This window comes from Lepidochelys kempii, chromosome 20, assembly GCF_965140285.1.
Source record: "Lepidochelys kempii isolate rLepKem1 chromosome 20, rLepKem1.hap1, whole genome shotgun sequence".
NCBI lineage: Eukaryota > Metazoa > Chordata > Testudines > Cheloniidae > Lepidochelys > Lepidochelys kempii.
In genome coordinates this window covers 1684471-1806366 of record NC_136399.1, presented here as the reverse complement: position 1 = coordinate 1806366, position 121896 = coordinate 1684471, and the positions used below count along the sequence as shown (strand labels likewise).

General features: G+C 64.4%; 5 protein-coding genes across 12 annotated transcripts; 4 read left to right on the top strand and 1 right to left on the bottom strand.

Moving 5' to 3' along the window:
- Nucleotides 1-238: 238 nt before the first annotated feature.
- Nucleotides 239-49625, top strand: KMT2D (lysine methyltransferase 2D). Of its 6 annotated transcripts, none has more exons than XR_012155750.2 (56): nt 240-518; nt 5966-6044; nt 6922-7039; nt 7399-7616; nt 9284-9393; nt 10102-10264; nt 10884-11049; nt 11310-11424; nt 11878-12032; nt 12324-12460; nt 12990-13109; nt 13343-14313; nt 14803-14916; nt 15529-15639; nt 15788-15892; nt 16254-16435; nt 17766-17930; nt 19410-19519; nt 19634-19681; nt 20278-20493; nt 21138-21281; nt 21515-21631; nt 21897-22021; nt 22214-22403; nt 22635-22715; nt 23663-23767; nt 24445-24609; nt 25134-25218; nt 25425-25669; nt 26095-26168; nt 26292-26342; nt 26630-28387; nt 28935-29108; nt 29607-29755; nt 30362-32406; nt 32941-33064; nt 33163-33250; nt 33542-33608; nt 33894-34126; nt 34408-37974; nt 38122-38265; nt 38896-39060; nt 39280-39436; nt 39765-39846; nt 40104-40279; nt 41159-41304; nt 41482-41617; nt 41723-41862; nt 42134-43283; nt 43625-43761; nt 44103-44233; nt 44479-44764; nt 44924-44997; nt 45679-45787; nt 46288-46539; nt 48140-49625. XR_012155750.2 is itself a non-coding variant. In XM_073318945.2 (56 exons), the coding sequence occupies exons 2-56, from the start codon at nt 5996-5998 to the stop codon at nt 46378-46380; spliced, it is 16038 nt and encodes a 5345-aa protein (XP_073175046.2). In that variant the 5' UTR covers nt 240-518; nt 5966-5995; the 3' UTR covers nt 46381-49625. The 6 variants fall into 6 exon arrangements, 5 of the variants coding, with proteins under 5 accessions (XP_073175044.2, XP_073175046.2, XP_073175043.2 ...); XM_073318945.2 differs by having other exon boundaries at nt 34408-35493; nt 35542-37974; nt 46288-49625; XM_073318943.2 differs by having other exon boundaries at nt 239-518; nt 44497-44764; nt 46288-49625.
- Nucleotides 49626-50916: 1291 nt separating this feature from the next.
- Nucleotides 50917-60166, top strand: PRKAG1 (protein kinase AMP-activated non-catalytic subunit gamma 1). Of its 2 annotated transcripts, XM_078849472.1 has the most exons (12): nt 50917-51030; nt 53797-53845; nt 55155-55261; nt 55614-55695; nt 55806-55864; nt 56172-56217; nt 56560-56614; nt 56939-57065; nt 57392-57557; nt 58295-58332; nt 58645-58791; nt 59193-60166. In XM_078849472.1, exons 1-12 carry the CDS (start codon nt 51022-51024, stop codon nt 59295-59297), a joined length of 990 nt encoding a protein of 329 aa, XP_078705598.1. In that variant the 5' UTR covers nt 50917-51021; the 3' UTR covers nt 59298-60166. The 2 variants fall into 2 exon arrangements, with proteins under 2 accessions (XP_078705598.1, XP_078705599.1); XM_078849473.1 differs by lacking the exon at nt 53797-53845.
- A 2874-nt stretch (nt 60167-63040) lies between these two features.
- Nucleotides 63041-68378, top strand: DDN (dendrin). Of its 2 annotated transcripts, XM_073318314.2 has the most exons (3): nt 63041-64246; nt 64914-65000; nt 65586-68378. In XM_073318314.2, the coding sequence occupies exons 2-3, from the start codon at nt 64927-64929 to the stop codon at nt 67450-67452; spliced, it is 1941 nt and encodes a 646-aa protein (XP_073174415.2). In that variant the 5' UTR covers nt 63041-64246; nt 64914-64926; the 3' UTR covers nt 67453-68378. The 2 variants fall into 2 exon arrangements, with proteins under 2 accessions (XP_073174415.2, XP_073174414.2); XM_073318313.2 differs by lacking the exon at nt 63041-64246 and having other exon boundaries at nt 64586-65000.
- A 15917-nt stretch (nt 68379-84295) lies between these two features.
- Nucleotides 84296-90855, bottom strand: WNT1 (Wnt family member 1). Its single transcript, XM_073318318.1, has 4 exons — nt 90644-90855; nt 88503-88756; nt 86425-86690; nt 84296-84895 (listed from the first exon to the last, which is right to left on the bottom strand). Exons 1-4 carry the CDS (start codon nt 90742-90744, stop codon nt 84407-84409), a joined length of 1110 nt encoding a protein of 369 aa, XP_073174419.1. The 5' UTR covers nt 90745-90855; the 3' UTR covers nt 84296-84406.
- A 25776-nt stretch (nt 90856-116631) lies between these two features.
- On the top strand, nt 116632-120662 carry WNT10B (Wnt family member 10B). Its single transcript, XM_073318552.2, has 4 exons — nt 116632-116754; nt 118218-118480; nt 119443-119804; nt 120216-120662. Exons 1-4 carry the CDS (start codon nt 116714-116716, stop codon nt 120660-120662), a joined length of 1113 nt encoding a protein of 370 aa, XP_073174653.1. The 5' UTR covers nt 116632-116713.
- Nucleotides 120663-121896: the final 1234 nt, after the last annotated feature.

The window sequence follows — 121896 nt, the reverse complement described above, 5'->3', positions numbered from 1 at the left end:
CTCGCTTCCCCCGGGGCGAGAAACTTCCCGGCCCCCCCCGCGCCGCCGCCTCCTCCCCCCCCCCCCCGGGCCGGGCTCGGTCCGCCCCCCCCCGACACCCTTCCCCCCCCCGGAGGGAGCGGCCAGGCCCGGCTCCGTCGGATGCGGATCAAAGGCGACGCCGGAGCAGCTCCCTTTGTGTCTGCCCCGGGATCCGGCGCCCCGCTCGCGCGGGCTGGGGGGCGCCCGAGGGGGCCGCGGCCGTGCAGCCCCCCCCCCCCCAGCCAGGGCCGAGGAGGGCTGGGCCCTTGCCCCCCCCCACTCCCCGCGGGGTGACCCCGGATTTGGAGCTAGCCGCGTTTCCACACCACCGAATTCCGCTGCGGGTGACGCTTTATTTTTTTTTTTGGGGGGGGGAAGGAAAATCAGACCCCCCCTTTTTTGGGGGGGTGTTTTAATTATTTCGTGGACAATGTTCTCCGCGGCCGCCCGCCGGCGGCTGGCGCTGGGTGCGGGTTTCTGGACGGCCTTGTAACGCGGTAAGTGGGACCCCCTTGGCCTGGCGCCCCCTCTCCCCGGGGCGCGGGGGGGGGCCGGGGCTGGGGCCGGGGCGGGGGGGGGGCGGAGAGGAAGCGAGCGGAGTAAACTGGAAATAGCTTCTGCTCCTAGGCCTCTGCGCCGCGCCGGGAGCGGTTCGAGCGCCGCCCCCCCGCGGGGCGCAGCCCCCCCTGCGGCTTCCGGAGGAGTTGGGGGGCAGGCGGGGGGGGCGGTGTGGGGTTCCGTGGCTCACCCCCCACCCAGGGCCCTGATTAAGTTGGGGATCCCTTTGCACAGCGGTGAATCTTGGCGGAGGAGCCTGGGGGGGAAAAGGGGGGAAATTGGGGTGTGGTGAGGGTAGGAGGGGGGTGAGGGGGCATGGGGGGTGAGTTTGTTTTTTGCAGGGGGGCCTGGGGGGTGCTTTTTGTTATGTACAATTCCTGATCATAGGCCTAGCTTGAGCTTTCTCTCCATGGGGCAGGGCCTGTCTGTATCACCCCCAAATTCTGCTGCATTTGGAGCCTGTGAAGAGGGGCTGACCCCTGGCCTGAAGGGGGGTGCAGGGGGGTATTTGGTGTGTGTGGGGGCTAACTCTGCTCACTCCCTTCCCCTTCCCTCCTGCCTTTCCGAGGCTGTTGGCTGTGTTCTCCCTACTGCTTCCTGTAAACATACTGGGGGTGAGGGAACGGGGCTCCCCCCCTCCAGCTGCTCCCCCCTAAATTCCTCACACTGCCCCTTTACTAGGAAGTGTACGCTGCGGGGTGGTTCCCCCCAGAAACAGAGCGACCCTCAGTGCGGCCTAGCGGCCTTCAGCTATCCTGGGCTGAGTGTAATCTCCAGCGGATTAGCAGGGAGCCCTAGGAGATTTACTCAAACAGAAAGTGGTGGGATTTGGGGGGGGCGGGGGAGAGCTCTTGCTTATTTTTTCCCCCTTTCCCAGGCAGAAATGTGGCTTTCCAGGCTTTTGTTCCCCAGCAGCGTCTCTGATCCCTGAGCTTCAGGGGAACAGAACCAGCAGCCCTGGGTAGGCAGTTCCCACCCCTCCCCCATCACCGGCATCAAACCCCGAAGACCGTGGGGCCCAGATTCTGCGCCTCTCCCCCCAGTTAAATCCGGCTCCTGTCTGAGCTTCCCTGGTGTGGTGGAATCGTGAATGAGAGTGTGTGTGAGTGGGGAGATGGGGGCGGGGGGGACCCTCTTCCCCAGCAAATCCACAAACACTTTCTCTGTCTCTGCTCTCAGGACAGGCTGGGCTGCACCTGTTGCGCTCCCTGTCTGTGCTGGCGGTCTAGCTGTTCCCCGTGGGTGCCACCTCCAGCCTCCTGCGGCCTCGCCTGTCACATGGGGAAGAGAGGATAGCGGGGTGGGGGTTGGGCGGGCAGGGCACGCAGCGGGAGTAATGCTGGATCTGCCCCCCTATAAACAGACACAACAGCCAGGAGTCCCAAGGGCTGCGGTGTCAGGGCTGGAGCTGGGCCGTGCGTTCTGCTTAATAAGGCCAGGCTTGCTCAGATTTAATGAGATGAATTCACTGCACATTTCACCTCCAGAGGCCGGGGCCGGGCAATCCCCCGGACCTGCCCACTCAATCAATCAATATAAAAAGACACCATGTGTGGCTTAAATTAATACCAGGTTAAAACTGCAGCAGACCAGGTTCTGATCTGCATCCCGCTAGTGGAAAGCGGGAGCAGCTCTGCTGGCATTGTTACTCCGCGTTTACGCCGGCAGAGCAGGGGTCGGAGGGCAGGGATCGTGTGTTGGGTCTGGTCAGGCTGCAGTGTTTTGTGTCCCTGCTGTCACAAGCCACCTACAGCCTGTTATTGGGTCCGTCTTTACCAACACCCTGTTCTTGTGGGCAGGCTCCTCATGCCTCTGTTTTGCTGACCAGATGCCCAGGCCCTTGCTCCAACCACTTGGCAGCACTCCCCCGGAGCTGCCACCAGTACACAGGAGTCCTGGCTCCATCCAGGGCCTTCACCCTGTGTGGCTGTGTGGCTATGCATCTCCCAGGGGCCATTTTTCTGTGTTGCGAGGGGCCTTTTTAGGGTGAGGTGTTGCAGGGCCTAATTAAAAACAAAACACAGGAAACCCCCCTTGGGGTGAGGCCCAGTGATGCAATGAAATTACAGCCCCCGGCCCCGGCCTATGGAGCGTGCACTAGAATGCTACCCCTGTGGGAGAAGGACCCTGGGGGGGGCGGGTGGTGCTCTGAGGGGGTCACAGGAAATCCGCCCCTGACACAATCCCTTGAAAACATTTCAGTTTTGGTGCCAGCTCGGAGCTGCCCAAATTGCCTCTTAATCTAGAACTTTGTTGCTGTGGCAAGTCCTGCTGCTCGGGAATGGAACCTGTCTCTGGGAATCTGGAGGGTTTGGGTTTTTGGCTAGTAGGCCCTTCAGTGTAGGGTTGTCTATATGGCCCTCCTTCCGCAATTGGCTCCATGCGGGCTGAGCCCTTGCCCCCCTGCCGAGCCGCTGTGGATGCTGGGATCTGCCCACAGGGATCTGCCTGTGGGATCGGGGCCCAAGGTGTTTGTCTGCACTGATTTTGCTCGCTGAGACCTCGAGGTCTTTTGCATCTGACAGAGAAACGGCCGGTGATGGTTCGGTCCGTTTTCTCCCCTCCCCCCATGGCGCCAAGAGGTCTCGTTCTCAGCCCCGGTTTTCTGGGAAGGTCCACACCAGCGAGAGGTTGGTGATGCTGGCAGGGGTGTACCTGGGCCCTGCCAGTCTGGAGTACGGCTCCCTCGTCCTTGTCCCACCTCTAGTGCCATCAGTTCCGTCCCACCTGGCGTTTTCTCCAGTGACTCTCTTTTAGGGCACCTCAAAGCAACTGGTGAATGCCTGGCTTGGCCCTGGGGGGCTGAGTGCTCCTTGGGTCCTGCTGGGCTCAGTGGGGAGCGGAGGTGGCTTGGCAGATCGCCGGGTCATGCCCTATCTACCCACTTTCTGCAGTGAGGAGGAGACTGAGGTGCTGAGAAGTGACTGGTCCAAGGTCACAAAGGGAGTCAAAACAGAATCCAGGTGTTCCAGCTCCCAGCCCCCCTGATCCAGCCACAAGACCCCTCCCAGAGCCGGGGAGAGAACCCAGGAGTCCTGGCTCCCAGCCCACCTATCTCTAACCCACCAGACCCCGTTCCCCTCCCAGAACCAGGGAGAGACCCCAGACAAATCTCCTACTCTGAACACTAGACCATACTGCTTCCCACAAGACACAGACGTGGCAGCTGGAGCGTGCTAACGTGGGAGCTGCTGTCTCTGGGTGGGTGGGGGGAGCCCTCCAGCCCCATACTTTGACCTAGTTCTCATCCTCTTCCACCATCATGGGTGGCGATGCCCAGCGTGGGTTGGGTAAAGCTGCGCTTGGCTTGCCAGGAGTCCGGGGGCAAAGGCCATGTGGGGGTCAGAGGGCTCGTGGCCCACTCCACCTGCAGGTGCCCCTCCCAAGAGCGCTGGGCTGGGGAGGTTTCACAGAGCATCCCTCAGGGTCGTGAGAGGGGCGGCTCCAGCAGATTGGAGCAATCTAGCCCAGTGCCCCGTCTCTGACTGTGCCTGGGCCAGCTGCTCCAGGGCCAGGGACAAGAAGACCTGTCTGGGCCATGGGGTGGGTGATGTCTCCCCCCATCCCCTGGAGCTCCCAGGTGATCTGTCCATGCAGCCAGCACCAGCTGAGGGCTCAGTGGATCTCAGAAGCTAAGCATGGTCAGGGCTGATCACTGCCCAGACGAGAGACCAGTGCAGAGCAGCTTGACATGTTTTTGGGGGCGTGCTCTTCCCCTTCTGCCATTGTGCCCGGGGGACCTTGCCCCAGGAAGCTCTGTCTTCAGGCCAACACTTCAACCCTGGCTGCTCGCAGGGAACAATCCCCTTTCAATTTTACAAGAGTCTGTGCGCCCGGAGCAAGGTCAAACAAACGCTGCCCTCTGATCTGACGAGCTCATTAGTGACTGTGCCGGGGAGAGCAGCATCAGCCTGCGACACTGATGGGGAAACTGAGGCACGGAGTGGCGGAAGCTTGTCCAAGATCCCACAGTGGCAAGGGGTGGAGCCCAGGAGCCCTGAGCATGTCCCCACACCCTGGGCTTTGGGCTTCACCCAGCGGTTGCGTGCTGGGTAAGGTGGCATCGCCTGGTGTCCCCAGCTGCTTCTCAGCAATGCCTGGCCCCCTGAACCCATGAGGCGGCTGGGGGTGCCCACTCTTGCAGGCTGTGCTGGGAAGGAAACTGGCTGCTACCACCTGCGGTGGCTCTAATTGAGGTCTGTCCATACAGATGCCACCGGCCTTGCCTGCAAACACCCTGCCCCAGATAATCTGCGCCGACCCCTTCCTGTTCCTGGGCCCACGTCCATGGCAAACTGGCAGAACTACATCTCCCACCATGCACCTGGGTGCAGGCCGCAGCTGGCCCGGTTCAGTTTGTCCTTGGGTAGCATTGTAGGAGAAGTGGGCAGCTGGGGTTGTGGGAGCAGGCAGGGGGTTCCGAGTGTGGGAGGCCTGTCCGGTTGGAACGAGGTTCCTGTGAAATGTGTGCTTGGAGCAAAGCATGCTGGGATCCCCCCCGCCCCCCAGTTTGTCTAGTCCTGCTTACTTTAGCACAAGCCAGACCTCCCCAGAACAGACCCTCCGTAGGGCGCACGCTGGTCGTTCTTGTGGTGCTGGCAGGGGGCCTGTCTGATCGCCCTGGTGACGGAGTCCTGCCTCCAGTTGCCCCGCCAGCCTGGCCCTGCAGAGCCCCCACTGGGGTGGGAGAGGAGCTTGCTCTCCATGGCCCGACTGCTGATGCGCGGGGTCGGTTCTGATGGGGGGTGGGTGTTATGTGATGAGCCCAGTGGGCACCATGAGTTTGCCAGGGCTCAGTACACATACGGGCGTCTCTCTGGACCTTGTCTGGCGCTGACGATGCCCCAGCGGGGGTGGGGACAGCCCCGCTGGCTCTTGGCAGGCGAGTGAAGGGGTTGGGGCCATGTTTGTGGCTGGGAAGCCTGTCATGTCTCTGCCCTGGCTGTGCTCCCTCTAGCTAAGCAGAGAACTGCAGACTCCAGGCTTGTGGGGTGGCACTGCCCCAGGCAGGCCTTGGGGTTTGCAGGTGGTTGTGAGCTGACCCCTGTGGGGTGGGAGCAGGGAGGGGGCTTGGCTAGAGGTTCCTGGCCTGCTGGAGGCTGTGGGGCTGGTTTCTGTGACGTGGGCCCTTTCCTGCAGGGAGCTGGGCTGAGACCTACCCCACTCGAGCGGCTGTCCGGTGGGAGCGATGCCTGCGGCTGCTCTTCAGGGCTGGGGCAAGTGGCTCTATCTCACGGCGCAGGGTCTGTGCCAGCAGCCGAGGGTCTGGCGTGCCAATGGGAGGGGGGCTGGGGTTAGGTCAGAGCTGGGGGCAAACGAAGGGCACGGTGGGTGAGGCCCCGGCCGGTGTTAATGAGCTGACATGTCCCCTCCTCCCTGGCTGCAGGTCTCTCAGGGAGGGACGGCAGGAGACGGGATGGATGATCGGAAACCGCCCAGCCAGGCCAAAGACTGTGAGGTGCCAGGTGAGTCCGGGGCATGGGGGTGGAGCCAGATGGGGCCTTGCTGGGGGCACCCATTGCAGCTCCCTGCAGGAGCCGCCTGGCCTGGAGGCTGTTGGCTGCCTCAGGCCATTGCCAAGGGCTGCAGTGTGGCATGGCACAGGAGTACGGCCCATGCCTGGCCAGACGGAGTCACACCCCTCTGGGGTGTTGAGTTTCGGGGCCACACGTCCCCCCCTCCATCCCACAGAAACAGCCAAATTGGCTGCATTTTACCTGGAGTTTTGGGGCATTGTTACATGGGAATTGCCAGCTCCGATGTGGCTCCGGCTTACCTGAAACTCCTTCCCCTAAAGAGTGGGGTCGAAAGGTTAGAGCTGGGTGGGCTGGGAGCCAGGACTTCTGGGTTCTATCCCCAGCTGTCTTGTTTGATCTTGGGCCAGTGCCTCAGTTTCCCCATCAGAGCAATGGGTCTGAAACTGGCCCAGTGCAGTAACCAGGGGGCAGCGGTGAGCCGTGGGCGAAGGGCCTGGAGGGGGCCGATGGATGAATGATCCACGACGTGTAGGGGATGTGGCTGGTGAAGCAGGTGTCTCACTAGGCATTATACAGTCCTGTTAGGGGCCCCGTGGTGCATCCCGGGCAGCTGCCGTGGCTGAAGGGGGGACGACAGGCAGCCGCCTGGTGCAGAGTCCTATGGGGTGCGGTTACAGGGATCCCCCAGTGGAATGGCCTCTGCTGGGTGAGGGGGATGCACTCGGTGCCCTGAAAACAGAGGGGCCACGCTGAGCCATGGCCCAGTTTGTGGCAGGAGTTGTGCCGGTGGGGGTGGGGAATCTGTGTCCCGGGGGTTGGGCACCTCCGCTGCTGGGATCCTGATGGGGCAGCTCCCCTGTTGCAGCCGACGGGGGCGCGTCTTCAGAAGAGCGGGGTGGCGCGGAAGGAGACCCCCTGAAGCCGCCGGAAGGGGCCCCCGCTGCCCCGGAACCGGAAGCCAAGGAGCCTCCCCAGGCCTGTGGGTGAGTGCTGTGGGGTGGGACACCTGCAACACTGAGAGCCAGGAGTTGGGTGCTGTGATATAGGGCAGGGAGCAGACGAGGGGAGTGGGTCCGCCCCACTCAAGTGATGCCCCCGAGGGGCCCAGCCCGGAGCTCAGGCCCCCGATCCCCTGTCTTGTAGGGAAGCCAAATGGAGCTGCCTGGTTGGTGCTGGGACCCAAAAGCCCAGGGGATGCTCTCTGCCCCCCCAGGCGCGGGAAGGAGGGTGCAGGGGGACAGTGGAGGGGTTGAGAGGGGAAGTGACTGGAGGGGAGGGGAACGTGCTTCTGGGAGCCCCCCCGCCCTGCCCCCACTGACTCTGCTCTGGTCCCTGCCCCCAGTGCCCTGCCCAGGCGCTGCGCCCTCTGCAACTGCGGCGGGTGGAGCTTGCACGGGCAGCGGGAGCTCCAGCGCTTCGAGCCAGCGCCTGACTGGAACCAGCGTCTCTCCGAGCTGCCGGACAGCAGGGGCCCTGGCGAGCCTCGAGCCCCTGGGGACGCCCTGTCCCTGATCGGCTTCGCGGAGGGGGTGTCGCCAGGAGAGCTCTTCGAGCCAACGGGTGAGCAGCGCGGGGCGAGCGTCTTCAGCAGGCCGCGCAGAAGGGTGGCCCTGCTACCCCCCCCCCCAGCCCTAGGCTGCCTCCGGCCCCCCTGCTCTGCTGGTGCCCCTGCTACCCCCCCCCAGCCCTAGGCTGCCTCCTGCCCCCCCAGCTCTGCTGGTGCCCCTGCTACCCCCCCCCAGCCCTAGGCTGCCTCCTGCCCCCCCAGCTCTGCTGGTGCCCCTGCTACCCCTGCCCCCCCAGCCCTAGGCTGCCTCCTGCCCCCCCAGCTCTGCTGGTGCCCCTGCTACCCCCCCCCCAGCCCTAGGCTGCCTCCTGCCCCCCCAGCTCTGCTGGTGCCCCTGCCGCCCCCCCCCAGCCCTTGGCTGCCTCCTGCCCCCCAGCTCTGCTGGTGCCCCTGCTACCCCTGCCCCCCCAGCCCTAGGCTGCCTCCTGCCCCCCCCAGCTCTGCTGGTGCCCCTGCTACCCCCCCCCAGCCCTAGGCTGCCTCCTGCCCCCCCAGCTCTGCTGGTGCCCCTGCCGCCCCCCCCAGCCCTAGGCTGCCTCCTGCCCCCCCAGCTCTGCTGGTGCCCCTGCTACCCCTGCCCCCCCAGCCCTAGGCTGCCTCCTGCCCCCCCCAGCTCTGCTGGTGCCCCTGCTACCCCCCCCCCAGCCTTAGGCTGCCTCCTGCCCCCCCAGCTCTGCTGGTGCCCCTGCCGCCCCCCCCCAGCCCTAGGCTGCCTCCTGCCCCCCCAGCTCTGCTGGTGCCCCTGCTACCCCTGCCCCCCCAGCCCTAGGCTGCCTTCTGCCCCCCCAGCTCTGCTGGTGCCCCTGCCGCCCCCCCCCAGCCCTAGGCTGCCTCCTGCCCCCCCAGCTCTGCTGGTGCCCCTGCTACCCCCCCCAGCCCTAGGCTGCCTCCTGCCCCCCCCAGCTCTGCTGGTGCCCCTGCTACCCCCCCCCCAGCCCTAGGCTGCCTCCTGTCCCCCCAGCTCTGCTGGTGCCCCTGCCGCCCCCCCCAGCCCTAGGCTGCCTCCTGCCCCCCCAGCTCTGCTGGTGCCGCTGGTGCCCCTGCCGCCCCCCCCAGCCCTAGGCTGCCTCCTGCCCCCCCAGCTCTGCTGGTGCCCCTGCTACCCCTGCCCCCCCAGCCCTAGGCTGCCTCCTGCCCCCCCAGCTCTGCTGGTGCCCCTGCTACCCCCCCCCAGCCTTAGGCTGCCTCCTGCCCCCCCAGCTCTGCTGGTGCCCCTGCTACCCCTGCCCCCCCAGCCCTAGGCTGCCTCCTGCCCCCCCAGCTCTGCTGGTGCCCCTGCTACCCCCCCCCCCCCAGCCCTAGGCTGCCTCCTGCCCCCCCAGCTCTGCTGGTGCCCCTGCTACCCCCCCCCAGCCCTAGGCTGCCCGTCCCCAGCTCCGCCGGTGCCCCCAGCACTGGGCTGTCCGCCCCCAGCCCTAGGCTCTCTCACCCCCTCGTTCTGCCCATGCTCCCCCGGCCCAGGGACACAAGTGCAAAGGCTGCTGTGGACCTCGGGCATCTCCTTCCTTTTCAGGTGCTTTGTCCGACCTGTGGGGCCCCTGAGATGGCTCGGGGGAGGGCTCCCCACCCGCTGGGCAGAGTTCTGGAGAAGGAGAGCCGGGGGGGGGGGGGCTCCTATCCTGACCCTGTCCTCCCATTAACCCCTTGCCTCCCCTCGCAGGGCACTGCTGGGCCCACCACTGGTGTGCGGCCTGGTCGGTGGGGGTGCAGCTGCAGGCCGGAGCCGGGCTGAGCGACGTGGGCAAAGCTGTTTTCTCAGGGATCTCGCAGGTGAGGGGAAGGGGGTGAGCAAATGGGAGGGAGAGGGAGGGCCTGCAGGCCCCCTGGCATTGGGGCGGCTGTGGTCGGGTAGGCGACCCCTTGGGCTGCGCTGCTGTGGGATGTCTGCCTAAGCCGACTCGACCCAGTGCCTCCCCTGGGAGGGGAGACCTCTGAGGAAGGTCTGGGGCTCGAAGCAGGGGGTGGGGGACATTCCCCCCTGCCAGCCCTGGGGTCCCAGTGCTGCCACGGGCACCGCCCTCCAGAAGAGGTGTTCAAGCGAGGCCCTGCCCCTGGGGCTCTTGGCACAAACCCTGGCCTCCTGGACAAACACCCAAGGGGTGTTTGCATTCACCTCCCTGATTTCCCACTCACAGGCTGCGCCTGGCTACGGGCTTCTCCTTCACTTCCTGTCCTAAACTGCCAGGCTGTGAATCAGCTGCCCTGCTCCCCTTGGGGGGGGTGTCTGCGTATCTGTGCTGAGTGAGAGCTCCCTGTGCGAGCAGCTGCCGTGCCCCACCCCGGGGTGGCTGCATCCCAGTCCCAGCTGAGGGATCCTTGCCTCATGTTGCTTCGTAGCTGTTAAGCAGGTGCTGCACCCCACCCCGGGGCTGCGTATGGGGGCTGGGGGCTCTCGGGGATCGCCCCGGAGGAGCCGAGCCGCGACAGCGTCCATCCAGCCGCATCTCTAACCCGCGCTGGGGTCCCTGCTGCTTTCAGAAATGTGAACACTGTCGGAGGATGGGTGCTACCATTCAGTGCCACTCAGAGGGGTGTCCGCGGCAGTACCACTTCCCGTGCGCGGCGGCCAGCGGCGCCTTCCAGTCCATGAAAACCCTCCAGCTCCTGTGCCCGGAGCACGTGGCCGAGGCGGTGCAGATGGGTAGGTGCCGCAAGGGCCCCTGGGCAGCGGGTGCTGCGGGACGTGAAGAAGGGCACGGACAGGGGCTGCTTGGGCACACCTCTGCCGCTTGGTTGGTGGAGTTTTGGAGGGGCTAGGGACTCCTGGGAACCTTAAGGGGCTAGGGGGGAGCAGGGTCTAGTGGTAAGAGCAGGGGCTGGGGGCCAGGACTCAGGTAGGGGAATGGGGTCTAGTGGTAAGAGCGGGGGCTGGGGGCCAGGACTCAGGCAGGGGAATGGGGTCTAGTGGTTAGAGCAGGGGCTGGGGGCCACTACTCAGGTAGGGGAATGGGGTCTACTGGTTAGAGTGCGTGGGAAGGGGCTGGGAGCCAGGACTCCTGGGTTCTCTTCCTGGACCTGTCACTGCTGTGATGGTGGAGCTGGGGGTTCCAAGTGGATGTTGGTGAGGTGCTGTGAGATCCTTGGGGCGGGGGCTGAGGATGCTGCTGGCCGGGGGTGCCCTAGGGGGTGGGCAGAGCACGCGCAGGGGTTGGGGGCAGAGGCTGTGGGACAGGGCTTTGAGGTGGGGGGAAGAGGCTGGGCATCGGGCAGTGTGGGTGCAGGAGGGCTCGTTTCCCTGACTCCCTGCTCCCCACACCCAGAGGACTCGCGATGCATGGTGTGCGACGGGCCGGGGGACCTGCGCGACCTGCTCTTCTGCACCAGCTGCGGCCTGCACTACCATGGCACCTGCCTGGACATCCCCGTCACGCCACACAAACGCTCTGGCTGGCAGTGCCCCGAGTGCAAAGTCTGCCAAACGTGCAGGTAGGTGGCAAAACCCTGGGCATGGGCACTGTGTGAACCGCACCAGCCTTCCTGGTCTGGGGAGTGGGGGCTGGGAGCCAGGACTCCTGGGTTCTATCTCCAGCTCTGGGAGGGGAGTGGGTTAGAGTGGCGGGGGAGCTGGGAGTCCGGACTCCTGGGTTCTGTCCTGAGCGGCGCTCCTCTCTGTGGGGAGGCCGGGGTGGTGGCGCTTGGTCCATGAGGGGCCTGGGGCTTGTCTGAGGGCAGCGTCTTCCCTGCAGACAGCCTGGCGCGGACTCCATGATGCTGGTGTGCGAGGCCTGTGATAAGGGTTACCACACGTTCTGCCTGAAGCCGGCCATTGAGAGCCTTCCCACGGACTCCTGGAAGTGCAAGGTGGGCTCCACACCTACATCGCCTGCAGGGAGCGCCCCAGGGAGGCCGGGCCCGGCCGACTGCCAGGGCGGCATCTGCTCTGGGGCCCTGGCAGCTCGTCCCACGGAGCAAGCCCTGCTTTGCTTCACCTGATGCCAGCACCCCCAGCTGGAGTCCCCAGCGGGAAGGACAGGGACCCCAGGCTTTCCCAGGCCCACAGCCCCCATAACCCAAGGGGAAGAGATCTCTGCACAGCACCAACTCTGAGCCAGCCAGTCCCCACCTCCAGCCCTGGGGCCAGGTCAGAGCTGGGGCCACCCACAGGGGAAATGCCCCATTCCCCCCTCCACTGAGCCAGCCAGTCCTCTCTCCTGGGGCCAGATCAGAGCCAGCGTTCCTAGAGGGGGAAGGCCCCATGCCCCATTCTCTGGCCCCTGTGCCAGCCAGCCCCGCTGACTGTCTGTCTCCCTGCAGAACTGCCGGGTGTGCTCCGACTGTGGGTCGCGGCCAGCAGCGCTCGACCCCGGGTGCCACTGGTATGAGAGCTACTCGGTGTGTGAAGGATGCCAGCGGCACCGGAGCGCAGCAGGAGGCACCGATGCCGCCCGGTGCTGCCAGAGCTGCCAGAAGTGAGTCGCAAAGGGGTCCCCCCTGGCACCTGCATGGGGGTCCCTGCCGGGGGGGCAGGAGGGTCTGGGCCTGGCCGTGCCAGATAGCGCTCTCCCTCCCGTTATAAGCTGCTGAGCCCAGTGCTGCGGGTACCGGGGGAGGGGCCGTGGGCACCACCGGGTGGGTGTTCGGGGGTCCAGGGTGTGTTGGGGCCAGGGGAGAGGGCAGGATCCCTCCTCCTCCAGCACCTCTGGCCGGCCGGATGGGTCAGGGGCTCTCAGACGCTCCTCACGTGGCTCATCCCCCCCCAGGCCCTTGCCCCCGGATAGCAGTGATGCGGCAGGGGGTTCTGCCTGCCCGGCGTGTCAAGGGCAGCAGAAACACCCGCAGCTGGATGGGGCCGTGCCCCAGGAAGAGATGCCCTCGGGGTGTGAAGCCAAACCACTAGGTGAGCGCATGCCCTGCCCCACGCCGGCCCCACAGCATTGGGGATGCCCTGGCCCCAGCGTGGGCCTGTGAGAATTACCCCTTGGTGCCAGGAGTTTCCACCTGCCTCCTCACCACTGGCTGGGAGGAAGGATCCCTCTGGTGAGAGACAACAGTCCTGACGTCTATTCCCAGCTCCAACGCTGACCTGCTGCGTGACTTTGAGCCAGTCCCTCCACCCCATGCCTCAGTTTCTCCCCCTCTTTAAGCCAGCGGTCGTATTTGCCTCTGTCTGGGTGGCCCTGCCGAGAGGCTGGAGCTTGGGAGAGCCCAGGGAACGTGGACAGGTTGGGTGTTGTGTTGAGTGTCCCCAGGCTGGGCCCCCGTCCCCGGGGCGAGCCCAGGCAGAGCCCAGTGGCCCTGTGCTGCCTGCTAGGTGGCGCTGCTTGGCCTCTGGTTGCTGGGCGCTGCTGCTGACCCAGGGGGGTGGGTGAGGCAGGGGCTCGGGGGCTCCCCCTCCAACCCCCCCAACCAGCCATCCTGTCCCCCAGGTCCTGCTCCGGAGCCGGAGGAGGCGCCAGGCCCGGCAGCACCTGCTAAGGACGAGGCGACGGAGCCGACACCCCCCGAGATGGCCCCTGAACCGCCAGCCCTGCCCCCGGCCCCTCCAGGTGAGGGGGTGCCCCACGAACACCCCTGGGGGCGGGTCTGCCAGCTCTGCCGTCGTCTGTGGGGAGGGGGAATGCGGGCCGAGGCCGCCCCAGAGCATTCTGGGAGTCGGGCCCTTTGCTTGGAAGGCTCCGAACTGCCGAATGAAGTGAGGCGCCTTTAACCCTCCGGGTGCTGGGGGCAGAGTGTTCTGCGCCCCCGTGAGAGTGACTGTCCCCCTTGATTCTCTCCCCAGACCCCGCTGTTGCTGCATCGCCCGCCCGCTCCGAGGAGCCGCCACCGGATGCCAAAGAGGAACCGGCCCCCAAGCAGCCAGCGGGACCCCCTGCCATCACCGCGGTCCCGCTGGAGCCTGCAGGCAGCCCCCAGCCCCCCATGGACAAGGAGCCTGCCTCCCCACCCCGGACAGAGACACCCCCCACAGTCCCTCTGCCAGGCTCCCCTGCTCCCCAGCTGGGCCCCCCACAGCCCAGGGAAACGATGGAGTGTGGGGAGGAGGAGGGGATGGACACAGCAGGGGGCGAGGCGGGGTCCCTGGCCAGCCCCGCCGGGGATGGTGCCCAGTCCACCCCAGCTGTGGCCCTGGGGCCGTTCCCAGGCTTGGCACAGCAGGAAGAGGAGGAGGGAGCCGCTGGGCCAGAGCAGGCGGGGGCCGGGGGGAGGTGCTCTCCCCCACTGAGTGAGGACGGGCTAGAGGAGAGCCGGGGTGGGGGGGACCCTGAGTCCAGCCAGACCCCGGTCAGCTTCACCAGCGAGCCTAAGGGGTCCCCCATGCTGCTGGAGCCTGAGGAGCTGGGCCCGGCCACCCCGATGGAGGTGTATGGGACGGGCGGGAAGCTGCTGGAGCGTGGGGAAGAGGGGGGCCCCGAGCCCCCCGTCCTGCGGCCCCGTCCCACCCTCATCAAGTCGGACATCGTCAACGAGATCTCCAACCTGAGCCAGGGCGACACCAGAAGCAGCTTTCCTGGCTCGGAGCCCCTGCTGGGCTCTCCGGACCCTGAGGGCGGGGGCTCTCTCTCCATGGAGCTGGGCATGACCTCCACCGACATCAGCCTGCAGAAGGACGACGCCGGCTCCCTGCCCCACTGCACCGACTCGCTGGCTGAGACGGACGACTCGCTGCTCTTTGAGCCCGGCACTGGGGCCAAGGGCGAGGGGGAGAAGGGGCGTCGGCGCAGCTCCCCGGGGCGCTCCCGCGTCAAGCAGGTAACGGGGGGACCGGGGCACGGGCAGGTAAGGGGGGACATGTGGGCACAGGGTGTGGCAGGGGCACCAGGATGGGGGGCTTTCTCACTGTCCCTGCTGGGATCGGGCCTGGCTCTGGGCACCCCTTCACCACATGCTCCCTCCAGCCCCCCGTTGTGCGCCACCCCACCCTGGTCTGACACCCCACTGCCAAGCTGTGGGGCAGGGAGGGGAGCACTGTCTCCATCCCGAGTCAGGCTGGCCCCTGCACCCCACCCTTCCGCTGTCAGCGCCATCCCCCGCTGGCCGTTTTGCTGGGGTGCAGGGTGGGGGACAAGTGGGAATGGGGCAGCCCCCATGGGTCCCGCGTGCCCCCCCCCACGTGAGTCCCAGGGGCTGTGCCATCTCCTGGTGCCCCCTGGAGCGGGCGGGGGGCCATGCCAGCTGGAGCAGGTCCCTGGCTCTGGGAAGCCTGGGTGTTGCTGTAACCCCCCCTCCCCTTGGCCCTAGGGTCGCAGCAGCAGCTTCCCAGGGAGGAGGCGGCCCCGAGGCGGGACCCAGGGGGGCCGGGGCCGGGGCCGAGCTCGGCTGAAGTCGACCACCTCGTCCATTGAGACCCTCGCGGTAAGGCTGGGCTGGGGAGGTGGTTCTGCATCCCTGCGTTGCCCCCCCGGCCCTCGGAAGTGGCTGCTGTGGAGCCCCTCGCTCCCCAGGGTGGGATCTGTGGGGGGCCCAGGCCACTCCCGATGTCTGGAGCATTGTGCTTGGCGAGTGACCCCTAGGAGCGTTGTGCTGGTGGGCTCTGATTCCCCCTCCCCGTGTCTTAAACCAGAGCTGGTAGCCTCTCCATCGGGCAGTCGGTGGGATTGGTTGGGTGTGCGGGGGCTGGCTCAGATCCCAGGCCGGGAAGACTGGCTGGCTGGGGGGGACATGCCTCCAGGGGGCTCTGGGTCTGATGAGATCCAGGGTAGGAGTGGGGACAGGGCCTTTCCCCTCGTGGGCTGTGGGGGGCTGCAGCGCAGGTTTCGGCACATTGTGCTGTTCTGCTCTTTCTCCCCCAGTGTCTAAGCCAGGCCCCACTCCAGCCTTGCAGGGGGAACCTGGTGCTTCCGTCTCCGGCTCAGCTGGCCGGATTGGCCCTGACCGGCGCCCTTGGGGTGCCTGGCTCGGTCCGGGGGTGGGTCCGTGCCTGCTCCAGCGGTGACGTGTTCTCACCCTGTCTCGCCTGCTCCCCAGCTGGCGGATATCGACAGCTCCCCCAGCAAGGAGGATGACGAGGAGGAGGACGACACCATGCAGAACACTGTGGTGCTTTTCTCCAACACGGACAAGTTCGTTCTCATGCAGGTAGGGGAGCAGATGGGCCCCCCAGGGAAGGAGGGGGTTCCGGTGAGGGGAGGAGCCAGGTTCCGGGGGGAGGAGCCGGGTCCCGGGCTCGGCCGGGGGGCTCTGTGTGTGTCTGCCCAGCCCCCCGACGTCTGTCTCTCCCCGGCAGGACATGTGCGTGGTGTGCGGCAGCTTCGGGCGCGGGGCGGAGGGGCACCTCCTGGCCTGCTCCCAGTGCTCCCAGTGCTACCATCCCTACTGCGTCAACAGCAAGGTAAGGTGGCGTGGGAGGAGCTGGATCCCCCAAGCCCTAGTCTGGCCCTGGTGCACCTTTGGGAGCAGCTCTCCTCCTGCACCCGGGTTCTCCCGTCAGCTGCCATTGCACATGGGCCCCAGTGCCACTGGGCCCCTTCCAGCATGGGTCTGGGTCCCTACGGCTGGTCCCACAGGCTGCGTGCCTGGCCCTTGGACACTTTCCTCTCTGCCCCAGCAGAAGTGCTCTGAGCTGGGTCCGGTGCCACGGGCAAGGGTGTGACCTCTGTGCCTATTGATCCTCCCCGTCCCTGCGCCAGCCCTGCGGGGGGCGGGGCTCCCCTCCCTGCCCCCTCACAGTGCAGCCCCGCTCTGCTCCCCAGATCACCAAGGTGATGCTGCTGAAGGGCTGGCGCTGCGTGGAGTGCATCGTCTGCGAGGTGTGTGGCAAGGCCTCGGACCCCTCGCGCCTGCTGCTTTGCGACGACTGCGACATCAGCTACCACACCTACTGCCTGGACCCGCCGCTGCACACCGTGCCCAAGGGCGGCTGGAAGTGCAAGTGGTGAGCGCCAGAGCCGGGGCCCCGACCCAGCCGCGCCACGGGGGAGCCTCCTGGGCAGCAGCGATTCTGGGCTGGAGCCAGGGCAGCCGTGGGGCTTGCCGAGGGCGGGGGGAGCCTGTTCTGACCCCCGACTTGATCCATCTCTCTCTGTGTGCAATGGGGCCTGGGCCTGGGGTGGGGTGCAGTGCGGCATGAGACGGGCAGTGTGTGGGGGGCTCTCGGTGGGGTGGTACAGGCCAGTAGGGGTGCAGTGCGTCGTGAGACGGGCAGTGCGTGGGGGGCTCTCGGTGGGGTGGAGCAGGCCAGTAGGGGTGCAGTGCGTCGTGAGACGGGCAGTGCGTGGGGGGCTCTCGGTGGGGTGGAGCAGGCCAGTAGGGGTGCAGTGCGGCGTGAGACGGGCAGTGCATGGGGGGCTCTCGGTGGGGTGGAGCAGGCCAGTAGGGGTGCAGTGCGTCGTGAGACGGGCAGTGCGTGGGGGGCTATTGGGGAGACGGGACAGGCGGTAGGGGTGCAGTGCGGCGTGAGACGGGCAGTGCGTGGGGGGCTATTGGGGGGACGGGACAGGCCGGTAGGGGTGCAGTGCGGCGTGAGACGGGCAGTGCATGGGGGGCTATTGCGGGGACGGGACAGGCCGGTAGGGGTGCAGTGCGGCGTGAGACGGGCAGTGCGTGGGGGGCTCTCGGTGGGACGGGAGAGGCCGGTAGGGGTGCAGTGCGGCGTGAGACGGGCAGTGCGTGGGGGGTTATGGGGGGGACGGGAGAGGCGGGTAGGGGTGCAGTGCGGTGTGAGACGGGCAGTGCGTGGGGGGCTCTCGGTGGGGCGGGACAGGCGGGTAGGGGTGCAGTGCGGCGTGAGACAGGCAGTGTGTGGGGACTCTCGGTGGGGACGGGAGAGGCGGGTAGGGGTGCAGTACGGCGTGAGACGGGCAGTGCGTGGGGGGCTCTCGGTGGGGACGGGACAGGCGGGTAGGGGTGCAGTGCGGCGTGAGACGGGCAGTGCGTGGGGGGCTCTCGGTGGGGACGGGACAGGCGGGTAGGGGTGCAGTGCGGCGTGAGACGGGCAGTGCGTGGGGGGCTCTCGGTGGGGACGGGACAGGCGGGTAGGGGTGCAGTGCGGCGTGAGACGGGCAGTGCGTGGGGGGCTATGGGGGGGACGGGAGAGGCGGGTAGGGGTGCAGTGCGGCGTGAGACGGGCAGTGCGTGGGGGGCTCTCGGTGGGGACGGGACAGGCGGGTAGGGGTGCAGTGCGGCGTGAGACGGGCAGTGCGTGGGGGGCTCTCGGGGCGCCAGGGGGTGCAGCGGGGGCTGGTGCTGACCCCTCTCTCCGGTAGGTGCGTGTGCTGCGTGCAGTGCGGGGCGGGCTCCCCTGGATTTCACTGTGAGTGGCAGAACAACTCCACGCACTGCGCCCCCTGCGCCAGCCTCGTGACCTGCCCCCTCTGCCGGGCGAAGTACGTGGAAGACGACCTGCTCATCCAGTGCAGGCATTGCGACCGGTGAGGCCCAGCCCCCTTTCCGCCTGGCGGAGGTCGGTGGGGGGGCTAGCCACGCGGCTGCACACAAACGGGGGGCAAACGTTTTGGCCCGCAGCCCACATCGGGGTTGCAAAACTGTACGGAGAGTTGGGTAGGGAAGGCTGTGCCTCCCCAAACAGCCTGGCCCCCGCCCCCTGACTGCCCCCCACCCCCTGACTGCCCCCCTCAGAACCTCCAACCCATCTAACCCCCCCATTCCTTGTCCCCTGCCCCTGACTGCCCCCTGGGACTCCACTCCCTGTCTCCAGATTGCCCCAACCCCTATCCACACACCTGCCCCCTGACAGACCCCCCGGGACTCGCACCCCCTATTCAACCACCCTCTGCTCCTCATCCCCTGACTGCCCTCTCCCGGGACCCCCCACCCTTAACTGCCCCTTGGGATCCCATCATCCAACCATCCCTGTCCCTTGACTGCCCCCCCGACCCCTATCCACACCCCCACCTCCTGACAGGCCCCCCGGGACTCCCACTCCTCCCTGTTCCCCGTCCCCTGACTGCCCCCACAGATCCTCTGCTCCATCCAACCTCCCTCTGCTCCCTGACTGCCCTGCGGGACCCCCCGCCCCCTTACCATGCTGCTCAGAGCAGCAGGAGCTCGCTGCCCGGCTGGAGCCAGAGCGCAGCGGTGTCACTGCGCGGGAGGGGCTGGGGGCCGGCCTCCCCGGCCGGGAGCACAGAACAGTCCCGCGGGCTGTAGTTTGCCCACCTCTGTCCTAGGGGGTCCGACACCCCAGCTGGTGTTTGCCCCCTGGAGCCCTTGCTTCATGCAATCTGCGGCTGGTCCCTGGACCTGGGAACAGCCTCTGGGAATTCTGGGACAGCTTCCAGTGAAACATGCAAATGGCCAACACAGCTCTCCTAATCCTTGCTCCTTGGGCTATTGGGTTAGAGACAGGATCTTATCCACACTGGCACACATCTTCTCAGCTCGATATGGCACCATTAGGGTTCAGAGTCAACAGCCTTGGTGAGGAGTCAGGTCAGTTCATGCCTCCAAGAGTTACTGTTTCAGGCTCTCTGCAGGCTGTTGGATGGCTCATATTTTTTTTAATTTTTTTTTATTTTTTTGAAAGGTTTCTGAAAATATAAGGGCCAGAAAGATGTAACCGATCTGGAGCAGGGTTCTGCCTCGGGGGATGCACACGGGGCTGTGCTCGGGGCCCTGCCCCTGCCGCAAGAGGGTCTAAGCGAGAGACCAGACTTGATTTTATTGAACGGGTCCCTGCACAGCTCCCTGTTTGGGGCTGGGTTCCCCTGGTGGAGATCAGCTTGTTCCTTGGCGTCCCCAGGACAGGCAGCTTGGGAGGGTTCCCTGGAGCGCTCGGGGGCTGCCTCCGGGAGCAGAATCAAAGGGAGTTCCTGAGCCAAGCGCCTTTCCCCTGGGGAGGCCCCGGGCCCCATGCTGCGCCCCGTCCCTTACCCGTCCCTGTCCCCCAGGTGGATCCACGCAGTGTGCAGCAATCTCTTCACGGAGGAGGAGGTGGAACAGGCAGCAGACGAGGGCTTCGACTGCAGCTCCTGCCAGCCCTACGTGGTCAAGCCAGTCGGTGCGTCCATGCCTCCCCTGCGCCGGGAGGCAGGTGCTTGGGGCAGCAGGGACTGGGCGGGGGGAGTGGGCCGGGGACTCAGGTGGACTCACCGCTGTCTGTTTCCCTCCCCAGTTCCCGTCGCCCCCCCAGAGATCATCCCGGTGAAGATCAAGGAGCCGGGTAAGTATGTGGGGAAGGGGACACGCTCTCCACTCCGTGTGACCGAGCTGCACTCGCCGCCCCACTTGGGGGGTTCCAGTGTGTGCCCCATCCCCCCGAAGGGCCTCTGGCTGCACCGGGCTCCCAGCTCTCCCAGCTGGAAGGAAGAAGCTGCCATGGGGGCTCTGAGCCCTCCCAGAGCTTGGGACGAGTCGGTCTCGCTAGGGTTGTATCACCTTTTTCCCAGGGAGGGGTGTGCTGCAGAGGCCAAGGCTCCTGGGTTCATTCCCGGCTCAGGGAGAAGAGTGGGGTCTCGCGGTTAGGGCTGGGAGCCCGGACTCCTGGGTTCTGTTCCTGGCTCGTGGGGGGTGGGGAGGGTTGTGGAATCCAGTAGTTGGAGCAGGGGGTCAAGGAGTCTGTCTTGCCTTGAAGAGCTCACAGTCTGAACGGGCTAGACGAAGGGCACAGAGAGGCTCAGGGGCTGGCCCAAGGTCTCCTAGTGGGTCAGTGCAGAGCCCGGAATAGAACCCAGGCATCCTGACTTCTGGGCCAGCCTGCAAGTGGAGAGCGTGTGATCCGTAACTCTGTTGTCTGGCCCTGCCTCCTTCCCCCCACAGAGCCCCAGTATTTCCGCTTCGAGGGCGTCTGGCTGACGGAGACGGGCATGGCCGTGCTGCGGAACCTGTCCATGTCCCCTCTGCACAAACGCAGGCAACGCAAGACCCGGCTGGGCCCCCTGAATGGGGAGGGGGGCCTGGAGGGCGGTGACCCCCTGGGTGCGGACGAGAAGAAGGATGGGGATCTGGATGCGGACGACCTGCTGAAGGGTGAAGGTGCGCTCCCCTCGTGTGGCCCCTGCTCCCCACTGCCGGCTGGCGCGGGACGCACGCATGCTGCTGCCTGCTGCTTGGGCTGCCAGGCCTGGTCAGCCCCTCGAGCCCACCGAACCGAGGGCTCTTGCCGTGCCCGGGAGGGCAGGCCTCGGCTCGGTGCCTGAGGGCGTTGGCACTGTGGTGGGTGGGTGGGAGGTGGCTGCAGCTGGGATCCTCCGCACTGGGGCGCAAGGGGGACGTATACATGTGCAGGGAGGGGCGTGTGCGCGGGGGGGTGCAGGTGAGAGAGAGGGACGCGCTCAGGGAGGGGTTGGCACGTTGGCAGAACTGCGTGGGGTGGGGTGGGGTGGGGAGAATGTTGCTGGGCCCAGCTGGGTGGCTGTTGGCTTTCAGGGGCCCATGGCTGGTGTGGGAGGATGCACCAGAGAGAGGGGTACCCCTCTGTCGCTGATGGGCTGAACTGGCTCCTCCAGGGTCAGTGTCGTGGGGAGAAGGGGCGCAGCTTGGCGAGCAATGTGTGGGGCTGGGTGTGGGAGTGGGGGATACACGGGGTCTGGATTGTCAGTTGACTTTCCCTCTGCCATAGTGGGACTGGGGGGCATGAGGGAGTCCCGCTCTAACGTCTCTCCCCCTCCCGCGCGCAGGGGGTGTGGAGCACATGGAGTGTGAGATCAAGCTGGAAGCTGCTGCCAGCCCCGACCGGGACGGGGGCGCCGATGTGGACTCGGGGAAGGGGCTGGAGGATTCGGAGGAGTGCAAGAAGAGGAAGCGGAAGCCGTACCGCCCCGGTGAGTACTCCTGCACCAATCCGTGACAAGGGGACGGCTAATCAGCTGGGCTCTTCCGGGCCTTGTCCATGGTGACTGACGGAGGCGTCCCGCCGAATCCAGCCCATCAGAGCTGGGGCTGGAGGGTGTCGGTTCCAGCATCTTGTGCCCTGGGCTCTGTGCAGTGAAACCCACCGGCTAAGCAGGGCTGAGGCCTCCCTCTGTAACCCCCCAACGCTCATCTTCCCCCACAGGGATCGGCGGGTTCATGGTGCGGCAGCGGAAGTCCCACACCCGGCTGAAGAAGGGCTCAGCGGCACTGGTGGAGGCATGTCGCGAGGTGCTGAGCGCCGAGGGGCACCCGGAGGACGGTAGGAGCCGCGTGCGCCCAGGCAGTGCCTGGCCCTCTTGCATTAACCTCTGTGTCGTGGGGTGTAGCTGGGACAGAACAGCCCCCGCCCCAACCCTGAGTTCTGGGATCTCATGGAGGGAGGTGGGGCTGCACCACAGCTTGTGCGGGGAGGCGATGGGGAAATCCCTGCCCAAGGCAGGGCTCCTTCCAGGAGGGCCCCAGGTCTCCGGGGTTCTTTACTCCCTCCTGGGGAGGGCGGAAGTAACAGAAGCTGCTGTCCACAGGGGCGCCGGCGGAGATCCCAGCGGAGGGCGCTGCGGAGCAGGGTGCCACGGAGGTGGACGAGAAGAAGAAACGCAGAGGCAGGAAGAAGAGCAAGTTGGAGGATATGTTCCCTGCCTACCTCCAGGTAAGCCAGGCTGTGGTGGGACAGGGCCATGTCAGCCCCTGCTGCTGTGGGCAGAGGGGAGGGGGAGGGGAGGGTGGGGGAGCTTCATTGGGCAGAGAGGTGGGGATGGGGTCTGGCTCCTCTGTTAACTCTGGTACGTGTCCCCTGGCTTCCTCCCACCCCCTCCCGTCCCCTTCCCCACTCCTTCGGCAGGAAGCGTTCTTCGGGAAGGCGCTCATGGACCTGAGCCGGAAGGCCCTGCTGGCTGCGGGGGGTGTAGGGGATGGAGCTGCCTGCCCCCCCTTTGGCCAGGGTGCTCCCAGACCAAGGGTGGACCCTGGGGTGCCCGGCACACTCCAAAAGGTGCCTGGAGATGGGAAGGAGACCCCTGCCCATCTGAAAGGTAAGGGGGCTGCAGAGATGCCCTTGGCTTCTGAGCGGAGGTTGGCAGGGTGCAGGGCTGGCCGGTGGGACTTGGCTTGGTGGGGAGGGATCTGAGGGGCTGGGCATGGTCACCTGGACTGGGGGCGGGTAGTGCCAGGAGCCGGAGATCACCCTTGCCAAGGGGCTGGCGTCACGGGAGGGAGGGGCCGTCTGCTGGCTCAGCGTCCCCCTCCTGTGACACCCCCCCCAGGGGACAGCAGCATGGACAGCAGCACCCTGGTGGCCCAAGAGGAGGACCCGAAAGGGGCGGAAGCGAAGGCCGAGGACCCAGGTGAGCACCTCCCACCGGGCTGGCCCGCGGGTGGGGAGCGGGGGCTGGGCGGGGGCTGGTGTCCGGCCCGTGGCTGGGGGGTGTTCCCTGTGGGGACGGGACTCAGCACTATGGCAGGCTGGTACAGAGTGCTGGGGGGTTATGCAAATAGAGTGACCCTCTCATTTGAATATCTGAATATGCAGGACTCCATTTGTATAACCTCCACCATGGCTGGAGCTCCCCATCTTGTTGACCAACTCCCCTGACCATAGAGATCCTGTCTAGAGTGTACTCTCCAACCGGCCCGTGGCCATAGAGCTGTGCCACTCTATCCATCATGGCTAAGCACTCTAGCTACAGCTCTATGGCTGTGGGCTATTATCTAGGCAGGCTGCATCTATGGTCAGTCCTGGAGGACTCCGGAGTCTCTATGGTTTGGAGTCCTAGAGTGATTCCCCCACCTTCAGAACCATAGAGATGTAGCCTAGAACATCACCCTCAGTTCCTACTCTTTTCAGGGAAGGAGGGTGCTGAAAGGGGGGGACGGACTTCCAAGCTCCCAGGTCACGACCCTGGCACGCCCGCCCCCGATGGGGTGGGGGTGGGGGTCACGACCCTGGCACGCCCGCCCCCGATGGGGTGGGGGTGGGGGTCATGACCCTGGCACGCCCACCCCCGATGGGGTGGGGGTGGGCGTCACGACCCTGGCACGCCCGCCCCCGTGGGGGTGGGGGTGGGGGTCACGACCCTGGCACGCCCGCCCCCGTGGGGGTGGGGGTGGGGGTCACGACCCTGGCACGCCCGCCCCCGATGGGGTGGGGGTGGGGGTCACGACCCAGCATCCCCATGGCATGTCTGCCCCCATTGTGTGTGGGGTGGGGCAGGAAGATATCTGCAGCGGCACACCCCCTGGCCTCGGGTGCTGAGCTGGGGTGATGTGGGTGGCGTGTGCGTTTGTCTCCCAGGGGCAGAGGAGCCGAAAGGTTCTCCGGATCCTGGGGACAGCGAGAAGCCGGCGACGCCCGGCGAGGGTGCTCTCAGCTCCGACCTTGACAAGATCCCCACAGAAGGTCAGGCTGCCGGACGTCCCCTCACACCTCCCTCGGTTCCGTGCTGGTGCCAGCCGGGGCTGGCAAGAAGGGCAGAAGCGGGAGAGTTAAACCAGGGCCCCAAGCTGAGGGGGCCTCCCAAATGCCTGTCACTAGGGTGAAATGGGAAACATGTGCTGGGAAATAGCAAACATGTGCTGGAGCCCACAATGGGTCTCGACAGCCTGGTGCCAGCTCCCCCAGAGGGTGACATGGGCTATTCCCAAAGCAAGGGACTTGCCAAGACCAGCTTCCCAGGCTAGTGGCTCAGTCCTGTGCGGGATCCCTTTGCTCCCCTTTGCTGAAGCCCCTGGTGGTCCGAGGAGACCAGTTCCCGCAGCTTGTTGCATAGTACAGCTGCCAATCAAGCAGAGGATGGTGGTGACCCTGTTTTCTCAGCCTGAACCAGGTGCCATTTTATCTGGTTCAAAAAGGCTCTGAGAGGAGGTGGGGTCTAGTAGAGTAGAAGGGACCCAAGAGTCAGGACTCCTGGGTTCCTTTTCCAGCTGGGCAACTGGCGTGCTGTGTGAGGGGACGTCTTGTCCCTCAGTTTCGCCCTGGAAGATGGTGAGTTTGGAACGGGGTGGATCCGCACACGGGGCATGAGGCCATGCAGCTCCCCAGCCCTGTGCTCATTCTGATCATCCCTCTTCCCCCAGAATTGCCCAAGATGGAGAGCAAGGACATCCAGCAGCTCTTCAAGGACGTGCTGGGCTCTGCCGAGCGGGAGCAGCAGCTGAGCTGCGTGGCGGCAGGGATGGAGGCCAGCATGGGAGGGCGAGACGCCAACCGGGCACAGCTCTCCCAGAGGCCCTTCCTGCAAGGTGACCTGTCTGTCCCGTGTGGCGAGTGTGGCTGATAAATTACAACACCCTTCCAAAAACTCCTGGTGTGAAAGGGCTGCTCTCGGGACCGGTTGTGAGAGGGAGGGCCATCAGGGGGTGCTGTCTGTTACGCCAGGCAGGACACAGGAGAGCAAACCTGGGCGTGTTCGGCGTGCCCCATTTCCAGCCCCTTGCTGTGCAGCCTGGTTTGAGCAGAGGCAGCACCATCTAGGGGCTGGAGGACAGCATTGCGGGACCGGACTCCTGGGTTCTGTTTCCTGCATCGATGTGTTGTGTGATCTGTGGGAAGGTCACCCCTCTTGTGCATTTATTGCACATGGTGAAACAGAGGGTGATTCCTGGGGGAGGAGAGAGTGGTGTTAGGACTCTTTAGGAGCTAGGCATTCACCTGGCTTGGCTCTAGGAGCCCTCTTGGGGCAGGTGGGAGGGGGAGTTGGGGATGGGGAGGCTGGCTCTGACTCGCATTGCCAGCTCTCTGCCACGTGGTTTGCCTTCCCTCACAGGGAGTGTTTCTCTGGGCTCTCTCTCCTCCACTGTCCCCATGGAGTCCTACTCAGGAGTCTGCCAGTCCCCATTCCTCGATAACAGGTATGTTGGTGCGTGCCAGGCGGGCAGTGCTGGTGCCCTTGGGAGAGGCAGGGCACGGGGTTCTTCAGGAGATGGGGTGAATGCGGGTCCCTAAGGCGCTGGGGGCTGCTTCAATCCAGGGGCTGGAATCTGTCCCAGCTGGCATGTGCCCTGGGCTTTGCCCGCAGCCCTGGTGACTCAGGCCATGTGCTTTTTCCCCGGTGTAGGGAGAGAAGTGGCTTCTTCAGCCCAGACCACTGCGAGCCCGAGAGCCCCTGGGCCAGCAGCTCGGCTGCCACCACCCCCTCCACACCCACCACCCCCACCACGGAGGGTGAGGGGGATGGGCTCTCCTACAACCAGCGGAGCCTACAGCGCTGGGAGAAGGATGAGGAGCTGGGCGAGCTGTCCACCATCTCGCCCGTACTCTATGCCAACATGAACTTCCCCAGCCTCAAGCAGGATTACCCAGGTAGGCAACTGCTCTCGCCCCTCTGGCTGCCCCCTTCGGGAAGGAGGGATGCTCAGTAACCAGCCTCTCTGGATCTCAGTGGCCGAGTGAAGGCTCTTACCCATAATCCTCTCTGGTATGAGGGCACTGAGCCCTTTCTCCTATTGCGGGAAGAGTTCCTTGCGCATAGTCCTCTTGGCATGAAACTTCTGTGTTGGCTAAGAAGCTCCTTACCCAGAGAGCTCTCTGGCGTGAGCCTCCATTGGCTTCACGAAGCCCCTGGCCATGCATCTTGGGGAGCCCAGGCTGGAGGGATGTCCCCACACCTGCCCTGACCCGGCTGGGGCTTGGGACATAAACCCCGGATGCTCCAGAGACTCCAGCCGGAGGCTGCCATGGCTAGTGATTTGGGGCGATCGTAACCTCTGTCTCTGTCCCCCACCCAGACTGGTCCAGCCGCTGCAAACAGATCATGAAGCTCTGGAGAAAGGTCCCTGCCCCGGACAAAGCCCCCTACTTGGTGAGTTTCCTGCGTGGGCCCGCTCCCCACTGCGGGCTGTGGCCGGGGAGCGTGACCTGCTCGCGGGGGATCGACAGGGAGTCTCACAGCCCAGCTCTGAGAACTGATTGTTTTTTTGTGCAGCAAAAGGCCAAAGATAACCGGGCGGCTCATCGCATCAACAAGGTGCAGAAGGTACGTGCCGGGGGAGAGCGTTCCGGATGCAGGCAGGAGCCTTGTGGGGCTCCTCTCTGTCCTTTCTTCCTCTCGGGGACCCAGACTGGGCCAGGGAGGAACTGGAGCAACTGGCCCCTCCTCTGACTCTGCCGGATCCTCCCTTCCCTGCCCCATCCCCGTTTCACAGCCCAAGGTGGTGGGTGGGTGTGAGGGGGGGGGAATCTGACCTGATGCCGTCTCAGGCTCTCTGCAGTGCAGAGAGGATCCCCTGGCAAGCTGACCCCCATCCTGCGCTCTGTCTGCAGCAGGCCGAGAGCCAGATCAACAAGCAGACCAAAGGGGAGGTGCTGCGCAAGCCTGAGAGACCCGCGCTGCACCTGAGGATCCCGCCCCAGCAGGGGGCGCTGCCTGGTGCTGCGGGGCAGCCTGTCTACATCAACAGCCCGCTGGCCCTGCCTGGCTCCACGGACGGGTTCCTGAAGTCCCCTGCTGGCGCCGAACCGGGGGCCGAGTCCAGCGAGCTCTCCCTCAAGCTTCCTTCCCAAGTGCCTTCGCACGACCCCTACAGCATGGCCCCCACCTACCCGCTAGAGCCCCGCTTCCCCTCGCCCCTGGGCCAGAGTCCCACTGCCGGAGCTGCCTTTCAGCCCTTCCCCACACAACAGCAGCAGCAGCTCCTGCCCACTCCCCGGCCGGCCCTGGGCCCCCAGCCTCCGGAGTTCCACCCCACCTCCCCTGGACCCCCCCGGCACCAGCCCTCCACCCCAGACCCCTTCCTGAAACCTCGCTGCCTCAGTGGCTCTCTGGACAACCTGTCGGTGCCAGGGAGCCCTGGGGCCAGGCCCCCCGAGCCGCTGCTCTCACCCCCTCCGTTCGGGGAGCAGAAGCGGAGCCTGGAAGCTGGGGGGCTGCAGGTGAAGAAGGAGGAAGGGGGCCCGGGAGTGTGTTCTCCTGGCTACGTGGCTGCCATGGGCTACGCCGATTCCCCGTCCCACCTCTCCTCCGCCGAGCTGAAGGCGGCCGACGTGTTCAAAGCCCCCCTGACCCCACGGGTCTCTCAGGTAGAGCCACAGAGCCCAGGGCTCGCGCATCCGCATCCCCAGGCTCTGGCCCCCTCACCTCCCAGCCACCCTGACCTCTACAGGCAGTCGCCCTCCGTGTCCTGCTACTCGGACCCCTATGCCCAGCCCCCCCTGACGCCCCGGCCACAGCCCCCCGAGAGCTGCTGTGCCCTGCCCCCCAGGTCCTTGCCTTCCGACCCCTTCTCCCGCGTCCCCGCCAGCCCACAGTCCCAGTCCAGCTCCCAGTCCCCCCTCACCCCCCGGCCACTCTCCAATGAGGCTTGCTGTCAGTCACCCGTCACCCCTCGCTTCCAGTCCCCCGACCCCTACTCCAGACCCCCCTCGCGCCCCCAGTCCCGGGACCCCTTTGCCCCCCTGCACAAGCCCCCGCGGCCCCAAATGCCTGACTCCGGCTTCAAATCAATCCCAGTCTCCCACAATCCCCCAGCTGGCGGGGGCTTCCCTCCAGCCCAGCCCAGTGACCCTCACTCCAAGGGGCCGGGAAGCCAGCAGCCCCCCTTTGCCCGCTCCCCCGGAGCCAGCGTTTTCCCTGGCGCCCCGGCACAGATGCGGTTCACCTTCCCCCCAGCTGTCTCGGAGACCCTCAAGGGTTCCCCCTCCCACCAACCCCACGGGATGAACAGCCATTTCGCCTCTAGCCAGCCCGTGGGCAAGCCCCAAAGCACCAACTATGCCTCCTCGCCCGGCTTCCACCAGGCCGGTAGCCCCCTGGGGCCTGGCAACTGCCCTGCTGAAACCTACAGCCTCTCTCCCCTGCGTCCCCCCTCGGTGCTGCCACAGCAACCCCCCCACCCCCAGCAGCAGCAGGACAGCTCCCTGACCTACTTGCCCCGAGCCGGGATGGTGCTGCCAGCTGACAAGCGGGACGAGGTGGTGTCGGGGATCTCTGCTCTCCCCAGCCGGGAGCTGCCTGAGCTGCCCGTCAGCCAGGAGGGCACCCTCGGCAGCGTCAGCCAGTCGGAGCTGGAGAAGCAGAGGCAGGTGAGCACTCCGCTTTCTCCTTAACCCTTGGGGGTGACTTGGCTTTGGGGGCACTGGCTCGGGGCATCCTTGAGCACAGACCAGGTGCACGGCGAATCAGAGGTCGAGCTGGGACTGCTGGCTCCCAATCCCCCCTGCTCTAACCACTGCACCCCGCTTCCCTCCCAGCGCCAGGCACAGGATGTGTGGGTGCTGGTGGGGGCTGAGCCCAGGGACACCGTGACGTCGCCTAGAGGATACAAGGGAGAGCTGGAGCCCAGGGAATGGCTCTTTGCCCTCTAGTCTCTTTTACTTGCATGGACTGGGGCTTGGGTGCTGTTTCCGGCTCTGCCGTTAACTTGCTGGGTGACTTGGGCAAGGCCCTCTCCCTCTCCGTGCCTCAGTTTACCCTCCCACCTGTGTCAGTCTAGTCAACTTAGGCAGAGAGTCTCCAAGCTGCCCTGGATGTCCTGTCGCCGCTCCGTCCCCCAGATGCTCAGGGGTAGGGAGGTGAGTTCCCAGGGTGCAGTCTAGGCCCTGCTGTAACGGTGCATCCCTCATCTCCCAGCGCCAGAGACTCCGCGAGCTCCTCATCCGCCAGCAGATCCAGAGGAACAACCTGCGGCAGGAGAAGGAGAGTGCGGCCGCCGCCACCAGCTCCTCCCAGGCAGCGTGGAGTGCCGAAGCCAGCAGTCCGGCCTTCGAGCAGCTCAGGGGCCTGGCACCCTACCAGCCAGCGCAGGTAGGGCAGGCGTGGCTGGGGCCACATGAACATCTCCGTAGCCGTATGAGCCACGTCGTACTGGCCCCAGGGCCGCTGGCCTGGCCTCGCCCAGCCCCGCCCCAGGGGCAGTCGGAGCCGGCCACTGTGGATTTGGTTCTGCACGTTGATGAACACAGCGCTTCGACAAGCCCCGCGCTCCCACAAGGGCCCCTCTTAATGGGACAGAGGGCTGAGGGCACAGATCTGGAAGTGCCTGTCACCTGGGGAGCTCCCTGCTGCAGGGTGTCACCAGACAAAGCGCATGGGGAGACTCGGATGGGGCTGGGGCTAGTCCCGAACAAGGGCAGCAAGGTGCACTAGTTAGAGCTGCCCGTTGCCTGCAGCAGAGAAGCTTGAGCCTAGGCTGGGGTCAGGAGGGAAGTCAGGATCCCTCACAGCTGGAGGGGAAGGGTGCAGGCAAGGGAGTGATCTGTAGGAGTCGGGGTACAGGTGGAATCGCTCTTCCTTCCTTCCCAGGACAAGAGCACCCTTGGGAATCTGCCCGCAGCCCCTGGTAGCAGCAAACTCTCTGGGCCAGTTATGGTGCCCGTGGCCTTCGCACCGGACGAACGGCTTTCTCGCCCGCCGCCTGCCGCCACGCCCTCCTCCATGGACCTCAACGGCAGGTGCGTGTCCCCACAGGTGCTGGAGGCGAGCAGTGCTCTGGCCTTGCTGCACTCACAGCAGGGAGAGAGCAGGGCATGGCACTTCACTTACCCATCAGACCCTGCCCTCATCTACACGTGGGGAAACTGAGGCCCACGAGTACTCAGCGAGTTTGTGGCAGAGCTGGGAATAGAACTGAGGAGACCTTGCTCCCAGGCCCAGCTAGTCAGAGAGCCTCGCTCCCCTCTCTGGAATCCACTGGGGGAGTGGGGGGCTGGGATTTCTGGGGCGGCCCCCGTTGACAGGGTGCCGTCACTGAGCCCCCATCCCCTGACATCAGACGTGGGTGGGGAAAGCCGTTGGCAGGTCTGCTGGGGATTCAGCCTGTCCGACAGGAGCCCCTCAGCGGGGCGATGCCGTGCTGGGGCGTGGCCAGCCCGTGTCCGCTTCCAGAAGCCCCAGCTGCTGCTGACCTGCCCCTGGGGTGGGCGAGCGAGGGAGCTCCTTGGCTGTGGCTCTGCCCTTGGGCGGATGGTGGCACAGGCACCCTGTGCGGGCCAGGAGCTGCACCTCCTGGGGCGCCCGAGGCAGGGGCCGCTCCCTGACCCTCCCTGTCTGTGTTGCAGGCCGGCGGTGGGAGCCCCCCAGACCTTCTTCCCACGCGGCATGTTCCAGGGGCCCTCGCCGCAGCAGCAGCAGATGTGGCAGCAGCAGGCAGCCGTGCGGCTCCCCAGCCCGGCCCGCTTCCAGCAGCCGCCTGGCCACGAGCTCGGCCGGCCGGCGCTGGGGGGCCTGGCTGGGCGCGTGCCGGGCCCTGCCGAGCAGATCCCATCCTCGCCCGGCGCCATGGGGGCCCAGTTCATTGAGCTGCGGCACAACTCCCAGAAGGGGGCAGCCGGGGGCATGGGCTCCCCCTTCGTCCAGCAGGGCCCCCCGGCCAGGCCACGCTTCTTCCTGCCCGGCGACGAGAGCTCCAGCCAGGCCCTGCGTGCCTCTGTCATGCCTCTGGCAGCCCCGGTCCTGCAGCCCCCGAAGCTGCCGGCCCCTCTGCTGCCCTCTGCTTCTTCCCCGCAGGGGGCTCAGCGGAGCCACCAGCCTCCCCACAAAAGTGGCCCTCCGCTGCCCCCGCCTGCCAGCGGCCTGGAGCTGCAGCACGGGCCGCCCCGCCCGCTGTCGTCCACCAGCCTGCGCCCCGAGGGCCCCAAGGACAGCCCTGCCATGGAGCCCCCACTGGCTCCGGCCCCGGCTCCAGCTCCCAGCAAGAGCCACCTGGCGCTGGAGGGCGGGCGGCTCCCATGCGAGGTGCCGGGGGAGCCCGACCTGGACGACGACTTTGACTCCCACAAGGACCTGGAGGACGACGACCTGGCCAACCTGAGCCTGGACCCGGACGTGGCCAAGGGGGACGACGACCTGGGCAACCTGGACAACCTGGAGACCAACGACCCCCACCTGGACGACCTGCTGAATGGCGACGAGTTCGACCTGCTGGCCTACACCGACCCCGAGCTGGACACGGGCGACAAGAAGGACATCTTCAACGAGCACCTGCGCCTGGTGGAGTCGGCCAACGAGAAGGCTGAGCGTGAGGCCCTGCTCAAGAGGGAGCCAGCTGGGCCCTGCCCCAAGGGCCCCGGGGAGCCCAAGGAGCTGGCACCCCCCAGGGAAGGGCTGGCGCCTGCCCCCTGCCCCTCCAGCACGGCACCGGCTCCCCACCCGACCTTCAAGGCCCAGGCCAGCATCCTGGAAGCCAAGCCGGCCTCCCTGCCGGCCAGCGTCCAGCCCAAGCTGGAGGATGGCTGCCTGAAGACATCCCCCTGCCAGTTCAACGCCGGCGCCTCTGACCGCCTCCCGGTCCCCATCAAGTCGGAGGCCCTCCAGGGGGCCGAGAAAATGGCTGCCTCCCTAGGCCTGACGCTCAAGCCTGGCCAGAACCTGTTGAATCCCGGAGCAGGGCCCGTGCGGCTCGGCACAGCCCCCTTCCCAAACAACAGCCAACCTGCCACCTCTGGCTCAGACAAGGGCTCCTATGCTGCTCCGGGCCGCGGGCTGGCAGCCAGCCAGAGCAGTTCCCTGCTGGAGCTGGATGGAGGGGCCTTGGGCCTGGCCAACGCCCAGCACTCGCCGGCTGATGACCTAGAGAAGATGGAGAGCTCCCTGGTGGCCAGCGAGCTGCCCCTGCTCATCGAGGACCTGCTGGAGCACGAGAAGAAGGAGCTGCAGAAGAAGCAGCAGATGTCGGCCCACCTGCCGGGAGGCGCCCAGCACCTCCAGACTGTGCAGCAGCACTCCATTCTGGCTCACCCTGCGGGGCCAGCCCAGCCCCCGGACGGGCAGGCTCCCCGCCTGGTGGGGCCCCAGCAACAGCTGCAGCTGGGCCTCATCGCCAGGCAGCAGAACCTGGTGCCCACCCAACAGCTGATGACGCAGCAGCAGCGGGTGGTGGGATCCCAGCAGGGCCAGGTGCTGGCCCCACACATGGCGCAGCCCCAGCCCCACGTCCTCGCCGCCCAGCACGGCGTCCAGCCGGCGCTGACCCCGCAGCCAAACCAGCAGCAGGTGCTGGTGCAGAAGCAGATACCTGGGGTGCAGCCGACCCCCATGGGCATGAAACCCCAGCAGCTTGTCATGCAGCAGCACCAGCTGGCCAACAGCTTCTTCCCTGACACAGGTAGGAGCCAGCGGGGGCAAAGGGATGGCAGACTTTTGAGGTCCCAAGTTCAGATCTGGCCCCACATCTGGGGAAACCCCTCCCCATTTGAAGGGAGCTGGGGGGGTCTCAGTGGAGGAGCATTCCCTTGGCACTGGGCGACCACAGCTGACCAGCCAAGGACTGAACGAGAGTGGGAAGCTGAGGGGTGACCCTGTCCGACCTGGGTGGGGCATGCTGGGGAGTCGTCCTGTTTCCTGCCCCCCACAGGAGCGTGGATGGGGCCTGTGCCAACTGCCTGCTCAGGCCGTGGAGAGCAGCTCCATCCCCGCTTGGGCCCGCCAAACATGGATTCTGGAAATTGGCACCCTTTAGCCACGTCTGTTGTCAGCTGCCCCTCCTCTCTGGGTTGGGGGCACTGAGACTCCCACATAGGGGGTGGCGGTTCCTCCTGTGGTCTCGGAGCCTGGTGGGCGTTAGCCGGGGGAAGCAGCTGGGTCTGCCAGGGGTGGGAACCCTGCAGCGGGCTCTGGCTGACGCTCCTTCTCCACGCAGACCTGGATAAGTTTGCGGCTGAGGACATCATGGACCCCATTGCCAAGGCCAAGATGGTAGCACTGAAGGGCATCAAGAAGGTGATGGCTCAGGGAAGCATTGGGGTGGCCCCTGGGATGAACAGGTAAGAGGGGGGCATGTGTGGGAGGGGGGCAGGCAGGCAGGCGGCTGAGGGCAGGAGCAGTTCCTGGTTCATTCTTCTCTCTTGATTTGGTTCCAAAGGCAACAGGTGTCCCTGCTGGCTCAGCGGCTCTCGGGGGCCACGGCCACGGCCGAAATGCAGAACCACGTCCCAGCTGGGAGCGGACAGGTGAGCATGTGGCTGTCTGGACCCCCCGTGCTGCCTTGCCCAGCAAATACCCAGCACCGGGGTGTCTCCGCCACCATTCTGGGGCTCGTGTGTGAGATGAGTTGGGTGGGTCACGGGCATCTGCACTGGGAATCGCCCTTGCAGACGGGCCGAGTGTGTGGAGGCTGCAAGGGGGGGGGGGTCAGTGTGAGGGGCAGCACTGGGGGGGGCAGGGACAGGGGGCAGTGTGTGGTACTGGGGGCTGGGGTGGGGGGCGTGCACATGATCATAAACATTCTCCATCTCTCCTAGGAGCGAAGTGGCAACGACCCGTCTCAGACCCGCCCCAACCCACCCACCTTCGCTCAGGGCGTCATCAGTAAGTAGCTGGTGTTGGGGGGCAAGTTTGGGGGAACCCCCTGCCTGGGGGAGCCCCCTGCCAGGAGGGGGGGTCACTTGGAGGGTTGTATGGGCTGGTCCTGGGCATTGGGCTGCCGCCCACCTTCTTGGTGCTCTGTGGGGCTTGGCTGTGAATGGAAATGCTGGGTTTTCTCTGAGCCTCAGTGACCGAGCTCGGGGGGACCATCTTCCCTGGGGGGCCAGGGGCAGTGCGGGAGAGGAGCGTCTCCACGGCTCTGTCTCACCGCAGTGCCCCTCTCTGCAGACGAGGCCGACCAGCGGCAGTACGAGGAGTGGCTCTTCCACACCCAGCAGCTCCTGCAGATGCAGCTGAAGGTGCTGGAGGAGCAGATCGGCGTGCACCGCAAGTCCCGCAAGGCCCTGTGCGCCAAGCAGCGCACCGCCAAGAAGGCCGGCCGTGAGTTCCCCGAGGCCGACGCTGAGAAGCTCAAGCTGGTGACGGAGCAGCAGAGCAAGATCCAGAAGCAGCTGGACCAGGTGGGGGACTGGGGGAGGTGGAGCAAGCGTGCCAAGGGGGTGGGGGTGCTGGAGGAAAAGCCTGGGGATAGAGCAGCTGGAGGAGACAATGGCAGTGCACGGGGGGCAGTCTTCACCTGCAGGTGGGGCGAGTTTGTGGTTAGAGGTTGGCCGGGCTGGTGTGTGAGGGGTGGGGGGCGCCCTGGGCTCGGCTGTGGCGGGCGGGGGCCGGGCGGCGGCGCTGCCGCCGCCCCCCCCCCCCCCCCAGCCGGCCGGCGGGCTGACAGCGCTCTCCCTGGCAGGTCCGGAAGCAGCAGAAGGAGCACACCAACCTGATGGCCGAGTACCGCAACAAGCAGCAGCAGCACCAGCAGAGTGCCGCCGCTCTGGCCCTCAGCCCCTCGCAGAGCCCCCGGCTCCTGGCCAAGCTCCCAGGGCAGCTGCTCGCCGCCCACGGTGTCCAGCCACAGCTCCCCCAGCAAACGGGGGCCATGGTGGGGGCGCAAGGCCTGGGCCAGCAGCCCAACCAGCTGGCAGGGCAAGCAGGTGGCGTGCGCTTGCCCCAGGGCGGCGTCTCCATGGCGGTCCAGCAGGGCCTGTCCTTCCTGGGCAACGCCGCCGTCCCCAGCACGTCCAGCAGCTTCTTCCCTGGGAGTCCCGCGCTCCGGGGGCTGGCCGCCGACACCCGGCTGATGCAGGAGAGGCAGTTGCAGAGGATGCAGCTGGCTCAGAAACTGCAGCAGCAGCAAAGCATGCTGGGACAGGTGTCGCTGCAGCAGCAGCAAAGCATGCTGGGACAGGTGTCGCTGCAGCAGCCGCAGCAGCAAAGCATGCTGGGACAGGTGTCGCTGCAGCAGCCGCAGCAGCAAAGCATGCTGGGACAGGTGTCGCTGCAGCAGCCGCAGCAGCAAAGCATGCTGGGACAGGTGTCGCTGCAGCAGCCGCAGCAGCAAAGCATGCTGGGACAGGTGTCGCTGCAGCAGCCGCAGCAGCAAAGCATGCTGGGACAGGTGTCGCTGCAGCAGCCGCAGCAGCAAAGCATGCTGGGACAGGTGCAGCAGCCGCAGCAGCAAAGCATGCTGGGACAGGTGTCGTCGCCGCAGCAGCCGCAGCAGCAAAGCATGCTGGGACAGGTGTCGTCGCCGCAGCAGCCGCAGCAGCAAAGCATGCTGGGACAGGTGTCGTCGCCGCAGCAGCAGCAGCAAAGCATGCTGGGACAGGTGTTGCAGCCGCAGCAGCAGCAGCAAAACATGCTGGGACAGGTGTTGCAGCCGCAGCAGCAGCAGCAAAGCATGCTGGGACAGGTGTCGTCATCGCAGCAGCAGCAGCAAAGCATGCTGGGACAGGTGTCGTCATCGCAGCAGCAGCAGCAAAGCATGCTGGGACAGGTGTCGTCATCGCAGCAGCAGCAGCAGCAGCAAAGCATGCTGGGACAGGTGTCGCAGCCGCAGCAGCAGAGCATGCTGGGACAGGTGCAGCAGCAGCAGCAGCCCCCTGCTCCCCAGCAGGGCGGTGGGGGGCAGCCCATGGTTCCGAAGCAGCAGGGCATCCTGGTCCAGCAGCTCTCGCCGCAGCCAGGGATGATGGGGCACTCCCAGGCGTCCATGCTGCAGCATCAGGGCGTGGTGGGCCGCCAGAACCCCCCGAGGCAGGTGCTGTTAGCGCCCCACCAGCAGAGGGTGCTGGGCTCGCCTCAGCTGGTGCAGCAAACTCAGGGCCTTGTGGGCCACCGGCTGATTTTATCGCCGGCGCAGCAGCAGCAGGCCGGACTTCTGGGCCAGTCACGGCCCTTGCTGATGCAACAGCAGCAGAGCTCTCGCGCCCAGCATCAGGCCCTGCTGGGGCAGGGGCAGGCCGCCCAGCCGGGCCTCGTGGGGCAGGGGCAGGCCCCCAAGCAGCAGCTACCGCACTTTCCACAGCATGGGGCCCTGGGTCAGTCCCCCTCCATGCCACACTTGAGTCAGGGAGGTCAGCCAGCCCCGCAGGGCGCGGCCGCCAAGGAGCAGCAGGGAGGGGCAGAGAGCACTGTGCTGCCCCCAGAGGGTGCCGAGGGCAGGGGGCAGCATCAGGTTCAGCTGACCGCCGCCGTGGGTGGGCCGGGCAGCCAGGACCTCGGGGGGCAGCCGCACATGGGCCCTCAGGAGCAGCCGGGCATTCAGAACCTCAGTCCCCTGGCGCTGGCCAGCCAGGAGCAGCAGCTGCAGAAACACCAGCCTGAGCTGGGGCAGCAGCCGGCCATGGCGAGCTCCCTGCAGCTCCAGCAGCCGCAGCGAATGCAGGGGGGCCAGCAGCAAAGCAGCCTGCTTCATCCGCCGCTGCAGAACAGCGGGGGGCTGGCGCAGCTGGGGGGCGCCATGAGGCAAGAGCAGCCGCACTCGGACCCTGCCCAGGGGCCTCACTTGCTGGCCCCGCAGGGCTCGGTGGCAGAACAGCAACAGCAGCCCGGGAGCATGACGAGCCAGGCACAAAGGATTGCAGGCCAGCCGCCGACACAAAGCCAAGAACAGCAGCCGAAAGGGCCGGTGGGCCAGCGGCTTCCCAGCCCAGCAGGGCAGCACAAGGCTGGGCCGATGGGGCAGCCGCAGCAGAGCCTGCTAGTCCCGCAGGCATCCCATGCACAGAATATCCTGAGCCAGGTGTCCGCTCCAGTGATGGGCCAATTCCGAGCTCAGCTGCAAGGCGTCATCTCCAAAAGCCCGCAGCTGCGGCATCTCACCCCGCAGCAGCAGCAGCAGCTGCAGGCCATCCTGGTGCAGCGCCACCAGCAGAGCCTGCTGCAGCAGAGCCAGGCACTGAGGCAGGCCGGCCCCTTCCCGGGGCAGGGCCAGGCATCGCTGGAGCAGGGGCCGCACCCTCCCTCGGCCCTGCAGGCCTCCGTGGTGCGCCAGCAACCGAGGCAGCCGGGGACGGTGTTCCACGTCCGGCCAGCTGGCCCCTCCGCTGCTGCAGAGCAGATGCAGCCAGGGTTTGCCATGGAGCAGGCGACCACCGGCCAGCAGAGAGTGCCGCTGAGCGCCCCCCAGCAGCCGCTGGCGGAACTGGTGCACACGGCACTGGTGGGGCGTAGTCCCCAGCAGGGGGTGCTCAGACTCTCGGCCCCACCGGCGGCCACCCCGGTCCAGGCGCCCATGAGCATGGTCAGCCTGGGCTCTGTGCATCAGCACCCCCCACCCAGCCGGGAACAGAGCCCCCAAGAGCCAAAGGAAGCCTCCCCGCCCACCCTGGCCAGGCCGCCCAGTGTGGCACAGAGCCCTGGGGCGCAGCCCGAGCACAGGCTGACGCCCACCCAGAATAGCTTCCTGGTGGAGCCAGTGCCCGCTGTCCCAAAGCCACCCCCCAGCCAAACAGGGGAGGAGTCCTTTGCTGGGACCCCTGGCCACTGGGAGCCAGCAGTGCAGGGTCCCAACTCCTCTCCCAGCATGGAGCCCATGGATGGATCGAGAAAGCCACTGGACCGCAGCCTGGCCGGGAGTCAAGTCAACGGGCAGGTGGTAGAAAGGCCGGGCCCACAGGCCTCTCCTCTGGAAGGGGGGGCCCTGCCAACCGAGGCCCCTGGGGTCTGCATCAAGCAGGAGCCCAAGGAGGAGACGGCGCCGTGCGTGCTGGGCGGGGGCCAGGCTGTGAAACGCGAGGCCAACGGGGAGCCGGCGCCCACCCCAGCCAACAAGCTCCTGATGGGTAGCCAGCTGCTGGCGGGCGCCAGGTCTGAGGCTGGGCACCTGCTGCTGCAGAAGCTGCTGCGGGCCAAGAACGTGCAGCTGGCGTCGCAGCGCTCCGCCGAGGGGCTGCGGTCCGAGCTCAACGGGCACAGTGACGGCAAGCTCTCGGGGCTGGAGCAGAGGCTGCTGGCAGCACCCCCAGGCAGAGAGGTGAGCAGGGGCCATGCCGGGGGTGTGGGGCGGGGTACGGCGGGGGCGGTAAATACAATGGTGTGCAGAGCACGCACCCGTCCCCTGCCCTGCAGTGTGGGTGGGGTGGGGCCGCAGGCAGCCCCGTGACTCACCCTCTCCCCACAGGATCCCTCCGCCAGCAAGAAGCCCCCGGCCCCGAAGCCCAAACGGGCCCAGAAGAGCGGGGAGCGAGTGGCCGCCTCCCGCAAGAAGCTGCGCAAGGAGGATGGGCTCAAATCCAGCGAGGCCCTAATGAAGCAGCTGAAGCAGGTAACCGCCGTCGCCCCGCCCCACCGTCACGTGCCCCCCGGCACCTTGCACAGCCCAACCTGGCCCTGCCATTTCCAGGGGCTGGGACTGTGGGTCTCTCAAGGCTTCCTGGTCTGGTCAGGTTGCACACCGGGGGGCCCCAATCCGGGGGTGGGGGCCAAGTTCCCTCTAAGCTGGGTGCTCCCGCAGGGGCTCAGGGCTGCAGTGGGGGGGGGCTCTCCCCGCCAGCCCCTGCATGGACCTGCTGCAGCTGGGGAGGGCTGGTGGGAGTCCTCTCTCCCCACTGCAGCCCCTGGGCAGACTGCACCCCAGAGCCCTCACCCCCACCCCAACCCTCTGCCTCAGCCCTGAGCCTCCTCCCGCATCCCTCAGCCCCACCCCAGAGCCCGCTTCTCCCCCCCCCAGCCCTGAGCCCCCTCCCACATTTCAAACCCCTCGGCCCCACCACACATCACCTCCATATGGGTACACATAACAAAATTCATTCCGCACATGGATGTAAAAACCGAGAGGGAACGCTGGGGGGTACCCTATCGCCTGTACCAGCCCAGAGGGGTTAAGCTGCCCACGCGTTCATGCCTCGGGCAGTTTTGGGGGTTTCCCCTCCTGACTGCCTCCCTCTCTCGACAGGAGCTCTCCCTGCTGCCCCTGGTGGAACCCACCATCACAGCCAACTTCAGCCTCTTTGCGCCCTTCGGCAGCAGCCCCATCAATGGCAAGAGCCAGCTGAAAGGGGCATTCGGCAGTGCCGTGCTGGACAGCGTCCCCGACTACTACACCCAGCTGCTCACCAAGGTACTGCCTGCCCCAGCCTGGGCAGGGCCCCGTGCCTCAGTCTCCCTATCTGTGGGTGAACTAACAGAGCTGAGCCACCCGCTTTGGGGAGGGGAGGCAGGAAGAGCAGGGATTGGGATTGGGGGGTGAGGAGGGGGCGGGGAGAGCAGGGATTGGGTGCAGGGTGGGGGCGGGATGCTGTCTGACAGTGACCATCCATGATGGATCCTCTCCCGGCAGAACAACCTGAGCAACCCGCCCACCCCACCCTCCTCGCTGCCCCCCACTCCGCCCCCCTCCGTGCAGCAGAAGATGGTGAATGGCGTCACCTCCTCGGAGGAGCTGGCCGAGCAGCCCAAGGAGCCGGACCAGGCCCGGGAAGCCGAAGGCCGGAAGGGTAAGGCGCGCGAGGGCTGCGCACCCAGCCCCACAGCTGGGGCCCAGGGGGGAGCTGCCGACCTACCCCTTCCCCAGGGGAGCAGAGAGCTCTGGTGGGGGGTTGTGTGGGTACCCCGGTGCCCCCTGCTGGCCAACCCGGGAGCAGCACTGATGGGATGTGGGAGGAGCTTCTGCCAGGGCGAGTGGGGCTGAGGGGGAGGTGGGCGGGGCTGAGGGGGAGGTGGGCGGGGCTGCTGTGCTGGGCGGCATGCCCATGGCAGGTAGCGTCTGGCTCCGCGCGCCAGGCCTTGGTGCTTGCTGACCCTCGCCCTCCTTCCCTCGCCCAGACGCGCCCGCCGTGGAAGTGAAGAGCCTGGACCTTCTGGCAGCCCTGCCTACGCCCCCGCACAACCAGACAGAGGACGTGAGGTGAGGGGCCGGGGGAGGGCTCCCGCCCTGGGCTGTGCCGTTGCTTTGCCCCTCCCCAGCTCCCTTGGGGAGGGTGGGGGTGTCCTCTGGCCGTGCCAAACACCGTGCTGGGGTGGGGGGGGGGGTGGGCTGGGGCTGTGGGGAGTCTCCTGGGTGCAGTGTGGGAAGGGCGAGGGCCCCCCCCGGCTCTCGCCAGTGATGGCAGGAGGGGCCAAGGGGTCTCTGGTCTGCGGGGTCTCACCAGCGTCTCCCCTCAGGATGGAGAGCGACGAGGAGAGCGACTCCCCCGACAGCATCGTCCCCGCCTCGTCCCCAGAGAGCGTCCTGGGCGAGGAGCCGCCCCGCTTCCCCCTGCTGGCCGAGGCGAAGCCGGAGCTGCAGGAGCGGGTGCTGTCACCAGTCATCCCCATCATCCCCAGAGCCAGCATCCCAGGTGGGCACAGGCGGGGGGTGAGGGTCCCAGTAGGGTGGGCTGGGTACCTGGGGGAAGAAGGTGGGCTGGGATATCCTGGTGGGTGAGTGCCCCTTTAAGGGCTGGGTTGGCCTGGGTCGGGGGGGGGGGGAGCTGGGTGCAGTGTGTATGGGGAGGCCCTGGTGGGTTGGCCTGGAGGGTGGGCTGGGTCGGCCTGGGGGCTGGGTGCCGTGTGTATGGGGAGGCCCTGGTGGGTGGGGCTGGGTCGGCCTGGGGGCTGGGTGCCGTGTGTATGGGGAGGCCCTGGTGGGTGGGGCTGGGTCGGCCTGGGGGCTGGGTGCAGTGTGTATGGGGAGGCCCTGGAGGGTGGGCTTGGTCGGCCTGGGGGCTGGGTGCCGTGTGTATGGGGAGGCCCTGGTGGGTGGGGCTGGGTTGGCCTGGGGGGGAGGCTGGGTGGGCTGGGTCGGCCTGGAGGGTGGTGGGTGAAGTGTGTATGGGGAGGCCCTGGTGGGTGGGGCTGGGTCGGCCTGGGGGCTGGGTGAAGTGTGTATGGGGAGGCCCTGGTGGGTGGGGCTGGGTCGGCCTAGAGGGGGGGCTGGGTCGGCCTGGGGGCTGGGTGCCGTGTGTATGGGGAGGCCCTGGTGGGTGGGGCTGGGTCGGCCTGGAGCGGGGGCTGGGTGGGGCTGGGTCAGCCTGGAGGGTGGTGGGTGAAGTGTGTATGGGGAGGCCCTGGTGGGTGGGGCTGGGTCGGCCTGGGTGAAGGGTGTATGGGGATGCCCTGGAGGGTGGGCTGGGTGGGGCTGGGGGCCATGTGCAGAGGGGTCCCTGGGGGCGGGGTCCCTTCACGGGGCTGGGGGCGGGCGTGGCACGCACCTAACCTGTCTTTTCTCCTGCTCTCAGTGTTCCCTGACCCGAGGCCCCCCGAGGCACGGGAGCCCTTCGGGGAGCACGGCGGGAAAGTGGCCCTGGCGCAGGGCATCGCCTGGGAGAAGGGGAAGGGCAGCGAAGTCTCTGTCATGCTGACCGTCTCGGCCGCGGCTGCTAAGGTGGGGGAGGCGCCGTGTGCAGGGGGAGCGGGGAGGGCCGGGGCTCCCTTCAGCCCATGTGGAGAGCCCCCGGCATCGTCTCGCTGGGCCCTGCCCCTGGGGAGCTCAGGAGCAGGGTCCTGCCCTGGCTGGGGCCGCAGCAGCGTCTCTGACCCAGCCCTGCCTCTCGCCCCCCAGAACCTGAACGGCGTCATGGTGGCCGTGGCCGAGCTGCTGCGCATGAGGATCCCCAGCTCCTACGAGGTGCTGTTCCCCGAGAGCCCAGTGCGGGGCTCCGGGCCTGAGGCCAAGAAGGTGGAGACTGACGGGGCTGGTGAGTATCGGGCAGCCCCGGCGGGAGGAGCCCTGTGGGCAGAGGGTTTCTCCATTCCCCGCTGGGAGCCAGCAGCGGAGCCATGGGGTCCCGTCTCTCTTGTAGGGGGGCTCGGCGGCAAGGCCAAGGCGGCGCTGGCAGGGAAATCCCCCGACGCTGGCACGGAATGGCTGAAGCAGTTTGACGCCATGCTGCCGGGGTACAGCCTCAAGAATGAGCTGGACATCCTGACGCTGCTCAAACAGGTCAGTGACCCATGGCGGGGGGGCGGAGGTGTTTCTTGGCCTGGGGCCAGAATGGGGATGTGGGGCAGCTCTGAAGGACAAATCCCAGGGCCAGCTGCACCCTGGCTTGGCAGCCTCTGGCTGGGCTGATATCCTGGGCGAGCCCCCGGTCTCCCCAGCAGGGCTGTCTGGCTCCGTGTGGGAGGGAAGGTGCTGGGAAGCCCTGGGCCCAGCGCCCTCATGCCCGGCCCACTGCGCCCGCGCTCTGAGCCGCCCTGCTCTGTGCCCCCAGGAGAGCCCAGCGCTGGAGAAGGCCGTGCAGCACTGCTACGTGAACAATGTTTCCAACCTGGACGTGCGTCAGCTCTCCGTCCTGCCCCAGGAGCCATCCCCACCCCTGTCCCCCCTCGTCCCCTCCCCTGCCAGCCCCGCCCCTGGGGACAGGATCCCCGAGGCGCCCCCTGAGGTGGCCCCCGCGCCCCCCTCCCCGCCCGCCCTCTCCCCGCCCTCCAAGGAGGAGGCGGCCCATTCGCCGCCCAAGCTCAAGCAGCGCTCGCGGCCCCCGGAGGAGGGAGAGGAGCCCCGGCCCCGGCTCAAGAAGTGGAAGGGGGTGCGGTGGAAGCGGCTGCGCTTCCTCATCACCATCCAGAAGGGCGGCGCCAAGCAGGACGGCGAGAAGGAGATCTCCGAGTTCATCGAGAAGCTGGGCACCACCCTGCGGCCCGAGAAGGTGCCCCGGGACCTGCGCAAATGCTGTTTCTGCCACGAGGAGGGGGACGGTGCCACTGACGGGCCCGCCCGCCTCCTCAACCTTGACCTGGACCTCTGGGTGCACCTGAACTGCGCCCTGTGGTCCACCGAGGTGTACGAGACGCAGGGCGGGGCGCTGATCAACGTGGAGGGGGCGCTGCACCGAGGGCTGCTCACCAAGTGCTCCCTGTGCCAGAAGACGGGCGCCACCAACAGCTGCAACCGCATCCGCTGCCCCAGCGTCTACCACTTCGCCTGCGCCATCCGGGCCAAGTGCATGTTCTTCAAGGACAAGACCATGCTGTGCCCGCTGCACAAGCTCAAGGGCCCCTGCGAGCAGGAGCTCAGCACCTTCACCGTCTTCCGGCGTGTCTACATCGAGCGGGACGAGGTGAAGCAGATCGCCAGCATCATCCAGCGCGGCGAGCGTCTGCACATGTTCCGCGTGGGCGGCCTGCTCTTCCACGCCATCGGCCAGCTGCTGCCCCACCAGATGGGCGACTTCCACAGCGTCACGGCCCTCTACCCCGTGGGCTTCGAGGCCACCCGCATCTACTGGAGCCTGCGTACCAACAACCGCCGCTGCTGCTACCGATGCACCGTCTGCGAGAACAACGGGCGCCCCGAGTTCGTGGTGCAGGCCATCGAGCAGGGCCTGGAGGACCTGGTCTTCACCGACGCCTCGCCACAGGGTGAGGCTGGGCCCGGCTCTCCGTTAGCCTGCCGCTGCTCCCCATCCCAGAGTCAGCCGCAGCTCAGCATGGGGTGGGGGATCCCTCTGTAAACAGCTGCTGTGTCCCACCCAGAGGTGGCTGCATTGGCGCACTGGGTGGCCCGTCTCTGGCAGCATAACTCTGTGGCTGTTAACCAGCTGCTGCAGCCCGCCGCAGAGGTGGCTGCCTTTCACCGTGGTGAGGGAGTTGATGCCTTGGGCTTGTTTGCCAGGCCACAGGGAGTCGCTGCTGGGGGTGAGGGGGGCTGGTGGGGAGCAGGTCCGGAAGCCAAGTCTCATCTTTTTCCCTCCCCCCGCCAGCCGTTTGGAACCGCATCATCGAGCCAGTGGCGGCCATGAGGAAGGAGGCCGACATGCTGCGGCTCTTCCCCGAGTACCTGAAGGGCGAGGAGCTCTTTGGTCTCACGGTGCACGCCGTGCTGCGCATTGCCGAGTCCGTATGTACCCGGGGGGGAGCCCTGAACCCCTCACCCGACGGGAGGGGCAGGCTGGGGGGGGGTCTCCCGACAGCGAGGGGCGGGAGGGACACAGCACCCGGCGATATGCTTGGAACCACATCGGCCGGGACCCCCCGGGGACTGTGGCCCAGCACAGGGGCTGGTGCCAGTTGGGCACATTCAGGGAAGCACTCGCACCCCGAGGGGTGGCCCCCCTGCCCAGGGCCCCGAGGGGATGGGGGTGCGGAACAGGGCTCGTCCTTTTCAGTGGAGCCCCTCCAGGCACCGGGACTGGGGTGCTGTCAGCCAACCCACGGTGGGTTCTGCTTGCTCCCTCCCAGCTGCCTGGCGTGGAGAGCTGCCAGAATTACCTGTTCCGCTACGGGCGCCACCCCCTGATGGAGCTGCCGCTCATGATCAACCCCACCGGCTGTGCCCGCTCCGAGCCCAAGATCCTCACCCACTACAAACGGTTAGCGGGGGAAAGGGAGGGGGGCCATGCCCCTTGGGGGCCACCTGTGGGGGAGGGGCCCTGGCCTGGGTTGGAGCTGGGGTTCCCCAGGCCTGGGGCTGGGCGGGAGGGAATTGCAAACTGAGCCTCAACGGGCTGGGCTCTCCCAGCCACTCCCTTGGGGCCCCATGTGCTCGGGGCTGGGGGAGGTCAGTGCTGGTCCCTCTCCCCCCTGCCGCCGTGCCCATGCTGTCCGCCTGCTGCAGGCCCCACACCCTGAACAGCACCAGCATGTCCAAGGCCTACCAGAGCACCTTCACGGGGGAGACCAACACGCCCTACAGCAAGCAGTTTGTGCACTCCAAGTCCTCGCAGTACCGCCGCCTCAAGACCGAGTGGAAGAACAACGTGTACCTGGCGCGCTCCCGCATCCAGGGGCTGGGGCTCTATGCCGCCAAGGACCTGGAGAAGCACACCATGGTCATCGAGTACATCGGCACCATCATCCGCAACGAGGTGGCCAACCGGCGCGAGAAGATCTACGAGGAGCAGGTGTGTGTGAGGGGTGGGTCTGGGGGGGAGGGCGGGGGAGACACCACAGGGACTGGGTGGGGCCTGGAGCACCCTGTGGGCTCAGACCCAGGGTTGTCCCAGGGACACCCTTGGCCCTGCGGCTGCATAACTGGCTTTCTCTGCTCTTCTGGCTCCCAGAACAGAGGAATCTACATGTTCCGCATCAACAATGAGCACGTCATCGACGCCACGCTGACGGGGGGCCCAGCCAGGTGAGGGGGTGGGGCACATGGCTGGGGGGGGATGGCGGCGGTGCTGGGGTTTGGGGCAAATGGCCCCTGGGAGAGGCAGTGCTGGAGTTTGGGGGAAATGCCCCTGTGGGAGCCGCTTGCCCCCTCTAGCTTTCTTCAGCTGGGTGCCCTGCAGTCACTGACACCCTCCCGCCCCGTGCGGAGGGCAGTGGCTGAGAACTTATGGCACTCGACTACAATCCGAAAGGTGCTGGGTTCAAGTCTGACGCGATCTCCGGTTGAAAGGCCAGCTGCACGTGGGGGTACCTGCCCCGTTGGATGAGCGCAGTCACGTTGCTCCCTGTAAACCTGGAGGGCCTAGCCCACGTCAGCCCCATGAGCTGGGGGTTGTGGGGAACTTGGAAACCGAGGCAGAGTGAGGAAGGGATTTGGAAGTGGCAGAGCTGGGAAGAGAACCCAGGAGTCCTGGCTCTAGCCCCCCCACCCTCTGGCCTGTATGTCAGGCACCCTGTCTCCCCTCCCAAGCTGCGCAAGGGGTCTCTGGCATTGACTCGACATATCAAGTCTCATATTTCGCCCCCCAAGCTGTGCCTGAGCATTCCTGCTGGGGGACAGGGGGATGCAGGGCCTGACCCCTCACCTGGGCTCGCCTCTTGTCCCCAGATCCCCACTCTGACGCCTCCTCTCTGCCCTTCCTGCCAGGTACATTAACCACTCCTGCGCCCCAAACTGTGTGGCTGAGGTCGTGACCTTCGACAAGGAAGATAAGATCATTATCATTTCCAGCCGCCGGATTCCCAAAGGGGAGGAGGTAGGGAACTGGGTCCACGAAGGGAGGGGGGGCGGGGGTCCCAGCCTGGCCTTGGGGCTTCTGGCATGCGGTTCGTGCTGCCTCCTGGCTCAGGGAGCTTGGCGCAGCGGGCGGGGCCCCCCTTAGCAGCATCTGCCCAGCAGGTCACCCAGCACGCACGCACACGCCAGCCTTCCCATAGGCGCATCCCGAGCTGTTCAGAGCATTGGGGAGAGATCAGCCACTAGGGGGAGCTCCGGCCCCACAAGAGGAACCAATCAAAGCAGAGTCTGGGTGGGCCAGGAGGGGGCAGGGCTGTGGCTGGCCCCCTGGAGACAGGCGAGGAGGGGGTGGGGTGCTCCAGGGCCCCCCTCCTCCCCCCACAAGTTGGGCCAGGACAGGGCGGGGCTGCACGGGGCCAGGAGGGGGCAGGCATGGTGCGGCTCGGCAGCTGATGGCGTGAGTGCTGCCGATCTGCCAGGGCGTTGCTGGCTCTCACTCTCTGCCCCTCTCGCCCCCAGCTGACCTACGACTACCAGTTTGACTTTGAAGACGATCAGCATAAGATCCCCTGCCACTGCGGAGCCTGGAACTGCAGGAAATGGATGAACTAGCCACCACGGGGCCACCAGTCACAGGCAGCCCCAGGGGCACAGCAGAGCCTGCTGAAGGAGGCCTCTGTTGCGGGTTCTCCTCCCCCTTTGCCATGCTGGGGGCGGGGGACGCAGAGACGGCGCAGGGGAAACGTCCCCATCTGGAACCCAGGAAGCGAGGTTGGTGCAGGTGGGTCAGCCGGGGCCACCTTCGGTTCCAAAGGCGAGGTGGCTCCAGGGGGCGCCCGTCCTTGCTCACACCCATCGGATGCTGCCCGCCTCACCTCCACAGGGAGGGCGTATCGAAAAGACCAGGGACCTCGGTGCTCTCCCTAGCCACTCCAGCCCTGCGCGCCTCGGCCCTGGGCCTCTGCTGGCAGGGCGCTGCTCTCCCCGGGTGGGTGGCCGCAGCGCCATGAGTGGAACCGATGAACTGGCAACTCAGGGTTTTCTTTGTTTTGTTTTGTGAGGAGGGTGGGGCCTGTGGCACCAACAAAACCTGCCCTGTCCGCCTTGCTCACTGTAAATAACTGGATGGATGCGGGGTGATCGGGGTGCTCCAGCTTGGAGTCCGGGGCGGGGCGGCCGAGGTATCGGACCCACGGGGAGCTCAGATCCAGTCAGTCTGTTTAAAAAAAAAAAAAAGAAACTAATAATATTTGCTCGCTAACTTACCAAGGTAACAAAGAGACTCCTTGAGCTTGACAATCCCAAACCTCCCAGCCCGGCTCTCTGAAGACGGACAGAGCTCGCTTGGGCTTTGGTTTATTTCTTGTTCCGTCAACAAAAGCACCGTGAGCATGTGAAGGAGGCACCCGCTGCTGGAGCAGAGCTGGGGAGAGCCGCGTGCAGAAAAGGGCTCCCCACCCCCACGGACGCAAGGAGCCTCTGCACCCAAACCTACCTCATTTTAAGTGTTAGATTCTGCTGTTTTCAATGTGACCCTCCCTCCGAGACTGACCACACGCAACCTTCCTCGTTCTGAATGAGAACTAGTGGCCGTGGGGGGAGCCTGGAGCAGAGGGAGATTGTTGCCTTGAGCTCTGACCTGGTTCTGCCTGGAAGGAGAGAGACCATAAAATATCCCAGGATCCCCTCCCCCCACCTGTGGGGCCCGCCCGGTTAGGTGCACAGGTGTGTTCCTGGCGACTCCCACACCGTGCACAAAGCTGGGCACTCTGCTGCCAGCCCAGAGGCAGAGCCCAGGAGAGGTGGGGGTTCGGGGCTTGAATTAGAACATGCCAAGACCCTGGCCCTGCTTCCACCCACCTTCCCAGCCCGGCGCAAGCAGCCCCCGAGCACCGCTGCTGGACACTGAGCCCAGCGTGTCGGGGAGACCAGGTGTCCGTTCAAGCCCCTGGGGCTGGAGGAGCTGAGCTCCATGGGGAGCCTGGTTTCAGGCTGAGAGTTGACTGCTGCTGCCATACTCCTAAGTCTGGGGGTGGGGTAGGGGGCCGAGCTCTGCTCTGGGCCCTGCCTCAGCCACTCCGCTCCCCCACTAACCAGCTCCCCTTTCACTAGCAGAACTGCTGCTCCAGGCTGGCCTGAGGAGGCTGTCTGGGTCTGTAATGTCGGCGTGGTATGGGGGGTATTTATCTATTTATACCTTAGCTTGTATATATTAGAATCTTGGGGGGCTCTCTTCTGTGCTCTGTTTGGCTGAGATTTTGGACTGTGCGGGAGGGGAGATCTTGGGGGGAAGGGGGGGCATGTTCCATAACTCAACCAAGGGGAGCAAACATCCTCCCCACTCCCTGCTCTTGTCTTCATTGTTAAATAGAAACCCTGTATGTGACGGGGTCCAGGAGCCTCCTGCCAGGCGTGGGCTCCCCAGGGAAGGGAGAGGATTGGTGACATTACAAACCGGGCACCACGTCTCGCCCTCCAGCCTCCCCCTGCCACAGCGCCCTCTTGCTGACGGTTGAATGCTCATCCAGGAGGGACCTTCTAAGACTGCTGTAAACCAGATGGGGCAGGAGGTCCCGCTCTCGCTGCCCCTTTCCAGTAAACTGTATCGTTTGACATCTCTTAACGCACAAAGGCCTGACACCCCCACCCCCCCGGGGGTGGCATAGGGAATAGCACAGGTGTGAGGAAAGAAGCAGAATGAACTCCTGCAGTGCCCCCCCATGCCACAGCTGCCTGGCTCAGCTGAGGAGGGGTCTCTTTTGTATTAAACTTCCTTCCCCTCCGGGGGCAGGAGAGGGAATGAAATGAAGTGAGATTATTTTGGGAGGAGTGAAATCTGGGGGAGGGGGCCCCAGGGCATTTTATGTTTTTAAATCAAAAGATTTTGAGTGAGAGAGAAGAAGTGTCGCGTTTTTAAAAAGCTGCTTCTGCAACTATTCAAAGCTGCAAAAGGTTTAAAATGAAATGTTGGAACTCGGGGTGAGGGCAGGGAATAATAAAATAAAAACTATACACAAAATTTAAATTTAACCCTGTAAATAAAATGGGAGCTGTGTAGAGAAAAAACTGTTTTTACCAATAATAAAACCACTGGATGTTATTTTAAAATAAAGATGTGTGAGAGAGAAAAAGCCAGTATAACTTTTTTGTTTTTTTCCATTAACTTGGAAGGCTGTAAAGTGTATAAAATAAAAATTTAAAAAATTACTACAAAAAAACAATTAAAGCTGGGAAAGAGGAAAGAAAATACCAGAATATAGCAGGATGTAAGACTTTTTAGACTATGGTTAGAGTATAAAATAGTCCTGTAGATTTTAGCTGGGGAGGGGGGAACCCTATACAGTTTTTAATTTTTATATAAACTATAATCCAGCCCCAGAGCTGACATTTGATTTTTTTTTAAAGTTCTCTGCTTGTAAAATTGCATTCAAAACCTTGTCCAATACTTCTGTTTGTTTACAGTTGCAGATATTATCTTCTAAGTTTTACCTTTTATGACCCTGAAATAACCATTTATTATTTTGTTGGGTTTTTTTAAAAAAATAAAGTTTAAAATAAAACTATGGCAAGCGTGGACTCTGTGAGGAATCTTCCTGTGTGTTTTGGGGTTTTATTTTTTGTGTGTACCCTGTACAGCGAGGTGGTCCTTCGTAACAAAGAAAAGAATGGAAAAAAAAATAAAATTATTCCTTTTTTAAGAAAAACAAAAAAATGAACTTGTATGTGGCATGTTTTGTATTGGATATAATTTTGAAATGTATATAATTTATGTTTAAAGAGGCAAAGAGTGAGTTTCAAATTTTGCTTCTCTGAGTTTGTTTTTAAAGGAAAAAAATAAAAGTGCATTTTAAATACTGGGTGATCTTGGACTTCCGCCTGTGGTTTTTTTGTTGTTGTTGTTCCATATTCTCTCTTCCCTCCCCTCCCTCCCCCAAATTTAAATGCAGCTCAAGTTCCCAGCTCAGGCTCCTACCAGCCTCCTCTGGGAAAATCTTTTGTAGGAGAGTCGCTGTGCTCTAGTGGTGCATGGGTGCCAGAGCTGGGGCCAAAGGGCCATTACTCCCCCCAGGTTTTAAAGAGGAGCACTTTGACCAGAGCTGGGTGGTGTGAGGTTGCCCCTTCCCTGCTGCTATGATTGAAAGGCGGCCGCGCACACATTTCCCAATCGGTGACAGAAGGCTGCTGAGGCTCCCCTCTACAAGCATCATTGTAGGGGATTGGATCAGTGCCTCCTTACAGCCCAGGCTCTGTCCTCTACCTGGGGTTGCCCCTTCTGAGGTATGAAAACTGCGAGATCAGGGATGATCCTGAGCCCATAAAATGGGACAGCTTCCCACGTGCATTGAGTACCCTGAGTTCTCGGGCCAGTTACCTAAAAAACAGGACTATGGGTGGAAAACTTGGACAGGTCCCAGCCCTATCTCTACCGCATATCAGCACCAGCTGCTTCAAAGGACGGTGCAAGAAACACCCCCCTGGGCAATTAGGGGATAACTTTGCCCCAGGGCGGTGCCCTCGAGCTCATGGCTGGCTCCTGCCTGGAAGAGCCACCCCGTGCCCTCCAGTGCCCAGCTTGTGCCCCCAGGGCCTAGTCTGTGCCCCCCCTCCCCTATGCCCCCCAGGGCCTAGTCTGTGCCCCCCCACCCCCCAGTGCCCAGCTTGTGCCCCCCCAGGGCCTAGTCTGTGCCCCCCCACCCCGTGCCCTCCAGTGCCCAGCTTGTGCCCCCAGGGCCTAGTCTGTGCCCCCCCTCCCCTATGCCCCCCAGGGCCTAGTCTGTGCCCCCCCACCCCCCAGTGCCCAGCTTGTGCCCCCCCAGGGCCTAGTCTGTGCCCCCCCACCCCGTGCCCTCCAGTGCCCAGCTTGTGCCCCCAGGGCCTAGTCTGTGCCCCCCCTCCCCTATGCCCCCCAGGGCCTAGTCTGTGCCCCCCCCACCCCCCAGTGCCCAGCTTGTGCCCCCCCAGGGCCTAGTCTGAGCCCCCCCACCCCTGTGCCCCCCCCAGGGCCTACTCTGGGCCCCCGCCCCCTTATAATTAAGAGCAGGGAGGTCCCGGCTCCGTGGGGGTCAAAGGTCACTGGGTTCAGGGGTCATTTTATCTGCCGGTTTCTTCCCGCGTCTCCTTCCGGTCACATGACCTCTGCTGGCGGAAGCGGCTGAAGTAGATCCGGGCGGAAGTGAAGCGGCTCCGGCCCCGGCCCCGGCCCCGCCCGCTGCTGCCCCCGGGTGCTCGGCGGGAGCGAGACGAGCCGCGGCCATGGAGGCGGTAAGAGCCCGGCCGGCCCCGGGACGGGGGGGCCCCGGTCGGTCCGCGTGGGGGAGCCCCCCGGATCGGGCCCCGTCCCGGCACCCGGATCGGGCCCCCCGCATCGGACCCCCCCGCGGGACCCCCCGAGAATGGCCCCCCCGGGGTTGCGTCACCCCCCTTGGAGTCCCCCTGCAGTGGGGGGGGGCTGCGGGGTCCCCTATCCTGGGAGGGGCCCCGGAGCAGAGACCCCCCCGACCCCCCAGCACGTGCCCCCCCCCGCGGCCCCTGGGGGGGCAGACCCGGGCCCCCGGTGACCCCCCCCCGTTCTGAGTCCCTGCCCGGCCCCCAAGGGCCCCGCGTCCTGCCTGGCCTGAGCCCAGCCCCCCCCGCCCGGCCCCCCCACCTGGCGCAGGGGCCCTGGGGCTACGGCACTTCCCGCCTCGGCAACCCCCGGGCGAGCCAGGGGCCCGGTCCCCTGAGGGCCTCGTCTGTGCCCCGCTGGCCTGGCCTTGCCGCCTCCTCTCCCTGGCGCCTGAGCCGTGAGCCCAAAGCCCTTTTCTTGTGTCTGTCCTGGGAGCTCTCGCCCGCCTCCAGCCCTGCCTGCCTGCGTCCCCCGCCGGTGCGTGGCCCCGCCAAGGGGCTGGGGGGCCCCCTCTGGGGCTACGGGCCCGACCCACGGCCGGGCACGGATTCCTCTGGGCGGCCGGGCCAGTGGCGCCGTGGGGCTGTGCGCAGGCCGGGAGCTGCTCTTCCGGAGGGTGCCCCGCGCCCCGGGGTTGTGAGCTCCGTGCCCAGCCCCGCCTGCGCCCAGATCCCTCATTTCCTCCTCCTGGGCCTTTGCTGTGCTGAGCCCCGGGCTGGGTACTCTGGTGTGTCCCCGGCCAGCTCCCTCGGTGCCCCGGCTGAGACACTGATGCATGCCTGCAGCCCGGGGAGGGGGTCTGCCAGGCTCTGGGGGGCTCCTGGCCTGGAAATAGCGTTCAGGGCTCGGCCGGGCTGAGGTCCCTGCCCACCCACTGTGTGCGCGCCCTAGGGGTTAAAATACCCGCCCAGGGCAACCCGAGGAGGTTGGAGGCCAGAGGGCCGAGTGGGATTTGCTTCCCGTTCCTTAGTGCACATCCCAGCCCTGCTGCTTGGCTCCAGGCATGGACCTGGCTGCATGGGGCAGTCCTGTGCCCCGGGACGTGCTGGGGGAGCACCTTGTAACTGGCCAGGCAAGGCTCCCCCATGCGCCCCGAGGCCACGCGCCCCTGCAGCAGAGTGGCCGGGGGCGTGTTGCTGAATCTGGGTGCTGGGGCAGTGCCCACGGGCCAGTGCTGTCCGTGTTTCAGGCAGGCTGGTGCAGGGCCCGGCTTAAAGGGACAGAGCCCTTGGATTGGGGCTGTCAGGGAGTCTGCGGCCGGCCTGAACTGATGGCTGATCCCCAGCCAGGCAATCGTCCCTAGGGGGTTTAGCGAGATTGTGGTTGGGGTGCCAAGTCTGGTCTAAGTCCTCTCCGCGTGGCAGGGGCCATGGTGGGTTGAGCTGGGGGACTCAGTCTGGTTCCTGCTGGAGAAATGTCCATGTGCCTAAAGCCTCGGTGGTCTGCGTGCTGAGATGCGGCTGGATCCGGGACTGGCCCCAGGCCTTGGCCGGCCGGCTCTTGGGCTCCCTCCGCAGTGATGGTTCATCTGATGGGGCATCGCTGCCAGGGCGTGGCCACCGGGGGCTGTCAAGGTGCTAGGCTTGTGTGCTGGGCGCATCCCACCTGGGGGCTCCTGCCCCCTCCAACGTCCCTTCTCTTTCTGAATTGGGGGCAGGATTCTGCCTCCCTGTCCCCAGCCCTGGGGCCACGTTGCTGCACGCGGTAAGCGGCGGCCGGGCTCTGCCGCAGAGGTGGCTGCCTGTCGGAGGCATGAGAAGCGGTTCCTGGGTGCAGTTTGCAAAGCACCCTGAGATCAGTTGACATGAAGGAGAAGAGGTCGCTCCCTTGTAGCGGCCGCTTCCTCGAGAGCCCGGCCAGCCCTGGGCCGGAGCCAGGTTCCCTCTCTGAAAAGGAAAGTGAAAAGTGAGTCTTGGCTTTCACTTCCTCCCGGCAGCTCCCTGGCTCAGGCACCTTGCAGCCTGACGGGCATTATGGCCCCAGCCACCCCCCAGCTCACCCACCTTGAAACCCAGCACTGCTCAGCTCCGGGAGCAAAGGATTTGCCCAAGGGAAAGAGCAGGTTAGAGCAGAGGCTGGGAGCTGGGACTCCTGGGTTCTTTTCTCACTCACTTCCCTACTCAGCTGGGCCCAGGAATCGCTGCTTGGGCCGGCAGGAGGTTAAAGGGGCACTGGCTGGGTGGAGTGGGATTTCCCTTGGGAATGGGTAGGGGAAGGAAACCCGCTGCCATGCCTCGTACACGCCGTGCCCTGAGCGGGGCGGGTAGCCCCGGGCACAGTGCAGAGAGAGGGGCACAGTGCAGCTGTGTGTGGGGCGGGGGGGACTTTAAAAATGATTTGTTAAAGAGGTTTTTTAAGGTGCTGCAGGAGCAGTGCTGCGTGGGGGGGGGGTGCCCTCTATGTGTGTGGGGGGGGGGCGGGGGGCGGGCTGCCTGCAGCAGCAGGGCTGCCATGTTCCTTTCCCAAAGCGATGAGTCCGTGTTATGGGACAGGAGTGCGACCCATCTTACTTCCAGTGTCCCCCGTTGCTTCTCCTCTTCCCAGCAGCTGCTCTGCCCGGCTCTAGGGGAGGGTCTCATCTCAGGGTGGGGGGCACAGCACTGTGGGTTGCTGGGGAGTCTCTGATTTCTGTCTGTCTGCAGGGCCCAGTTCCTGAGAGCATTGCCGAGAAGTGCCCCTTGGCACCCGAAGGTGAGGGGCTGGGTCAGGGCAAGGGGCATCTGGCCATACGGGGGCTCAGACCAGACGGGCGTGTCTGGCCCAGTCCCCTGCACTGTGTTCGCTAGACCAGCTAGACCTGGCAGGGGTTTGTCCGTCCTCTGGGGATGGAGAATGATCTATCACCCTCCTCTGCCAGCCCTGAAACCGTTCTCAGCCCCCCAGGCTCCTCTTCCCCTGGGTTTTCAGCCTGTCCTCCCAGCTCCTGGGGCGGGTCTGTCTCTCTCTGCAGGACTGTCTCCTGTTGGGCCCATCCCCCTGCACACAGGGCGCTCAGGCAGGCTGGGGGAGCCTGGGCTAGGCACGGGATGCAGGGGATGGGGGCATGCTCCCAGATTGGGAGCAAGAGCTGCTCCTCGGAGCAGGACCCCTTTGACCCCCCAGACCGTCCCCTCTGCACTGACAGCTCTTCTGTCACGGCGGGTGGGGGAGTCCGGGCCCTGCACCCCTCTTCCTGGGATTCACCGTGACTCTCTGCCAGCCAGTAAAATGGGAGGTTTATTGGACAATAGGAACACAGTCTAAATGAGAGGTTGCGGGTACAACCAGATGTGACCCGGGGAGGGGGGGAGTGTTGCCCTGGGAATGTGGCAGGGGGGTTTCACTGGGGATGAGAGACCTGAGAGCCTGTAACCTGAGCCGGGAGGGGAAGGTGACACCTCTGCCAGGGAATGTGGACAGCGGCTGCAGGAGGGAGCCTGCTGGGGGGGGAGGGGGTTAGTTTCAGTTTGGGGCTGGGTGGAGGAACGCAGGGAACCCCAAGCCTGGGGTCTAAGCTCCCTGCTCCCCAGAAGAACTTGACTGAGGGGTCCTGGTGGTACCCACAAGCTCTGGTTTAGACTGTGTTCCTGTTGTCCAATAAACCTTCTGTTTTACTGGCTGGCTGAGAGTTTCAGTGAATCCCAGGAAGAGGGGTGCAGGGCCTGGACTCCCCCACACTCCATGACACCAGGACCCCTCAGTCAAGTCCTTCTGGGGGACAGGGAGCTTAGACCCCAGCCTTGGGGTTCCCTGCTTTCCAGCACCAAACTGAAACCAACCAACCCCCCCACCCACCCCCCAACAGGCTCTCTCCTCTGGCCTTTGTCCAGTTTCCGGGGCAGAGGTGTTACCTCCCCCTCCCTGGCTCAGGTGACAGGCTGTCAGGTCTCCCATCCCCAGTGAAACCCCCCTGCCACATTCCCAGGTCAGCACCGCTCAGGGGGCACAGCATGCCCACTTCCTGCCCAGTCTCACTGCCGGTCCCCTCCCCCAGCCCCCTAACTGCACCTTCTTCCCGCAGACGCGGAGCCTGGCAGCGGGGTGTACTCCTGCTTCATGAGGTCCCATCGCTGCTATGACCTGATCCCCACCAGCTCCAAGTTGGTCGTCTTCGACACCTCCCTGCAGGTGGGTGCTCTGCGGGGGCAGCGGGCAGGGCGGGGCGCTGGGTGCGCACCCTAGACGGTGGGAAGACTGGCGGTGGCTACGTGTGTGCCCACACCCCGGGTGGGTCCCCCGCGGCACAGGTGGGCTCACCCCGGTGGGCAGGAGGCCCTGAGACAAGCTTCCCTGGGCTCGGCCCCCAGTGCTGGCTGCTCCAGCCCCCTGGCTGAACAGATTGCCCCACGACCTCTGACAGGCCATCCTGCCTCTGACCCCCGCAGGAGCCCCCTCCAGCCCTCTCCCACCTCCCGGGAACTGTGACAGGCACTGCCCACCCATCCCCCCCAGTCTGACGTGCGTCTGTGTTGGGCTGCAGGTGAAGAAAGCCTTCTTCGCGCTGGTCACCAATGGCGTGCGGGCTGCCCCGCTCTGGGACAGCAAGAAGCAAAGCTTTGTGGGTAAGTCTGGGCTGCAGCTCGGGGTGGGGGTGCTCTGGGGGCCAGAAGGGCCCTGGGGACCAGGCTGCCCGGAGGCTTCTTGCCCCACTCACTTGCTCTCTTCCCTCCAGGGATGCTGACCATCACTGACTTCATCAACATCCTCCATCGCTACTACAAGTCGGCCATGGTAAGGATGGGCCCCTCCTGCCCTGGTGCCAGGGATGGGTACCCGCCCCAGCTCTGTGGGGCTGCGCGGGCACGGGCCCCGGCCCCGGCCCCTGCCCCTGCCAGCTTTGTTCCTGTGGGGCTGAGGGTTATAACCAAGCCCCCAGCAACGGCCCCACCAGCAACAGGGTCACGCCCCTCGTTCCTGGGCGGGGCTGTTAGCGCTGGGGACTGCGCCTCCCACCCCCCGCCCCGGACACAGTCCCCAAGCCGCACTCGGGCCGACGGCCGAGATGACTAAGGCTAACTCCCCTCCCCCCTGTGTCTAGGTTCAAATCTACGAGCTGGAGGAGCATAAAATCGAAACGTGGCGAGGTAAGGGGGGGCGGGGTGTTTCGGGGGTGAGGATGAAGGAGAAGGAGGGGAGCACTGTGTAGGGAGGTGCAGTGGTGCCGGGGTGGGGGGAGAACCGAAGGGGGAGCTGAGGGGTACTGCCCCATGGGTAGGGGGCTGGGATCCCCTGGGCGCTGCAGAACCCCCTGTGCCAAGGACAGAGCTGGTCTGTTTCCAACCAGAGCTGAAAGCTGCCTCAGGCCCACGTACCTGCCCCACCTCTCATGGCTCCTCCCCACGTGCCCCCCTGCCCTTGGCTGGGACCCCACCTGCACTGCGGCCCCCGCTCAGTGTCTCGCTGAGCGCGTCTCCTCTCCCCCACAGAGGTCTATCTGCAAGACTCCTTCAAGCCACTGGTCTGCATCTCCCCCAGTGCCAGGTAAGATCTTGGCTGCTGGCCCCGCTGGGGGGCTGAGGGCTCCCCGTGCCCTCTGGGAAAGGGGGTGGTGGGGGATTATTTATGTGCATTGCCCTAGCGCCTGACAGCCCAGGCCTGGCCTAAGACCCCATGGAGGGCTGGTCCCCATACGATGGTCACAGGCTCTGGGGCTACCGGCTGCCATCCACTGCTGGCTGAGCAAGCCCAGGAGCCCTGCACTAGCCACTGGCCTTCCCTGTGCTCGCTGGGAGGAGAACTCAGGAGTCCGGGGGGCTCTACCCATACTCAGGGCACCTGTCTACCCTGCCCCCTTCTGCCTCGCAGCCTCTTTGACGCCGTCTCCTCGCTGATCCGGAACAAGATCCACCGGCTGCCCGTCATCGACCCGGACTCCGGGAATACGCTCTACATCCTCACGCACAAACGCATCCTCAAGTTCCTCAAGCTCTTCGTAAGTCCTGCCCACCCAGGCCCTTGCCGACGCTCTGCCCGCTGCCCCCTGCAGGGACTCGGGGCGGGGGCGGTGTCCCGTCCAGCTGGCCCCCGGCGGGAACATGCCTCGCCCAGGCTGCCACGTGGACGCCAGCCGGATGCCCCCACCTGGCGCCAAGGAACAGCTGCGTGTCCCCTGCTCAGACCGTGGTCGCGCCACCCAGCCCCTGCCGTCGGGCTGAGAAGGTGGTTCGCTCCGCTCTCCTCTGGCTGCAGGGGCTCCCCCCGACCCCCAACAGGCCGGGCTGGTGGCACATGACTCCCCCGCTCCCGTATTCCCTGTAGATAGCGGAGGTCCCAAGGCCGGAATTCATGGGCAAAACCCTGGAGCAGCTGAAGATCGGCACCTATGCCAACATCGCCCTGGTGCGTGCCAACACGCCGCTGTACGTGGCCCTGGGCATCTTCGTGCAGCGCCGTGTCTCTGCCCTGCCCGTGGTGGACGAGTCAGGTGAGGAGGGGCGGGGGGAGAACATGGCATGTCCCAGCTCAGGGCCAGCTGCCCCCTTGAGCCCGCGGTCTCTGTATCTCCCCCCTGCTGGCCCCCCACTCTGGAGGCGGCTCATTCCTCGGCACACTGGTCTGGACTGGACTGCCTGCGAGCTCCCCTCCCCCGGGGGGCCATGCCAAGCTGAGACCCCCCCCATGCAGAGCCGGACCCCCCACCCCGGGGCAGTGCACTGGATAGAAATACGCCAATCCCAAGCCGCAGCTGCAAACCAGGGCTCCCAGCTAAGCTCCATACATGTCCCCAGCTTACCCAGACACCACGCTGGGCCGGGGGCCGCCTATTTCCCGCGCTCCCTGCATCCCTCTCCCACGCTCGGCTCTCCCTCTCCTGCCAGCCCCTCCGTAGCCCTGTCAGGAAGCGAATTGATGGACCCTCAAGTTCATGGAGCGCAGTCTGGGACCCCTGAGAATCCCCCGGGTCCCGGAAGCTGCCAGGCAGCATGGGGGAGGTAAAACACGGGTATTGACCCCTGCATTGTCCGTCACCCCCCTGGATGGAACCAATACCAGCCCCCCCGTCCTCCCCTGGCCCCGTATCCCGCCAGTTCTGAGCTCCCACGACGAGGCCAGGCCCCAGAGGGCCCTGCAGGGCTGGAACCTCCGCGTCAGCCAGCTGCGGGGAGGGAGGGGGCCAAGCCCTGTCCCCGTCTCACCAGCCCCTCCCCTCCTCTGTCTCAGGTCGGGTCGTGGACATTTACTCCAAGTTTGACGTCATTGTAAGTACCATCCCCAGTGCAGAGCTTGGGGTGCGGGGTGTACCTACGCCAGCGGGTGGGATTGGGCGTGGGGCTGGTGGGATGGGGGGTGCCTGTATTGGCTGGTGGGACTTGGTGCTCCCCCCACTTGGCAGATGGGTGTCACGCACAGACACCCCCTGAGTTGTTGCCCGTGGGTGGCTGTCGCTGCCGGGCATGGCCGAGTTTAGCCCCCACGGGGGGGCAGATTGCTGTGGGGCAGAGTGAGAGCCGCAGGCCGGGTTTGCTCTGGGGCCAGCGAGTGCAGCTCCCCCGTTCGCCCCCCGTCCCCAGAACCTGGCGGCCGAGAAGATGTACAACAACCTGGACGTGACGGTGACGCAGGCCCTGCAGCATCGCTCACAGTACTTCGAGGGGGTGCTCACGTGCTACAAACACGAGACCCTGGAGACCATCATCAACCGCCTGGTGGAGGCCGAGGTAATCTCCCCCTGTGCGGCCCTTCCTACCCCTGGGCCCACTCCCGGATCCCCCCATGCCCTGCGGGGCCCCTCCTAGCCCCCGTGCCCCTCCGGAGCTTACCATGGTCCCCCCCATGCCCTACGTGACCCTTCCTGTAGACCCCTGGGGAGGGACACAACCCAACCCAGGGACTTGGATGGGAGACCAGGGGTGGGGACAACTCTTCCCTCCCAGTCAGCCTGGCCCCCCTGGGCACTGGCATTAGCCCCCCTGTCCTAGCCAATCCCACCCCACCCTGCCCACGGCTCCGCCTCCCCCCATTTCCTGGCCCAAACCCCAGTGTCCGTGCTGGGGGCTCCGAGCTCCCTTGGGCTGCAGGGCCCCTGGCTGACCGTGGTCTGTCTGTCTGTCTGCCGCAGGTCCACAGGCTGGTGGTGGTGGATGAGAACGAAGTGGTGAAGGGCATCGTCTCCCTCTCTGACATCCTGCAGGCGCTGGTGCTCCCAGGCGGGCCACAGCCCTGAGGGGGGCACCCCGCTTCCTGTTCTGAGACTGTCGCTGCGGTGGGGCTCTGAGGGACAGGGACCATGGATGCCAGGCCCCCCTGGCCACCCATCACCCGCTGGCCCTGCCCTGCTCCACCAGCATCGCGCCTCCCGAGCCGCAGCCCCCCAAGCAGGCGGGATAGGGGGGCTGCACGCCAGCCAAAAGCCAGCAATAAACCCACCCAGTTCTCCCAGGCAGGCTGGGCTGCTCCGTCCACAGGGAGTGGAGCAGGGCTGAGCCCCCAGGCCCTACCCATGCATCAACACCATGTGTTGGGCATCACTTGGCTGGGGAGATCCTAGCTTGGCACCCTGCACTGGTGCTGCCAGCCCCTCCTGAAATGGCCAGGGAAGCCCTGTGTGATCAGCTGCCCCACGGTGCTGGACCTGTTCCCATTTCTGCGCCCCTCCCCCCCGGGGGCTGGAACAGTTTCCTTATTTCATCCCCCTCTCCCCCCGGGGGTCAGATCTCAACCAGCTCCTGCCCTGCAACGCCGCACGGCCCTGCCCCCGGGCATCTGAAACTACCCTCCCCCCATACCCCAGTGATTTCCCCCCTTCCCTTAAGAAAGTCCAAACTCTGTTTTTACTGAGCACTGTTTTTATATCCTGTTGCTGGAGCCCTGGCCTGGGGCAGGGGCCTCGCTCACTCGTCCTCTCGCTGGCCCAGGGTGGGAACTCGTCTTTAGTCGGAGTCTGGGCTGGTGGCCGTTGGGATGTGGGGGTGAGGAGACTCCCAGAGATTTGTGCCTGGGACCCTGCCCCCACAGTATCTGCACCCATCACTGCTCGGTTATTATAAGTCTGTAATAAAAACCCGGCTGTGCGTCTAGATGACGCTACTCTTAGGTGGCTGCGTAAGTGGTTGATGGATCAGACTCTGCGTCGTTAGCAAGGGGCTGCTGTGAAACTTGAGGGCGTCTCTCGCAGGGTCCCACGGGGCTCGCTCCTGGGGCTGCTGCTCGTCAGTGTTTTCATTAATGACGTGGGTGATGGGGCAGAGGATGCTTAGAACATCTGCCGCTGGCCCCAAGCTGGGCAGGGTTGCAAGCATTTCGGAGGGCAGGATTTGAATCCAAAATGACCTTCCACACGATGAAATTCAGTGAAGACAAGTGCAAAGTACGTCCCTGGGGAAGGAAAAATCGAAAGTGCAGCTGCACACGGGCAAACTGGCGCCAGGGTCCCATGCCCGGAAAGGAGCCGGGCTCAGCGTGAACCACAAACCCCATGAGCCAATAAGGTGGTGGAGCTGGGAAAAGGGGAGTATCGTTCTGGGGAGTTAGGGGGAGCAGCATACAGCGGGCACGGGCGGGCGTTGTCCTGCTGCTCGGTGCTGGGTCATCGCTGCGGAGGGTCAGCGCGAGACAGGCCAGAGCAGAGCAGCAGGAACAAGTCAAGGGTTCGAACCCCCGGCCTGGGAGGAACGGTTCACGCTGGGCCCCGGGAGTCTGGGGCGAGGGAGAGCCGGGGGCCCTGCGAACTCTGCAGATCCGTTGGGTCTGATGGGAATCAAGTGAGAGGCAGGACCAGCACTGGGCTGCCAGGTGGATACGAGGTCCAAGGGGGGTGGAATCCCTGACTCTGGAAGGTTTTCAGGCTAGGTGGGACATGCCCGTCAGGGCTGGGGGTACTGGGCCCTACCTCAGCACAAGGGCCTGGACTAGATGCCTCGGGAGGGCCCATCCAATCCCACTCTCTGTGCCTATAAACAAAGCAACCCCAGGGGGTGCACGTAGGCACCCCCTCCCGCTGGGCAGGGCACGAGATCCAGCCACGCAGACCAGATGTTTGCCAAGTCGCCCAGTGCCCGGCTGAAAGGTGCCTCGGTACCAGGATGCCATGAGTGGGATGAGAACCTGTAGGGAGCAGAATAGAATCCCAACCCACAGCCCCTGCTAGCCCAGCCAGGGCTCCCAGCCCTCCCATTGCCCCTCACCCGCAGCCCCTGCTAGCCCAGCCAGGGCTCCCCCCCACCCCAGCCCTGCTAGTGCCCCTCACTCCCGACCCACAGCCCCTGCTAGCCCAGCCAGGGCTCCCAGCCCTCCCATTGCCCCTCACCCCTGACCTGCAGCCCCTGCTAGCCCAGCCAGGGCTCCCCCCCCCAGCCCTGCCCGTGCCCCTCACTCCTGACCCGTTCCCCCTACTACCTCAGCCCTGGGCTCCCCACCCCGTCAATCCCGCTACCCCAGCCCTGTGGGTTGCCAGCAGGGGGCAGCACTGCTCACACTCCCCTGGGGCCTGGGCTCTGCCAGCTCCTGAGCTGGGCCCTGTAAGAGCCTCACGGGGGCCAGAAACAGCGGCCATAGGGGGCGTGTTCGGTGCTGGGGTGTCTCCCTCCTACCCTCCCCCGCCCCAGCACGGGGATTCGTACCCCCCGACCCAGTGGGTCACTGGGTGCTTTCGGTTCAACGGGTCGTGCAGAGGGGGTTGCTTCCCTGCCCGCCCCACAGTGTGACCATCCCTGGGGCGGGGTGGCCGGGAATCCGCTGAGCCTGCGTCGTTGTCCAGCCGTAAATCCCTGTTTGTTCCACCCGTGGGTTTTCTAAAAGGGCTGGAAAGAGCCGGGGGCGAGGGGGGGGCTGAAGGACCCCTCCTCCAGGCGCCAGCCTCTGGTAGCTCCCTGGTTCCCCTGGCTCAGAGACGGGCCGGGGAGCCGCTGGGCCGGGAGGGGTGGCCAGGCAGCCCAGGACAGCAGCCGGTCTGGGGGCGTCTGCAGGGAGGGGCCAGCTGGGGGAGGGGTAAGGAGGAAGGGAGCATGGGCTAGTGGTCAGAGCTGGGCACCAGGACGCCTGGGTTCTGAGCCTGAGCCAGAGGTAAGTGCATGGCTCTTGGAGTCAGGACTCCTGGGTTCCTCTGTTCACAGGAGCCTCCTCAGTGCCCGGGACCCCGGCCTGGCTCTGCGCGTGGCCCCAGGGCCTTGCTAGCACAGGCTGGGTAGCCCAGCTGCTGTCCCGGGCCAGGAGGTCACCTGATTCCTTTGTTCTCCAACCCTTTAGCTCTCACCTTGCAGGGGGGGAAGGGCCAGGCCATCAGTTGCCAGGAAACAGGGTGTCGGCCATTCTGTGTGTCCAGACCCCTGCCCACACCTGCCCTCTAGGGCTCTGCAATGATCATACCCCCTTACCCCACCCCCTAGAGACTTAAGAACTGCCTAGGGGAAACTGAGGCACCCCCACACTATTCAGAGGAAACATTAAGAACAGTCCCACTTTGTCACATCATGGACACCCTCCACCTCACTGAAGGCGTTGGCCTGTCACTACCTGGGCCTTGCCCCACCCCCCTAAGCAGCCCCCACCACGGTCCCAAGACTTGGCCTGCAGCTGCCTCTGACCTGGGGCGGGGGGGAGAGTGGGGACATGGGCAAGGCTGGGAGCTTAAACTAGCTCCCATGAACTTAACTAGCAGCCACTTGTCTTGGGGAGGATCAGGATCAGCAGCGGGGGAACTGGGGGGTGCAGGGTGGGAGGGGGCTGGGGGGTGTCAGGTGCAGGCTGCAGGATGGGAGGCCTGGGGGTGCCAGGTGCAGGCTGCAGGGAAGGCGGGGAGGGGGTGACAGGTGCCGGGGGGGGGGGTTGTGACCCACCAGTGGCTGGGGCTGGTGTGGGGTCGACAGGCTTCAGTGAGCTCCAAGCCCAGCAGTGTCATCAACGGGCCTCTTGGGAACGGGGGTCTCGAGGCAAGCGACATGGTGGGGGACTTTCATCTCCCCCCCCCCCCCCAGTCCTCGCCCATCTCAGTGCCCCAGCTCCCCTGCATGGCGAGGCTTCGCCAGCCCTGGCGCCCCCCGGGCGGTGCTGAGCAAGGCACATTCCCTGCCGGGTGGGAGGCTGCGAGGGCCCGGGGGGCTGAGGAATAACACGGCCCTGGAGCCGCCTGCTCCAGTCAGTGCTGCCGTCCCGGCTCCAGGGCCCTGCAATCCAGCCGGGGTCGGTGTCCGAAGGCCGCGGCTCGGAGGGGGCGAAGGCGCCGATCCAGCCCAGCCCAGAGCCCAGCGAGCGACGGAAACAGGCAGCCAGGTCATGGGGGGCGCTGCTGGGGCAGGGCTGAGAGGTGGGCACAGGGTGCGTCCGCCCAGGCTTGTCTCCCGCACTGGGCGCGGCCTGGTACCTTCCTGTCCTGGGGGCCGGATCCTGCTCTGGCCCGGGTGGGAGCCCTGAGTCTAAGGGGGCCATGACCCCGTCCCGATCTCCTGGGTTCCCGTCAGCAGTACTGAGCAGGGACCCTTGTCCCCAGTGAACACCCCGGACAGAGCAGAGCAGAGCCCCCCACCTGCTGCTCTACCCAGAGGGACAAGCCCCCAGCCCGACTCGTTGGGGCCCCCGATATCGCCTCGGCAGAGCCCCCCAGCCCCTCTCGGCAGAGCTGGTGCCAGCCGTGCCGGGGCCCGTTGCCATGCCGGCGCCTGGTTGCTAGGTTTCGCTCGGAGCCGGCGTGGGCTGCAGCACGTTGTGCCAAACCATGTAATTTTTGTGATTGCAGCATCTCTCGGGGGGAAGGGGGGGGTCCCTGTGTAAAGCCTGGGGTAGCTAAGCCCTGACCCCCCCCCCCCTTCAGTGGGTTCATTCCTCCATGCCCTGTGTGGCAGGCTCAGGGCTGAGGCACCGTGGCCCTGGCCGGGCGAGGCATCCCGGCGCCCAGCCCCACACGCCCCTCCCAGAGCTGGGGACAGAACCCAGGCGTCCTGGCTCTAACCACTAAGCAGCTTTGCTCGGTGCTGCCCCTTCCCCCGGCAGGGCTGGGGGGGCTGTTGTGACACCAGCAGAGCTTTGGTGGGGGGGATAGCAGCTGGGAGGCCCTTTCAGTCGTGGGGGGCAGGGTGCTGCTGGGTGGAGGGATCCCCAGCAATGACCCCCCCACACACATGGGCCCCAGGCTGAGCTGAGCTCCGCCCAGCTGGGCTTGCAGGAGGTGCCCATCAGCAGGTACGTGGGGGCAGCCCAGGGTCTGGGGCATCGCTTGGGAAGGGGGTGTCCCCCAGCAACAAGCCCCCCGCCCCCCATGACCACGTGGTGTCCCGCAGAGCAGTCGGGGAGCGGGCAGCATTCATGGGGTTCAGCTGCAGGTCCTGCCATCGCCCAGGGCCCAGCCAGGCGCCAGTGGGGGCTGGGGGGAGTGGGGTGTCTGCAGGGCACCGGGAGAGGGGCCATGCCAGGTATGCTGGCAGGGGCCAGGCTGCAGGCCCGGCTGGAGAGCTGCGTGTGTTCCAGGGCGTGCACGGTCCAAGCACTCGGGGGGGGGGGGGTGTCCCCGTGTGCACGCTCTGTTCCGGCTGCTGGCAGGCTGGTACTCACCCGCCCGCACAAAGAGCTGCTCCCGGTGCATGCTGCCGACACAGCCCTGGCGCAGAGCTCCCTAGCTCGCAAGCAGCCCGTGGGCGCAGGCAGCCCCCATCCCTCCCTCTCCGCGTAGCGCTCCCTCGTGGGCTCGCCCGGCTCGCCACGCCCGGACAAGCAAGTCCCCTGGGACCATGCTGGGCTGCCCAGTGCTGGGGGGCCATGGGCCTTGGGGGGCACCGGGCACTGGGCACCTGCGGATCTGCAAGCGGACGGACCTGCTGGTGGTTGAGATTAACACGGTCTCTTGTTGCAGCCACGGCAGCGCCATGGACCCAGGGCGCTGGCCCGCACGGGGCTCCGGCACCCCCTGGATCTACCGGAGCATCTCGGGGGAGTACGCGTGAGTCAGGGCCTGTCTCACTAGATCATTCCTCCCAGGGGGCGGAGGGCATCGCTTTGCAAAGCTTTTCCCTAGGCTCGCTTGCCTGAGCAGGGGGCTGCAGGTCAGGCGTGAGGGGCACCGGCAGAGCTGTGTGACGCGGGGAGCCCAGGGCTGGGCTAGAAGGGGGCTGTGGGTCAGCACTGGGACGCATCTCCCCTTTCCCTGGCATCAGCCCAACAGGGCCCCCCCGCCCTGCACTGCTGGCCAAGGCTCCCCGATTCCCATCAGTCACCCCCGCTTCCTGCACACGGCAAACCCCTTGCAACCCCTGCCTGTCCCCCACTCCATGTGTGGGCACCCAGGGCACTGCTGCCCTCTCCACGGGGCCAGGAAAGCCAGGGGGTGTCTGCCAGGGTGGGAGGGGCAGTGCTAGGAGCAGGGTCGCCCCATGTTCCACCCTGCTGTGCACCCCTCCCCAGTTAGTGGGACCCTCCCCACCCCCACAGTCTCTGAGCCCCACCCCCCGCAAGTGGCCTAGCAGTGGGTGGGCCAGCCGGGCCCCCTCCCGCCAGGCTGGGCCCTGAGCGGGTCTCTGCCTTGCAGGTGTCTGGAGAAGCGCTTCGCGGCTGAGCTGTGGCCGGCCCGGCACCCGGGGGCCCGTGAGCACCAGGACCCCACGTGGAGCAAGACGATTCCTCTGCAGCACCTGCCCTCCAGCGGCGACCCCCGGCTGGGGAAGGGGGCGCCAGGGGACTGGGACGCCCCCAACGAGAGGAAGCCAAGGGGCGGCTCGGAGGGCAGGAGGGGCCTGGGCTGGGCAGCCCCCCCAGAGAGGAGGGGGCAGGGGACAGCGGACAGCGTTCTGGGCAGGAGGCGGCTGGCAGGGAGCGCCGGGGGGCCACCCCCAGCCGGGCCCCCCAGCTATGAGACCCACATGCTGAGGCGGCTCCGGGTGGGGCAGGGCAGCCGCAAGCCGAATGAGCCGCGGCCCCCGCCCTATGTCTCGCCCCCCGCCTACGACGCACCCCACCGCACCCTCCCCACCAAGCGGCCCCGCGCCGCCCCCAAGCCGCTGGCCGCCAAGCGGGGCCGGGCAGCACCCCATGGGAAGGGGCCCGCCGGGGGCAGCCCGGAGCCCACCCCCTGTTCAGGCCGCCCCCGGCTGCGGCTGGCCAGGCTCCCCCAGGAGGTCCTGGGTGGCTGGAGCTACCATGCGGGGTCGGGCTCCCTGGGGCGCCGCGCTGGGTCAGGGCTCTTCTGCCTGGGGCTGGAGGGCACGGTGCGACCCATGGCCCAGGGTGGCTCGGCCGACTCCCTCTTCCGCCCGCTGTCCAGCCCAGACGGTGGCAGCCACACGCTGCCCCGGGCATCCAGAGAGGCTGGCAGGGCCCATGGCTCCGGGGGCTGGGATGCAGCGGGGCCCAGCTCTGTCCCGGGCTGGCAGCGACTCCCCTCCGGCTGGGGCTTTGGCTACGCGCCCAGCTCCATGGGCAGCGCCAGGAGTGGGCAGCGGGAGGGCTGGGAGCAGAGGGGCCGGCCAGAACGCAGGGCACCCCCCTCTCCCCGCCCCGCGGGGAAGGCACCAGGCCAGTCCCCCACAGCCGAAGGCCGAAGCTGCCATGGGGGTGTCTTTGTGATCGATGCCACCTGCGTGGTGATCCGTGCCGAGTACATCCCGCCCCCCCGGCGGAAGCAGGTGCAGCTCCTGGGGTCCCCCCCGCCCCGGGACCCGGCCTCGCCATGCCAGAGGCTGCTCTTGGCCAGCCGACCCCACCTTGGGGCCTCCGAGTGGGCGGCAGGGCCCCCACCCCCTTCCCCTTCCCCCGGTGATGGCTCCCTGGGGGAGAGGGCGGCTCGGATCTTGGGGCTCCCCACGGCCGAGCTGGGCCTGGTGGAGCAGCAAGGGGCCTGTGCCCAGCAAGAGACCCCTGGGCGCTGGGGCCAGCAGGCAGGAGCAGCCCTTCCTGGCAGCCCGGAGCCGCTGGTGGAGGTCCCCAGAGTGCATGGGCTGCCCAGCCCGGCTGCTTCCCCCGAAGAGCCGCCGGGGGTCCCGTGCAGCAGGGAGACCCCTGGGGATGGCACCAATCCACCAGTGCAGCCAGGGCTGGGTTGGGGCAGGGAGGCTCCCGGGGACGGTGCCAGTCGCCGCGAGCCGCAGGCCCTGCGCCCCCGAGCCCGGCCCTGCGCCAAGCGCCCGGCGCTCTGCACCCGCGACCTGCGCGAGGCCGTGTCCCGCATCCGCCGGCACACGGCGCCCGACTCGGATACGGACGAGGAGCCCGAGGGCCCGGCCCCGCGCAGCCCCGTGGCTTGGAGGGGGCGCCCACGCCACGATGCCCTGGCCTACAGCAGCAGCAGCCTGGAGAGCAGCGTCTCCGACGCCACTGTCCTCCCGGCCGGCCAGGGGAGCCCCCGGGGGCCAGGGCGGGACCCAGCCCTGAGGCTGGGGAGCCAGGGGGGTTGGAGTTGAGCGGGGCCGGGGCAGCGGGGCCCAGAAGGGGGTGAGGGCGATGGAGGGGCCCTGCCCCACTCATGCACCCTGCGCTTTTTTCCCCTTGCCCCTGCCCTCCTCTCTCCTTCTCACATATTTAGGAGGGGCGGGGCCTGGCAGGGCGTGTCCATGAGGGGCGTGTCCTGACAGGGTGTGGCTTAGTGGGGTATGGCTGAGCCGGGCAACTCAAATACCCCTTAGTTTTGGGAGAACAAGGCTGACCCCCAGAAGGGCTCATCACCAGGGGTGGGGCTGGGAGCCCAGAGGGGTGCAGGGAGCCGACTGGAAGGGACGCACCGGGACAGACCCAGCTAGGCCCCCCAGGCCAGGCTCCCTCTCACGCCATCTGTGTAGTCAGTGCCGGCCTGGCACCGTTCCTGGCAGAGCTGTAACAAGGCATTTTAGCACCTCTAGTGAGCAAGCATATTTGCTCACACTCCCATCGGGTTTTTTCACCATTTTTACACCCCATTCCCCCCCCCCCGTGCCTTTGCACCCTGGGCAGCTGCCCCGCTCACCCTGCCCTGGATACAGCCCTGCCGGGGGGCAGTTAATGGAGGATTCTGGGTCTGTACCCCAGACTCTTCTGTGTGAATTAAGCCTGCTGTAAAATGTTCCACAGAGAAATAAACCCCTGGGGGGGCCCTCTGCTCCGGCCTTGTTGCCGTGTCTGTGAGTTTATACCCTGACCAACCCCTCGCTACTTGCAGCTGCCCGCGCCTGGACTCCTGTGCAGCTTTGCTGACAAACAGCTGCAGGGCTCTGCCCCAGAGGTGGCTGCATTCCATTGCTGGGTGAGGGATTCCCTGTGCCTCCAAACAGCTGCTGCGCCCCACCCCAGAGGTGGCTGCATTTCCGCGCTGGGCGGAGCCATTGCTGGGGAAAGAGGCTTTGGGCTCCTTCGAGATGAAAGGCCTTCAAGAAACAGGCGAGTCTCAACACTGGGTTGCTGACTCCCTGGTGGGGGGCGGGCGGGGTGAGAATTCCCGTCCCCGGCACCAGGGTTCACAACCAAACGCAGGGAGGGTAGAAGAGACCCTCCCCCCCGCGCCCATCCCCAAACAATTGGGAGGCGCCTGGAGGCGGCCGTTCCCGGAACCGCCACTAGAGGGCGCGACGCACCCAAGTTTCCCCCGCAGCCGGCCCGCGGGCGCAGCTCCCAGCCCCCTGGCACGCGGGGCGGGGGCTCCGGGGCATGGCTCGGTCCCGGGGCTCTTTGGGGGAGCTTCTCCCCACCCCCATCGCAGCCGCCGGCCTGCCCCCGCAGCAAAGCTGCATTGCATAACATGGGTCTGTGGAGGCCAGGGGCTGGGAGAGAACCCAGGAGTCCTGGCTCCCAGCCCCCCACGCTCATACCCCCACTAGACCCCACTCCCCACCCATAATAGAAACCAGGAGTCCTGCCCCCCCGCCATCCCTCCAGATGCATGAATCCTGGGTGGGGTATATCGGTGCTGGGGGAGGCGTGGCCCTTGGCAGCCTCACTGGGTCCCCGTGGGCAAGGGGGGGGGGCAATGAATGAGTGAAGGGCCCCCCCTTGCCAACCTTTGGTTTGGGCTGTGGCTGAGGGCTCTGACCTCATGGGTCACCTAGGGAGCTGCTGGGACTCCAGCAGGTGAGTCACCCGGGGGAAGGGGGGGGATGATGGCAAAAAGCCCCCCCCGCCCCCCATGCTGGGACAGCCACCACCTCTTACTCATGCTGCCCATGGGGGAAGGATCCCCCAGCTGGAAAGAAAACAAACCGCACAACTAATGTGTCCAATTTGCACTTTATTTAAAACCAGCTCCTCCACCTCCCGCGGGCCCTGTCATTATCTCCCTGACACAGGTCTGAGCAGCCGGCTGGGACCTCACTGCCCAGGGCAGCCAGGAGGTGCCATGCGCCGGGGAATGAGTGTGGGACCCAGGAGTCCTGAGTGATTCCCGCTCTGCCCCAGTAGGCAACGTTCCCCACCCACTGCTTGGAATGGAACCCAGGAGTCCTGCCTCCCGGCCCCCCTACTCCAACCCACTAGACCGTGCTCCTCACCCCGAGCCAGGGAGAGAACCCAGGAGTCCTGCCTCCCAGCCCCACTGCTCCAACCCACTAGACCCCACTCTGAGTCAGGGAGAGAACCCAGGAGTCCTGCCTCCCAGACCCCCCTGCTCTAACCCATGGAGACCCCTCTCCCTTCCTGTCATTGGAAATAGAACCCAGATGTCCCAGACCTAATCCCAGTCACCCCCATCACCTGGTCTAGCTCCTCCCTTTCCTTGTATTTCCCCGGGAGTGCCAGGCCCCGGACCCCTCCCCTCCGTTGGCTGGAGCCCCAAACTGGCCCTCAGACCCCACGCCAAGGGGCTCCCCGCCCCAGCCCTTGGGGCAAAGATTCCAGCTCCCCACGGGGCTCGCTGCAGGGGAATCATCTTTTGCTGTCCTTTAGCTAACCCCGTCTCTCCTGGCGCCCTGGACTCCGGCTGCCCCCCCCCCCCCCAGCCGGAGCAGTGTCCCGGATTCCGGGCAGGGGTGAGCTCGGGCTCTGAGTCAGGCGGGTAAATATAACCCCCAGTGCAGGATCCTGCTGTCAGCCACTCACACTTTCCTTTTTTAAGGAGACTTTTCGAGGTGGACTCTGCCCGCCAACACAAAGGCCTGGCGCTGGCCGCTCTCCCGCCCCCTGCGGTGCCAGCCCGAGCCCTATTTCAGGACTGCGATGACTTTCTCGCCTTGTTTCCTTTTAAAGAGACCCCGGCAGGTTAAAAAAACCAACTCTCGCCCCCCAGCTGGAGCACTCCCCTCCAGGCGGCTCGGCCAGGGGCCACAGGCACCAAGTTCTGCTCACTCTCGACTGCTGGGATCCCGTGTGGACACCGGGCCCCGGGGAGAGCTGGGGGGCCCCAGGCCAGAAGGGCCAGTTCCCAGTCTCTCCAGGCCAGGGATCCCAGCCCGTCACCCTGGCCTCTGGCCCCTCACAGCTGGCTGAGCCAGAACCTGTGTGTGCTACTTGGCTGAGAGCTAGGGAGACCCACAGGTGCTATCAGATCCCCCCTTGATGTTCACACCGGCCGAGACCTGCCCCTGTGCCCCCCTGTGGGCCAGCCCCACACATATGGGCCCACCTTCCCTGGGCCCCAGCACCTGGCTTTACCATGGGAAGGGCTCTGTGCCCCCCTGGCTGGTCATGTGACCCACGTCCCAGAGCATCTCCTCTCGACTGCCCGTTCAGGCTGGCCCCCCTGGGCACCCAGCCGGGACGGACGCGGAGCAGGAACGGTGGGGTCATTGTGGATCGTGCCGGGTGTTGTGGGGGTACCCAGCAGGGCCAGGGCCCCATCGCTGAAGGGGCTGTAGATAGAGACAGGGCTGATTCCTGCATCGCACCCCCACTGTGTCACCTCCTCTTTCCCCAGGGGTCACTTGTCCCAGGGCAAAATGCAAACCACAGAGGTGGTATGTTGCACCCCCTGGGGTAAGAACTGCCCAGGGTGCTGGGGGTCCAGGACACTAGTCTGCGGGTGGGGAGGGGCACAAAGGGGGCCCATGGCCCAGGGGGCAGTGCACACATTCTCTGCTGAGTGCTGGCTGCTCTCAGGGGTGAGCGGGTCCGTTTGGGGTCCAGGCTGCGGTACTTTTAGGGCCTGATTTCCGGGGGTGCCACACAGCCATGGACCCCGCCTGGTGCCCTGGCACTCAGCAGAGCTGAGCCTCCCTGAAAACCAGGGCCACTTGGTCTAACTGGCCTCAATTGATGGGAGCCCAGCTGGCAGGGGAGCAGGGAGGGGGGCAGAGTGAAAGTATTTGGCCCCCAGGTCCTTGGTGGACTGCCCAGGGCTCCAGCCGTGTTGAGCCCAGGGGCAGATGGGAAGCTCAAGCTGCAGCTCCTTCATCCCTTGGCCCGTCTGCTGAGACAGTGCGGATCCGGCATGTAGCATCCATGACACCTGGAGTGACCTGTGACCCACCAAACTCAACTCCCGGCACTGTCTGATGGGAACAACCTGCCAGAGCCGCTAACAGGGGCCTAGACTGGACCCAGCCACTCACAGGTGAGAGGCTCCTACCACCCCGCCCAAGCCAGCCTGGCCTGCTCCCCAGGGCCTGCTGAGCCCACTCTTTACCAATGCCCCCTGGGGCAGTGGTTCCCTGGTCTCTGCCTGCCCCACGCTGGGTGTTTCCCCATCAGCCCTGCCCCCCATTGCCCCCAGGCTGGGGGTGGGTGGGTTTGAAAATGGGCTGCAGAGCCCAGGTGATTGGTGCAGCCCTGCCCCCTGCTGTTTGGATTAAGCCCCTCTCGCCTGTGGGTCATGAGCCCTGTAGTGCTGACGGCTAGCAGAGATTCTCCTCTGGTGGGAGTGGCGGGGGCTGGGAAGTTCGGACTCCTCTCCTGCCGTCTCACCATAGTCTCGGGCACCCGCGCTGAGCCAGGCAGCCATGGATTTGTGGCAAGACCGGACTCAGCCGGTTCAGGGAGCACAGGGGGCTCAGTTCTGATCCGCCCCCCGAGCTGCAGGATGGAAACGTCCCCAAAGCCTAGGTGAAGCCAGCTGGTGTGTGGGGGCAGGGGGCCCGGGCGCTCTGAGCAACGGGGCTGTCAGACCCCCAGGCCCTGGGAGGGCACCCCCTGCCCTGGCACTTGCCCTGCTCCGTGGGGGTGGAAGCCGACGCGGTGGGTGCACCACAGACTGCGGGGGAAGACCGGGACGATGGTTTCCATGAGCCGAGCGCTGCCCAAACCCCTCCCAGCTCCCTGCTGAGAAAATGACCGTCTAAATCCAGCTCCGGCCGGTGCCAGAACCTCAGCTGCCCTCTGCCCCCAAACCCAGCACTTGCCGGCTGAACTCCGGGGAGGATGGGCCGAGCCCCCCGCAAACCCTGCTCCCCTGCAAATCACTCACCCAGCTCTCCCTGAGGCCCTGCCCCTGGCCCAGGGGGTCTGAGTACTGGCCAAAGGTGGGGATTGGATCCTCCTCCCCCGGGCACTCCCCACGGTACCGTCCCCCCAAGCCCCATGCACCGGGAGGGGAGGTGTGCACATGGGTGTGTTATCACACATCCCTCTGTGCGTGTGCACGTTCAGAGCCTGCACGGGGACGTGTGTCCTCACACTGAGCGCAGGCTGCCATGCGGGTGCGGGTTGGGGGCCTGTGAACACACCCGGTGGCGTCCAGGTGCATGTGTCCGGGTGTTGTGTCTGGAGTGCGTGTGTGCACACGCTGGCGGGTGAGCGTGTGATGCACCGGGGGGGTATGTGACGTGTGACACGCAGAGTGTGGAGCCATGAGGGGCGCACGATACACCAGCTGTGAGAGGGGCTGACTCCGTCTCTGCTCTTCTCTCCCGCGGACTCCCCCTGACCTTTGACCCAGCCATGGCCAGGGCGGGTGGGGGCGAGCGGGCAGCGGTGCCCACAGGTGGGCTGGGCGAGCTGCCCAGGGCCCCGGCCACGCAGCCTCTGACTGGTCCGGGTGACACAGGAGCTGCCCGATCCCGCCAGCAGACCTGCAATTAGGACAGATCCCGGCTTGACCACAAGCCCCAAATTCCCAGCGGGGGCCTCTCGTCTGGGATGCCCGGGGTGGCGCAACGTCACCGGAGCATTTCCACTGCAACCCCCCCTCCAGCTGGGAAAACTCCCCCTTCCCTGAGGGCGGCTGGGAGACCCCGGCCAGGGCAAGAGGGGGCCCCAATAAGGATGCACCTGCTGCCACTGGGTAGAGGAAGGGGCCCCCGGCTCCTCCATACCCTCTTTGTCCCGTTGGCCTCTCCAGCCTGGTATCCCCGCCCCACTGCAGGATCTAAGTACTGGGCCCCCCGACGGTGAAAGGTCCCATGCCCAGGGGGTGCTGGGAGGAGTCCCCGGCATGTCTGGCTTGGGGCGAGGGCTTGGATACCTGCTCGGGAGCAGGCTGGCAGGGCAGGGGGAAATGAGCCTTAGATGGGATTGGAGGGGCAGCGGAACGGGGCAGCTCTCCTCCCCCGCACCTCATCGTGCCCCCCCTGCACCCACAGCGCCCCCTACTGGGAGAGGCTGGGGCTGGAGTAGCCAGGTGCTCCCCCCTGCCCAGCCAGCGCCCTGCCCTGCACCCCCAGCGCCCCCTGCTGGCACCGCATTGTGCTTGCTGCTCTCTGGCTCAGCTGTGTTTGACTCTGGGCCCCGGTGCATTGCAGAAACCAGCGCAGCGACCGGCCGTAGCCAGCGCTGGGGGGGGGGCACGATGAGGGGGATCCAGATGTGAACCCGCCGCCCGCAGAGGAGGGAGCGCCTGAGTCACGGCAAGCGGCCACCGCCCACCCCGTTCCTGTAACGCCCAAGGCTGGCCGGGGAATCTGCTCCCAATTTGTCTGGCCTGGCATGGCCCTGCAGGACAGACCGGCCCGAGAAATCTGCCCTCACCTGGTGGGTGGCGGGGCGGGAGCAGAGGACGCTCGGAAAGGCAATGAATTTGGCCAGGTCTCAGCTGCCTTCTGGCGGCTGGAGATGATCGAGACCCCCCACCCTCCTCGCCATCCCCTCCCATCCACAGCCCCTGGCCCTCCCCGACCCTGGAGCTGTGCAAGGAGCTTTCGGTCCCGAATGGCTCCTTCCCGGCATGGCCCAGCCCGCAATCTGGGTGCCGGTCGCCAGCTGGGGAGCAGGGGGGTCCCAGCAGATCCCAGGAGGAGGGGGCGGGCGCGCACCCGTGTATGCATGTGTGTGTGCTCGTGTGTTCACATCTGTACAGGCTCATGTGTGTGCGTGCGCACACCCAGGCCTTGCACCCCCTTGTGTGTCCGTGGACCCCGCACCGTGTCTCTGGCGTGAAGTGAGTGCCAGGGGCTCGGGGTCTCAGCCAGCAGTAGCCCCGGGGCCTGGCTGGGGAGCAGGCCTGGGCAGTGTCTCCACACTGCATGGCTGGAACAGCTCCCCAGTGCCGACCTCCGCCCCGCTCCCCCTGGCTCTGGGGAGCCCCGACCTCCCTCCCCGCTGGCCACACACGCTGGGGGCAGGGCCGGGCCGGGTTTGGCCTCTCGCTGAACTGCCCAGCGCCGGGGAAGGGCTCCCGCGAGCGAGCGGCACGCCCGGGGCCCCGACTCACCACAGCCGGGAACAGCTGCTCGCTCAACCACAGCCACCCGCTCAGGCCTGGCTCCGGAGCGCAGCTCTGGGGCTCGCTCCTGGCCACACCCCTGCCAGCCACGGGGCCTCGGCCACACGGCGTGGAGCCAGCCGGGGGCCAGCACCAGCAGGGCCTGGCCCCTGGGGGAAGGGGGCTGGGGGAGGAGCCAGCTTGTCTCTGCTGGGCCAAGGCAGCAGGCTGGTGCCGAGATGCCAGGGCTGTGGGCACAGTGCAGAGCAGAGCCTTTGTGTAACGCAAATGTCCGACAAACCTTTGGGAGGGGCTCGCTGGGGGGGGAGACTCCATACGCCTGATATTTAGGGGGGGCACAGAGCAGGTGGGGGCTGGGCTGAGGGGCGCAGAGCTGCCGGTGGGGGCTGGGCTGGGGGGGCACAGAGCGGGCGGGGGCTGGCTGGGGGATGGAGAGCAGGCGGGGGCTGGGCAAGGGGGCATAGAGCTGCCAGCGGGGGCTGGCTGGGGGTTGCAGAGCAGGCTGGGGCTGGGCAGGGGGTGCAGAATGGGTGGGGGCTGAGCTGGGGGGCGCAGAGCTGCCGGCGGGGGCTGGCTGGGGGGCACAGAGCTGCCGGCGGGGGCTGGCTGGGGGGCACAGAGTGGGTGGGGGCTGGCTGGGGGGGACAGAGCAGGCTGGTGCTGGGCAGGGGGTGCAGAGCGGGCGGGGGCTGGGCTGGGTAGCATGCAAGCCAAGGCGAGCCGCAGGCAGGCCTGACCCACGGCCTCTCCCCTCGGGGATGGGCCCAAATTAAAGGCAGCTGGGCTGCTGTGGACGGGGCTGGCCTGGCTTCTGCTGCTGCTTCCCTGGGAGGGGGAGTCCCAGATTTACGTGCTGCAGCTGAGAGCAGGATCAGGCCCCGGACCTCCTGCCCTGCTCCTGCCCTGCCAGCCGCACACACCCAGGGCTCCGGCCGGGAGGCCCCGGGGCTGGTGGTGACCAACCCTTGGGGGCGATGGTGACGCGGGGGCTGGTTCGGGTTCGTACCCTGCAGGTCTCAGCACAGGACACAATCCTTCAGGAAAGGAGGACTTGGGACACCTTAGAGACTAACCCATTTATCTGAGCATAAGCTTTCGTGAGCTACAGCTCTCTTCATCGGATGCTCAAATAAATTGGTTAGTCTCTAAGGTGTCCCAAGTCTCCTGTTCTTTTTGCGAATACAGACTAACGCGGCTGCTACTCTGAAACCTTCAGGAAAGGGTTCGCTCTAGGAGACTCCAGGACAATCCGATGCGGTTGCAGCAGCCGGCTCCTGTTCCTTGGGGTCCCAGCTGGTCCTGGCCTGGCAACGGGGGGCAGCTCTGGTGCTGAGCGAGGGGGGGCAGCCGGCATGTCTGGGTTTGTTGTGGTGCAGCAGGGCTGTGCCTGGAGCTGGCTGCCGCGCCAGGGCCCAGCCCACGGTGAATGCGAAGGGGGCTCTCTGGGCACAGACAGACCCTGTGGTTCCCGCGCCCCATAGACTGAGCAGCCAACTAGGTTGCCCCTTTCCCATCCATTTAAATCCAGGCTGGGTAAAGCTGAGGGCACCCCAGGGCTGTCCCATCTCTGGCACCCAGGGACACCTGTTTGGAGCCTGCCCTACAGCACCCTGGCCCCACCACCAAGCTGCCTTTGCCCCCCTCAAGGCAGGGGATGGGGTGTCCTGCTGGGGCTAGCACTGACAAACCCCCCCCCCCCACAGCGATGATATCTGCCTCATCGGGTGGGGAAGGGGAGCTGAGAGCCTCTGTTTTGGCCGTGTGAACTTCCTCACAACAGTGCCCTCTTGAGGCCCCAGGGCTGTGAGCTTCCTCCTGGCACTGCTGTGTTGGGATTCCAGCCGGGTGTATGTGAGGGTGCACGAGTGTATGTGTGGGGGGTGAGTGTGCAAGTGTACACCTGGCCATGCCCACGAGAATGTGCCAGGCCCTCCCAGAGCCGAGCGCTTTGCACCTGGCCCGAGCGCCCAGCCACTGCCCACCTCCCTGTCGTGTGCTGTGCTGGGCCTGGGAGAGCGAGCCCACCCAGCCGCAGGGCAGCCGGGGCTGGGGGCAGGGCAGCTGGGGTGCCTGGGGATGGGGGGGCCAGAGGCAGGAGGGGCAGGTGGGGTGCTTGTAGCTCTCTGCCCCAAGTCAGAAGCTTCTCTGTCACCGCTGGGGGGCCCAACAAGGCAGTGACTCGTGAGCCGTGGGGTTGGCAGGCTGGGCCTGGTGCTTGGCTCATCTGTTCCTAGCATCCTTCCCTGCCCCTGCCCCTGCCCCACAGCATCCCTTCTCCACCCACTGGGCTGGCAGGGAGAGCTGGGAGGCCGGGGAGGGCCACTCTCTGCTCATGGGGCTGGGGGAAGACGGGCGCTGGGCTGGCCTGCAATGATGCCCCTCCTGGCCCTCCACTTCCTCCCTGCTCTGGGCCCCAGCCTGCCCCCACAGGGGCGGCGCTCAGCCTGGCAGCTCCCAGCTTTTTTTTTTTTTTTTTGGGGGGGGGTGGGGCTGATTGCTATAGCTCAGGGTGGGGATAATTGGGGGGTGGCTGTCTAGTGGGGACAGGCTCAGCACCACGCGGGCCAGCCTAGGAGGGAGGCGGGTTGCTGGCCGGAATGGGGAAGACAGCAGGGGCTGGGGGGGGGAGGGCAAGTAAAGGGGGGGCTCAGGGTGCACGTAGATGAGCGAGGCCTCACGCTCCCCTGCCCCCACATTTCCACTGCCACCAGCATGGCAGCTGCACTGGGCCCTGGGCACGGACTGGGAGGGCTGGAGCCGTCCTGCGGTGTGGTTCCCACAGGCGGCCACAAGATGTCGCTGTGCAGTAGGCCAACCCCCACCGTCCTGGCCGGAGGGGGGGAGCAGGGGTGCGGTGGGGGGGGGCCTGCCTGGGAACCTCGTGGGGGTGAATTCTCACCCCTTGCAAGGCGCTTGCAGGAGAGAAGAGCACGGGACAGAAGTGGGGGGTGGCGGGGGGGGGAGAACAGCCCCCAGGCACCGCAGGGGTCAGATTGCTGCAGGATTGGCTCTGACACCCCACCCCCCGCCCGACTGCAGACCTGCCCTTTAGCTGCAATGCCTGCTCTGGCGAGGTGTTCCCCACGCCTCGATGGGCTGGAGCTGGGGCCCTCACAGTCAACGCATGGCCCGTGTCCTGGCTTGAACCCCTGGCCCTGTAGCCTGGCCAAACCAGCCCCCCAGTACTCCAGAGGGCCGGCTGCAAGCCAGTGCAAAATGCACATGGAGAAGGAGTAGGCCTGTGGGTCCAGGGCCTCCATCCTCGCCCCGCACAGCCTGTACTGCCAGGCCAGACCCCCGTCACTGGTGGGGCTGAGCAGCGAGCTGGGAGATGCCCGTCTCTGGGCCAGGGGCTGTGTATTTGGTCCTTGGCAGGCGCAGGGCCTTGTGGGCAGGCCCATGGTGCTCTGCGGTGCGGCCCCCTCGGCTCAGCGAGAGGGGCTGCGGGGGGGGGGAGGACACAGCCTTGCGGCGTGAATGCGGCATTGTTAAGCAGGGCTGGAGTCACAGATAATTACCTCAATTAGTTACAATGGAAGAGTAATAAATACAGGCTTAGTGGCTCCTACCCACTGTGGTTTCTCAGATTAATCCAGCCCCGCCGTCCAGACCTGAAAAGCATGATGGACAATTCATTAAACTCCCCAAATGCCACACAACCGTCCCGTGAAGGTTTGTATTAGACCCCTGGGGCTCTCAGCTTTGTCCCTAATTGTTTCTCTCAGGCCTTGGTCACCTAACAGCCAGGGGGTGGCGGGCTGCCTTTCCAGCAGATGCCGGCGTGCCCGCGGATTAGGGGCGATCCCTGCCACGGTTGCTGCGGTGCCTTAGCCCGACGGGACAGGAATGCTCCCGGGGAGGGGGGAAGCGGAGAGGCGGGCCCAACCAGGTGGGATATTCGCGGGACACAAAACCGGAGGCACAAGGAGTTAATTAGAAGGCAGGCAAGGGGCTGGTCAGGCCACAATGACGGGGCTGCGAGCGGAGACGGCTAAATTACTTCCGAGGATTAATATGAACCGGGCTGAGCTAAAGCTGACGTTGAGTAATCGGTGCAGGGGAGCGGCTCCCGCGTTCCCACAACAGCCCCCTCCCCTGCGCCAGGATGTGGCTGGGGGCGCATGAACCAAACTCCACATCTGGACTCCCCTCCCCCGCTGTGGTAGGAATGGTCCCGATCCTGACCATCTCCCGAGCACCCACTGGAGTCCAGGAGGGGGGACTCCCTGGCTTGAGCCCCTTTGGTAACAGGCACAATCTGGCTTGCGGAGATGGGGGAAGTCTGCACCAATGTAGCTGCAGAGGTGGAAACCTCCTTCACCTCCCCCGGAGAGAGAGGCTGGGCTGGTGCCAGCAACTCTTGTCACTTCCCCCACTGCTGAGAGGCAGCCACCTCTGAGATGGAACGCGGCAGCTGTTAACTACATAGCGGTGCCATGCCTGGCTGGGGCAGGAAGAGACGGAGAGGCTGGAGCCCACAGGGGATGTGGCGGGACCAGGGGGAATTGCCTGCACTGGACTTTAGCCAGGATGCTGTGAGGGAAGCCACAGGCGACCTTGGCTGGTCCCATGTGGCAGGCCGAGCCTGCGGTGGCAGAATGCCCCCCAGTATGGTGCCAGTATGGGCCCTCCCCCGCCCCAAGTGCCCAATCAGCCTGAGGGGAACATTCCCTGGGCCAGGCAGGGTGCTGGCGAGCTAAGGGGACGTCTCCTCTTCTCACCCTGGCCACCCACCCGCTCCCCGATGTCGTGTGCACGTCACCCATCTCCCCCTGAGCCTTTCCCGGGGCGGCTCGCAGCAGTGGCATCCCAAGGCTCCCTGCCCGGGCTGCAGCCTCCATCCTCCCCTCCCCAGCTAACCCGCCCCCAGCTCTCTTGCTCTGCAGGCTGGATGAGACACCCCCCGGCCCACCCCGCAGATGGGCAGCGCGAGGCACGGGCCACGCTTCTGGCCCATCTTTTCCAGTGCTTGGACCCCACCGCTGGAGCCCCCGTTGCTGGTCACAGGGAAGGCGTGACACGGTGAGTGTGAGTGTGACACTAACGCACATGATTTAATGCACTGAAAAGCTGGAGCATTTCCTTCAGCACTCAGCTACCAACCCCCCCCCACCCCCACCACACACACCCACCAAAAACCCTTCTGGAAAGTCCAGCCAGTGGCGAAGGTGCCAGATGTCACACAGCTTCCCAGCTGTGATGGGCTTTCCACGGGGCTGGGGGAGGGCAGGGAGTGCATTTCCCAGCTCAGGCCCAGAACAGCGCAGGGGGAGGGGGCGGGGAGCTATATTTAAAGCCACCCAGTGTATTTATAAAAGCCCAGATAATTTGCACCCTGCAGGCCAGTTGTGTGTGTGTGACTCTATCTCAGGGGGGCTTTGTCTGCTGAAGGTGTGATACGGCTCAGCAAGCCCTCTGGAAAGCCTGAGTAACAGAGGTGACTTATAAGAATGTCATTATCTATATTCTTAACTCTCCACCGCAGGCAAACAGGGTTATTTTCATGCCCTGGGCATGGCAGAATTTAGCAGAGCGATAGCTCCCGGCAGACAAGGGTGATGCTGCCGGAGGGTTATTTCGGGATGTGTTTCTTTCCAGTCTTTTTTTTTTTTTCTGTGCATTTCTTTATTTTACCGCACCCGGGAGTGTTTTTCACCTTGGCAAGAAAAAGGGACAATCTTTTTTTTTCCTTCTTCTTTCTTTCTTTCTTTCTTTCTTTCTTTCTTTCTTTCTTTCTTTCTTTCTTTCTTTCTTTCTTTCTAAGCATCAGCTTTTCCGCTAGCGCCACGAGAAGGTATTTCTGGAAACGCCCCCAGTGCCACTCCTGAGCGTTTGATACTGTCCCACTCGAGGTGCCGCGTCGCTGGCTCATGGCCCGTGTCCCACCGGGGCCGGGGGTTAACCTCTGAGCAACTACAGAGATCTGCAGGTGAGCAGGCCCCATTAGAGCCGCTCATGGGACCTCCTGTCTCACCCTGCATGCTGCAGCCAGGCTAGTGACCTGTGTCTGGCTAACGCATCATCCAGACCCTCCGCTCTGCAGCTGGAGCCGTCGAGACACGGCGAGTCCACTTCCCTTCGGGTGCTTGCTGCCCTGGCTCAGCACCCTGGGTGGGAAAAGGCCGCTAGCGTCTGTCTGGTTTAACTGCCACCCATGAGGCCTTGTTCTGCCCCAGCCCAGCCCCTTTGGGAAAGCCCTCCTGCTGCGCTCGGTGTTGGATCAAGCGCCAGGAGCTCAGCACCCACCGTCCTGGGCCTTTCTACGAATCCTGACTGGTACTGAACCCAAAGGGAGTTGGGCACCTCAGTGTTCCTGGGGCTCTAGGCCAGCAGGACATTTTGGGGATAATGCTGGGACACGGCTTGGGGGTGAACCTGCCGACCAGGTGCTTGGCAGTTCAGTGAGCCTGGCGACGCACCCACTGGCCCCGTGCTCCTTCTCCGCGTGTTTCTGCACAGAGGCCCCATGACAAAAGAGCGAAGGGTGAATTCAGCCCTGGGGAAAGGTGCCGTGTTGAGGGCCCAGCTGAGACCCAGCCCAGCCCAGCATCTCCCCACTAGCCAGCTCCGTGGAGCCGGGGAATCGCTGTGTCTCGAGGCCCTGGGATGCCTCGGGGGGTCGGGCTCAGTGCAAACAGGGCACCATACGATAGACTCCAGCTCCCTCGCTTTGCTTCCCCACGAGTGGAGCGGGAGGGGACCGTGCGGGACGATGCTCATTCGCTGTCTTGTCATCATTCGCCGCCAGAGGTCACTAAAGACTCCTTGGCACTAAGGGGAACCAGCCCCCCGGTCCCAAGCAAATGTCTGAGGCCAGAGGCCCCATTGTATCAGAGCTTGGATGTCCTGGTGACAGGCACATGAGACCAGCTGAGAGATGGCCACACATTAGATGGATGGATTAGATTAGACAAGCAGCCCCTGGACCTTTCAGTTGGACACATTATTCTAGATTTCCAAACTATGGTACATTGTTACTGTGTGGCTGTTAACCAGCTACCAGACTCCACCCCAGAGGTGGCTGCATTCAATGGTAGGCATGGTAATTCCTGAGTGTAGCACGTTGGGAGGAACTGGGTGTTACTCTAGAGCGTCCTGGCCTCTTCCCCATCTCCTTCCCCAGTGCTCCTCCGCCAGGCATTGAGAGCCGGTGCAGGGGCCTTAGCTGACAGCGCGTGCCAGGTGACACAGGCTGGTGCAGGGGCCTTCGCCGGCATTGCACGCCGGGCATTGAGAGCCAGTGCAGGGGCCTTCGCCATCATTGCATGCCAGGTGACACAGGCCGGTGCAGGGGCCTTCGCCATCATTGCACGCCAGGTGACACAGGCTGGTGCAGGGGCCTTCGCCGGCATTGCACGCCGGGCATTGAGAGCCGGTGCAGGGGCCTTCGCCGGCATTGCACGCCGGGTGACACAGGCCTGTACAGGGGCCTTCGCCGGCATTGCACGCCGGGCATTGAGAGCCGGTGCAGGGGCCTTCGCCATCATTGCATGCCAGGTGACACAGGCCTGTGCAGGGGCCTTCGCCATCATTGCATGCCAGGTGACACAGGCCTGTGCAGGGGCCTTCGCCGGCATTGCACGCCGGGCATTGAGAGCCGGTGCAGGGGCCTTCGCCAGCAGCTGGGCCTCCCTGTTTAACCGCAAGGGGTGCGATCGGCGGCTCACCCCAGACCCCGCCCAAACATGAAAGCCAGGCAGTTCCCCAGCTCGTCGCCTGCTTCCACTTAGCACCAGCTCTGGCGGGAGGTTCGTTCTCTAGCTGATCCCGCTCGGCGCGGGGAGGGGCTTGGGATTTGCTTTCTCCTCCTCAGAAGCAAGCTGTGGGTTTGAGGCTCCCGGCTCCCAACACACACGCTGAAGATCCTGAAACCCCAAACCAGGTGGGGAGCAAAGTGTGCCAGGGCGAGAGCAGGGGAATTGCCGCCTCGGGCCTGCTCCCGCTCTCAGACCGTGGTGCAGCCAGATCCCAGACCAGCTCCCAGCATGGGGCGGACCACGTGTCCCAGGAGCTGTGGTCTCCGGGATCCGCACCTTCCGTGTCCTGCACCAAACCACGGGGCACATGACGGGCAGAGCTCTGAGTGACGGAGCTCACTCACAGTCAGGCTGGTCTGGCAACGGGCCTGGGGCAAGGATTGCAGGCTGACGCTGGCGTGAGACAAGGATCCGGACCAAGTCCAGAGTCATCCCAGCTTGCACCCAGCCAGGGGTCTGGCCTGAGCCGCCCAGAAGCGAAATAAAGCCCAGCTTGGCCCCCCGACGCAGTGGAGTGTGAGCGCCCTCTGCAGGAGGCTGAGAGGAGTACTGGGGCAGGGGAAATGCAGCCATCTCTGGGGTGGAGTGTGGCGGCTGGTTCATAGCTGCTCAGCAAAGCTCCTGTAGTTAGCTACTGACGTACAGTTAATACGTACGTTCCAACAAGATGTCTGAGGATCCATGTGGGCAGCAGGCTCCTTGCACAACGAGATCAGCTCAAACTGCAAATAAGACCCAGCAAGGGGAACTGACCATTTGAACCCGCTGTCCTGGGCTTGGGGTGGAGTCTCCTGGCAGGAGCTTCGGGACTGGACGCAGGTGGCGCTGGGGGAGGGTCCTTGGCTGGGTTACACACACGCCCGGACGGCAGGATCCTAACCGTTCCCTCCAGCCCTAAGATCTTGGAGTCCCTCATGCCCTGCACCTGGTGTCACTCACACTAGTGCAACGGCCGTGGAAAGTGCTACCAGCGCAGCATGGCAGCGTCTCCCGCGCCCTTTGCACTGGGGTTCATGGCGACATGGCATGCACCCCCCCCACCCCCACCCCCACCCCCAAAAATTAAACGCCGTTGGATTGATAAAAATATATCCTTTATTTGCCTCTAGCCCGCTATTAATGACATCCATAACAAAGCATTGTTCTTCTTATTTTAATTAGAAACCAAAAGGCCAGGGGAAGAAAATCTTTGTCGAAGGCAGAGGAGAGGGATCGTCTAGGAGACCCACCGGTTGGCAAGGCAAGGCCAGGCGGGTGCTAAGGGATATGAAACCATTCACAATAAATATTTTATTTACAAAACAAAACTGGCGATTCCGACCACTTCTTCAGTGCACGTTACGTACCAAATTCTCAGCCTTGCTCTGACCGCGCGAGCCAGACCAGCCAACGGTGACTGACCAGCGTTTTCTACCCTGTTCCCGGCACAATGCTCCGAGTCCAAGAAGCAAATGAGCGGCATTTGGTGAGCGTTGTAAACACACGTCCGAGGGGTAATCGCGGGCGCCGGGCGCTTTCCGAGCTGCCTTTGACCTGGCCAGCCCTGCAGCCGGGGGGAGGCTGGGACACCAGATGGCACCGTCTCTGGGCTGCTAACCTGAATCCTGCCTGGGGCTGGGAGTGACTGAGCAGCGTGAAGGTGGGGTTGGGTGTCCCAGGCTGGGGCTCAGTACAGAGGCCAGCGCTGGGCTGGGGAGACCCACCCCAACCTCCCGCAAGGGGCGTTGGCAGAGGACGCGGAGCGGGGAGGGATCCAGGCTGCTGATCCAGCCCTTTTCGCCCACATGCGCCCAGGGACAAGACCCTGAGGGGTGGCAGGGAGGGCACTCGGTTCACCACTGGGCGGGTGGTGATCTCTGCAGGTGGTCCTGGCCTGGAAGAGTTTGGAGGGGTCTGGAGAGGATGCCCCCCACCCCCGCCAGGCCCTCGCCATTCTCTGGGGCCGGGTCTGCTACCGAGAGGGCGGCTCCGGCGGGCAGAATCCGGCTGGCAGCAGCTGCTCGGGTGCGGTGCCCTTGCTCAGCGGGATGGGGGCAGGGCCCTGATTTTGATCCCTCCCCAGGGAAGGTCTTTGCCTCTGTGCCCCTCCTCCCGCCCGGCCCCGGCTCACAAGCACTCGTGCAAGACTTGTGTGTTAGTGCAGTTCAAGCAGCTGACGTGGCAGCACCAGTGGAAGGTGCAGTTGCAGCGCTCGGTGACCCGCTGGCTCCGCGTACGGTAGCCCCGTCCGCAGCACAGGAGCTCGCAGCCGCCCAGGGCTGGGGAGGAGCCGTTGCACAAGCGCCCGGCCGTGCCCGCCGGGCCCGTCTTGCCGCTGTAGGTGCAGAAGTTGGGCGACTTCTCGAAGTAGACGAGGTCGTGCGGGGAGGGAGGCTTGTGGGCCGGGTTCTCCGGCTCCAGGTGGGGCCCCTCCACCCGCGAGGCCCGGTTGCTGCCCTTGTTGCCGTAGATGACGCGGGAGGCGCCGTCAAACCGGTCCTTGAGGAAGTCGCCCACCGTGCGGAAGGTGGGGAGCCGCATCCAGCAGGTCTTGACGGTGCAGGAGCCCGACATGCCGTGGCACTTGCACTCCTGCCGCATCTCCGAGAAGACCGTCTGCAAGACAGGCAGGGCATGGTCAGTGCTGCGAGCAGCCCCAGAGCAGTGCCCCGGCGCCGGGCGCTGCCCTGGAGCAGTGCCCAGGTGGGACCCCGGCGCCGTGAGCATCCCCACGGCGGTGCCCACCTGGGCCTCCGTTACGCCTGCGCCCTCCCCGCTAACACTCGATAGCCAGCGTCTAGCCGGCCGCGGGAGGCCAGCCAGCTCCGGCGGTTTGCTCTGAGCAGAGCCGTTCTGCCGGGATCACTCTGCAGGCACCGGCCCCTGCCGCGCCCCGCCCGCCCCCGCGCTGGAATGCCGAGGCAGCCCGCGGAGGCTCCCAGGACTCCTTTCCAGTGGGGTTTTACTGCAATTAGAGGACCTGGCATCATTTCCTCCCACATGTGCTGGATGCTGGCAGGGCCACGCACAGCAGGACGCCTGGACGAGGAGCCCTGGCTTCACCCAGCAGAGCTGGCGTGTCCCGGCTCTGCCCCCACCCTGCTCCACCCATCGCGTCTCCACCCTCCCTTCACCGGGCTCCCGCTCCCCCTCCTCCCCTCTGATCGGTCCCGCATCCCCCCCCCCCCCCGAGCTGGGAGTTCGCAGGGGGCAAGGAGGGCGGGACGGGTCCCTCCAGGTCTCTCTGTCCCCTTTGGATGCTGGGCAGGGCGCATCTGTCCTCTGCACACCCCCTGCCCTCCGCCCCTCTGCTCAGAGGCTGCGGCAACCGTGGTCCCTCTGCTGATGCCCCCAGGAAGAGAAGCTGCAGGTCAGGAACCTGCCCTGCCCAGAGACTCCTGTAGCCGCCCTCTGAATGCTGGAGCCCATCAGCTCCCTGTCTCCAAAGCAGAGACCACAGGGGCTGGGAAAGAGCCCCAGAAACGACGCTCCTCCCACAGCGCAGACATGCACGGACACATACGCACGCACGGACACGCACGGACATGCGCACACGCACACGCATGCACAGACATGCACGGACACATATGCACGCGGGCACGCACACACACACACATAGACATGCATGCACACGCAGAGACATGCACACACACACACGGACACATGCACACGTACGCACATGCATGGACATGCACACGCACGCACACGTACGCACATGCATGGACATGGACACGCACGCACACATACGCACATGCATGCACACGCAGAGACATGCACACACACACGCACACGCAAGAGCCCCAGAAACGACGCTCCTCCCACAGTGCAGACGTGCACGGACACATACGCACGCACGGACACTCATGGATGCGTACGCGCACACGCATGCACGGACACACGCACACGCACATACACGCATGGACACGCACACGTACGCACACGCATGGACATGGACACACACACACGCACATGCACGCACACACAGAGACATGCACACGCACACACATGCACGGACAAGCGCACACGCACGCGGGCACGCACGCACACACATGGACATGCACGGACACGCACGTGCACAGACCTGCACACACTGTCTCCCCCCCCGTGCCCGCGCACCCCCACGTGCACACTCACACACGCCTCACCATCCGTCCCGCCTCGTTGTTGTGCAGGTTCATCAGGAAGCGCAGGTCCCGCCCCTTCTCGTTGGAATCCACGAACTCGCGCCCAAAGACCCGGCCGAAGTCGACGTTGTCGCTGCAGCCCCCCCAGTGCCAGTCGGGGCCCCCCGGGCCGCGGCGCCGATAGTCACACGTGCAGGACTCGATGGAGCCCTCGGAGCAGGACCGGGCCACGGAGTGGGTGACGCCGGCGCTGGTGATGGCGAAGATGAACGCTGTCTCCCGACAGCCTGGGGGCAGGGAACCAAAGCATTCAGGGCACCGCACAGCACGGCGTGCGGGCTGACGCGGACCGCCCCGGGGCACAGTCCCGGCCCCCTGGGGCTGCAGCCAGCAGGGCGCTGGAAAGCAGCTGCAGGGGCCCCAGATGCCTCTGGCAGGGCACCCAAGACACTGGCCACCCAGGCAGCGGCAGGCACTTTGCAAAAGGCAGCCCGGCTGCGGGGGCGGTGGGGGGGGCAGAGAGGACAGGGGCTCACTCCAGAGGCGGGCGGGGAGTGTGGGGGCTGGGCCAGGCCAGGCCTGGGTCACTTTGTCTCCCCACAGTACCGTGGGGCTGGCTCGCCCGGTGTCCGGGCAGCCCAGGTAACACACCTGGTACCAGCTTGGGGAAGCTCCCTCCAGAGGTGAAGGGGGAAATGAAAGGTGCGTTGGCACCTGCGGCCAGGTTCGTTCGCATACCGAGTTCCCTGGCTCCCCCTAGTGGTGGTGAGGGGGAACTGAGGGGGATCCTCCTGGCCGCCAGGTGGAAGGGGCAGGTGGCAGGAAGTTGCAGCTTTTGCTGTGGATCCACAGGAAGGGGGGCCGGGGCAGGGGTCCCTGTGCAGGTGAGGAGGGGGTGATGACGAGCTTGGCTTTGGGGGAGGGGCTGCAGCCATCATGGGGGATTGCAGCAGGGAGCTGGGTGGGGAGGCGCGGGTGGGGGAGAGGCAGGATGGAGGGGGCATGCAGGCAATGGCAGGGGAGCATGCTGGGCTTGCGGGGGAGATCCAGCGTTCAGGGAGCACCTGATGGGCTGGGGATGGCAGAGGGCTGTGCCTGGCCCCTCAGGCACTCCGGGGTCACCCCGGCTTCCCCAGGCCAAGCTCGGCCTTTGCTTGTTTGTTTTCCTCCTGCTGAAGCTGGCTGGGTCCCAGGTCCCCGGGGACCCATGTGTTTGTGACAGGGAGAGAAAACGACCCGGAAAGGCAGGGGCCAGGGGAGCCGGCTTGCAGGGCGGGATTTCTGCCTTAGAAAGGAGCCCCACAGCCCCTCTTCCCCCCGGGGTCAGTGGCTCTTTCACCCTGGCAGAGGTGACACGAGCTCTGCCCTTTGTGGGGGGTGCGACCGAGTTCCCCCACACACCACAGAGGGGCAACAGTGTTATCGTGGGCTTGGGCCCGTCGTGCCAGGCGCTGCACAGACACTGGCCTTCCTCAGGCGAGTCTAGGCGAGGGGCGGGAGGGGAAGGTGGCAGAGCCGGGATGGAGCCCAGGAGCCCGGGGGCCCAGTTCAGGCGCATCCACTGGGCCACGGGGCCGTAGTTTGGAAAGGCGTTTTTAAAAGCGCTGAACGAAGCGTAACCGGGGCTGAGGCTGGCAGCCCCCGAGCAGAGGAGTCACCCCGCTGGATGGCCAGGGGCTGCTCTGGGCGTGAGGGCCTGAGGCCCTGCGGGGGCTGGCAGCCGGGGAAATTCCCATGGAATTCCAGAGCCAGCTCCATGGGGTGGGGAATCCCCTGGGCAGGTCTAGGCAGGGGAGCTCCCCGGATCAGGGAAGGAGAGGTGACAAACACATCACTCATCTGGCCAATTGTGTGACACAGGGGGATGGGAGGGGGGACACAATGCATGGGGGGGCATGTGACCCACGAGGCCTGGCACGCAGTGGGAGGGGCCCTCAGCACCTGGTGGGAGAGGGCTGTGTGGTACACGGAGCCCCTTCCTGGGTGTGCCTGGGCCTAGCACCTGCTCTGCCTCAGTTTCCCCCTCATCTTGGCCAAGGTCACTGCTGGGAGCCCCCGCTCTGACCCCTGCTCCCGCTGGGAGCCCCCTGCAGCCTCACCCCGGTTGACGATCTTGCCGAAGATGTGGGGCCCCTGGGTGGTGGGGCAATTCCAGCGGCGGTTGCGGAATTGCCACTTGCATTCCTTGATGGCGCTCTGCAGGCCGCTGCTGATGCTGTGCAGGATCCCGGGGTTCTGGCGGATCAGCTTGCGCTGCTTGCGGCTCAGCAGCTGCAGGCTGGGGTCCAGCACCAGCTGCACGTTCTTGGAGTCCGTCAGCAGGTTGGTGGACGAGGCCACGTTGATGATGCCCCTGTGGACAGTGGGGGCAGAGGATAAGGCGCCACGTCGCAAGCCCAACCGAGCGGCAGTGAGCAGCGCAGCCCCTGGCCAGAGCAACACTCAGGTCAGTGGGACACTTGGGGTCCTGGCTCCCAGCCCGCTGCTCTGACCACTTAACCTCACTCCCCTCCCAGCGCGGGGGATGGAACCCCGGAGTCCTGGCTCCCAGCCCCCTGCTCTGACCACTTAACCTCACTCCCCTCCCAGTGCGGGGGATGGAACCCCGGAGTCCTGGCTCCCAGCCCGCTGCTCTGACCACTTAACCTCACTCCCCTCCCAGCGCGGGGGATGGAACCCCGGAGTCCTGGCTCCCAGCCCGCTGCTCTGACCACTTAACCTCACTCCCCTCCCAGATCCAAGGGGTAGAACACCTGCCCTAACCAGGACATTCAGCCAGTGCATGGGTGAGGGAAAAGCTCAGACATGGCACCAGAGGCAGGCTCCAGGTATGGGCAGAGCCCTGGGTTCCCAGCTCCGGGATGCCAGGGCGCAGAGTGCCGGCTCCAGGTGGCTCTAAGTCCTGATCGGCTGCGCTCTGGAGAGGCCTGTTTCATGGTCAAGGGCTGCAGCACCCGCCCGCTCCAGCCCTAAATCAGCCCGACAGGCCTGGACTAGGCAGTAATTCAAACAGGAGCAGAGAGAAGCCACCCCCAGAGCCAGCTGGGGAGGGGAAGGAGCTGCCCCCCCCGGCCCCCCAGCAACGGCAGGGTTGGGAGTACCCTGTGGGGACTGCTCTCCAGCACGAGTGTGCGTCCGCCGGTGTGTGCAGGGGGTAGAACAGAACCGAATGTGCTCCCCCCACCCGTCCCCACCCGTCCCGCGCTGCAGCTGCCGATCCCAGCCCATGCTGGCATGGCACCGTAAGCACCGAGCCACGACAGACAAACCCACACCTGTGGCCCATGTTATATGGCATAAACGTGGGTATGTGTCTCTTTGTGTGTATACATAAGCTATTGCATAGCAATAGACGCCGGCGGATGTGCGTGCGTGGGCGTGTACCCGTCGTGTGAAATGTCAGTGCAGGGCTTGCAGCTGTGAGGCTCACGCTGCACTGGACGGGTTAATATCGCCGGTGAATGTGGGCGTCCACGCTCGCAGGGGGGAGGCAGAGCGAGACTGCACGCCGAGGTGCGGTTTGTGCTGGAGAGCGTGGGGAGGTGTGTAGGTGTCCATACGGCGAGCGTGTGTAGCCAGACGATTCCTGTGAGAGTGTCTAGCACGGGCTCAGGGTCTGTCGCACCGGCACGGTACACACGCAACGTAAAGGCAGTCCCTGCTCCAAACTGGCTCTGTAGAATTAGCCCAAGACGCTGTGTACACCAGCCAGAGCCTGTCTGTGTGCAGCACCGTCCACAGCCGTGTGTGGGGACGAACGGGTCGCTGGCTAGCTTAGCGGGGTGTTTGTGGGGAAGCTACAGCAAGTTCCATCAGCAACTGCCCCCCACCCCACCCCACCCCACGATGGACAGAGGAGCACAGCGAAGGGCAAACAAATTGGGTTGTAAATATAAAAATCTGTCTACAGGAAAAAGAAAAAAGACAGGAGGGCCAGGTGTGCTGGGGTTGGATGAAACACCCTGGGTCCAAGCCCCTTGGATGGTGCCTTTTCTCATCAACACAGAGTATCATTATTCTTTCATCCTTAGAAGCAAACACCTGAGTTCTTGAAATTTCTCCCCAGCCATCTCCAGATGCTGTGGAGAGCAGCTGCGTTCCCTCCTGCCCTGAGAGCAGCCCCCTCTCTGCACTTGTCTGCTGGATTTCTCTCTCCCTCCACGGTTGTTCCATTCACAAAAGGAGAATGACCAGAGCTAGGATTCCTGAAATGGATATAAAGGCAAAAGCAGAGACTTACCACCATCTCCCACTGTTATTCACCGCCAGAGTGTTGGAAAGAGACGAAAATGCCAAAACCCACAATGTCTTAAACCCTAAAATTAATGCCACAGGTCTCATTGTTTTGGCAGCAGGGCAGTGGCTCGTATAAAACTTCCCGAGAGTAGTTTGTCTGGACACAAAAAATTATAGCTCTAGAAAGTCTTGTTGCAAGGAGAATCCTACAACAAATTCTTTGGCTTAATCGTTTCTCTCTCGATAGCTATATCCACATCCACACGGCGCGCAAGAAAGACGGGGTGTCTGTGGATATGGCTGTATAGAAATCTAGAAATCTAGAAATCTAGAAATCTATGTATAGAAACTCAAACCCTAAAAATAGAATCTAAATAAAAAGTCATGTCACAGTTGAGTTTGCAGCAGTGTTGGCATCCTCAGAAATATGAAAATGCTGGAGGAAAGGCTCCAATCTTCTGGTTTCTGGCAGCCTCTTAGAGATGATTCCCCCAGAGAGGAATTAGACCACTAGGGGAAAAAGTTTGATGGTCTACGGCTGCTGTTGAGTGCTTAGCATCCTCCAGCCATCTCCAATGCCTCGGAGAGCCCCTTCCTTCTTATAGAGGCAGTGAGGTGGGTCTCTGTGGAACGGTACATCTGTGTAGGATCCAGGCTGTGTTCTCACGCTAACAATGGGAAGTGGAAGAGACGCATCACTTCTTACGGGGCAGCCCGCGCTGGGGCTATCTGGCCATCTGACTGTCCATCACTCGGGTTGAGATTAATTCTGTCAAGTGTCCGGGCTCTGTAAATCCATCGGTTCCTCCAAAACCCTTCTCTGCATGGGAGCAAATCCAGATCAGGGGGACGAGTGTTTGTGTCTGTCACTCACACGCCCCCCCCTCACCCCACCCCACCCCCCTGCCCCTCTCCTAGCCAGCTCCTGGCTGAGTCCGGGAGGTTTCTTCCAACTCGTTTTCCCCAGAGGCCCCCAAAGCGACCATGACCTTAGAAGCAGGAGAGTTTGGAGTAAGGGGTTGACACTATCCCAAGGGAAATCCAAGTCCAGAGGTGAGGGGTGCCAGGGAGGGGGGCCAGAGCTAAGATCCCCCAGCAGGAGAAGGGGTCTCCAAGCTGGGTCCAGGTCCCCCTGCTGAGACTGGCTGGGGATCAGCCGTGCCATGGCCTGCTGATGGGCTCCTGCTGCTTCATGCTGCCCGTCTCTCCGGGACTGCTGCGCTCAGAGCAACGCTTGGGGCTCCAGTGGCCACATTTGGCTTCCGAATGCTCCTGAGGCTTCTGCGGCAGCTTCGTTCCCACTCTGATTTCGCTCCCCTCTTGGCTGCTCTTTGCCAGACGTCATCCTGCGTGTGTGCTTGGCTTGGCAGCATTTACTGTGTCCTTTCACCACATGGGGCTGGCGGTCGAGGCAGAAGCTCGGGGAGATAAAAACTGAGCAAGTCCCATCCCCGGCAACCAGATGTAGCAAATTAACGACACAGCAGCTAATGGGCTGGAGCTGGGGTTTTCCATCCCATCTTCCGAGACCTCCCCGAACGGGAGTTCCGGGCTGGAGAGAGAAGCATTGGGGGGTTTGCCTAAGGGGAAAAGAAATAAATCAAACTTTGGCATTGGGGACAATCCCTGTGGCCGGGCGTGGCCCTGCCTCAAACAGGAGGCCAGAGGGCACATGGGAACGGTGCCCACCGCTGGTAGCTAATGGAGAGCGGGGCCTGGAAGGGCCAGATAAAGCCAGGTGCAGCCAAAGGTTTTGTTCTTGGCCTGCACCCCTCTCCTGGAGAGCCGTCTCTCTCTGGCTGGCACTGTGCACCACCCGAACGCTCGCTCTCGCCCTGTGGCTCCACGTCACCCGCCGAGGATCAGACCCCGGCTGGAATAGTCTGGACCCTCCTCCATGTCTGGCGGTGCCCGTAGACGCGGGTCTCCGCCTGAAGGGCCATGGTCTCCCCTGTGTAAGTTGTAGGTGATACCTGTGCCGTGTGTGGACGCGCGCTCACCCTGGGACTGACGCCCAGCCGGGGCCACGCTCCTCCCAAGTGACTCTCTTGTCGTCCGCGGTGTTGAACCAGGGATGTGTTTGGTCTCAAATGAAGCTGGCCCCAGGGGGGTGAAGAGGAGGGGAGAGCAGAACCCCCACCCCTTAGACACCCCGGAGGGGCCGGCTGGGAGCAGGGCTACGATGAGCACACACACAGATGGGCACCCTATAGCACTGCCCCCCTGCCCCGAACCCAGAGCAAGCGGGACGTGTGCAAGCAGCCGGAGTCCCGTCAGCAATAGGGTTTGTACGTCATGAGCCTCACCCCTGCAGGGCAGGACACCTCCACCCCAGTGGGTTCCCCCAGAGGGCTAAGGGGTGTGGTGAGCGGGAGGGGCAGGCGCTGAGGAGAGGAGAGAAAACAGGGTGAGCCTGGGTGCCATTAGCCTTGTCCTGTGGTCGGGCTCCAGCTCGCAACCCCTGGCTCCTCTGCCCAGGTTTGTGGGTCTCAGCTAATCCAGTGTGGGCATTTGTCCCTGCTTCAGAATCAAGGTGCCTCACCACCCTCCCGCCCCTTCCTTGGCCTCAAGAGCAGCCGGATCGGGCCCTTTATGAGCGTAGTGACTGGTCTCCTCGGCACAGCTAGATTGGGGGGACTCACGCACGGCTTTAAGGTTCAAAGAGAGGCTGGGGTTTTTGCAAACCTAGGGGGGCTACGTTCACGTTATTTGCCCTAACTGGGTGCCCCCCGCTGTCGGCGGGGAGCCGCTGGGCGCAGCGTGTAGGAGGCAATATTTCCAGCCTGCGGGCCGCCCACGAGGCCTCAGGCTGTCAGCGATCAGGGCCCCACGCGGGGCCTAACGCGGCTGCTGTCCTGGGCGCACAATCCCTGCCCCGTCTCACACGGGCACATGCCCAGCCCCACCCTGCCTCTGAGGCCCCCACAGAGTCCTGCGCGTTCCCAGTCCTGGTTGGACCCCCTTTCGGCCTCCCCGTGGGCCGGACACAGGCGAACCGCCGGGGGAACTGACCAGGCCGCCACGGGCAGCGCTGCCAGACAGAGAGAGAGAGAGAGAGACTCACACACCCCTTTACACACACACACACCCCTTTACACACACACACACACACACACCCCTTTTCGGGATCCCCTTGCCCCAGCCCGTGCCCTGGGCTAGCAGGGTGGTGTTCCAGGTCTGGCCAGCAGGGGCCGCTGCTGGCTTGGCTATAGCCATGGGGCGGGCAGGTGCCAGGCCGGCCGGCCCCAGCCAGCGATGGGGGGCTGTGGGGGGGAGGGGGCTGTCGGGGTGGGGATTCTCCACTGGGAAAAAGAAAGAGTCCCCCAGGTCCCGCCCCCCCATCCTCCCCCACGTGGTGAGCGCATGGGGGGCTGGGGAGCTGCTGGGCGAACCCCCAGCCACAGAGGGCAGGGGACGGGGCTGGGGATTTGTCAGAAGAGATGGGCCCTATGGGGAAGGGGAGAGCGAGAGAGATGATGGATGGATGAGGTGGGGAGGAGGGGGTGGGGAGGGGAGGGATGAGGGCAGTAGAGGTGTAGGGAGGAGGTAGGGGGATGGATGGATGAGGTAGGAAGTGGGTGGGGGGATGGATGAGTTGGGGAGGGAGTGGGGGAGGGGGGAGATAGAGGAGGTGGGGGATGGATGAGGTGGGTAGAGCGTGGGGATGCATGAGGTGGATGGGGGGTGGGGAGGAGGGAGGAGGTGGGGTGGGGGGATGGATGAGGTGGGTAGGGGGGTGGGAGGAGGTGGGTAGCGGGTGGGGGGGATTGGGGAGGGGGGAGATAGAGGACGTGGCGAGGGAGGTGAGGGGGATGGATGTGGAGGAGGGGGGAAATAGAGGGTGGGGGGGATTGGGGAGGGCGAGATAGAGGAGGAGGGGAGGGAGGTAGCGAGGATGGATGGGGAGGGGGGAGATAGAGGCGGGATGGATGAGGTGGGGGGAGGGGAGGGGAGGGAGGAGGTGAGTAGCGGGTGGGGGGGATTGGGGAGGGGGGAGATAGAGGAGGGTGGGGGGATAGATGAGATGGGGAGGGGGTAGGACAGTGGCTGACGGGTCTCTATGGCAGTGGATTGCTGGGTGGCGGAGTTTGTCCATGGCTGTTCCCCGCCCCCAGTGGACCAGGGGGGCACGGACACCCTTGTTAGCCCCCCCACAGGCCTGCAGCACATGCGGCTGCCCCCTGGCTGGGCTGGGCCCCGTCCCGTGCCCACGCTTGGCTCCAGGCAGTGCTAGGAGCTCCGGGCTGGGCGCTGAACCTGGGTTTAGTGGGCTGTGAAATAAGGCATGCTCAGGCCCCGCTGCTCGGCCACCTCCAGCCCCCCAGGCCTAATCCCCAGCCCCTGCGTTTCCCCGGGTCAGCCATGCGCGCGGGATGGATTAGCCCGGCTCAGTCCCTTTACTGCCTGGAAAGGGCCCTTTCTTCTCACGCGCCCGGAGAGGGGCATTGATCCCTTCAGTTCAATGGCAGACAAAGCCCAGGGACCGAGCCTGCTGCTGCTGTGGGGGGAGCCCCCCACCCCTCCTACAGTGACCCTCACTTCCTCCCCATACAGGGAACTCTGCTGCCCAGGTCCTTCAGAGACATCCGCCCCCCGAGGGGCCCACTCTCTCCAGCCTCATGGACCCCCAGCCTCCTCCCACAGCGGCTGTCACCGCCTGCCCTGCTCCCCCCAGAGCACAGGGAGCCTCACTTGAGGTCCCCTTGCCCCAGGCAGGGATCAGGGCCCCAGCACATGACAGTCCGTCCCCCCTCGCTCCTGAGCCCCAACTCTGGGGGGCTCTGGGCTGAACCCTTCCAGCCATAACTTCCCTTTGGCAGCAGCAGCAGCCCCTCCCCCGGGTCCCTTTGTGCTGTGGCTCGTTATGGGAGTCGAGGGAGATGGTTTAACGGTGGGGCCAGATTCCTTCTACCGCAGTTTGCTGCATCTCCGCTAGGGGGCAGAAAGGCTGGCATGCAGACCCCCACCCCCAGGGTTACAGCAGCATACGGTCAGGTGGGACTTTACTCCCCTCGGGACACGGCCGGGGAGGACGCCCCAGGAGGGTGCTCCTATCCCAGCAGGAGGGGCCCTTTTGCTGGTTTAAGCGCACGTGGCTTTGGGAGAGGATTACAGGTATAACTTCCAGTGTAGCCTGACCCAGGTACTATGGAAGAACCAGGACTTGAACGCGGGTCTCCCACATGCCAGGTTAGCGTCTTACCCACTGGACTGTCCTGCCGCCCTACCTCAGTACCCCCCACCCCCTTCAAAAAAATATCCCCACAGCCTCCATGCTAGTCTCTGCTCCTTTTCCTCAGTGGCTGGACTGGCGGGTCTCTCTCCACGGGGAGGGAGAACCCAGCAGTGCTGGACAGGCAGGGCGGTGGGGCATGGAGAGACACCGCAGGGGCAGGGAAGGGACTTTCCGTGGCTGGGGTAACTGTTGCTAGGAGCTGGAGGCAGCGGGAGGGAAGACATGGGGGGTGTGGTGTGAGATTTAATGTTTTAAAAACTAAGGAAATTAAATGCTCAAAAATGTTGTCAATGCAGAGTTAAGGTTGCCCAATGTTGTCACCTGGGCACCTTCCAGAACGTGGAGCATGGCTAACTGCGAACCTCTGAAACCCAGGAGAGTTAAGGGCCACACTCCTCCTGCAACACCACCTTAACTCTGCCCTCTGAGTGCGGCAACTAGCCTGTTACTGGGCAGAGTTCCTCTGGACAGCGTCCGCTGGCTCCTTGGACAGCTCTGAGGAGCAATGGGCGCTGTCCGGGGTTCTCTGCTCAGTGTCCCCCTCTGGATGAACCTGTGACCTTCACTCCTGACCCTGTTGTTCATTAGTTGTCCCCCGCATTCATTTGGCTCCAGGATCTAGTGGTCCCTTCTGCAAGGCTGTGGGAGAGCCTCTAGATGGGCCCGCCCACCTCCCAGGATTTCCAATAAGGCCCCCTTGATGGGGAAATGGGGCCAGCTGCATCTGTGTGAAAATTACCTGCCTCCCAGCTGGAGAGGCAGAACTAATGGGGCCAGGTATTACCCTGAGGAGCACCTGGGCCTTATAAAAAGGGCTGGAGCCATTGAGTAGGGTAGGAACTAACTCCAGGAGGTAGGTTGGACTATGCTGTTGGGGGGGCGGCAGTGGGGATCTGGTGGGGAGGAAGCCCTGGGAAGCTGGGCCCAGCAACCTGAGCAAAGCAGAGCTCAGAGGGAGCCCTGAAGGAGGCCAGTGACCTTTGGGTGGTTTGGCTTTTTGTTGGACTCTTGGGCCCCTGGAAAGATAAGCTGGCTGAGGGCTTGGACACTGGTGCGCCTTGGTCTCCTGTTCTTGGCCTGTGACCCACAAGAGTCCAGCCTGCCTGGGCTGTGAGGCTTTGCTCTTGTTTTGGTTGTTAGGCAGTGGTTCCCCACCTATTTACCATTGTGGGCTGCATCCCATAATACCTCTCTGGCCCTGAGGATGTCACATGGGCCGCAGCTCTGGGCGGATCGGGCCACACGTGGGCTGCAGGGTGAGAACCACTGGATTAGGGTGTGGGTGCTGGGAGGTCAGACTCCGTGGTCTGGTGAGACCTTCTGGCCTTCAGCTCTGACTGGGGATCCTCCGCTCCCAGAGGTCCCCACTATGCCGCATGGCAAGACCCCTTGCGCCTGTGGCCCTCAGCCCTGGAAAGGGGCGTCCATGCCCCCGCATGGCACTTGTGCACCTCTCCTCATGTCACCGTCGCGGGTCCAATTAATTCTGCCCCACGTGACGGCTCCCGCAACGCAGGGCGGGTGGAGTGTGGGTGGCGAGAGGCTGCCACTCAGTGCTGTGAAACACCACGCTCCCTGCCACACTTAGTCCCTCCTTGCTGTGACTTGTTGCCAATTTAGACACTTTAGGGCCATAGGATTGTGGGGTCTGACCTCCTGTACATTGCAGGCCAGAGAGTTTCAGCTGCTTTCCCCTGTAGTGAGCTTAACTTGGGTTTGCCTAAAGTAGCTTCCCTTCCAGCCAAGCAGCGGGGCTGGACCGGACGACACCCAGAGCCAGGCCTGCAGAAAGGTATTTCACTCACTTTTTTCCCCCCTTGGATGCTGATCTCTGCCTGCCTGAAGGTTCTGGGGGAGCCCCCTCCTATGCCTATCGAGCACTACTAAAGCTTTGCCTGCGTGACACATACAGGAGCTGAGAGGACGTTGTGCCAGGCAGCGACACACAGCTGCTGGCCAGATTTGCTCTGGGCCAGTGCTGCTGTTTGCATTTATCCTTTTGTGTCTCGGGTATTGTGCTTTAGCTATTGAGTTGTCTGTTACGCGCATGTATGTCCCCTCTCCTGGGAACACCCCCCGTGCTGACCCAGTCCTGGGGCTCTGGCCAGCCCGAGGGGGCAGAGGGGTGGTGCTGCAGGGGTAGCATGTACCTTAACTCTTCGCCCAGAGGTTTAGGGTTAGCTGCTCTGTGGTCAGGGAAGGCACAGGACAACGCTGGGCAACCTTAACTCTGCTGTTAATAGATTGTAAGCCTGGTTTCCTTCTCTTGTACCCGGTGAGATGATCAAAACTGTAAAGAATCTTTAAACCCCCTCTGCTGCTGTCTGTGTCTCTTTGGCGTCTCACGAGTCCAGGGCTGCAATAGCCGAATGGCGGAAGCACCCCGTGCAGGGACACCAGTGCCAGGTGCCCCAAGCTCGGCAGGGCTGCACTTCGCACCCACTCTGCTCTTCTGTAAATCTCCGTGAGGCGAGATGGGAGGTAGGGCCAGGCTGCCCCCCTCCCAGCTGGGATAGCAACTTATCCGTTCCCCTGCTTTGCTCCCTCTCATTATCCTGCTCCCTGCAGCACCTCCTACAGGCTGGAGCAGGGCAATGACCTAGCCCCCAGCAGGATTCATTCCAGGGCCCCTGCCTGCTCTGGGTCATGGGCTCCGCCCCCCCAGCAGATCTCTCCAGAGCTTCCCTCTTTCTGAACCGGTTAAACATTAACGGCTCCCACAGAGCCTAGGGGAATTTCACACTGTCCTAGCGAGTTCAGACAGATTCGCTCCAGTGCGGAGATGCCTGGAATTCAAGAGAACCGGAGGCTCGCGCCTGCCCGGGCATCTGTCCATGGAAGAGTTTGCACATGCGCTCGCACTTGTTGCTGTGTGTCGGGCCCGGGGTGGGGGAGACCCTCGGTGGGCGGGCAGAGCTGGGCTGCCAGGGGCATTTCTGGAGTGAGCCACGGATCAACAAGGCTTGACCTAGTGCCAGAGGCCGCATGGGAAAAGACACTCCAAGGCCGCAATCAGCCAAGGGCACCCCGGGTATAGCGCAGAGCCAGGGAGCCACCGCTCCCAACTCGCCCAGGACACAGCCTGCCCTGAACCCAGGGCCCTCCATCCCCTGCCCAGCACACCACCCCTGGAACTGCAGCACAAGCTGGAAGCCTGTCAAACACTTAGTAGGGCCAATGGAGGTGCTAAGGGAGCACTCACGGAAGACAAGGCTGTTGTGGAGAATCTAAAAGCATTCTTTGCATCGGCCTTCACCGCAGAGGACGTGCGGGAGATTCCCACACCTGAGCCATTCTTATTTGGTGACAAACCCGAGGAACTGTCCCAGATTGAGGTGTCAGTAGAGGAGGTTTGGAACAAATTGTTACATTAAACAGTAATAAGTCACCTGGACCAGGTGGGATTCACCCAAGAGTTCTGATCGAACTCGGGTATGAAATTGCAGAACTACTAACTGTGGGATGCAACCTATCGCTTAAATCAGCCTCTGGCCTGGGGGGGGATAGCTAATGGGATGCAGATTATTAAAAAGGGCTCCAGAGGCAATGCTGGCGATTGCAAGCTGGGAAGCCTGACTTCAGTACCAGGTAAATGAGTAGAAACTACAGTAAAGAACAGAAGGATCAGACACTCGGATGAACACAGTATGTTGGGGAAGAGTCCGCACGGCTATTGTAAAGGGAAATCCTGCCTCATCAATCTATTCGAATTCTCTGAGGCTGTCAACAAACATGGACAAAGGGGATCCAGCTGCCTCCCTCCTTCTGGGGTTGGTCATTTGGCTCAAGTGTCTGAGGTCTGGGTGTGGATGAAACCTGCTGAGAACCCATGGGCAAGATGGCATGTAGAGCATATGCAGGTTTAGGGGGGAGGGCTGCATGCAAGGGTACCGGTGACTGGTACAGGTGCCTGTGTATTTGTTTGCATTCATGTCTTTCAGTTGCAGCAGCGGGTGCTAGCAGCTGGGACCTGCCGGGTCCCCATCAGTGTGTGCAGTGCAGCTTGCTCAGTGCATGTCCCTGAGCATAGCAGATGGGGGCTCGGCTCAGTTCAGCATCCTCAGGGGAGAGGGGGATGCAAGTGGTTCCCTCTGACATTCAGGGCAGGGGGCCTCCCATGGTCACATAGAACCTGACTCACACCAGCAGTGTGGGTATCCTGTCGTTCTCTAGAGGCTGGCCACATACAGGATAACAGCCTACTACTGCTGCCTGCTATTGGGGTTGCTCCTTTCAGAACATAAGAATGGCCAGACTGGGTCAGATCAATGGTCCATCCAGCCCAGTGTCCTGTCTTCCAACAGAGGCCAGTGCCAGGTGCCCCAGAGGGAATGAACAGAACAGGACAATTAGCAAGTGATCCCATTCCCTGTGTCTGGCAGTCAGAGGCTTAGGGACACCCAGGGCATGGGGCTGACCATCTTGGCTTATAGTCATTGACCTGTCCTCCAGAAACTGATCTAATTTTTTGAACCCAGTGATACTTCTGGCCTTCACAACATCCCCTGGCAAGGAGTTCCACAGGCTGACTGTGCCTTGCATGAAGAAACACTTCCTTCTGCTTGTGTTAAACCTACTGCCTGGTAATTTCATCAGGTGGCCCCTGGTTTTTGTTCTGTGAAGGGGTAAATAACACCTGCTTAGTCCCTTTCTCCACATCATTCAAGATTGTATAGGCCTCTGTCATATCCTCCGCAGCCCTCTCCTTTCCGATCTGAACAGCCCCGGTCTCTTTCATCTCTCCTCAGACAGAAGTGGTTCCAGACCCTCTGAGCAGTTCTGCTCTATCTCCTCTGCCATGAGGTGACCAGGCCTGCAGGTGGTACTGCCAGTGTGGGCATCCCACGGGCTGACATCCAGGTATTTTTCCAGTGCATTGCCTATCCCTGTCCTCGTGGTTCCTAACAGTCTCTTTGCTCTTTTGCCTCTGGCTGCATGCTGAGCAGCTGTTTTCAGAGAACTCTCCATGTGCTGGGAAATGGGAGACCTGGGTTCTAATTCCATCTCTGCCACTGACCCACTGCATGACCCCGGGTGAGTCCCGTCTGCTCTTTGTGCCTTGATTTCCCCACCCACCTTGGGCCTGCTCCTTGGTGCCAGGGGTAGGAAAGAAGCCAGCTGCTGGGGCTGTGACCCATGGTGCAAAGCTGCGGGCATGGGGGAACATGAGCACGCACCCTGTCTCCCATGCCTTGCTCTTCCCTCAGTCTTTCCCTTGCTATCCCCCTCCCCACGTCAGCTGCAGATTCCTACCTGCCACAGAGGCCTGTCCCATCCCCTGCTCTCTCCACACAGCCCGGGGTGAGTCCTGAGGTGCTGGGGCTGAGGGGGCTCCTAATGCAGCAGGCAGGTCTTGCCACGCATCACCCCGTGTCTGAGCAAGGACACTCCCATACGCATTCCAGCGCACCAGCCCCACGCCCTCTCCAGCCCTGGGGCGCAGCCTTATTAGGAAGCCAGGTGTTGGCTTGGGATGGGGGGGGGGGCAGGCTGCCCCCCCCCAGGGAGATGGAGCTGGGACCTGATGGCATGGGGCTGCATCTCAGCGGGCACTAGTGAGGGCAGGGGGGTTCACCCACCTGGGCACCTGCCCTTTGGGGACTCCAGTCCTGTGGCATTGCCAGCAGCAATGGGGGAGATGGGCTTAGATCTCCCTAGGCTGGGCACAGGGAGGCCATAAAGAGGCCCTCTCCCTGTCACGGGGGTCCCCGGGCGATGCCCTGGAACTGCTCCCTATGAGGCCAGGCAGGACTCTGGGGGAGTCTCCTCTCTGGGAGCAGCCTGTCTGCAGGACACACAGCTCACCCGGCTCCACCTTCCTGGGTCTGACCTCAGAGCCTTCAGCCTCCTCTACCCCTCTGTGGGCTTCCCACAGCCAGTCTGCCCAGGCGGGGTCCTGGGGAAGCCAGAGGGTCCTGCCCCCCAACTCCGCAGTCAGACGTGACTCTCAGCCAGCCAGTAAAACGGAAGGTTTATTAGACGACAGGAACATGGTCTAACACAGAGCTTGTAAGCGCAGAGAACGGGACCCCTCAGCTGGGTCCATTTTGGGGGGCCGTGAGCCAGACAACCACGTCTGCCCTTCACTCCACTCCATGTCCCCAGCCAGCCCCAAACTGACTCCCCCTCCAGCCCCTCCTCCTCTGGGCTTTGTCCCTTTCCTGGGCCAGGAGGTCACCTGATTCCTTTGTTCTCCAACCCTTTAGCTCTCACCTTGCAGTGGGGAAGGGCCCAGGCCATCAGGAAACAGGGTGTTGGCCATTCTCTGTGTCCAGACCCCTGCACACACCTGCCCTCTAGGGCTCTGCAACCATCATACACCCTTACCCCACCCCCCAGATACTTAACTGCATAGGGGAAACTGAGGCACCCCCACACTATTCAGAGGAAACACTAAGAACAGTCCCACTTCATCTCTCCCCCCTTCGAGATCAAACTGATCAGGCTCACTTTAGCTGGTGACCTGGGGAAGTTTGAAGCCACCAACGTTCCCATGGATGCCCCAGCATCTCTCCCATTCCTCGGTGGGAGTTACACCAGGCCCTTCAAGTTTCTCGCCCTCCCTTAGGTCGGGGGTGGTCAAAAGCACTTGCAGGCAGCATGTGGGAAGGTTTATGCGGCCTGTGCCCTTTTGCCACCCCAAAAACCCTGGGCGTCAAACTGGGATTGGGTCTTCTCCCAGCGCTCCAGTCTGGAGGGCTGCAATTCGGGCTCTCTTGGTTAAGAGCCCCCATCTTGACCTGGGCCACATACTGTTCACTTACAGAACTAGCATGGAGACATCCCTTTCTCCACAACCTTGTCTCCCCAACAAGCTGGCCCAACACAGCCACTTGGTTATAGGACTGTTTAACTTTCTTAACAGCTTTCACTCCATCTGAGACCTTCTCAAAGCTCTCCACACTGGATCTTTCAACAGGAAAGTCAGTGGATCCATTCACAACAGAAAATTTCTGGCCGTTAGGAACGGAAACTGTCTTCACACCCTTCAGTTGCAGTAAACTGCTTGCAAAGACTCCATGAGGATTCCTTTCCCTAGGGGCTTTTCTATGCAACAATTCACCCCTCACAGAAATTCTGCCCTTACCCTCTTTACATAGGGCTTGCTCTAGAGGAACACTTTCCTGAGCAACAACAGACTCGTTCTGGGTCTCACTTACATCCAGAATCACCTCTGGCCCCATCCAGCGGATTCCTACACAATCCCCTTTCAGGCAAACTTACAGACTTCCTAGATAAAAGGTCAGAAGCATTCTCCTTCCCTTTGCCACCCACAAGTTCAGGAATCTTTTCCTTCTTGCTACAAGTTTCCACACCCTCAGTAGGTAACACAATCACATCACCTTCCTGCTCTCCTTGTGCCCTGGCTAGGATCTCACCCTGATTAGACAGAGTTCCTACACCCTTTCCCAGCCACACACTAGCAACAAGCAAAATACAAGCACCAGAATTGTTTGGTCTCTGGGATTTTACATAGACACTAACTGGATGCGACCTAGTTACAGGGCCATTCTCCCGAGCAGACACAAACTTAGGGCCCTTCCCTTCCTGGGCTTTAGTTGAATCCAGAACCAACTCTGAGACAACTGCATGATCCTCAGTCATCACAGGCTGAAAGGCCCCTTCTGTCTGCTCCCCAGACCAAGAAGAGCCGGACACACTTTCTCCTTTCCCAGACACCCAGCTTGGGATCTCTTTCCCCTGGTCCCAGCACACAAGGCTGGTCACAGACAACTGCTTGGAGATCAGGGTAGCTCCCTCCACAGGCAGGTCAATATCCCTGACAGACACAGGCATGTTTCCTTCACTGTCACAATTCTCCACCCAGCTAACAGGTAAGGTCCAGGGACACTCTTCTTCCACTCTCCTCGACTTCCCACCCTGCTGACGAGACACAGCCATCAGCTCACAAGGCTGCCTTGGCTCATCCAAACTTTCCTTACCAAGCACCTTGCCACTCCCAACAGATCCCCTGCCCTGCCTGTGTCTCCCCCCCACTCAGCTGGGGTCTTATCTCCCTCCTTGCTCAATGTTGCTCTTGTGTCCAAGTGGGGGTAGGCAGCGAGCTCGCTACTTTCCTCACTGCATCAGAGCTAGTGAGCCCCCTCCCTGGTGTGCAAGGGGGCGGGGAGCATCAATCTGTCCCACCCAGCCCCAGGGGTCTGGTTACAGGCAGGCAGGTAGCCCAAGCCTAGCAGCTCCTCCCCACTGCCAGCCAGGTCATCTGCATTTTCACTGACCATTTCCCTCTCCGCCGATTGGTTCCCTGGATTCAAATTCAAACCCTTGGCCGTAACAGGAGCAGGGTCTGAATCCTGTCCCAAAGAGACACAGTCACCCCACAACAGGGTCTTGCAGTTGATATCCTGGAGAACCCCAATGACCAGCCAGCCCCACACCTCCTGGGTCTGCACAGGGATCTGGGCCATAGGCAGGATGAGGGGTTTCGTCCCTGGGACCCTCACACAGCCACTCAGCATCTGAGACTGCACCACCCAGGGCCTGACAACCGTTCTCTCTGTCCCAGGATCTCGCCATCCCAGGAATGTCTCCCTATTGACCGTCACCTTTTGCTCCCACTGGGGGTCTGAGGGGTAGGCCCCAGGAAACTCCACACAGACATATAGATTGGGGTCAGGAGTGGGAGCCTGTCCACCTCCCCACCCATCTGGCTGAAGGAGTCTACAGCCTTGGGACCCAGCAAGGGAGCTAGACACCGGGGCTTTTCCGCAGGGTCCCCTTGGTTCAAATCACCAGCCTGCTCAAAGGCAGTGAGGTGGCATCCACATCTTCCTCCCGCCCCCCCTTAACCAGGGGCAGCAATTGAGTCTTGAGGTTCCCTGCGGAACTGGCCCCCCAGGGTCTATCCCCACTCACCCCTGGGGGGTCCCCTAGGCCTCTCCGCTCCCCCACCGCCAGTTCATGCTGCTGCTGCTTCTGCAGCTCTTTCTCGGGCTCTCGCTGTCTCTCACAGTCCTCTTGCTCTCTCAGACTCAGCTCCAATCCCGTCCGTCTCCGATCCCCGGATGGGGAACCCGATCGTGAAGACCCTCGTCTGGTCAGGGACAGGAGTCTTGGGGGTGCCTGGCTCCCGCTCCAGCTGCTCCCAGATCCTGCTCTAGCCCCAGTTGGGGTCAGGAATCTGTCCCTGAGAGCGGTCATCCTCCTCCAGCCGCACGATGAACTGTGCTTTGGTGAACTTTCCAACGCTCAACCCTCTCTTTCTGCACAGGGTTACAGTGTCCTTCTTAAGGAGACGGTGACAGACCATCACTCCGCTCTTCCCAAGTTGTTGTGGACTCACAGGCCTGTGTGCCTTCAGCTCCCCACGGTCTCCAGGGAGAACTCCTAGTATGCCAGCCCTTCTCGAGGTCACCACCTCTTTGCCAGGGTCGGCCGTAGACTCCTCTGCCCCTTGGACTGCTCGCTGCAATCCCCAGGGGAACCCTGTTACTGCAAAAGTCCTTCTCTCTCTCCCAGGGCCAAGCCGCAGGCTCCTCTGCCCTGAGACTGCTCACTGCAGTCCCCAGGGGGACCCCATTACTGCACAGTCCTTCTCGCTGGTCACACACTCCCGGGGTTAACCGCCCCCTGAAACCGCTCCTCTCTGAGCCTTCAGCACGCCTGGTCCTCGTCAATCCCCCTTCGTTTTACTGCTCCCCCTTCGCTTACTGCAGGAAGCGCCGTTCACGGGGTGCAGTACATCCCACCGCTGCCACCAGCTGTCACGGAGTCCCCCGGCGATGCTCTTGAACTGCTCCCTACAAACCCAGTCAGGACTCTGGGGAAGTCTCTCTGGGAGCAGCCTGTCTTCAGGACACACAGCTTCCACCTTCCTGGGTCTGACCTCGGAGCATTCAGCATCCTCTGCCCCTCCGTGCGCTTTCCATAGCGAGTCTACCCAGGCGGGGTTCAGGGTCTTGCTCCCCAACTCCGCAGTCAGACGTGACTCTCAGCCAGCCAGTAAAACAGAAGGTTTCTTAGAGGACAGGAACATGGTCTAACACGGAGCTTGTAAGTGCAGAGAACAGGACCCCTTAGATGGGTCCATTTTGGGGGTCAGTGAGCCAGACAACCACGTCTGCACTTCACTCCATGTCCCCAGCCAGACCCAACCTGCCTCCCCCTCCAGCCCCTCCTCCTCTGGGCTTTGTCCCTTTCCGGGCCAGGAGGTCACCTGATTCCTTTGTTTTCCAACCCTTTGGCTCTCACCTTGCAGGGGGGAAGGGCCTAGGCCATTAGTGGCCAGGAAACAGGGTGTTGGCCATTCTCTGTGTCCAGACCCCTGCACACACCTGCCCTCTAGGGCTCTGCAATGATCGTACACCCTTATCCCACCCCCTAGATACTTAAGAACTGCCTAGGGGAAACTGAGGCACCCCCACACAGGGAAGCCAAAAAGAGACCCTGTCCCCCCACCCCCCAGGCTGGCCAGGGAGCCAGCAGACCCCAGCACAGGGTTCATCCTCCAGCCCAACATGCCTCCCACTCCCCCAGCAGAGAGCAGCCTCGCTGGCCTAGTGTGGGGAGGGGGAAGAGAGCCGCTGCTGTGGGACATCACCCCCTGTTCCACCCCATAGCTCCCATTTACCCTCCAGGCCATTCATAACCAGGGGACAAACTACCAGGGCGCGGGGGTGTCTCTGGCACGGACTGTTTTTCAATCAAGCCTGGATGTTTTTCTGCCTGGGAATCACGCTGGGGCAGGTCTTGGGCCTGTGTCCTACCAACCAGCCTGGATGGGCTCAGGGCTCCCTTCTGGCCTCTTGGATCTCAACTCATGAGATCTGCACTGGGTAGCCGGGGCCTTTCCCGGGCTGGATAGAACCTGCCAGCCTCCACACCCCCCCACGCCCTGCCAATCTAACCGCTAGACCCCCCCTCCCCTCTCAGAGCCAGGGGTACAACCCAGGAGTCCTGGCTCCCAGTCCTGATATAGAACCAGAAGATCATCCTTTGCAGAGTTTAGGGCCAGGGCCAGGGCCATGAACCCACCAGAGCCCAGGTTGTGGGGGAGCCCCCCAGGGCTGGGAAATGCCCCCCTCCACCGCTTTGCCACTCTTGTCTCTGGGTCGGCCCCTGAGTCATCATCATCTCCGGCAGTCACAGCAGAGACTGCACCTGTGGGGGGAGCCTGCGCTCTAGGGGGGCAGCGAGGGAGTGTCACAGAGTCCCTGGGCGATGCTCTGGAACTGCTCCCCATGAAGCCAGTCAGGACTCTGGGGCAGTCGCCTTTCTGTGAGCAGCCTGTCTGCAGGACACGAAGCTTACCCAGCTTCCACCTTCCTGGGTCTGACCTCGGAGCATTCAGCATCCTCTGCCCCTCCGTGCGCTTCCCACAGCGAGTCCACCCAGGCAGGGTCCTGGGGAAGCCAGAGGGTCCTGCCCCCCAACTCCGCAGTCAGACGGGACTCTCAGCCAGCCAGTAAAACAGAGGTTTATTAGATGACAGGAACATGGTCTAACACAGAGCTTGTAGGTGCAGAGAACAGGACCCCTCAGCTGGGTCCATTTTGGGGGCAGTGAGCCAGACAACCCCGTCTGCCCTTCACTCTATGTCCCAGCCAGCCCTAAACTGAAACTCCCTCCAGCCCCCCCTCCTCTGGGCTTTGTTCCTTTCCCGGGCCAGGAGGTCACCGGATTCCTTTGTTCTCCAACCCTTTAGCTTTCACCTTGCAGGGGGGAAGGGCCCAGGGCATCAGTGGCCAGGAAACAGTGTCGGCCATTCTCTGTGTCCAGACCCCTGCACACACCTGCCCTCTAGGGCTCTGCAAGGATCATACACGCTTATCGCACCCCCTAGATAATTAAGAACGGCATAGGGGAAACGGAGGCACCCCCACACTATTCAGAGGAAACATTAAGAACAGTCCCGCTTCGTCACAGGGGGTTAAAGGGAGGGGACAGGGGGCTGCGCTCTGGGGGGTGGGGCAAGGGTAGGAGGGAGGCTGCACTCTGGGCTGGGGGAGTCCCGGGCGGGGGTCTGTGGTCCGGGAGGGGGGGCTCGCAGGGCGGCTGCGTTTTGGGCTTGGGGGGATTGCACGGGGAATTGTGCTCCGGCGGGAGGGCGGGTCGCAGGGGGGCTGCGCGCTGGGCTGGGGGGTCGCAGATGTAGCTTTGCTCTACGCAGTGGATTTGGCCAAAGGCACGTGCGTCTCTTGCCTCTCCTCCCCCTCCCTCCCCCGCCCCCCCCGCGGAGCCCAGAAGGGCGGCGGCGGCGGCGGGGGCGCTGCGGGCCCCGTCCCCGGCTCCAGGGAAGCGGGGGCCGTGGCGCGCACGGGCCCTGCCCACCAACCATGGAGATGAAACGCGCATCCCCGCCCTGGAAAGTCCCCGGCGCGGGGCTGGCCGCGCTCCAGCTGGCAGGACCCGGGAGCCGCTCCCGGGGCCTCTTGCCCGGTGCCAGGGGCCGGGGCAGCAGCGTCCTCGGCGGGCAGCCGGGCCGGACAGCTGGCGCTGGCTGGGCACGGCCGGGGGCGGATAGGCTCGTAGCCGCCGGCCCGGCACAGCAGCTGTGCCCCTGACAGGGGCCCTGGCCCCCAGCTCTGGGGTTTTTGACGCCCCTGTGCGGGGCGGGGCAGCCGCCTCTGGGGTGGAGCCGCGGCCGCCTCTGGGGTGTGGGAGCAGCACGCGGCACCAGCTACACGAGGCTTGGGGGCAGGAAGTGTCCAAGGGAGGGGGCAGAATGGACTGTCCCAGGGCGGGGCTTGGCCAGGACACCGGGGTTTGCCTCCTGACACCACACGGCACCCCTGATTTCTAGGAAGCATAAACATGGGGGACCTTGTCTTCATTAGCACAGCATCCCCCCCACCCGCATTGAGTCACCGCTACCAGCTCCTACAGCCCCTGGGGGAGGGGGGAGGGGGGCAGATGGGGGTTCATGGGGAGGGAGAGATGGGGCGCACGGGGAGGGAGGGGCGGCTAGAGGGGTGCACGGGGAGGGAGAGAGAGATGGGGCGCACGGGGAGGGAGGGGCGGCTAGAGGGGTGCACGGGGAGGGAGGGAGAGATGGGGCGCACGGGGAGGGAGGGGCAACTAGAGGGGTGCACGGGGAGGGAGGGAGAGATGGGGCGCACGGGGAGGGAGGGGCGGCTAGAGGGGTGCACGGGGAGGGAGGGAGAGATGGGGCGCACGGGGAGGGAGGGGCGGCTAGAGGGGTGCACGGGGAGGGAGGGAGAGATGGGGCGCACGGGGAGGGAGGGGCGGCTAGAGGGGTGCACGGGGAGGGAGGGAGAGATGGGGCGCACGGGGAGGGAGGGGCGGCTAGAGGGGTGCACGGGGAGGGAGGGAGAGATGGGGCGCACGGGGAGGGAGGGGCGGCTAGAGGGGTGCACGGGGAGGGAGGGAGAGATGGGGTGCACGGGGAGGGAGGGAGAGATGGGGCGCACGGGGAGGGAGGGGCAGCTAGAGGGGTGCACGGGGAGGGAGGGAGAGATGGGGCGCACGGGGAGGGAGGGGCGGCTAGAGGGGTGCACGGGGAGGGAGGGAGAGATGGGGCGCACGGGGAGGGAGGGGCGGCTAGAGGGGTGCACGGGGAGGGAGGGAGAGATGGGGCGCACGGGGAGGGAGGGGCGGCTAGAGGGGTGCACGGGGAGGGAGGGAGAGATGGGGTGCACGGGGAGGGAGGGAGAGATGGGGCGCACGGGGAGGGAGGGGCAGCTAGAGGGGTGCACGGGGAGGGAGGGAGAGATGGGGCGCACGGGGAGGGAGGGGCGGCTAGAGGGGTGCACGGGGAGGGAGGGAGAGATGGGGCGCACGGGGAGGGAGGGGCGGCTAGAGGGGTGCACGGGGAGGGAGGGAGAGATGGGGCGCACGGGGAAGGAGGGGCGGCTGGCCGGGGCGCACGGGGCTGGGTAGGGGCCGCTCAGCCGATGGGGGCGGCAGGCTGCCGGCTCGGGGTGTGGCTGAGTCTCCCCAGATCCAAGAAAAACTTGAGTCCGTCTGCAGCGCAGCGCGATCCTCGGATCGTAGCAGGAGCCGGGGGAGGGGGCTGGAGGTGGGGGTGCGGAGAACCAGCTCGCCCCGCGGGGGAGCGGGCTGAAGCCCGGCAGGGGGAGCGGGCAGGAGCTGCAGAGCCCGGCAGAGGGAGCGGAGGGGCTGAGCGGCGGGAGAAGGCAAGAGCGGGGTTTGGGCTGGGCCGGGCGGGGAGTGAGCAGCGGGGCGTTGGGTGGCGAGCGAAGGGAGGAAGGGGTGAGTGTGGCAGGGAGCAGGGGAGGAGGGTGTCTCTGTGCCGCAGGTCCCAGCTGGGAGCGGGACCCTGCCACTGGATGGAGCGTATGGGGATAGATCGACAGACAGAGGGGGTGCATGGGGACAGATAGATAGATAGATAGATAGATAGATAGATAGATAGATAGATAGATAGATAGATGGTGTAGGGGATAGACAGACAGAGGGGATGTGTGGGGGGTGGATGGGAATGGATAGATAGGGGGTGTAGGGGCTAGACAGACAGAGGGGGTGTATGGGGATGGATGGATGGATAGATAGGGAGTGTGGGGGACAGACAGACAGAGGGGGTGTATGGGGATGGATGGATAGGGGGTGTAGGGGACAGACAGACATAGGGGATGGATGGATAGATAGGGGGTGTAGGGGCTAGACAGACAGAGGGGGTGTATGGGGATGGATGGATGGATAGATAGGGAGTGTAGGGGACAGACAGACAGAGGGGGTATGTGGGGATGGATGGATAGATAGGGAGTGTGGGGGACAGACAGACAGAGGGGGTGTATGGGGATGGATGGATAGGGGGTGTAGGGGACAGACAGACATAGGGGATGGATGGATAGATAGGGGGTGTAGGAGCTAGACAGACAGAGGGGGTGTATAGGGATGGATGGATGGATGGATAGATGAGGGTGTAGGGGATAGACAGACAGAGGGGGTGTATGGGGATGGATGGATAGATAGGGAGTGTGGGGGACAGACAGACAGAGGGGGTGTATGGGGATGGATGGATGGATAGGGAGTGTAGGGGACAGACAGACAGAGGGGGTATGTGGGGATGGATGGATAGATAGGGAGTGTGGGGGACAGACAGACAGAGGGGGTGTATGGGGATGGATGGATGGATAGATAGGGAGTGTAGGGGACAGACAGACAGAGGGGGTGTATGGGGATGGATGGATGGATAGGGAGTGTAGGGGACAGACAGACAGAGGGGATGTGTGGGGATGGATGGATAGATAGGGGGTATAGGGGACAGACAGACAGTGGGGGTATGTGGGGATGGATGGATGGATAGGGAGTGTAGGGGACAGACAGACAGAGGGGATGGATGGATAGATAGGGGGTGTAGGGGCTAGACTGACAGAGGGGGGTGTATGGGGATGGATGGATGGATAGATAGGGAGTGTAGGGGACAGACAGACAGAGGGGGTATGTGGGGATGGATGGATAGATAGGGAGTGTGGGGGACAGACAGACAGAGGGGGTGTATGGGGATGGATGGATGGATGGATAGGGGGTGTAGGGGACAGACAGACATAGGGGGTGTGTGGGGATGGATGGATAGATAGGGGGTATAGGGGATAGACAGACAGAGGGGGTGTATGGGGATGGATGGATGGATGGATGGATGGATAGGGAGTGTAGGGGACAGACAGACATAGGGGATGGATGGATAGATAGGGGGTGTAGGGGACAGACAGACATAGGGGGTGTGTGGGGATGGATGGATAGATAGGGGGTATAGGGGATAGACAGACAGAGGGGGTGTATGGGGATGGATGGATGGATGGATGGATAGGGAGTGTAGGGACAGACAGACATAGGGGGTGTGTGGGGATGGATGGATAGATAGGGGGTATAGGGGATAGACAGACAGAGGGGGTGTATGGGGATGGATGGATGGATGGATGGATAGGGAGTGTAGGGGACAGACAGACATAGGGGATGGATGGATAGATAGGGGGTGTAGGGGCTAGACAGACAGAGGGGTGTATGGGGATGGATGGATGGATAGATGAGGGTGTGTAAGGGACAGACAGACATAGTGGGTATGTGGGGATGGATGGATAGATGGGGGTAGAGGGGATAGACAGACAGAGGGGGTGTATGGGGATGGATGGATGGATAGATAGGGAGTGTAGGGGACAGACAGACAGAGGGGGTGTGTGGGGATGGATGGATAGATAGATAGGGAGTGTGGGGGACAGACAGACAGAGGGGGTGTGTGGGATGGATGGATGGATGGATAGGGAGTGTGGGGGATAGACAGACAGAGGGGGTGTATGGGGATGGATGGATGGATGGATAGGGAGTGTAGGGGACAGACAGACAGAGGGGGTGTATGGGGATGGATGGATGGATGGATAGGGAGTGTAGGGGATAGACAGACAGAGGGGGTGTATGGGGATGGATGGATGGATAGATAGGGTGTGTAAGGGACAGACAGACATAGTGGGTATGTGGGGATGGATGGATGGATGGGGGTAGAGGGGATAGACAGACAGAGGGGGTGTATGGGGATGGATGGATGGATAGATAGGGAGTGTGGGGGACAGACAGACAGAGGGGGTGTATGGGGATGGATGGATGGATAGATAGGGAGTGTAGGGGACAGACAGACAGAGGGGGTGTGTGGGGATGGATGGATAGATAGATAGGGAGTGTGGGGGACAGACAGACAGAGGGGGTGTGTGGGGATGGATGGATGGATGGATAGGGAGTGTGGGGGATAGACAGACAGAGGGGGTGTATGGGGATGGATGGATGGATGGATGGATGGATAGGGTGTGTAAGGGACAGACAGACATAGTGGGTATGTGGGGATGGATGGATGGATGGGGGTAGAGGGGATAGACAGACAGAGGGGGTGTGTGGGGATGGATGGATAGATAGATAGGGGGTGTAGGGGCTAGACAGACAGAGGGGGTGTATGGGGATGGATGGATGGATAGATGAGGGTGTGTAAGGGACAGACAGACATAGTGGGTATGTGGGGATGGATGGATAGATGGGGGTAGAGGGGATAGACAGACAGAGGGGGTGTATGGGGATGGATGGATGGATGGATAGAGAGTGTGGGGGACAGACAGACAGAGGGGGTGTATGGGGATGGATGGATGGATAGATAGGGAGTGTAGGGGACAGACAGACAGAGGGGGTGTGTGGGGATGGATGGATAGATAGATAGGGAGTGTGGGGGACAGACAGACAGAGGGGGTGTGTGGGGATGGATGGATGGATGGATAGGGAGTGTAGGGGACAGACAGACAGAGGGGGTGTATGGGGATGGATGGATGGATGGATAGGGAGTGTAGGGGACAGACAGACAGAGGGGGTGTATGGGGATGGATGGATGGATGGATGGATGGATAGGGGGTGTAGGGGCTAGACAGACAGAGGGGGTGTATGGGGATGGATGGATGGATGGATAGGGTGTGTAAGGGACAGACAGACATAGTGGGTATGTGGGGATGGATGGATGGATGGGGGTAGAGGGGATAGACAGACAGAGGGGGTGTATGGGGATGGATGGATAGAGAGTGTGGGGGACAGACAGACAGAGGGGGTGTATGGGGATGGATGGATGGATAGATAGGGAGTGTAGGGGACAGACAGACAGAGCGGGTATGTGGGGATGGATGGATAGATAGGGAGTGTGGGGGACAGACAGACAGAGGGGGTGTATGGGGATGGATGGATGGATGGATAGGGGGTGTAGGGGACAGACAGACAGAGGGGGTATGTGGGGATGGATGGATAGATAGGGAGTGTGGGGGACAGACAGACAGAGGGGGTGTGTGGGGATGGATGGATGGATGGATAGGGAGTGTGGGGGATAGACAGACAGAGGGGGTGTATGGGGATGGATGGATGGATGGATGGATGGATGGATAGGGGGTGTAGGGGACAGACAGACAGAGGGGGTATGTGGGGATGGATGGATAGATAGGGAGTGTGGGGGACAGACAGACAGAGGGGGTGTGTGGGGATGGATGGATGGATAGATAGGGGGTGTGTAAGGGACAGACAGACATAGTGGGGATGGATGGATGGATGGATAGAGAGAGGGGGTGTATGGAAATTGACAGATTAGGTAAATTAGGTAGCATGTGAGCCAGGAGGTGAGTGCAGCGGTGAAGGAGTGAATGGGGAAAAGGAAAGAGCAAACCACTGAGGGAAGCCTTGGAGTTCTGGTGAACAAAAGCGAGTGTCAGGAAAGCAGAAGAGGAGAGAGCTGGGATCAGAGGGAGGCATGAAGAGGACTGTGTGCAGTGTGTGGGATGTGTGGAGCAGGAGGTGTGCAGTGCAGGGTGCGCAGTGTGTGTACAGTGTGGGTGCAGTGCGGTGGAGTGCTGGACTGTGTCTGTGCAGTGTGTATGCAATACGAACTGGGGAGGAGTAGTGCAGTGAGGGGATGCAGTGTGTGTACAGTGTGGGTGCAGTGCGGTGGAGTGCTGGACTGTGTCTGTGCAGTGTGTATGCAATACGAACTGGGGAGGAGTGGTGCAGTGAGGGGATGCAGTGTGTGTACAGTGTGGGCGCAGTGCGGTGGAGTGCTGGACTGTGTCTGTGCAGTGTGTATGCAATACGAACTGGGGAGGAGTGGTGCAGTGAGGGGATGCAGTGTGTGTACAGTGTGGGTGCAGTGCGGTGGAGTGCTGGACTGTGTCTGTGCGTGTGTATGCAATACGAACTGGGGAGGAGTGGTGCAGTGAGGAGATGCAGTGTGTGTACAGTGTGGGTGCAGTGCGGTGGAGTGCTGGACTGTGTCTGTGCAGTGTGTATGCAATACGAACTGGGGAGGAGTGGTGCAGTGAGGGGATGCAGTGTGTGTACAGTGTGGGTGCAGTGCGGTGGAGTGCTGGACTGTGTCTGTGCGTGTGTATGCAATACGAACTGGGGAGGAGTGGTGCAGTGAGGGGATGCAGTGTGTGTACAGTGTGGGTGCAGTGCGGTGGAGTGCTGGACTGTGTCTGTGCAGTGTGTATGCAATACGAACTGGGGAGGAGTGGTGCAGTGACGGGATGCAGTGTGTGTACAGTGTGGGTGCAGTGCGGTGGAGTGCTGGACTGTGTCTGTGCGTGTGTATGCAATACGAACTGGGGAGGAGTGGTGCAGTGAGGGGATGCAGTGTGTGTACAGTGTGGGTACAGTGCAGTGTACAATGTGGGCTGACTGGGTGCGGTGACAGGCTGTGTGTGCGCAGTGTGAGGAGTACAGTGTGCAGTGTGTACAATGTGGGTGCAGTGAAGTGGAATGCTGGACTGCGTGTGTGCAGTGTGTTTACAATACACACTGGGGAGGTGTGGGGCAGTGAGGGGGTGCAGTGTGTGTATACTGTGGGTGCAAGGGGTGGACAATATGGCTGTGGGGGGTGTTTCCAGTGGCCCGTGTTTCCAGGAGGGATTTTCCCATGCATAGAAGGGTGGGGGCAGGGTTGAGGCAGTCTGATCAGTGCACTTGCCAGGGAGGTGCCCAATGGCTCATGCGTGGCCCAGTCAGGATGGGTCCCTTCAGCAGACCCCAGGGCTCGGCCAGCTCCAGGAGTGGGACCCCCCCCGCCTCATCCCCCAGGGCAGCAAGTCCATCTCAGGCTCTCCGGATCCCCCTCAGACCTAGCATCAGCCCTTCCTTTCCTGCCAGTGACCCAGCTGTCCCTCTCACCTCCCTCTTGGGGCTTATGCCCTCATATATACCATTAGAGCAGGGGCTGGGAGCCAGGACTCCTGGGTTCTATCCCTGGCTCTGGGAGGGGAGTGGGGTCTAGTGGTCAGAGCAGGGGGGGCTGGGAGCCAGGACTCCTGGGATCTTTCCCTGGCTCTGGGAGGGGAGTGAAGTCTAGTGGTCAGAGCAGGGGCCTGGGCGCCAGGACTCCTGGGTTCTCTCCCTGGCTCTGGGAGGGAAGTGAGATCTAGTGGGTTAGAGCAGGGGGACTGGGCACCAGGACTCCTGCCTATGCCTGTGTGCTGGGGTGATGCCCAGGTGCCCCCGCGGCTGGAGAGACCCAGGGACCAGGGGGGTTTTCACTGCAGTTTCACGAAGGACGCTTGGGGGAGGGGGCCGGGACCGATGGGCTTAGCCCAGTCTGGGTCTGACCAGGGTCGTTGTAAGCGTCTTTCCTCAGATGGGGGGGGGGGCGCTGCCCCTGCAGCGGGTTGCCTGCTCTGGCCCTTGGGATCCCCGCCCGGGTGGGGGCCCTGCAGCCTGGCCCCAGGGGCAGGGTGGGAGTGAGGAGGATGCAGGGACCCGCCCAGCTCGGCAGATGCGGTCCAGGCTCCCGCTGCCCAGGGAGAGGGAGGGGACCAGCGCATTCCCAGCCCCGCCCGGTGCAGCGCGGGGCCTCCCCCGCCCTCCCCCCGCCCAGAGCAGGGCACCTCAGGGTGCGCGACCGACCGCCTGGTGGGCTGGGGGGGGTCGTCCATCTGGGCTCCCCCAGGCATTGCTCGGTCTGGGGGCTGGGGCTGCGGGGACAGACGGACAGACTGACCGGTGTGTGAACGAGGAAGGAGGGAGGGGGCTGAGGGAACCAGGGGCTCTCTGTGCTGCGGGGGGCCACGCTGGGTTTGCCCCAGGGCTTTCCGGGGGATCCCCTGTCCCTGTAGGGAGGCTGGGCCGGGGCAATCCCCAGGGGGCTCTTTGGGGAGGGCGGGGCCGGGGCTCCCCATGTCCTGCCTCAGTTTCACTACCTTTAAGGGGTTGAGACTCCGGGGATGAAGGATGTTGCGGGGAACGGGGGGGGGGCTGGGACATCTTCCCCACACTAACGACCCCCGGCCCCTTCCAGTCCCCAGCCCGCAGCTGTCTGGAGCAGGAGACGACCCCCCCGCCCCTCCCTGGGCCGGGACATGAGGGAGGAGGCGCCGCCCGGCCCGACAGAGCAGCATGGGGCTCGCCCCCCTCCTCGCCCTCTTCCTCTGGAGCCGGTAAGTGGGGCCGGGCGTGGGGGCAGCAGGGTCCCTGGCTGGGAGGCTGGGTCCGGCGTGCCGGCCCCCGCCGCGTCTCAGCCAGTCCCCCTCTCCACACCCCGCACCCTCTGCCCGCGGGGCCACCTGTGCCAGGGGCGGGCGCCCGGACTCCTGGGTTCTACCCTTGGTCCCGGCGGGGAGCGGGGTCTAGTGGATAGAGTTGGGGGTGGGCTGGGAGCCAGGACTCCTGGGTTCTACCCTGGTTCTGGGCAGGAAGTGGGGGCTAGTGGGTAGAGCAGGGGGCTGGGAGCCAGGACTCCTGGGTTCTCGCTGGGGCTGGGCGGGCAGTGGGGTCTAGTGGATAGAATGGGGGCTGGGCTGGGAGCCAGGACTCCTGGGTTCTACCCTGGTTCTGGGCAGGGATTGGGGGCTAGTGGGTAGAGCAGGGGTCTGGGAGCCAGGATCCTGGGTTCTCACTCAGCTCTGGGTGGGCAGTGGGGTCTAGTGGATAGAGTGGGGGCTGGGCTGGGAGCCAGGGTCTCCTGGGTTCTACCCTGGTTCTGGGCAGGGAATGGGGGCTAGTGGGTAGAGCAGGGGGCTGGGAGCTAGGACTCCTGGGTTCTCACTCAGCTCTGGGCAGACAGTGGGGTCTAGTGGTTAGAAGAAGGGGGTGGGGCTGGGAGCCAGGAGGCCACTGACTGGATCTTGTGCAGGGTTATGGGGGGCTGGGTCTCATGGGGAGTTCAGGCGGTTTGTGGGGGTGGATCGCCTGAGGGTTACGGGGTCTCTTGGGGGGTCACGGGGGGGGGTTATGTTCCCTCCCCATAGTAGGAAGCTTCGCTATTTCCCCTTCAGCATCCAGATATTTGTCTCCACGGCCACCCAGGTTATACGGGCCCCTCCCTCCATTGCCATGGAAACCCCTGTTCTAGACCTGGGGGGCAGGGGGCTCTCGCATCATCACGGGAACACCCGCCCTCCCCCCAGAGTGGGTGCCGAGCCGGAGGGTGACGCACCTAATCCTCAAACCCCTTTAATCTGGTTCCAGGGCGGGGTGTGTATGTGAGGGGGGAATTTCCCCTGCCAACGGGGCCAGGTGCAGAGCTCCTGCGGGGGTGGGGGGAGGGTCCTGGGTTTACACGCCTTGCACACACGTGTGACGCAGGCTGCCCATGGGTCCAGCTGAGTGTGCATGGCACATTGGACTCCTGGGTTCTCTCCCTGGCTCTGGGAGGGGAGAGGGGTCCAGAGGGTTAGAGCAAGGGGGGCTGGGAGCCAGGACTCCTGGGTTCTCTCCCTGGCTCTGGGAGGGGAGTGGGGTCTAGTGGTCAGAGCGGGGGGGGCTGGGAGCCAGGACTCCTGGGATCTTTCCCTGGCTCTGGGAGGGGAGTGGGGTCTAGTGGTCAGAGCAGGGGCCTGGGAGCCAGGACTCCTGGGTTCTCTCCCCTCCACTCTTCTCATGCGCTTTGCTTCCCTTCCAGGGCCCTGGGTAACGACATTCTGGGGCTGAAGCTGCCGAGCGGCCCTGACCTGACCCCCAACACGGTGTGCCTGACCCTGCCGGGGCTCAGCAAGCGCCAGATGGGGCTGTGCGTGCGCAGCCCCGACGCGGCCGCCTCGGCCCTGCAGGGCATCCAGGTCGCCATCCAGGAGTGTCAGCATCAGCTGCGGGACCAGCGCTGGAACTGTTCCAGCCTGGAGCGGGCGGGCCAGGTGCTGCAGGACAGCGCCATCCTCAAGAGAGGTGAGGGCCGGAGCAGGGGGAGCCCCGCCCCGCCCCAGTGCAGCTTGCAGGGCGCGTTGGGGCCACCCCCTCCCTGCTCCCCGCAGCCTGGAGCGGCCTCCGAGGTTGCCTTGGCCCCTGCATCGAGGGGGAGGAGCGAAGAACGAACCCAGGATCAAAGCGAGGGAGCCGGAGCCCGCCGCGGCCTGCCCGATCCTGCCGGGGCAGCCAGCTCCCAGGGCGCGGGGAGTTCTGTGGGGCTCAGCCCAAGGCCCCGCTGGCGCCAAGGGGGCTGCTCCGGCAGAGACGCCCCAAGGTCCCAGACTGGGGGGACGGGGCGGGATTGGGGTGCATGGCTGCGGGGCTGGGCACAGACAGCGCTTCCAGGGCCCCACGGGGGAGGGGGTAACCCGGCCCCTCAGGCCCGTTCATGCGCATGGAGCAGGGCAGTGTGGCTGGGTGGGAAGCTCTGAGGCGCACGAGTGGAGGCAATGAGGTGGTGGGCTCTGGAGACCTGCCTTCAAACACCCACTTCGGTCACAAGTGAAGCGAATGCAGCTGGTCTCAGCCCAGTTCAACCAGGGGAGTGGTTTCTGTGAATCAGAAGAGGGAGTGCAGGGAGCTGTGGGTCGGGGCTGAGGGGGGCAGGGCTGGGTTAGCCGGAGCTGCGGGTCAGGAGTGAGGGGCACCGGCGGAGCTGGGGGGAGCTGAGCTGACTGCAGGGGGCAGCAAGGATCCTGGGTGTGTTCGGAAAGAACCCAGGAGTTCTGGCGGAAATCTGACCCCACTGACCCTGTTCCCCCTCCCCTCGCCCGGCCAGTTTCAGCTGGATACTCTGTTCCTCCTCGCCGACCGGGCTGCCTCATGCTCCACCCCAGAGCCAGCTGCACTTCTGCAGGGGGGAGGGTGCCCGGGTTCCTCCTCGTCTCCTGGGAGGGGCCCAGCATGGTCCCCAGCTCACCCCCTCCCCCTGTGCTCCTCAGGCTTCCGGGAAAGCGCCTTCGCCTTCTCCCTGCTGGCGGCCGGCGTGATGCACTCGGTGGCCACGGCCTGTAGCCTGGGCAAGCTGCAGGGCTGCGGCTGCTCCTGGCGGGAGCGCGGCGGCCCGGAGAAGCGCCAGCTGAAGCTGAGCCAGCTGCAGGCGCTGTCCCGGGGCAAGGGCCTCCCCCCTCAGCTGGCCTCGCTCCTGGGCGAGCCCAGCCCGCAGGACACCTGGCAGTGGGGCGGCTGCGGACCCGACATCGGCTTCGGGGAGCGCTTCTCCCGGGACTTCCTGGACCCTCGGGAGGCGCCACGTGACATCCAGGCCCGGATGAGGGTCCACAACAACTGGGTGGGCAGACAGGTATGGGGGGAGGGGCATGGTGCGGGAGGGGCACACTACCTGCGGGGCATGGGGGAGGGGCACAGAGGGGGCAGGGGCACTGGGGGAGGGGGACAGCGGGCAAGGGGTGTTAGGGGGCAGGGTGGGGAGATAAGTAGGGTGCCAACGGGGGCCAGGGTGGGGATAGGGGCTGGGGGGCCCTAGGGGGCAGGGTCGCGGCTGCTCACTGGGAGGCCCAGGGCTGATGCCTCAGGCCAGGCGTGAGCAGGAAGGGTGCCGGTCTCGGCGGGGGGCTTCGTCCCGAGCCCCCGGCAGCCGCCGGTGATGAGCAGCGGCAGGCCCCACGGCTGCGGCCGCTGCGCGGCTGCCGCCCGGTCCTGCGGCAGGGAGTTCCGCCGGCTCACCCGGCTCCCCCGTCTCCCCCCGGCGCAGGTGGTGGCGGAGAACATGAAGCGCAAGTGCAAGTGCCACGGCCCGTCGGGCAGCTGCCAGTTCCGCACCTGCTGGCCGGCGGCGCCCGAGTTCCGGCTGGTGGGCGCGGTGCTGCGGGAGCGGCTGCAGCGGGCCGCCTTCATCAGCGCCCGCAACCGCAACAGCGGCGCCTTCGGCCCGCGCCGCCTGGCCCGCCAGCTGGTCTACTTCGAGCCCTCGCCCGACTTCTGCGAGCGCGACCCGGCCCTCGGCTCGCCCGGCACCCACGGCCGCGCCTGCAACCGCAGCAGCCCCCGCGCCGACGGCTGCGCCAGCCTCTGCTGCGGGCGGGGCCACAACCTCCTGCGCCAGACCCGCGGCGAACGCTGCCGCTGCCGCTTCCAGTGGTGCTGCGCCGTGCGCTGCGAGGAGTGCCGGCTCGGCGCCTGGCTCAGCGTCTGCAAGTGAGGGGGGCCGGCCCCCCGCGCGCCCCGAAGGGGCTCCCCCGGGAGCGGCTCCGCGGCCGGAGAGAGGCGGTGGAAAGCCTGAGCCCCTGGGGCTCTGTGGGACTGGAACAGGCGGGGGGGGGGCGAGCTAAGCAAATTTTGCGAATGCTTTAAAGGCTGCAGGGGAGCAGCGGCGGGGAGTCGGGGGGGGGGGTGTTATGGGGATGCCAGGGGGCAGCGCAGGGGGTGGGGGGAGCGGGTCAGCGGGGAGGTTGGGGGATGCTGCGGGCAGTGGGGGTCGGGGGGTGGAGCAGTAGGGGTCAGGGAGGACGCAGTAGGAGTATGGGGTCGGGGAGGAGCAGTGGGAGTCAGGGGGATGGAGTGGGAGTATGGGAGGAGCACGGGGGGCTGGGGGATGCTCCGGGGGCAGTGGGGGGTCGGGGCAGAGCAGTGGGGGGTCGGGGGTCGCAGTGGGATATCAGGTTCGGGGCATTGGGATGCTCCGGGCAGCGGGGGCATTGGGGGCTGGAGGTGGGTATCAGCAGGGGGCCGGTGTGGGGGACGCCGCAGGGTTAATTTATTGCTCTAGGGCACAGACCTCAGGGGTTCAGGAGCCCAGTTAGCGCTCAGCGTTACCCGGACTGTGCGCTCCGGGTGTCACTGGCTGTTTTCACACCTGTACCTGACTCCCACGGCAAGCGGCTGCCCCGCTTGGCTAGTTTAGCAGCTACAGCCGGTTCCTGTCAGTAAAAGCACCTGCCTGGAGAGTGACTGTGGTGAATTCACTGGCACCGGGGTCCAGTGTCCGGCGCTGCACAGAGCCACCGGAAACTCCTTCCTGTGCTGGAGGCTTGCCGGGCGGGGCCTGCTCAGGCCTCGGGGTCCCCTCTGCTGCTGTGCCCCTCACGGCTGCAGGGGCTGGCATGGGTGCAGGGCTCCTCGCACGGACCCTTTCCTTGGGGTGGGGCAGGAAGCCCTGGGGCAGCAAATAGGATGGTTAAACATTTGTTAAATGGAAACTGGGAGAAAGAGGGATTAGAGGGGCCGGGGGCTGGGACTCCTGGGTTCTATCCCTGGTTCTGGATGGGGAGTGGGGTCCAGTGCGGGGGTGGGGGAGCTGGGAGCCAAGACTCCTAGGTTCTATCCCTGGTTCTGGATGGGGAGTGGGGTCCAGTGCGGGGGTGGGGGAGCTGGGAGCCAGGACTCCTGGGTTCTATCCCTGGTTCTGGATGGGGAGCGGGGTCCAGTGCGGGGGT

Coding starts and splice junctions, on each gene's coding strand:
- KMT2D (XM_073318942.2), top strand. CDS start 5,996: ATGGATGATCGGAAACCGCCCAGCCAGGCCAAAGACTGTGAGGTGCCA. Junction 13,110..13,342: donor CCTGCCCCCGGCCCCTCCAG/GTGAGGGGGTGC, acceptor TTCTCTCCCCAG/ACCCCGCTGTTGCTGCATCG. Junction 17,931..19,409: donor CAGTGCAGGCATTGCGACCG/GTGAGGCCCAGC, acceptor CCTGTCCCCCAG/GTGGATCCACGCAGTGTGCA.
- PRKAG1 (XM_078849472.1), top strand. Junction 55,865..56,171: donor GCTACTACAAGTCGGCCATG/GTAAGGATGGGC, acceptor CCCTGTGTCTAG/GTTCAAATCTACGAGCTGGA. Junction 58,792..59,192: donor ACCGCCTGGTGGAGGCCGAG/GTAATCTCCCCC, acceptor TGTCTGCCGCAG/GTCCACAGGCTGGTGGTGGT.
- DDN (XM_073318313.2), top strand. CDS start 64,792: ATGCTGGGCTGCCCAGTGCTGGGGGGCCATGGGCCTTGGGGGGCACCG. Junction 65,001..65,585: donor AGCATCTCGGGGGAGTACGC/GTGAGTCAGGGC, acceptor TCTGCCTTGCAG/GTGTCTGGAGAAGCGCTTCG.
- WNT1 (XM_073318318.1), bottom strand. CDS start 90,744: ATGAGACCTGTGGCATTAATTTTAGGGTTTAAGACATTGTGGGTTTTG. Junction 88,757..90,643: donor AATAACAGTGGGAGATGGTG/GTAAGTCTCTGC, acceptor CACTGTCCACAG/GGGCATCATCAACGTGGCCT. Junction 86,691..88,502: donor CGGCAAGATCGTCAACCGGG/GTGAGGCTGCAG, acceptor CCCTGCCCCCAG/GCTGTCGGGAGACAGCGTTC.
- WNT10B (XM_073318552.2), top strand. CDS start 116,714: ATGGGGCTCGCCCCCCTCCTCGCCCTCTTCCTCTGGAGCCG. Junction 116,755..118,217: donor GCCCTCTTCCTCTGGAGCCG/GTAAGTGGGGCC, acceptor CTTCCCTTCCAG/GGCCCTGGGTAACGACATTC. Junction 118,481..119,442: donor CAGCGCCATCCTCAAGAGAG/GTGAGGGCCGGA, acceptor TGTGCTCCTCAG/GCTTCCGGGAAAGCGCCTTC.